The following is a 144,179-nucleotide window of genomic DNA, read 5'->3' on the forward strand; positions in this document are numbered from 1 at the left end:
ATGAAGATTGTGGGGAGGTGGGGAATTAAGCATGAGGAGAAGCAAGATCATGTAGTAGAGAATCTATGTTAGAAAACGTAGGTGGGGCCAGGAAACAGCATCACAGGGCAGAGGATGGACTAAAAATACAGGGAGGGAAATGCTTCAGCAGTGGATCCATTTTCTGGCATTGACTTTCATTTTTACCCCCTGTTTCTCCTCCCAGGAGAATGGTTAGTACACAGTGTAGCCTGTGTGGTTGTACAAAATGCAGACTGTACGCAGGCAGCCTCAGTTCATGTTCAGGCTCCAACTGCATAACTTTGAGCAAGTTCCTTCACTTCTCTGAGCCTCATTTTCTCCCTGGGGCAAAATAGGGCTAATCACCTACCTCATGGGATTGATACCAAGATTAAATAAGGTAATATGTATAAAGTTCTTTCTCAGAACAGTGCCCAGTGCTAACTTTTGTCTTATTTCAGGACTATGGTCATAACGATAGTCAATTTAAGATTCATCCTGATTCTACTTTAGATCAAATTCATTGATCTATCTTCTACAGCAATAGTATTGTTATTACTATCATTCTCTTCAGATTCATTCTACTGAATCTTTTTTTTTAATGTTAATGTGTTTATGTTAATATGAATTTTCATCTTTCAGTGTTTACTTTCAAACATGTGATTAACAATAGCTCAAAAAGAAAAACTATATGCCCAAGAAAAGTAAAAGATGAGCCCTGGATTTAGCAGCCAATGGTAATAAAAACTCTTTAATGGATTCTGTTGTTTAAAGGGAGAGGTATTTTGATCTCTACTATAGGAAGACATTCAATTACTATCATAGACTATTTTAGATTGATATGTTATATGCACATTTTGGTGGGCAGAAAAAGAAATGAGATAGACTATTTAAAAGAAATGAGATGATTTATATAAAAACAAACAACCAAATAAAAAAGTGGGGAAAAGACCTACACAGACATTTCTCCAAAGAAGATACACAGAAGGCTAAAAAACACATGAAAAGATGCTCAACATCACGCATTATTAGAGAAATGCAAATCAAAACCACAATGAGATATCACCTCACACTGGTCAGAATGACCCTCATCAAAAAGTCTACAAACAATAAATGCTGGAAAGGGTGTGGAGAAAAGGGAATGTTCTTGCACTGTTGATGGGAATGTAAATTGATACAGCCACTATGGGAGATGGTATGGAGATTCCTTAAAAAACTAAGAACAAAAGCACCATTTGACCCAGCAATTTCACTCCTAGGCATATATCCTGAGGAAACCAAAATTGAAAGAGACACATGTATCCCATTGTTCATTGCAGCACTATTTACAATAACTAGAACATAGAAGCAACCTAGATGTCCATCGACAGATGAATGGATAAAGAAGTTGTGGTATGTGTACACAATGGAATAGCCATAACAAGGAACATATTTGGGTCAGTTCTAATGAGGTGGATGAACCTAGAACCTATTATACAGAGTGAAGTGAGTCAGAAAGAGAAAGATAAATACCATATTCTAGATAGCATATTGAAAAGCAGACACATTACTTTGCCAACAAAGGTCCGTCTAGTCAAGGCTATAGTTTTTCCTGTGGTCATATATGGATGTGAGAGTTGGACTGTGAAGAAAGTTGAGCACTGAAGAATTGATGCTTTGGAACTGTGGTGTTGGAGAAGACTCTTGAGAGTCCCTTGGACTGCAAGGAGATCCAACCAGTCCATTCTGAAGGAGATCAGTCCTGGGTGTTCTTTGGAAGGAATGATGCTAAAGCTGAAACTCCAGTACTTTGGCCACCTCATGTGAAGAGCTGACTCATTGGAAAAGACTCTGATGCTGGGAGGGATTGGGGGCAGGAGGAGAAGGGGACGACAGAGGATGAGATGGCTGGATGGCATCACTGACTCGATGGATGTGAGTCTGAGTGAACTCCGGGAGTTGGTGATGGACAGGGAGGCCTGGCGTGCTGCGATTCATGGGGTCACAGAGAGTCGGACACGACTGAGCGACTGAACTGAACTGAACTGAACTGAGTGCATATATATGGAATCTAGACAAGTAGTACTGAAGAATTTACTTACAGGGCAACAAAGGAGAAACAGACACAGAGAATAGAGTTATGAACATGGGGAGAGGGGAGGAGAGGGTGAGATGCATGGAAAGAGTAACATGGAAACTTACATTACCATATGTAAAATAGATAGCCAATGGGAATTTGCTGTATGGCTCAGGAAACTCAAACAGGGGCTCTGTATCAACCTAGAGGGGTGAGATGGGGAGGGAGATGGGAGGGAGGTTCAAAAGGGAGGGGATACATGTATACCTGTGGCTGATTCGTGTTAAGGTTTGATAGAAAACAGAAAAATTCTGTAAAACAATTATCCTTCAATAATAAATAAATAAATTTTAAAAAATAAAAGAAATGAGTTGGTTTAGAAATAACCCCATGTCATGGATAGAATAATGTCCTCTTTTCCCAAGGAGAACAGTATGAGGAAATAATTATTTTAAAATGTAAGATCCAAACAAGACATCTGATTTAAATTGTGCAAAGCACCATTAGCACCACCAACATAAATTAGAGGTAAAAGATTTGCTGGGTCAGGCATGTGTCCTTTTAACCAGGTACCATGGAGACAGGTACCATAGAAACAGGTAAATCTTATGTTTTCCTTTTTTTTTTAAGCTCTTGAACTTATGATGCAGTTGCTTTAGCTTTGTTTGTATATATAGATCTATAGGGAGACTATGAGACAATCTTCTAGATAATTTAAAAATTTTAAGGCACACTTCTTTTTCTCTTTAGAGAGAATATGGATTTTAACTCTGTTTAATGGCAATTGTCTCAGTTACTCAAATAAACTGGAAAAAAGATGCTGGCAGATGTTAAAATCAGGTCATTTCTGTTGATTAATCTTTAGGGACTCTTATGATGGAGGATATTCAAAATGAATAAACTACAGTAGTTAATATGCCCATTCCCTCTTTAAGGCCTTATCTAATGTAGAAAGTGACTCTAAAACATTAAAAAAAGCCCCCTTTTCTCCTGTAGAAATATAAGATGGCAGTTACTGAATACAGAAAGAAAATACAAGATTAAAAGTGCCTCCTAAATAATCAAAAAGGATGAAAGAAAATTTAATGTTTCCATAATGTTAAGTACTGAGTTCAGTTTCTTGAAGAGTGGCAGTCCACAGACCATGCTTGTCTAACCACCCGGGAGTTTAGTTGGCTAATATATCTGATTCCCAAAGTGTTTGTCACAAAGAAGAGTTGTTTTGTATTTCCTCAGGTTTTCCATTTGGCTAGCTTTTTTATCTTACTCTGGACTACAATCATATCAAAGCAGTTCTGAGATTCCTTCTGATTCTACTTTTTGGTCAAATTAATCAGTGGATTCATCTACACTCTAAACAATGTGTGCCTGGTCCTCCTGGGCCTCTCCTGACTGTGCTATCAGGGAGTGGTTGAGTCTGAAGAGTCTGAAGGTTAGCACCCAAAGAATTCCTAGAATCCTTTCTGGCCACAGCTGCTGCCTCCATCCCAAGGATGGGTTCTATGTACAATTAGTTTTAGTTCTTCCTGGCAGAGGTCTGTTGAGAAGTAGCAGAGACCAATTTACTTTAAGGGCTATGACCTTGGCTTTGCTAACCTATGTACTCTGCACATATACATAACCTGAATACCCCTTAGTCTTACAAACATGAGAGTTCTTATGAAGGTATAGTAACATCAACAGAGTTAATGTAGTTAACAATATAGTCCAAATTATGATGGGTTCTATCCCCCATTCCCGACACTTAATTTTCCCAGCTGTTGTATCTCAGAGTCCTCTCAATGTGTTTCTTTATAAGAAGATATCGGGAAATACTTCTTTACACAAGGCTTTAGTCGTGTAGTGATTTATCCTTATTACAGAAAAGCAGTGCACCGAGACAGTAGCCATTGCTCTGAAGCAAGTTGGCCGAGGGTCACTGCATCCTTCCCTTTAAAATACCTGCTTTGTTTGCACTGAAGGAAAAAAAAAAATAACTCTGCTTGGACTTCCTTTGTTCGAAAGCCTGCTTGCTTGATATATGTCCTCTAATCTATTTAGGGAGGGACTTGTTCTTTGTTTAAGATCTAATGGGATTTCCCCTGGGTGAAGTTTAATGGGATTAGGCAACAGAAGGTTGTGAGAAGATTTCATCAATGTCTTTCAATTTCTGCCCCAGAAAAGGTTCTAAAAAGGATAAAGATGTATCCTCCTTTTCCTATAAACACTCAATTGAGTGTCCCTACAGATGACCAGCTACAGGTTATGGATCAAATACATCTTTGTCCCCTCCCATTATCAAACAAGCTATTCCAGGTCAGAGTGACAGGCCCACTTGAACCAAGAATACTACTTTCTTGGAAAAAACAAAACCAAGCAAAACAAAAAACCTTGAAAGAAAGCAGTGTAAGGAATATTTTCAGAGTGTTGACTCTGATAGGAAAACAAAGCACATAAAATCGTTTAATCCACTTCTCTCTCTTCTTATTGCAGTGAAATATTTGTCTCTATGAAATTTAAGTAAGAGAAATGATCAATCCTTGATGAATGAATCTTTCCTAATTTTCCAAGAAAAAGTTGTCTATTTGTGTTCTTCTTGCTGGTGAATAACTAAAGTTACCTTTTATTGCCTTTTCCAGTTATTTATCTCTAGGAAAACCTCTACCTCAGTGATCTCTAGTTTGTCAGAGAAAAGAATGAAATTGGTTTTTGTCACTACTGCCTCTGAAACTCAACAAAATGAACAAAGAGGGCAAAAAATAGAGAATAAAAGAAAGAGACTCTGTCTTCAATAAAGGTGGGAAATGCCTACAACCACGTACGTACAATTACAAGGCTAGCTGACAGATTCAACAGGAGAATCCTGAGGGCAGACTCATACCCTGGAGACTTGCGACAATGTCTCAGCTCTGGCAGACAGTAGGTTGTCCACTTGACGGGCATTCCTTATACACACTACCTCCCTCTTCATGCCTCTGATCCTGGCTTTATTCTTTGTCGGTAGATCCTGGATTTGTGTGTGTATGGGGTCATCATGAATTTCAGATGTTAATTATGATTAGTCTTGGGCCATCGACATAATCCGTCTTTGTCACTGAGTTGAGATTGAGAAGTGACACAGGTCTAGAAAATGGGTGTGACAGGGTTCTCCTGGAAGACTTTTGTTCACCTTAAAAAGGAATACAGATAGGTGAATCCCTTTACTGCTTCTGAATACTACTATCTGCGTGTGATTCCTGGAAATATAGCAACAGTCTGAAGACCTTGAAAGGAGTCAGCCTGAAGGGAAAGTGAACAAGTCAAATTTGGCAGTAGGAAAAGATGCAGTGGATCTGAGCCCACTGAGAACCACTCTGCAAATGTCCACCTGTTGATTCTTCATTACATATACAATATATGTCATGGTCATTTAATCTCTCTTATCTGCAGCTAACATCATTCTGAGGTACGTAATAATTCAAGAGGCATTTATTCTGTAAATAAAAAAAATACCTCTGATGGACCCATTGTTCCTTTATTATAATGACAGAGTGACAAGGGGGCTGAGGCCAGTCTAGGAAAGCATCCCTCAGCTCTGGTCCATCAGAGGGGGATGTGGGAAAAGGCTGAGCAGAGCATACATAATCTTTTCAGATCCATCATTAACAATAGGCAAATGTAGAGACTTAGTTTTAGATCAGAATTTAAATGTTTAAAGCTTTGAAAATGTAGAAATAATAATATATCTCAATGTGGACCATTTTTAGAGTTTACTGAATTATTTTATATTTTGGCTTTTTGGCCGCAAGACAAGTGGAATCTTAGCTCCCCGACCCTCGAACCCAAACCCCCTGCATTGGAAGGCAATGTCTTAACCACTGGACCACCAGGGAAATCCATGTTAACTAACTCTTGAAGGTGGAGAATGGTGGAAAAAATGTAATTGGACTAAATTTCCAGCCTTACATATTAGAGAGTTGATTAATATAGCTTAAAGCAGACAAATCAAGAAATAGATTTTGGAATTTCCCTGGTGGTCCAGTGGTTGAGACTTCACCTTTCAATGCAGGGAGTGTGGGTTCAATCCCTGGTCAGGGAGCTAAGATCTCCCATGCCATGCAGACAAACAAAGAAACAAAATAAAACAGAAGCAGTGTTGTAACAAATTCAATGAAGATTAAAAAAAAAAAAAGAAGTAGAAATAGATCTTTAAATACATTATTTCAAGATATAAGGAGATCCATAAGGAAAATTTAAATTAAGAACAGAATAACTAAAATAAAGAAACAGAATGGAGGAGGAAAGAGGAAGAAAATATGAGTGTTTCAGTTTACTCAAGGAGAAAGTCATTATGGACTCTCTAAAACTGAAAGAGACAGAAACAGAGAGAGAAATTAAGATTATTGTTAAAATGTATAAACATCGTCTTCAATATCTAAAAGTGGAGTACATACCTTCCAAGCCATTGGTGGGAAACATATCCAAAGCAAAACATTTATGGGTGATAAACTTTTAAAAATAGATAATTTAGAAAACAATGACAACAAATCACATATAAACTAAGAACAAATATATCTATCATGCCAGTAAATGCAAATAAGATGAACTGAACCATTCAAAGAACAAGACTCCCAGATTGGAGAGAAACCTTAAGACCTCAGGGCGCTAGTGAAGTGCTGTCCAGGTATAAGTGGGGAAGATAGCCTTTCCATTCCCAGTTTTAAGCTGCACTTTTTCATTTATTCTCCAAAGTTCCGCTGCTTTCGCTTAGGAAGTTTTTGCTCACAGAGTCTTTCATGAAAACATTTTCTTCAGCTTAAGGCTCTACCCTTTCTGTTGAGAATCAAGAATATTTCAAGCTGGTTTAGAGAGATGCCATGTCATCTTTTTCAATTGCTTTGAGTTTCCTAATTTTTTTTCTGACACCAGTTCAAAAATTTCTTTCCTTTTTTTCACACCCTCAAAGAAAAGCCCAGGCACACATCAAACTGTAAGCTATCAACTGCCCATCTTATTCAAGAACATAAAGACTTTGTTTTTGAAATGGAGCAGTTGGGATACTCTGTCACACTAGTATCATAACTCATTTGAGTTAATTTATCACCAGTGTGGTAGGCAATGAACTAGTAAGTCATGAAGATGCTGCAGGCTGCATGTTGTAGGCTATGAGATTTACAGTTAGGTTAAAAAATAACAAATATATTCCATTAGTATAGAAATGAATGTCACTGCATTCATATGGACACATCAGCTTCAGTGTTTCAACAGAATGAGTGGATAAAATTCATTAAAGTAACACAAGAGCAAAGCAGTTTGAATGGTTATGAGAAATATTTATTAATAAAGGCTTATGCATGCAAAGTCACTTCAGTTGTGTCTGACTCTTTGTGGCCCTTATGTACCATAGTCTGCCAGGCTCTTCTGTCCATGGGATTCTTCTCCAGGCAAGAGTGCTGGAGTGGGTTGCCATGCAGTCCTCCAGAGGATCAACCCAGGGTTGAACCTGTGTCTCTTATGTCTCCTACACTGGCAGGCAGGTTCTTTACCACTAGCGCCACCTAGGAAGCCTACATAAAAGTTTGGTGTGTATATTTTTTCAAATTGGAAAACCACAGATGGGTAGGTCAAATTCCATTCCAGCTTTGAAAGAGTGGTTCTCCACCTCAGTGAGGACATCTGGATGAGGCAATCAGATGCCGGATATGTTGCAATTCCTTAGCAATAAGAGTTAAAGTGTAGACATTTGAGAATGATTTACTGAACAAAAACCAGAACAGGTTCAAGGTTATCTATATAACATCACTCTTCTTACATTTTGATACGCCTTATTGAGCTTAAATAAAAGGGATTTATGTCTAGCTACTCCTTAGAGAATCCCAAATAAATCTGTATGTGCCTATGGGCATGTGTATAAACCATTGGTTTAAATACTGATGCTCGGAAAACAACCTAAAAGAACAATTTGAAAGGCACTGACAGCAAGTGAGAGGAGTATCAGAGGGATCAACTAAGACGCTGCCCCAGGAATGCTTGGATTTCCCTAGAAAACCTAAAGTAGCTATGAATATTTTTTAAAGAAAATAAACACCTGGGAAAATTACTGGGAACAACTTGTAAATCCTCTTCCTTCGTTTGTCCAAGTAACTGAGCTGGCCCACCCCAAGAGGCATAAAATCTGTGGAATTTGCCTTCCCTAGGAGGTGGAATATAAACCCTGAGTAAGCTAGGACTGCAGTCTTTTGTAACCAACTATAATTTTATTGATTTTCATCTGTTACCCAAGTCTTGTTAAGAGAAATGAGAGGTCTGCCAAAGCAAATAGAAAGACGCGTAGACTGCCATCTGAGTTTTATGTTATGTAGGTTACGCCTGTTGATGGAATTTGAAATTGGAGGTTGCCAGGAAGCCAGAAGGAAAGTTCAGAATGATATATGCTCTCAGAGAACAAACAGTATTCCTTTTTCTAATTTCAACTTTTTTGTCCCATGGAACTTTATCCATCTTTTGGTAATAAAAGACAACACATGATTCATTTATCAATGCAAATAATTTTAGTATTGTGGGTAATGGCTAAATATGATTAGTCTTTGACATAAGCTTTTTCCCCCTATGAACTCCAGTGAAATAGTTGAGGTTTTATTATACTAAAGTTTTCCTTAGTGAAATAGTTGAGGTTTTATTATACTAAAGTTTTCCTTTTAAGATATATAGAAAACAGTCAAGACTTTTAGAAGTTAAAATCATTTAGCATTTCATTGAAAAAAGCTAAATTTCTATGGAGGATGAAAACTGAATCATTTTCTTTTTATTAATTTTTAGTATTTCATAGAAGATTAGAGTTCACAGTATAGGAAGTCTCTATAAACCAATCTTAACCAGCTTCTCTATCTCCCTCTACTCCTTTTATTCATGCATTTACAATTCAATATAAATCATATTTTTTCATAAAATGTTTCAGGTATTTTAAAACATTGATTCCCTTGACGTTTTCCTCCCTAGTCTAAATCTCTAGAGCACCTAAACTCTCCTCTATTTTTACAAATCTGGACATTGCTTTACAGAGAAATAATTTGCCTTAACAAATGTCTACTTGAAACAATGTACATGAAAATGCTGTAAGAAATTGTTTCTATATAAATGGTATATATTTATTGACTTTCACTCTCTAATAGACCCATGCTTACCATATAGATGATAATAGAGAAGATAAAGTTATTTTAGCAATAAAAATAGAAGCTCCATAAGTTTGTTGAGAAAGTATTTTGTTCCTGACGCTTGCTGGGAATGTAAAGATGAAAAGGCACAATCTCTGTCATCAAAGTGCTTAGAGATAAATGTGAGAGGGCCCCATCAACAGACAATTGCAATGGCCTAAATCCGTGTCAAGGTCTTCAGTCCTACAAGGTCACAGAGAGGCCCCACACCAAACAAGGAATCAGAAGTGCAGTTCTGAAGGCACGATGCCTTATTCCGAGTTGTGAATGCTGGTTCTAAAGCATCAGACAGAAGAGCTGGGATGGACAGGGTGCTCCGGGAAAAGACGGAGAACTATGAGCAAGGCCTCCAGGCCAGAACCAGTGTGTCTTGTGGGGAACCCTCAGCAGTTCTGGGTTGCTGAACAGAATCATGGAAGGGATTGGGATGGGAGATAACACTGAAAATAAAGGAAGAGCTTAAAGAGTGGCAAAGAGCTTACACTTTATTTTGTAGAGGAGAATGAGCTATGAAAGAGTTTAATCCTGAAAGGGTCACCATTAATTAGGTTTGTATTCTCCAGTTTATTAGACAAGTCCCTTAACTATCTGGAGTTTTGATTTTCTTATCTTTAAAGTTTGTCAGGAGAAAGGTGGAGTAGATAATTTCTAAGAGCTTTATGGTTTGAAGATTTGGAAAATGAATTCAAACAAGAAAAAACTTACATTTTTATAGTTGGCCATAAAAGTTAAAACCAGAGAGAGCTTTATGTTGTTACATTCTTATATAGGATCATGATTCCATTGGCCCGCCATCTCCTCAATAGGAAACTCTGTTTAAATCAAGTGGGTGTCCAGGGCTCTATGTATGTGTGTGTGTGTTGGAGAGGGGAATTGGCGGGGGAGATAAGGGGAGGGGTGAGAGTGAAGCCTGTTTACTGTTGAGAGTGAAGTCATATAAATTAGGAATGCTAAAGGAAAATTACTTCTAATGGTAAAAGATTTGATAATCCGTGAATACTGCTATCATCACTGGCATAGGAAAAAATGGCTAGAGATGTTCTTAAATGCATTTTTTATGTACTGTCTTTGCTTCCAGAATACTTTTCCTGTTTGAATGGTCAGAAAATAATCACCTCTCTCTGTTGAATTTATGTGCAGATCAACGCTCTTGGATTGTTTCTCCTTTCTTCTGCTGCTGCTTGACAAGGTGAAGAACTGTCATAAGTATTCATCTTCAAATATACCTTTGTCCTTCAGGGCAAGTTTTCAACGAAATCTTGAAAGTCATGCTTCAACCAAGCCTCCTATACCTTAACAAATGTATGTTCAAAAACACTAAAGAAGGGGCTTCCCTGGTGGCTCAGTGGTAAAGAATCCATCTGCCAATCCAGGAGACATGAGTCTGACCCCTGATCCGGGAAGATCCCACATGCTGCGGAGCAACTAAGCCCATGCACCACAAGTACTGAGCCTGCTTTCTGCAACTACTGAAGCCCACGCGTTCTAGGGCCCTCATACCACAACTAGAGAGCAGCCCTGCTTGCTGCGACTAGAGGAAAGCCTGTGCAGCAATAAGACCCAGCACAGCCAAAAATAAGTAAATAAATGAAAAATTATTTAAAAACACACACACACCAAAGAATCACTCTCTCTCTCTCTTTCTCTCTCTCTCTCTCTCTCTCACACACACACACACACACACACACACTTACTTCCCCAAGCACACTGTGGACTTGCCCTCCCCACTTACAGCATCTGACCTTGTTTTAAAGTATAATGTAGTGGTTTACAATGTTGATAATGAATGCCTCGAGATATGAATTCGTGTTCTTTATAAACAAATCAAAGTGATTTAAAATCAGGTGCCTCAAACTGGCTCATTTTGTCCCTTTGTTTAGTATCTATTTTTGTGAGAATTTTTGGTGAGTTTACTGGAAATTAGTTGAAATTGTCTACTCTTATCCTATGTTGACCTATGTAATGCTAGTTGAAACGGCTTATGTATATACTTTGAAGGAAAATGCCACTTTTGCTGAAATTGGCAATAAAAATACTCATTCTCTATTTTCTCCCTATCTATTTGAACATATTCCTGTGCATAAATATCTATGATGGATTTAATAGAAACATAAGCCATATATGTGCCCATATCATTGAAACATTATGTATCTGCCTATTACCTATGGCTCATAATTTTATCTATAGAACCAGACCTGAAAGCCAGAGTGCCCAAGATTGAAGAATCTGTTTAGATGTACTTTTGTGATGAAGGCACTCTGATGTCCAGAAATCATAATGGAAGAAAGAATATGACATTGTTTAATCTTTGCCCAGATTGTGTTCTCCAGTATTTCAGTTTCAGTACACACATAGACTATCTGTTTGCATCAGAACAATGGCTGTCTGGTTATGAACTCAGTATACAAATTGTCAGTTATCCTGGGTCTGCCTTTGATCCATAGCCTTCCACTTCAGACATTCAGCACAGTACTTGCCAAGTAATATCAATCATTCTATTTTTGCTGTGTCCCTGGTAAGAGATGGCATTTGTTTTCCTGATTCAGAAGATAAGTCAGACATGACTGGGGGAAAGAAAAGTGAAAAAAATTAAGCCTTGTTGAAAATTTTTTGAACTGAAAATGTAACATGTTGAACATCTTTTATTAAGTGGAATTATAGAAAAATTTTAGTTATTTGAAATGAAAGGGCATGACCAAAAATAATAGAGAATCAAAAAGAAATGTGGATTTTACTCTAAAGCCACGTGTGTCATTTTGCATACGTAACTGAGTTAATTGCCAGAGTGTTTCCTCAGGTAGGCAGACTCCACTGCTCTTGCTCTCATGAAGACTGCCTTTGTTCCAGCAGTACCAGGTTTTTTCCACAGATCTTTTCAGGCGGGAAACAGGTTTCCATTAAGAAATTAAATACCGCTTTTCCCATTTTCATACAGAAATTGAAATCTGCAAATAGCTTCAATGGTTTATTCTTTTTCTTTCCCAGAAACCAATTTTTTTTTTTTTTTTTCCAATAGATACTGAGCCCAACAACTGCTCCCATAGCCTGTTCTAATCTGGAAATTATTCATAAGCAATCTGGGTTAAAGCAAATCATTTCCCCAAACTAAAAGCTCAAACAGTATGCATGTGTATGTATGTGATGATAGCTTTTGAACTTGTGACACTAGAATTCAACTTCTGACATGCAGAAACAGTATGTGAAAACATCATTTAAATGTCTCTAAGGCTTGTATGGCTTTTGACTGGTCCCTGAACACAAGCCAACAGCCCTTCCCAAGCAGAGTGCACCGGAAACAACCTACCTACAAAGAAGAAACATGAGGTAGGGCCATACGAGAGCTATAAAATATATGTCCCCAATCCCAACAAAATCACAAATTTAAAGGAGCTAAAATTCCCAACTGAATGAAATGTGAATAAAAAGCTGCTTTTTCGAAACTGGACCAAAACTGGACAGGAATGGAGACAGAATTCCTGGCAAAGCTAGCTAAAACACTAGCCAAACTGCAAAGCAAGGAGAAGTAGATGTCATCTCTTAATGGGTGGTGTGGAGTGCTTCTCCTGGAGAGGACATGATGGAGGCCATCTTTGGAGACTGTCTACCACCAGGGGCACACAAAGCACCCAGTTCTATTTACCAAAACTTGAGTAATCACTTCTTATATACTGGGGTTCCACATTGTGGCTTTCGCCCTCTTCTCACTTTCTCCAGTGAACTGAGCTATTACTAAATATCATTAAATGTCTGCTAGACACATTCACCAGGAGAAACCCATGGCATGCACCCAAAATATATGCAGTCTTCCTCCTCCTCCATTAGCTCTCCATCTTATTTAATAGCACTGCTTTCTACCAGATCACTAAAGCCAATATCTTGAATTTATCCCTCTTTCCTTCAAACCTCCTTTTAAGTCTAAGTGCTATGAACTCTAACTTTTCATAGTCAAAACTATGGTTTTTCCAGTCCTCATGTATAGATGTGAGAGTTGGATTATAAAGAAGGATGAGTGCCAAAGAATTGATTCCTTTGCATTGTGGTGCTGGATAATTGAGAATCCCCTGAACTACATGGAGAGCAAACCAGTCAATTCTAAAGGAAATCAACCCGGAATATTCACTGGAAGGACTGATGCTGAAGCTGAAACTCCAATACTTTGGCCACCTAATGCAAAGAACCGACTCACTGGAAAAGACCCTGATCTGGGAAAGATTGAAGGCAAAAGGAGAAGAGGGTGGCAGAGGATGAGATAGTTAGATAGCATCACCACCTCAACGGACATGAATCTGAGCAAACTCCAGGAGATAGTGAAGGACAGGGGAGCCTGGCATGTTGCAGTCCACAGGGTGGCAAAGAGTCAGACACGACTTAACAATTGAACAACAGCATCATCTCATCTGAACTAGAGAAGGAGCTACTGATTGTCTTACAATTATAAATGCAACTCCAATCACAGTATTGCCCTCTTTAAACATTTCAAGCAGTTTTCCCTTGCCAAACTCTCAAAAACCCCATGACTTTCTATGGCCAATGAGCTTGCCCGTGACTTTCTTTGGCCAATGAGCTTGCCCATGACTTTCTGGACAAGCCAGTCTTGACAAGACTTAACAGCTTGTCTCTACTAAAGTCATTCTTTCCTCACTTATGACCTACATTTAAGTCGCACAAAATGACTTATTGGCTAAACCTCCTTGTAGTGTGGTCCTTTCACCCTCCATTGGTGCGTTGGTTCCTATTGGTTCCTGGGTTCCAGATCTCAGTTCAAACGTCACATGGGCACCTGGATTTCAGTCCTAGCTTACTACATACAACTGGGTACTCTTGAAGGAGATATTTAGCTTTTCATATTCTTATAATCAGTTCAGTTCAATTTAGTCACTCAGTCATGTCCGACTCTGTGACCCCATGGACTGCAGCATGCCAAGCCTCCCTGTCTATCACCAGCTCCCGGCGCTTGCTCAAACTCATGTCCATCAAGTTGGTGATGCCATCCAACCATCTCATCTTCTGTCATCCCCTTCTCCTCCTGCCGTCAATCTTTCCCAGCATCAGGGTCTTTTCCAAGGAGTCAGTTCTGGCAAAAATATTAGAGTTTCAGTTTCAGCATTAGTCCTTCCTGAATGAAGATTCAGGACTCATTTCCTTTAGGATGGACTGGTTGAATCTCCTTGATGTCCAAGGGACTCTCAAGAGTCTTCTCCAATACCACAGTTCAAAAGCATCAATTCTTTGGCGCTCAGCTTTCTTTATAGTCCAACTCTCACAATCCATACATGACTACTGGAAAAACCATAGATTTGGCTAGACGGACCTTTGTTGGCAAAGTAATGTCTCTGCTTTTTAATATGCTGTCTAGACTGGTCATAGCTTTTCTTCCAAGGAGCAAGCATCTTTTAATTTCATGGCTGCATTCACCATCTGCAGTGATTTTGGAGCCCCCCAAAATAAAGTCTGTCATTGTTTCCATTGCTTCCCCATCTATTTGCCATGAAGTGATGGAACCGGATGCCATGATCTTAGTTTTCTGAATGTTGACCTTTAAGCCAGCTTCTTCACTCTCCTCTTTCACTTTCATCAAGAGGCTCTTTAGTTCTTCTTCACTTTCTTCCATAAGGGTGGTGTCATCTGCTATCTGAAGTTATTGATATTTCTCCCAGCAATCTTGATTCCAGTTTGTGCTTCATCCAGCCCAGCATTTCTCATGATGTACTCTGCATATAAGTTAAATAAACAGGGTGACAATATACAGCCTTGACATACTCCTTTTCCTATTTGGAACCAGTCTGTTGTTCCATGTCCAGTTCTAATTGTTGCTTCTTGATTTGCATACATATTTCTCAGGAGGTAGGTTAAGTGGTCTGGTATTCCCATCTTTTTGAAGAATTTTCAACAGTTTGTTGTGATCTACACAGTCAAAGATTTTGTTGTAATCAATAAAGCAGAAGTAAATGTTTTTCTGGAACTCTGTGGCTTTTTTGATGATCCAGCAGATGTTGGCAATTTGATCTCTGGTTCCTCTGCCTTTTCTAAAACCAGCTTGAACATCTGGAAGTTCTCAGTTCATTTACTGTTGAAGTCTGGCTTGGAGAATTTTGAGCATTACTTTACTAGCGTGTGAAATGAGTGCAGTTGTGTGGTAGTTTGAGCATTCTTTGGCATTGCCTTTCTTTGGGATTGGAATGAAAGCTGACCTTTTCCAGTCCTGTGGCCACTGCTGAGTTTTCCAAATTTGCTGGCATATTGAGTGCAGCACTTTCACAGCATCATCTTTTAGGATTTGAAACAGCTCAGCTGAAATTCCATCACCTCCACTAGCTTTGTTTGTAGTGATGCTTCCTAAGCCCACTTGACAATCCTCACTCGTAAAACAGTCATAACATAAAACCTACTTTGAAAATTGTTGTGAACATTAAATGAGGTGATAGTTCTAAAATGGGTTTACAATGACTGATGGTAATATGCACTAATAAATATAATATTATTATAATAGTATGTAGAAACATATGCAAAGGGATTTTATTCAACTACCAATAGAAGAAAATGTTCTGGTGGGAATCACATGTATGAGGTTGAAAGCCAAGTTGGATGGATGTGAGGCACTTGTTTATGTCATGGGGCAGTGAGAGGAAACAGCTCATAAGTTATCCTTCTGAGCTATAGAGAAATCAGACTGATGCCTATGGCTCTTTGGAGCTCATTCATTATTCTCTCTAGTGGATGAAATGGAGCATGATAGTAGCTTTAGGGGCCAAAGAGCGCAGCCAAGTATGTATTTTCCACTTGGACACTGAAATCAATCAGAAAAACTAGAAGACTGACTTCAGGCATTACAGAAATTCCAGGGTGGGGAGTAGTATTCAGTATGCTATTTAAGACAGGCTCACTGTCTTATAGAAAAATGATATATTTTTCTCCAAGTTTTCTTCTCTTACTCCCAACTCATGTCTAGCATTTCTGACCAAAATGTAACAGCTGCCCTAGTTCGTACCCATTTATTTACTGCTGAAACTGATACTGGTGCTTACCATGGGTGGTATGTGCCATTAAAATCAGTTTGTTCCAGATGCATTTTATTGTTTTTGGTGTGTTTATTGGCCAATTGCTTTATGACCATTTTTTTTTTTTAGTATTCTTTATGACAACCATCTGTAGCTAAAATGAATTTGAAGTTTTCCAATCCAAATATACCCATGTGACTATCAAGTAAGGAACACAGGATTTTATTCTATGCTGACTATTCAGGCAGTCATACCTAAAGTAAAACTCTAAAGTTTACAACTTTAATATTTAAATAAAAACATCCTATTAATCTAATTTTTTTCTTACATAAACATGTTGGCAGTATTCAAAGCTTTCCAGAAAATTACTTCCAGTTCCTGGCTTTATCTTTACACGATATTTTTATATAGCTTAACGGTTCAAAATGTATACATGCAATAGATAAGGTGTTTAAAAAATTGATACCTATGCTAAGTTTATAGAAACTTGGATATTACCAAGGCATACGGCATTCTAGACAATATTTATTTTCAAAACAGAAGAGTATTAAGAAAAGAGTAAGATAAACAGTATTATGTGAATTCGTGTTTAGAGAATTTGAAATCTTGAGAATTTAAGATCACAGTGGCAAAGTAAAATTGGATAGTTGAATAGTTGCAAATATGCTATTATAGAGCTGTAAAATATTGGCATGTGTGATCGGACTATTTCAAGCTGAGGTTATGCTATCTTCTCCATCTTTGCCTTTACCTTAATGAAACAAATCTCTTTTCAGAATTATCCAAAGCACAAATGCAGAAAAATCAGAAAATATTGTGAGGTCATTCTTGACCAATAGACTCAAAGGCATTGTTAAACTCATAATCAAAAATGATTTGTAGTTTCAAATAGTGAATCATTGTGTAGGATTTCTAATAAGACAGCCTAGGTTTTAACTCACTTGCCATTCATTCAGTAAGAAGCATTGGACATATTACTTACATTTTAAGTCACAATTTTCTCATTTCTAAAGTGAAGGATAATAAGTGCTTCGCAGTACACTGGGATGATGTAAAATGTGTATGTATTTGGTTGGCCCAAAAGTTCATCTGGAAAGATCTTACAGAAAAGCCAAAATGAACTTTTGGGCCAACTCAATATATGGCACAGAATAAGTGCCTACAGAAGTTGATGATAAATTTTATTAATAGTTTGAACTTTAATATTTTAATATATATAATACTGTTTCCAAATTTTATATGATTAAGCTTTAAATATTTAAAGACATACATTTATGTCTTTATATTTAAAATGAGCTTTTTATTCAATCTGACAATCTTTATGTTTAAATTGGTATATTTAGACCATTCACAGTTAAGGTGACTATCAATACTGCATTAAAATCTAACCTCTTGCTAGCTATTTTTCTTTGTTCCATTTGTACTGTTCTTCATTTCTTTTTTTTTTTTCTTTCTTTCTAGGGATAGGTATTTTTATGATGATATTTCATCTCTTGACTTACTAGTTATACCTCTGTTTAAAATTTTTTAGCAATTACCCTGGGATTTACAACATACATTTCAGATTAATCTGAGTCTACCTTCAAACAATGTTGTACTACTTTATAAGTAATGTCAGGCCTTTACAACAGTGTATGAATTCTTCCCACCTATTCCTTGTGCTATGATTTTTCACATGCTTTACTTTTATATGTGCCATGTATGTTATCAGCCAGTTATCTTTCAGCACATTTACAAATAAGAAATAACTTTTATCTCGTTTTCATTCATTCCAGTTCCCTTTCTCCTCATTTTTTTGGGTGTAGATCCAAGTTTCCAACTGACCTCATATTTCCCCTGCCTTTAGTATTTCTTCTTTCCTTTAGTATTTTCTTATAAAGTATGTCAGGCAATGAATTCTCTCAATTGTTTTAGAATGTCTGTTTTTTTTTTCTCTCTCTTCTCTTTTACTAGATGTGTAATAAAATTCTGGGTTGACATTTCTCCCTAATACTTTAAATATGTTACTACATTTACTTTCTGCTTAAATAGTTTCTGATGAGAAGTCGGTTTTAATTATTATGCTTGTTCCTCTGTAGAGAAGTTTTCCTTTTCTGGCTAACTTCAATATTTTCTCTCTCATTTTCATAAATTTGAGTACTGTATGCCTGTGTGTGTGTATCTGTGTGTTTGATGTTTATCCTGCTTGGTGTTCTGTGAGCTTCTTGGATCTGTGATTTCACGTCTGTTACTAATTTTACTAATGGTAAAATTCTGTGCCATTATTTTAAAAAATATGTCTTCTGCTCTATTTTTGCCCTCTTTTTGATTAGTGTATGTTACACTGCTTGAAATTGTCCCACTCTATTTATTGGGTGCTTTATTCTTTTTTATTCATTGTTTGTTTTCTCCGTTTTTCAGTTTGGTTAATTTTCACTCACCTATCATCAAATTCACAAATTCTTTCCTTGGCTGTGTTGAGTCTACTGAGCCTGTTGGAGGTCTTTAAAGCTGTTTGTTACTGATTATTTTACTTTCAGTATTTTTATTTGATTCTTCCTTAGAGTTTCCATCTCTCTGCTTAATTATTTCATATTTCATGTTATCCTCTTTGTTCTATTAGAGTCAGTAACATATTGATCAAAATTAGTTACACTTCTGTAGTTCCAACATCTGTGTCATAGCCAGTCTGATCCTGATGCTTCAACTAGTCTGTGAGTGTGTGTGTATGTGTGTGTTTGTCTTTTCACCTACCTTAGAACTTTTGTTGTTGTTGAAAGTCAGACAACTCGTGTAGGGCTAAAGATCCTGGGGTGAATATTTTTTATAGTTGGAGATGAGCACCCATTTTCTTGAGCTAGACCTTAAGTATGGGGTTTGTGTTAACCTGTGCAGAGTTTGGAGTTTGTCATTCTTCTGGTTACTGTAAGCGTACTCCAGGCTTAAAACTCCTCTGGTGACCTGTGTTTACAGTGTAGGCGGATCTGCTAGAGGTTCTTTTAGTGTCTGTTCCCTCCTTGGATTTTCATCTTCCTTTTGCACCGTTGCCTATGAGGATCCCTCTCCTGCGGGTCTCCCAGGGTATTCCACTGCTATTTCACTCTAAGATTGCTAGCCTGGTTGTGGAGGGATGCAAGGGAGTGAAGAGAGCATGCCCTGGTGTTATGATTCAGTCTTAGTCTCAGGCAGGACTCCGTCCCTGGTCTGGGAGACGGCCTTCACAAACATTCTGCCCACCCAGCTACAGAGCAGGACCTTGCAGGTATTTCTCCCCATATGCTGTGCTGTGTGCTCAGTCATGTCTGGCTCTTTGTGACCCCATGGAGTGCAGCATGCCAGGCTCCTCTGTCCACGGGATTCCCCGGGCAAGAATACTGGAGTGGGTTACCATTCCCTCCTCCAGGGATCTTCCCCACCCAGGGACTGAACCCATCTCTTGCATCTCCTGCATTGGCAGGCAGTTTCTTTATCGCCAGCACCACCTGGGAAGCCTTTCTCCCCATAGGGAAAATATAAATACTCATATTGTATGGCTCCCAGAGGAAGCATGTTTCTTCTTTTCTGCGCCCTTCCCCCAATGCAGTGGATTTCCATCAGTACCCTGAGCTGTTTCCCCTGCAAATAAGCCTTTCATCCTACAACAGAGATAGAGGAGACGGGTTTGAGCAGTGGCTGCTGTTCCCTTTCTCTGTCTGCACCATGAAAAAAGCTTTCTCAGGATTCTTCCAAGTCTTTCCTATGAGTACAGCTGCAAGAATGTGCAAACACCTCTATATATGCCACACCCAGGGGCTTTACACTCTCATACTAGCCTACTCAGCCTCCAGCAGTTTCTGAAAACATTTTAGCTGTGTCTTCTTGCAGTCTTATGTGGAATCTGGCAGAATCTGCCACAGGTAAGTAATGTTCAAGTGTTATTTATCGCTAAAGGCATCTGTCTCTCTCGATATTTGAGTTTACTTGTTTGCCCAGAAACCTCAATTCTATGACGGGTCCAGCTTTTTTCTTGTTGTAAGGGTGGGAATAATATTTCTTACAGCTTTCTATATCTCCAAGCTAAAACCAGAAGTCTTTTAATCATTAATTTAATAACAACATTAAGGCAAATATGTGAAACTTTATTCTATAAAGTAGGCATTATTATAATATCTTAATTGAAAGCAGAGTAACTTGAATATAATAAAGAAGTCAGTTATTATAGGAACAATGAAGATATATCAAGACATTTGGGAATTTTTTTCAGTTGCATCAGAAAAAAGTAAATTTGGCTTTTGAATATCTCTAAAACTATACTGGAATTTGTTGCCTTTGGGAATTTTGTATATGATTGTTAAAAATTAAGATAAAGATGAGCCTTCTATTGTGACCATTCCAACTATCAAAAAAGTACAATGTGATTTAATGTATTCTTACTTGAATCAAGGAGGGTCTTGTTTCTGTCTCATATTGGACAGAATAATTTGGACTGCAGGTATCAGAGAATTCCAACTTGAATCATAGGAAATGGAATGTCTGGAGATAGTGATTCTAAGGTTGGTGAATTCAGAGTCTCCATCAAGACATCTCTGGCCTGGCAACTACTATACAAAATCATTGCCAATGACTCAGGACAGCCAAGCAAGAACAGAAAAGCAAGAACAGACAGGAAGGCCAGGCACTGAAATATGCATCACTCAGCAACATCAGCCCAGGAAGGCACATGTTCCCACTACAGAAACACTGAAGATGGTCATTTCCAGTCTTAACACACATCATTCAGATTGAGTGTGGCTGTTTGGCAACTCCCCTTCTGCATCAATTCTGATGATAACACTGGCTTATTATGAGCCAGTGTTATTCTAAGTACTTTATAAGCAATAGTTCGGGTAATCTGCACAATAATCCTACGAAGCAAGTACTATTATTATAGAGATTTTTTTTTCTTTTGTTCACACCACAGAGCATGAAGGATCTTAGGTCCCCTACCAAGGATCTAACCCATTCCCCCTGCAGTGGAAGTGCAGAGTTTTAAGCACTGGACCTCCAGGAAGTCCTAAGGCAGGTGTTATTATTCTCCCTATCTTCAATGGGGAAAGTAAAGTTCAGTGATGCTGAGTTACTTGCTTATGGTCACAAAACCAGAAAGAGATGAATGTGGGATTTAAATATGACTCCGTAATCCATACCCTTATGTAATGTGTCATCCTGCCTTGAACATTTTCTCTCCTTGATATCTCTGATTATTTCTTTGATCTTTCTCTGTTTAGTTCACTGGTTCTTTTTTTTTTTTTCCTTGCTCGGAAAAGAAGAACTCCTCCCAAGATGTTCTTTTTTTTCTTCCCTTGTGGACGCTTCTGCTCCCAAGGCTTAATTAAAGTACCACAGCACCACCATGGTGATTGGTGATGAAGTGGTATGCTGTCCAATCCTTCCACAGCAGTTTCACACCTTCTTTTCTATCCACAATCCTCCAGCACACCCCCTTCCATCTTCCATTCTGCTGATGCTCTGCTTCTTATCCCATCATCCTCCAAAAAGAAAAACTCCACAAGGGATTTTCCACATGCTCCCATCACCAGTCCACCACCCTTTTTTCCTGTTTCACTGGTTGCTTTTTCTCAATGTCTTTTGTCAGTTTCTCCATTCTTTACATTTCTAAATATCAGCTTCTTGTGCTCAGACCTGGACTCTCCCTCTATTTCTTGATGATGTTTACATCAATTTTTCATTGCAGACTTTCCCTCGAAACTCTTGTATATTACCCATCTCCCTGGTGTATCCATAAGAGGCACCTCAAATCACACGCCCCCAGATGAATCCTGGTTTAGCCCACAGAAACTGCTGTCTTTTCCAGCTCTATAAAAGGCAAATATGTCATTTCAGCACTCAGATTCTGAAACCATGGTGTTGACCTTGATTCTTCTACATTGAATGTAGATTCAATCACTTGACAGATTTGAGGCCTGGCATGCTGCAATTCATGGCGTTGCAGAGTCGGACATGACTGAGTGACTGAACTGAACTAAACTGAACTGAACCTTCAAAATACATCCAGCATCCAAGCCACTAACACTTCTTATCTTGAATTTTGTAACAACCTTTTTATGGCAAAGAAGATCCTTCTTTACTATTAATAGAACCTACCTTTTAGCTAGCATATACCCACTCCAGTATTCTTGGGCTTCCCTCGTGGCTCAGCTGGTAAAGAATCTGCCTGCAATGTGGGAGACCTGGGTTCAATCCCTGGGTTGGGAAGATCCCCTGGCATCTTCTATCTGGAGTGGGAAAAGGCTACCCACTCCAGTATTTTGGCCTGGAAAATTCCATGGACTGTATAGACGATGGGGTCACAAAGAGTCAGACACAACTGAGTGACTTTCACTTTCACTTTTTCACTTGGCTGCCATGAATAACAACTGCACTAGCCAGACTTCCTTGCATCTAAGCAAAGCCCCAAAACTGAGCTCTGACCAGTGGAATGTACGCATAAGAATTATTGGAACTTTGAAGAAATGTACCTAAAAGGAGAAGTCATGGCTTGGTTCTGCTCTTTCCCCTAGAGTTCTGCCTTTGCTATCTGAATGTGGATGAAATAAAACAATCTCTAGCGCCAGTCTTGGAAGATTGGAATTTTATTAAGGGAGCTTAAAGGTTTCCTTACCAAAAAGTTTTGCTGTTGTTTTTTTCATTCCATCCACTTGTGAGGAAGGTATATAAGATCCTCAAAACATATTTCTGTGATTTTCATTATTAAGATTTATTTTATTCACTCCATTTTGCCTATATTAGATATCACAATTAAAATTGATTTAAGATCACATTTGAGCATGAAAAAAGGTGAATATCTCTTAATCTATGAAGAAGGGAGAAAGGAAAAGGAGAAAGGGCATTTATTAAATACCAGGAAATGAGCTATGTTCTTTTTTCCCCCATGTTATCAAGCTTAATCTTGATAACAACAACCTTGGTTGGCAGAATTATTATCTGCCTTTTATGAAGAGCTATTCAAGGCTCGGAGAAGTCTCTTCAATATGGTACTGAAGTGGCAGGGCTAGGTTTGACCTTAGTGCTTGAGTGTGTATTTGTTAATTTAAGTAATAGATTACTAGAACATAGATTATGTTGGATTAGCTCTAATGCCACATGTGGCCTTGTCCAGTAAAAACAGAAGAAGCACTCCTTCCCAATTAATGTGCCATGACTTTTCAGTGATGAAATCATGGCATGCAGAGAGCTAAGGGCAAGGCCTAGAACATAGAGGATGCTCAAGAAACACTCATTCCCTGCTCAACTCCCTCCTTTCCCCTTTAAAGAAGATTCTGTAAGAAGGAATTTGGGAATATTTGATTATAAATATCTGAATACTTGAAATATTTAAGTGTTTGAAATATTTGAAATAAGTAATTATATATAGGGCAAGCCTTAGAAATGATTCCTTCAGGAGTTGTGTTTATGATTAGTGTTTGATCTGAGTGTGTTTTTGTTTACTGGTTTGTGCTGCAAGCTTGAGGGACAAATTATCAAGGGCTTAGATGGCTGGGGCTCCTGTCTGGAGAGATGCTCTGAGGAGAGGGAGGCACTAGAAGGGTGCCTTGAAGCTGGCTGACGTCAGCATCCACAGCAGAGGGATGAGTCCCTGCCACCAGTTCCCAGAGCCCCCCAAGACTGTGGGGGGGCTGGTAACAGGAAGGAGCCTCCCCATCTCTTTTCAGGAAAGGAGTTTACTTAAGGACATTTTAAACAAAGCTTTTTGTGCTCCAAACACTTCTTTTCATCAGAGCAGGAGAATATGTTGCAGTGATTTATATTCGCATGGGGCCAACATGGATGTGAAAGAGGTTTCAACTTAGGCACGAGGTTAGTTTCAAAGACTAGTTAATCTGTTTTTCTTTCTTTCTTTTTTGCACAGAAGCTGGTAAGATAGGACCTACGTGTGAATAACTTCATAGATGAATTTTTTTGTATTTGGTTTACTTGGGTTGGTATGATACATTATGTTTAAGTTCCTCAAACACTGTGGATCCCCCTAATGTGTATGAATGACTGAGGCTTTGTAAATTCAGGGATATTTCCCTGGTGACTCAGATGGTAAAGAATCCTTCTGCCATGCAAGAGATCTGGGTTTCATCCCTGCGTCAGGAAGATCCCAGGGATCATCCCCTGGGGAAGGTAATGGCTACCTGTTCCAGTATTCTTGCCTGGAGAATTCCATGGGCAGAGGAGCCTGGTGGGTACAGTCCATGGTGTCACAAAGACCTGGACACAACTAAGTGACTAACACTTTCACTTTATGTGAATAAAGTTATTCGATGGAGTCAAAGGAAACAAAAAGGGAGTCCCAGTTTTCAGATAAAAATGCTTAATATGGCTCATCTACTGGTGGAAAACCCAGAGTGGTACCATTGTACATTTCTGTGTGGAGCGCAAACCTCCAAGAAAGCCCACATCTTTTGTCTGCCTTGTTGTTGAGTCATTAATTTGTGTCCAACTCTTTGGTGACCCCACCAAGTTGCAGCCCCCCAAGTTCCTCTTGCCAGGATTCTCCAGGCAAGAATACTGGAGCGCGTTGTCATTTCCTTCTCCAGGGGCCTTAGCCTCAAACTATCAGCCCAGATAGCATACAGTGTACACCGAAGGGCTGTCTATTTGTAGGCAGTTGCGGTGGGGCAGGAGTTATCTCTTGTCTATGGCTTTAATGTGTGCACTGCTATGTGTGACCTTCCATGTTCCAAGGTGTGAGCTCAACTAGTATTTCATTCATAATAAAACTCACTTTCAATTCAAATTTCATCAACCTGCCCAGACTTGTAAAGAAAAGCAACAAAATCAAATTTCTATTTCTCATTTCAACTATCTATGTGGAATTTGTATAAAAGAACTCTAACTTTTAATGATGAACAGGACAATTCCATTTAGCAGCACTTAGAAGATACAGGGGCCATACTTGGAAAATATTCATTAACATTCAGCAGTTTGAGAATCCTTAGTGCCTAATTATCAAAGTGAGTTTAATTACCACAGACACCATTCATCCAACTGGCTGGAACACAAGAAGAAATTAAATGATGCCAATGCCTGTTTGTCCCCAAAGTCTTCCTTCCATATTTGTTTATCACATTTATAAGGTAGGAGTTCATGGTGATTGCCAAAAACAAGCCCACAAAACTGCAATAGTGGCTCAGCATTCTCTGTTCCATTGGGAGCCCAATTAAAATGAAAGGGGCTTGGCATCTTCATATATCACATACTATAAGCTGTAAATACTCTCCTGCCATTTGAGGACAGCAGGATAACTGGTTTCATAACCAACCCACCATCAATCTAATGGGTATTTACCACAGGAAAAAGTGACAGGCAGTGGGGAACACACTGAGAATCAATGAGTCTCTGCAGTGTTATTATCATTCACTCTGCCTAGAAACACTGCTGCGTCATTGCTCTGCTCCTTCCCCAGATCAGGGAGTTGTCTGAGCCTCAGTTGTCACTGATGCTGATTTCACTGGCTGGAGACGAAGACTACTTTGGCCCTTCTCCTTGGGAGGTCAGCCAGGAGTCACAAGGAGAAGCGTATCCTGCTTACCCAGAGAGGACCTCTCCTTCTGCCCCTCGGCATGATCACTGTCATCGTTACCTACTTGGAGAGACCTGTGTCCCACTGGTAGGGAGGATTCTGGTCAGTTTCATCACCTTCTTGTATTTTCAGCTCTCAGAGCATCCATAAGATCTGCCTTTCAGCAACTCTGGTTGCTGAGTGAAGAATGGGGATAGCATCTTAGAAACTGTGATAAAAATGATCTTCAGATCTAAAAGAATCCTGACAAGCCTTGTTGACAAGGTTGGCAACAAAGGTTAGCAATGTGAGGTAGCCACAGTGGACGCTGGGGTGCAAGCAACAGCTTCTTTCTTACTACTACCCTTTTTTCTTTCAAAATCTACTTTTTTTTTCCTTTTTATATTTTCATGTAAGTTGGTCTTCTTTTTGTACTTCTGATTTATAGTTTAGATTTTTATATTTCATACTTGGGTAAATCTGTTCCCCAATTTTCTTAATGTCTATCACAGCTCCTGGTAGATGTTCAAGGAACATCAATTGGTTATGATTTACTGCCTAGGGAGCCGATGAATGAAACATGGATTTTTTTTGGTTAAAACAAAATGCTTTTCTGAGCTTTAACCAAAGCCACAGGTTGTTGAAAAGGTATCAGGCACTTGACTCAATAGAAGATCTGAGGCTGATCTCCTTCCTGCTGTTTAATATAAGAATAGTCTCACAATTTCAATGTCTGAGACTCGACATTTACCAGAGCGATTGCCAGCATCGCTGTGGACTCGCCTTCATTCTGTCTTCTAGCTGGCAAGCCTTTTGATTTATACAGCACTGAAAAGTCAGTGGTGAGGCTTACATTCTTCCTATCCCACTTTCAAACTCTTGGCAGATCTTATTGTCAAAGTGGTCTGATGGAATGAGGACAGGGCTGCTGAAACTGCCTGATTTCCCAGCATGAGTCGTGTTTAAATCTTAACCACATATTAGTTAACATGCCATATGTTGCCAAAGGATGCCGCCAAACTTTTCTCAGTGTTGCTCAGGAAAGTAAGGTACTTAACACAATGCCATCCTTAGTCAGCTCTGTCTTTAAAAGGTGGTCCCACTACAGTAATTTATATTGGGTTACAGATCCCATGAGTTTACACATATATCTAATTTTGATGTGAGAACAACTTGGACTACTGTTTTAGCAGAATTGTTTTTAAAAACACTAAAGATTTATGTAACAATCTTAGATGAAGTGTCATGTAATTTAGAGCAAAACCGCTTGAACAATACATACAAAAAAGAAAAGACTGATCAAGAAAACCATTGGCAAATTGGACCCACTAAGGCTGGAGAAGACTCTTGAGAGTCCCTTGGACAGCAAGATCAAATCAGTCAATCATAAAGGAAATCAACCCTGAATATTCATTGGAAGGACTGCTGCTGAAGCTTCAATCCTTTGGCTACCTGATGTGAAGAGCCGACTCGTTGGAATAAGACCCTGATGCTGGGAAAGATTGAGGGCAAGAGGCAAAGGAGATGACAAAGGATGAGATGGTTGGATGGCATCATGACTCAATGGACATGAGTTTGAGCAAACTCTGGGAGATAGTGAAGGACAGGGGAGCCTGGAGTGCTGCAGTTCATGGAGTCACAAAGAGTCAGACATGACTTAGCAACTGAACAAAAGGCTATAACTGAAAGGGTTTATTTGTGTAATAGAGCTTATTTCTGTCCTAATGCAAGCCTGCTACATCCATACATCAAATTTATTCTTATTGATCTTCATCTTCAATTTTAAAAGCATCTCTTAAAAAACTGCTTACAAAGCCAAGAAAATAACATCTAAAAAAGTACCTTTGAACATTAGCATTGGGCCAGGTTGACTGATGTCTCTATGTCATCACCTTACTTTAAGTACCGTATGCAACTATATTTTCTGGAATCCAAAGTAGCAGAATAAGCAGGTATATTGTGAACAGAGATAGAGGTAGATGGAGACAGTGAGAAAGAGAGTGAGACTGAAAATGAAAGAACAATGACCCAAAGGGCTATGTGTCTCTAGCGAGGTAGAACATTAAGCAAATTCATTAATTACGCCTTCCTACTTCAAATGAGCAAGCTAATTATTTGTTTACTTGAATCAATATTGCCCCCAGCTATAGACAATAATAGGAGAAGGCAATGGCACCCCACTCCAGTACTCTTGCCTGGAAAATCTCATGGACAGAGGAGCCTGGTAGGCTGCAGTCCATGGGGTCACTAAGAGTCGGACACAACTGAGCGACTTCACTTTGACTTTTCACTTTCATGCACTGGAGAAGGAAATGGCAACCCACTCCAGTGTTCTTGCCTAGAGAATCCCAGGGATGGGATGGTGGGCTGCCATCTATGGGATGGCACAGGGTCAGACAGGACTGAAGCGACTTAGCGGCAGCAGCAGCATAGACAATAATAAACACCAACAAAGACAATTGTGTTTGCCAGGACATGAATATATTTAAATTTCAAAGTTTATATTTATCCCACCACAGAGAAAAGTTCAGACGATATATTTATGCAAAACATCAGTACATAAAGCACAGTAACTGAAATATAACTTTATAAATGAAGTAAATACTTCAAAAATTTTTTTTTGTTCTTCCCACCTATCAATCAGTTCAGTGAAATGTATGCATCTGTTTCAGGTTATAAGACTAAGGAGATCCAACCAGTCCATTCTGAAGGTGATCAGCCCTGGGATTTCTTTGGAAGGAATGATGCTAAAGCTGAAACTCCAGTACTTTGGCCACCTCATGCGAAGAGTTGACTCATTGGAAAAGACTCTGATGCTGGGAGGGATTGGGGGCAGGAGGAAAAGCGGATGACAGAGGATGAGATGGCTGGATGGCATCACTGACTCGATGGACGTGAGTCTCAGTGAACTCCAGGAGTTGGTGATGGACAGGGAGGCCTGGCATGCTGTGATTCATGGGGTCACAGAGAATCGGACACGACTGAGCAACTGAACTGAACTGAACTGAACAAGACGTAATGTTATATATATCAACACACACACACACACACACATACACACATATGTATATAAAATGTCCTATTTATAGTAAATTATACATGTATGTATATATAATATCAATAGTGAATATTTATTGAACATTTACTAGATGCCCAGCACTTGTAACTGGTATATTATGTATGAATATCATGGAATAATCAAAAGACTTATTTTGTTTTATTCTTTCTGGTGTCTCACTATCCTTTTTAAACTTTGATGAAATTAACATTTAAATCAGCACACTTCGTGTAAAGGAGATAATCCTCTGTGATGTGAATGGGCCTCAACCAATCAGTTGAAGGTCTTAAAAAAAAGACTGACCTCCTTTGAGTGAGAAGGAATTCTGCTTGCAGACTGACTCTAGACTCTTCCAACTGCAACTCCTTCCTGGAGGTCTGGCTTGCCAACCAAATCTGCCTGCAGATTTTAGACTTGCCAGGCCCCACAACTGTGTAAGCCAATTCCTTAAAATAAGTATCTTGATAGATGGATATCTTAATCCTATCTCTATTGTCTCTCACCACACGCACATACATCCTATTGGTTCTGTTTCTCTGAAGAACATGCAACCAGCTGGTGCCTTGCTAGCCAGTTCCTGACCATTTGAGGCCAGAGATATAGTAAAGGGAGTGGTGAGAGATGGCAAGGAAGTGTCTTCCTTGAACAGATCTCTGTACTACCTGACAAATACTAAAAAAAAAGCTGGCATTTCTTTCTATAACACTTTCTTGACTCTTCCCAAATCTCACTGAAGAAGCTTGGCTGGATCCACCCTCTTGCAATAAACATGAACCAACTTATGCCTCTTTATATTAGGTGGTCACGTGTGGTTCTTTGCACAGCCTCTAACACACAGGCATTCCTTTCCAGCTCTAGATCCTGGGGCGCTCCACCCCTCTCAGGCAACTGTCTGAATGACTAGCACTAGGCAACTGTCTCTCTTCTGGGTGGTCTCCATCTGGTCAGTGGAGAATGCTGCTGCATCCTTTGCCCTTACAAATAATGGCTCTGCAGCTGCCCTAACCCTGCAGCTCGGTCCTTTCTCTGCTGCCCAGGCACTTAGCTGATCTCTGTCTCCGCCCTCAGAATGAATGGAGCAGGAGTCAAGCCTGCTTTCACAACGTTAGCTGGCCCCAGACAAGGTACATCAAGGTCTCAAAGTGGTCCTATTGAAGCCCTTTCTCACTTCAAAGTTAAAAAACTGTGGGCTAAAGGATAATAAGCCACATACCTGAACCTCCAACCCCAAAAGGAATCATAGGGGCTCACAACAGCTCTGGCTGTCTCCAAAGAAATCCCTTCATAAATGGTTACTCCTTTACTCCTCTCTTTACTTTTGATAGTTTCAAAGAGGCTGGGAGTTTAAGAGTTGTGTAGCCAATTCATTGCACTTCTCTTTGTAATTTCTGAATTCAGTCTCAGAGTCACCTTGACATCAATACCCATCACCCAGATGCCTCAGTGAAAGCAGATGTGAGGAGGCGCATTTGAATTTCTTGTTATATTCTTTTCTAAAAAATATATTCTGTTTTGAGCACTAAAATGGAATTGCTTCACTTCATTATGCACCAAACCATGGGAGAGGTACTTTATTATTCCCATTTCACATATGATGAAAGTAAGCCGGACATATTAAGTAACCTGCCCTGGGTCACCTGGTTAGTGTCAGAGCTGAGTTGCCAGACCTGGCGGATCTAATTTTGATTCAAAATCCTAACCACTGCAACATAATGCCAGTCACCGAATATTTACTTGGCACTATTCCAAAGTACAAGTCTACATCCTGATTGGTGAGTTTTCCATTTGATTAACTTCCTTTCAGGAGAAGAAAAATGCCTATTTCTGACTTTTGGAAATAGATCAATGCTCCATAAGATCTGGGCATAGGATTTCTTATGTAAGAATCTATTTAGCATCAACTAGGAACTCAGGGCTGAGCTGTGATAGATTTGGAGGACAATGAAAGAAGCCTAAATGAGATAGTAAACCAGTAGCCTGGATTGGAGAAGGGAAACGTGATTTTACTTGGAGTTCATCCATTTTAATTTCTCTATTAAGTAAGCTGGTCTATGAAACGAATGGGAAGATGACATAGGAAGTCATGGTATACTGCGTGATTCCCAAGGGCTGGGAGGCTCTCTTCCCCCAAAGATATATTCTCCACTGGCTTCTGGGTGATTAATACCCCCCAGCCAGAGAGACTCTTGCTTGAAGCTATCTTGGCTTAAGACTATGTTGTGCATTAAAATGTAATGCCTCTGGGAGAATGAACACTTCACTAACTTTCTTTTCACCCCTTTATCTGTAGGTATTCTTTAGCTTCATTATAGAAAGCAAGTGGGGCTTCCCAGGTAGAGCTAGTGATAAAGAATCTGCCTGCTAATGCAGAGACACAAGAGACACAGGTTTGATCCCTGGGTCGGGAAGATCCCCTGGAGGAGGGCACGACAACCCACTCCAGTATTCTTGCCTGGAGAATACCATGGACAGAGAAGCCTGGCAGACTAGAGTCCATAGGGTTGCAAAGAATTGGACATGACTGAAGCAACTTAGCTCACACACAGAAAGCAACCAAAAAGAAGGAAAAGGAGGAAAACTCAAGATAAAGTGAAGAGAAAAGAAAACTGCCTCAAAGGCCACATCTGCCCATGAAATAGTTTGAGGAATGTATAGATCACCTATTTCCAGGCTGGAGGGGCTTTGGACCACTGACTGGGCCACAGTGCAGGGGATTTGACTTAAAGGGGTGCACCAAGCACCACTGCAGCCAAATCAGTGACCCTCACCCTATCTGTGGTAGGGAGGAAAAGCTGGAATGGTACAAGCTGACTGACGTTCAGGTGGATTGTTTTGGGAAAGCCAAAAGAAATTGTTTTGGGAAAGCCAAAAGGCTCACTGAGGCTTTTTAAGTTAACCATAGTGTCCAGGAGAGTAATAGAGAAAGCATGAAAATTTCTCTGTGTAATAAAATAACAAGAGATTTTCATTTTATCCTGATGTCAAAGACAGGGCAGGTGGGAATCTGCTTTGGTGGGGGAACCTGAGGTGGAAAAGGAGGAAGACTGTTGAAGGAGAAGTGTCAGACATGGGAGAAATTCTTGGTTAGAAGAGAGCAGATCCCAGCAAAATGGAGTCAGGCTAGATCCTGAGAAGAGACAGAGAGAGGGAGGAGAAAGAGGATTTGGTAAGGAAGGCTGGACAGATGACAGAACAGAGATACGTGCTATTCAATTTTCAACTGCCTTCTTAGCTGTGTTGTGACTGCACCCTTCTGCTAGTCCCAAATCTTGAATGAATGTTGTTTGTACAACAGTAGTGTCCTAGGAATATTTAGCAAAGGAAGAAGAATGTATGTCCATGAGGTGATGGATTCAGACAGAAGGACCACAGCTATGAAGGCAAGGTGGGAAGTAGGATGAGAAGAACGAGTTAGAAGGAAAAGCATTCTTCCCAGGAACATAGTGTGAGGGGCTGGACATACTGCAGATATCAAAGATTGAGGACCTGGGAATTTTTCTGGGCTATCAAAGGAAGGGATACCATGGACTGAAAAGCATGGAGTTATTCAGGTGACCTGATGAATCATATTTTTCAAATGTATGCAAGTGCAATTGCACTTAATTACATAAATATGCACACACGTATAAACATGTAAAGCAGTATAAATATATAAATGTAAACACATATGTGTAACATGATAACACAGACACACACACATACACACACACACACACACACATAATTACTTAATTCATAGAAATTTTGATGACTGAGGCTTCCCAGATGGCACTAGTGATAAAGAACCCATCTGCCAAAGCAGGAGACACAAGAGACCCGGTTTTCATCCCTGCGTTGGGAAGATTCCCTGGAGAAGGGCATGGCAACTCACTGCAGTATTCTTGCCTGGAGAATCCCATGGACAGAGGAGCTTGGCGGCATACATTCCATAGGGTGGTAAAAAGTCAGTCATGACTGAATCTACTTAGCACAAAGAGCACATAAAACATTACTGAATTCATAGGAGTTTTGATGATTACACATTTTTATGAATCATGGGTGCTACAATCATGTAAGTGATAGCAACAATGATTAATATTTAAAAGGAATACACTTGAAAAGGATGGAAGGGAAAGATTGTAAAATCTCCTTCAAAGTTTTCAATACACCTCCAAGAAGTCTACCCAAATGAAGCAGATTTAAAACCTGTAGGAAGGTATGTTTTTGCCATGAACGGGATGGCTTCTCCCACACTGACTTGCTATGACCGTGTTTCTTTCCAGCACTTGTGTTTCGAGAACCATTGCATTTCACTCCCTCACCCCCATGGTGCTTCCAAGCTTGACATTATGAAAGAATTAAACCTGAGACAAGAAAAATGTCTCAGGTTTAAAAAATCAATCCACTCCTCTTGTATTTGTTCTGCTTTTAGTTTTAATACATGCATTTTCTTACATAAATAGGGTATTTGACTATGATTGTCATTTATTAACTTTTCCCCCCAATTACAACTATCCCCTCAAGGTCAGGGTCCCTGAGGAAGCAGCTGGGGGAACATACATGGTGCACATGTGCTGAATTGTTCTGCAGGCTGGGAAATTAACTAAAAACGAGTAATATGCTCTCAATTTAAACCTGGCAGGGGGGATTGTACTTTCATCCCCAGATTGGAATCAGATTGCCTCTGTTGGGGCTGCTCCAGCTTTTGGCATAGCCTATTAACAAGGCCAACTTGGCTCCTCACGGTACAATAACAGCGCAGGGGTTGTGTGAGAGCTCTGTGCAGCTGAGCTGGGAAGGCAGAAATGAAATTCAGCTAATGGGAGAGCATGGGATTGCGATTTTATCACCAAACAAATGAGCATCAACAACCTTAACTAAAGCCAGCACTATCAGTTCTCAATGCCCAGTTTTCACAATGACCACACTCCCCAAGCATCTGTGATAATTCCTGGACACTTAGTGGGTACATTTTGTTTCTTTAAAAAAAAAAAATTCCTTTTCCACACAATTAAAGGAATCTGTAACAGCATATTATTAAGTGGCCTGTGATGTTTCTACTTTTTATTTCAAGGTGTGATTTCTCTATTTCTCTGGTCTTCTATTACTAGAGAGTAAGAGATGAGAGATAGAAAGATAAAAAGGATATGGGATGTATCAGAGATTGCGTCATTTAACACCTTTTTAAAGAATGTCAATGAATTTTAAAAGTATATTTTCCTAAGTAGAATCTGAAGCTCCTTGAGGGGAAGTTTAAACGTGGCTTGTCTGTTTTATATTCATGGATCACAGTAATTCTCAGCTATGTCCCAGTAATTCTCTGTCTTGCTACAGACATGAAACATGTGGAGCACCTTTAATCAGCAGTGTTCGGGCCCCGCTGCAGACCAATTAAGTAAGCCTTTCTCAGGGGTGCGGCACAGACACGAATCATTTCTGAAAGCCCTAGGTGATTCCGGTGGGCAGGCAGCAACCGCTAGCTTATTGCCTTACCTAGAATAGGTGTCACTTGCTATTTTAAGGAACTACTGAATAGTTTTAATCACCACATAATTCCCATGAAAACAACAGAACTGCACAAATATAACACAACTTTTCTATAATAAATTATCGTTAACCTATTCCATAGAAAATTGGATAAGGCTTTTGTTAAAAACAAGGGAAAAGCCACTAAATTCTTTGTACCTATATTTCATCCCCTCAGGTTCCTGAGATAACAATGAATTAAAATCCCATGAGATGCCTTTAGATAAATAACATATTCCTGCACTTCTACCATATATATATATATATATATGAGGTATATATATATATGTATATACACCTATATAAGGTATATATATAAAAGAAAGAGGCACAAAAAGAAAATTAAAGAGCTCTCTGTGAATAGGGCACTTTTTGGACAGAGCGGTCAGAATATGATTCAAAGAACACTTTGTCATGATCAAAATTATAAAAATATAGTTCAAAGGGATATTAGTTTAAACTAGTTTAAACCAATGTTTTCCTGTGTGTATGATGCTGTCGTTGGCATGAAGTGTAAGGCAACATTGCTGCTTTTTATTTGTTTATGAACTTCTAGAGTGACTGCCTTTGTTGTCCTCTGAAATGTGGAAATACAGAAACTCAAGCTGACTGTGAGCAGCAAATAACATAATGGAGGAAAATCTGATTTGTAGGTTGAACACAAACTTCCAGTCTGTAGTAGTTTTCCTATTACTTACTCTGAGAGCCTGAAATTTCATATACAAATAAATATTTCTGGGAAACAATGTACCAAAATTGTTCATTGTAATTTCATTAAGCAATTACTAAGTATTTGACTTCTTGTTAAGTTCTTTATATGAGCTCATTAAACCAGTGCTGCCACCCAGTGAATAAGGTACAACTATCCCCAACTTCGGAGAAGGCAATGGCACCCCACTCCAGTACTCTTGCCTGGAAAATCCCATGGATGGAGGAGCCTGGAAGGCTGCAGTCCATGGGGTTGCTGAGGGTCGGACACGACTGAGCGACTTCACTTTCACTTTTCACTCTCATGCATTGGAGAAGGAAATGGCACCCCACTCCAGTGTTCTTGCCTGGAGAATCCCAGGGATGGGGGAGCCTGGTGGGCTGCCGTCTATGGGGTTGCAGAGTCATACATGACTGAAGCGACTTAGCAGCAGCAGCAACACCCCCAACTTACAGATTTGAGAACTGAGGTTTATCAGTTCTGAGTAGTCCAGCAATTCCAAGTGAAGATATCCTTCAAATCTGAAAATACTTAAAATTCTTTCTGCAGACTTTGGTCTAAGAATCCATATTGATTTGCTTCTCCTTACTTCCTTGGATATTTTCATATCAGATGCAACTTCATTTGCCTACAGATGTGCAATCAGAACACTGAGAAAGGAATGTGAATGTTTCTTGGACTATTCAGATCAGATCAGATCAGATCAGTCGCTCAGTGATGTCCGACTCTTTGCAACCCCATGAATCACAGCACGCCAGGCCTCCCTGTCCATCACCAACTCCCGGAGTTCACTGAGACTCATGTCCATTGAGTCGGTAATGCCATCTAGCCATCTCATCCTCTGTCGTCCCCTTCTCCTCTTGCCCCCAACCCCTCCCAGCATCAGAGTCTTTTCCAATGAGTCAACTCTTTGCATGAGGTGGCCAAAGTACTGGAGTTTCAGCTTTAGCATCATTCCTTCCAAAGAAATCCCAGGGCTGATCTCCTTCAGAATGGACTGGTTGGATCTCCTTGCAGTCCAAGGGACTCTCAAGAGTCTTCTCCAACACCACAGTTCAAAAGCATCAATTCTTCGGCCCTCAGCCTTCTTCACAGTCCAACTCTCACATCCATACATGACCACAGGAAAAACCATAGCCTTGACTAGATGGACCTTTGTTGGCAATGTCTCTGCTTTTGAATATGCTATTGGTCATAACTTTCCTTCCAAGGAGTAAGCGTCTTTTAATTTCATGGCTGCAGTCACCATCTGCAGTGATTTTGGAGCCCCAAAAAATAAAGTCTGACACTGTTTCCACTGTTTCCCCATCTATTTCCCATGAAGTGGTGGGACCGGATGCCATGATCTTCGTTTTCTGAATGTTGAGCTTTAAGCCAACTTTTCACTCTCCACTTTCACTTTCATCAAGAGGCTTTTGAGTTCCTCTTCACTTTGTGCCATAAGGGTGGTGTCATCTGCATATCTGAGGTTATTGATATTTCTCCCGGCAATCTTGATTCCAGCTTGTGTTTCTTCCAGTCCGGCATTTCTCTTGGACTATTAGTGTCATCCATTTCAGGCATGCTGGATTCTAATTCAAGATGACAGTCATTCTCTCCATGGCCTTTCCTTAAACTCCACCAGATTCTTAAAAATGAACTCATAGCTTCGCTTTTATATATTGATTATATGATACATGTGCTGTTCCAATTTAAAAGATAAACTCTAAATGTAGGATTTCCTAATTTTTCAAAAGGTTTGTACTGAGATTCTAACTCATTCTCTTCTTGTATTTCATTTTAGATGCAAGTATGGCAATGACGGAAAGATTATGTTACATGATGAGGGTGTGTGCAATTGTCCTATGGAGGTAACTCTCAGGAGGCCTGGAGAGAGAAGGAGATGATCTGAAGGCTGTTTTGACAGACATATCCATCAAGCAGCCAGACCCATGTTAGAGTACTACCAAAATTGCCTAGACAGAGCATCATATGTAGTTCAGTAGATAATAAGCAAACACTTTTTCACTGTGTGTACTTTTCTTTACATTGCCATCTTTGCCTTGTCTCTGTCCCCCAGATTCTAATGATCTTCACAAAGCTTTATCATTCTACAAAACTGATAACTCAGATAAGCCTGTGTCTTAGAGTGTAAGAAAGAACCAACTGTGGAAAGTAAGAGAAATACATCCAAATTGATGCTGACTGGGACCTTAGTTTGGGCTTCATTTAAGCTTCTGTTTTATTTCTATTGCTTTATCAAAACATTTAAGAGATGCAATGTTTGCTATCCAACTCCCAGACTGAAGTATCAGTACCAGGAATGGTTTCAGTAGATTTCAGACATCCTCTGTGTGGAAGACACCATGAAAAAGAGCTTGTGTAAGTTTGCAAAGGCTTTGAGGACAGGAATGAGGATAAAATGCTGATATTTGTTCAGTCTTTTCATATATCCTCACAAGGGCCTGGGGGATTTCTTGGCAGAAGCAGTATTGTAAATGGTTGATTTACTGGCATCAAAGGTAGCAGTATGAAAAAAGTGGGGTCTCCGCAATATGAAATAGCCAGGGTCTCTGCACACTCCCTCCAGCATGAAGTCCAAACAGAGATGTGATTATATCTGTTTATCTGAAATGTTTTAACAAGTAATTCACTGCTTTGAGTGTGTAAAGAACTGGGGTTTGGCTAAGAGAGCGTAAGTATTTGGGTAGGGGGATGAAATATCAACCATAAGGAAGATAAACAGAGGACTTTGCTAAGAGCACAAACCACCACAAGAAATATCAATTTTGTGTTTTGATTGTGCCATGAGTAAAAGCGTTACAAAGGACAAAATCCTCAGAGGTACTGTGATTAGTTTAAATGTTTTCTGTATTCTGCATAGCCAAGTGTCTCTCAGCACACGTCTCCATAGCCAGAGGCTGAGATGTTTGCACAAATGAGTTTAGTACCACCAAGTCTCCTGTTACAGGTATGCTGATATTGGTAAGTTTGCTGCCAAACTCCATTAAAAGTCACTGCATTACACGCTATATTTAAAACAGAAAATCAACGAGGACCTACTGTAGAGCACAGGGAACTCTGCTCAATACTCTGTAATAACCTCAATGGGAAAAGAATTTGAAAAATAATAGCTACATGTGTATGGACTGGAACATTTTAGCTTTTGAAGCACCAAGGGAGATTCTTTTATACTTCCCTGGTGGCTCAGCAAGTAAAGAATCTGCCTACAATACAGGAGATCAGGTTAGATCCCTGAGTCAGGAAGATCCCCTGGAGAAGGAAATGGCAACCCACTCCAGTATTCTTGCCTGAAGAATTCCTTGGATCAAGGAGCTACAGTCCATGGTATTGCAAAGAGTTGGATATGACTGAGCAACTAACACACAGAGTCTTCTCTTTTGTATCCTTTACCCTTCTCCAAAAAATTCATTTTTAAAAATATTTAAAATATTTTATATATAAGAGAATATAGTGAATAAGGATATGGCAACACACTCCAGTACTCTTGCCTGGAAAATCCCATGGATGTAGGAGCCTGGTAGGCTATAGTCCGTGGGGTCAAAAAGAGTTGGACATGACTGAGCGACTTTACTTTCACTTTCATAGTGAATAAAGTTACAGAAAATAAAACAAAGGTATAGAAAATAAAAATATAAATATCCATGAAATCACCATACAGCTTAATGAAAAGAAATGTCACCAATGCATTATAGCTCCCCCACGATCTCCAGTATATCACTTTGCTATACACCTAAAAATAATGCAACACTGTTAATCAACTAAACTTTAATATATTGATAAAATAAAATTTTTTAGAAAGTCACTGCATTTGGATGGAGAAAACCCAGTTTCCAATTCCGCCCCTGTCATTTACCAAAGTTGAGACTTTGGACTAGTCTTTTAACTTCTTTGCAGCTTAAAAATCCCATAAGTAAAACAGAAGAAGTAAGATCTTCTTACAGGTGAGGCTCCAAGGAGACTGCACGGAAAGCCCTTCGAAATGGCGAAGTGCAGCACATCAGCTGGCCTCCCTCATACACACAAACCTGTCTGCATCTCCACCCAGCCTCCGCCACCACTCAGCAGCCTCCAGGGAGCTCCTCTATGGCAGTGCTAAATACCGCATTCCCACACAGCCTGACCTCGAGGCAACAATTAAGATCTGTTGAGCTTTTTCATCAAATTCCCTTTCTTTTTCAGAATCTTAGGTTTTAGTAGGAAATGCCTCGACTAAGACTTTAGCTGACAGACTAGAAATTAGAGCAGGAAAAAGAATGTGAAAGAACCATACGAAAACATACAAATTTATTCAAGGGGAACTGGAACATTTTATGCTCTTAAAGCATCTATAGATTCCTTTCTTTTTATTCTTTACTCTTTTCCAAAAAACTAATTTTGAAAAATATTTAAACTATTTTACATGTAAGAGAGTAAGAAGGACAGGGGAGCCTGGCGTGCTGCAGTCCATGCAGTCCAAAGAGGTGGACATGACTGAGCAACGGAACAACAAATAATAAATAAAGGTACAGAAAATAAAAATATAAACATTTGTGAAACAACCACATAACTAAATAAAAAGAAATGTCACCGAAGTGTTTATAGCTCCCCTCATCATAGCCACTTGCTTTGCCTATTAGAGTTAACTTCTATCCTAAATTTCATAGTAATCACTTTCTTGCTCTGCCTTATAGCTTTATTACCTAAAGATGCATCTTCAAATAATAGAATTTCATTTTGAGGACTATTTTCAGGATTTTCTATAGATGGACTCATACTAAGTGTATATTTTTGTCTTTTCTTTTTGGTTCAACATTACATTTGAAAAATTCATTCAGTTTGTTGCATGTAGCTATAGTTCATGAATATTCACTGTAGGATAACATACTGTTTATACGTATGCAGGGCATTTCATTTGTTGTCATCCTGTTGATGGGCATTTGGATTTTCTTTTCCAGTTTGTGGCTATTAGGAACAATAATGTTTTTTAAAAGTTCCTGCATTTGTCCTCATGTGCAACAGTTTCTCTCCATTGTAGAGGTTATGCTCAAAGGCTGTGCACATCGTCAACTGTACAAGGTAACAGCAGATTCCAAAAGAGCAGGGATATATGTAGACATGTAGCTGATTCACTTTGCTATACAGTAAAACTAACATAACATTCTAAAGCAATTATACTCCAATAAAAATTTTTAAAAGGATTATACCAAATTATTTTCCAAAAGAGTGATAGCCATTGGTAATCTTACCAGCCTTTTTATTTTCTCTGCATGATATTGCTTAGACTTTTGCTTTTACCTTCCAATGGACTTATGAAAAACTCTTGACTCTAATTTCATAGTCAAGTTTTTCATAGCTCATAGCTTTGGAGCATGGTTTATCTAAAGTACTGTTGGCAATTTTGATGGAGTTACGGGATTGGCCCATGTATTACTTTCCTGGGGCTGCATAACAAATTAGCACAGACTTGGTAGATCCAACCAGTCAATCCTAAAGGAAATCAGTCCTGAATATTCATTGGAAGGACTGATGCTGAAGCTAAAACTCCAATACTTTGGCCACATGATGGGAAGAACTGACTCATTGGAAAAGACCCTGATGCTGGGAAAGATTGAAGGCTGGAGGAGAAGGGAACAACAGAGGATGAAATGGTTGGATGGTATCACCAACTCGATGGACATGAGTTTGAGTAAGCTCCGGGAGTTGGTGATGGACAGGGAAGCCTGGCGTGCTGCAGTCCATGGGGCTGCAAAGAGTCGGACACGACTGAGCGACTGAACAGAACTGAACTGGTGGCTGAAAACAACAGCAATCTATTGTTTCACAGTTCTGGTGGCCAGAAGGCCAAACCAGAGCAATGTTCCCTCTGAAGACACTTGAGGAAAATCTTTCTTCGTTTCTTCCTAGCTGCTGCTGTCTCCCAGAAATCTTTGACCTTCCTTGACTTGTAGCTGGAAGTCACTCCAGTCTCTGCCTTTGTCTTTGCAAGGCTCTTTTTCTGTGTTTACTCTTATAAAGATACCAATTATTCAATTTAGGACTGTAAATCCAGGATGACTTCATCTTGAGATCCTTAACTAATTACATCTGCAAAGATGCTCTTTGCAAATAAAATCACATTCCCAGATATTGGTGGTAAGGACTTTGACATATCTTTTTGTAGGACACAACTCAGACCACTATGGACTGCAATAAGGAAAGGAAACAGGAGAGGAGAAGGAAAATTATTAGTCTGTGAAATGATTACTATACATGCCATATAATTTTTGATTGCTTCAGATGTTAACATTTCCCACAAGAGAGTGGTTTAAGAGCCGCCCACTCAAAATAACACACCTGCTTTTACACACCTGCTTTATATATATATGTATACATATATATATCCTCTGATCCTATTGGGTTCCTTTCACAGAGTGGTGAGCAGTTGAAAGAACTAGGTCAGGGTTCTGGAGAGGTCAAATAGAGTATGTGTACCCCATCTTTGCACCTGAGTCCTCTACTGGACCACATGATCCAGATAACAGAGGGAGAGCTCTAAAGCTGTCCAAAAAAGAACCATTTTTCCAAGACTCCGATTTTGTGTGAGTTGGACTTCTAGTTTTGGTGCCATAGCAAATTTGTAAAGGTGAAAACTCATCTTGTCTATACAAGATTTTCCTTCCATTAAAAACCCTGGTCTGCATTCTTTTATGACTTGGCAGGGCCGAGCTTAGTGTTAGAGGGAAGAGCATCTCATAGTTACAGGAGCTGAACCTAAAGTTCCACTGGCCAGCTCAACTCTGCCCTTCCCCAGCCACCATGCCTGCATCCCACCTTCAGAGAGAGTGGGCACTGTGGGTTCTACTACTGAGTATAGGAATGCCCTATTGAAATTCAAATGTTTCAAATGGTGTGGGGGTGGAAATGGATGAAGCCATTAAACAATTTTCAGACATCACTATCTGAGACATTGCTGCTGCTGCTAAGTCACTTCAGTCATGTCCAACTCTGTGTGACCCCATAGACGGCAGCGCACCAGGCTCCTCCGCCCATGGGATTTTCCAGGCAAGAGTACTGGAGTGGGTCGCCATTGCCTTCTCCATCTGAGACATTAGGTTAACATAAAACAATTTACCTGGCACAATTTTAAGCTGTTAAGCTCAGTACCCATCGCTTTACTGAAGATAGAGAGCATAGGGAGGCGGTAAGGAAGGCTTGAATCAGAGTCTGCAACTTGATCAGATAACATCTTCTATCAGGAAGATGAACCTTTGAACAGGAAGATGAACACTAGAACCTTTGAAGATGGCAGAGTCTGAGCTCTTAAGTTGCCCGACTCTTATAATTAGGACCCAGCATATCTTCCCTTGAGTGTCTTTCTTCCTAATATGTATCAGCTAGCTCTAAAGCTTGGCTTTTATCCTTTACTCCAACTCTAGTGTATTTTTCTTTAAATTCTTGGTGTCCTCTCCAAAACAACAGGTATGTGACCCTTGAAAATAATTTTGTTGCAGTATAATTTATGTACAATGAAGTGCATACATATAATAAATACAATTGTTTGAGCTTTGATATGTCAATACACCCAAGCAACATCACTACAATTAAGATACAGAATATTTTTATCACCCCTCTCTGCCAAAATATCCTCTCACCCCTTTAAAAAGCCGTTTTACCCCCTGCCTTTGTCACCAGGCAGCAAACCAAAAAAAATCTATTTTTTTCTCATAATTAGTTTGCATTTTCTAAGTTTTATACCAGTGGAAAAATAAAGAATGTATTCTTATTTCTTCCATTCAACACATTATTTTGAGATTCCTCTATTTTGTTGTATAAATCAGTTGCTTAATCTTTGTTATTGGTGCATAGTATTTCATTGTATGGGCATATCCTAGTTTTTCTGTTCTTCTGCTTGATAGATGTCTGGGGAGTCCCTCCCTGGTATTTTTGCATCGTGAAAAATATTGCTATGAACGTGTGTATAGAAGTTACTGTGTGGCTATATTTTCTTTTATTTCTCTTGGGCAATTACTTAGGAGTAGCTGTATGTCTAACTTTATAGGAAGCTCCTAAATATTTTTTCAATTTGATATTATCATTTTATATTTCCAACAAAACAGTATGAAAATTCCAATTGCTTCATAATCTCAGTGACATTTGACTTTTTCAGTCCTATTAATTCCAGCTATTTCAGCGAATATGTAATAGAATCTCATTATGATTTTAGTTTTTGTGTGCTTCATGACAGCATGTTGAACACATTTTCACACGATTCTCTGGTGGCTCATACGGTAAAGCCTCTATGTGCAATGCGGAAGACCCATGTTCAATCCCTGGGGAAGGAAATGGCAACCCACTCCAGTACTCTTGCCTAGAAAATCCCATGGATGGAAGAACCTGGTGGGCTACAGTCCATGGGGTCATAAAGAGTCGGACATGACTGAGCGACTTCACTTTCTCATTGGCTGTCATGTTCTTTTCTAGCCTGTATTTTCAAATCTTTTGCTCAATTATTAACTACGTTGTTTGTCTTACTATTGAGTTGTGATATGTCTTGATGTATTCTGAATAAAGTCCTATGTCAGAGCTACATATTAGAAATATTTTCTTCCATTTTGTGGTTTGCCTTTTATTTTCATAGTGAAAGAAAGTGAAGGTATTCAGTTGTGTCTGACTCTTTGCAACCCCATGGACTGTAGCCCACCAGGTTCCTCCATCCATGGAATTTTCTAGGCAAGAGTACTGGAGTGGGTTGCCATTTCCTTCTCCAGGGGATCTTCATGACCCAGGGATGGAACGCAGGTCTCCTGCATTGCACGTAGAGGCTTTACCGTCTGAGCCACCAGGGAATCAATATTCATAGTAATGTCTTTCAAAAGAGAAAATGTTTTTCAGTTCAGTTCAGTTCAGTTCAGCCACTCAGTCATGTCTGACTCTTTTCGACCCCATGAATCACAGCACGCCAGGCCTCCCTGTCCATCACCAGGTCCCGGAGTTCACTCAGACTCATGTCCATCGAGTCAGTGATACCATCCAGCCATCTCATCCTCTGTCGTCCCCTTCTCCTCCTGCCCCCAATCCCTCCCAGCATCAGAGTCTTTTCCAATGAGTCAACTCTTTGCATGAGGTGGCCAAAGTACTGGAGTTTCAGCTTTAGCATCATTCCTTCCAAAGAAATCCCAGGGCCGATCTCCTTCAGAATGGACTGGTTGGATGTCCTTGCAGTCCAAGGGACTCTCAAGAGTCTTCTCCAACACCACAGTACAAAAACATCAATTCTTCGGCGCTCAGCTAAAATTTATGAATTTTTTAAACTTACGGTTTGAACCTTCTGGCTTTCTGTGTTCTGTCTAAAAATCTTTGCCTATCCCAGGGGTACAAAGATTTTTATTCTTATGTGTTTTTTAAAGCAATTTTATAGTTAAGTTTTACCTTTAGTTCTGTGATCTAAGTTAACTTTTTTCTGTGCTATGATGTAAGAGATCTTTTTTTTTCATATAGATATCTGGATTTCTTCACTACCACAATACATTATTTGTAACTATTTCCGTGTGTAATTACGTGTGTCTATATTAAGCTAAGCAGGAGTTCATACTAATGTCTCCAACTCTAATCCATTTCCATATGGATTATTAGCCTAGGTATTGTCTGTTTTGGATTTTAGCACTTGTAGTGTATGTATCGGAGAAGGCAATGGCACCCCCCTCCAGTACTCTTGCCTGGAAAATCCCATGGATGGAGGAGCCTGGAAGGCTGCAGTCCATGGGGTTGCTGAGGGTCGGACACGACTGAGCAACTTCACTTTCACTTTTCACTCTCATGCATTGGAGAAGGAAATGGCACCCCACTCCAGTGTTCTTGCCTGGAGAATCCCAGGGATGGGGGAGCCTGGTGGGCTGCCGTCTATGGGGTCACACAGAGTCGGACACGACTGAAGCGACTTAGCAGCAGCAGCAGCAGCAGCAGTGTATGTATTGTGGTTGTTGGCAGGCTTTAACTAGCAATCCAATTTGTTTAATAGCTATAAAGCTATTCAGAATTTCTTTTTATTTTTTTGTACTATTTTGGAAATTGTTTTTAAAGTGATGCTACCTTGGGGGAAAAACCTTCATCTGTCTGGAAATGTGCCCTGACTTTATTCTGATGGTAAATGCTCTTTATAACTGTCACAACTATTGTAACAGCTAAATATTAATATCTAATTATGTATTTTCTAGTATAATTCAAATTTATTTGCATAAAATAGAATACTTAGTGAACATGGCCACCAGATTTCTTTTATGTACTTTGGTGTACTCTTATACACACACACACACACACACACACACACACACACATATATATATACTTTACTTTTTTAAAGTGTCTAACTAAAGACATGTGAATCACCCCCAGATGGGCACTGATATAAGCAGAAGAATCACATGAAAAGGATGACTAGAAAATCCATTGCTATTTTACAATAGTGGTATTTATTGAGATGCACATCAGTGGTCTAATCTTTACATATTTCTCTTAAAAATGTTTCTTTTAATTTCTCTTTGAATTTGGCAGGATTTGTTTATATAACTGGTAGAGGAATTCAGTTCTGATTCTCAACATACAAGAAAACAAGTGACGAAGATATGCATATTTTAATGAAATAGTTAATAGCGTTTTTTTTTTTTAATGCAAAGAAGTACAAAGAAGAAAACAAGATTTGGACTACAATTTCCTTGCTTAGATAACCTTGTGAGAATTTTTATCAGATGAAATTAATAATGTATTTTATTAGAAAATCTAAAAAAATATAATATGAAAAATATTTTTTTTTCTGTTGCCCCAAATCTCAGTTCTCAAGATGCCTCCAAAATGTAACTAGTTTATGGTTTTTTATATATCTTAGAGTGAGGAGGGCATTACATATAATTGCATCTCTCTCTCCTCTTATATCTTTTTTTCTTACTTTATAGCAAAAGGATCATACTAGATGTACTATGCCATCCTTCACTTTTTTCACTTACATTATGAGATATTTCCATTTAATTTCATATAAGTCTAACTCCATCTTTTCAATGACTTTACATTGTTTTATTAGGTCATCTTCCTATAATTGCCTAACCCCCACTGATCAACTCTAACTGTATCCAGTTTTAGTCTTTTATAAACAATGCTCCAATGAAACCCATATGAGTGAAGATATGGTCACCCTACACCCTCACATACATATTTACACATACACACATTAATATATACTTTTTAAAGTATATCCAGGGAAAGTCTTATTTATTTATTTATAGCCATGCCCTGCAGCTTGCAAGATTTTAGTTCCCCAACTGTGGACTGAAGCCCAGGCCACAGCAGTGAAAGCACTGAATACTAACTACTAGACCACCAGGGAACTCTCCAGGGAAATTCTTAGCTGTAGAATTTCTACAGCTGAGTAGAAATTATCTGGGTATGTGTATATGCAGTAGAATTGTTGACTTTAAAAGCACATGTGTCATACGTTGATGCTATGCTATGCTAAGTCACTTGGGTCGTGTCCGACTCTATGAGACCCCATAGACGGCAGCCCACCAGGCTCCCCCGTCCCTGGGATTCTCCAGGCAAGAACGCTGGAGTGGGTTACCATTTCCTTCTCCAATGCATGAAAGTGAAAAGTGAAAGTGAAGTCGCTCAGTCGTGTCTGACCCTCAGCGACCCCATGGACTGCAGCCTTCCAGGTTCCTCCATCCATGGGATTTTCCAGGCAAGAGTACTGGAGTGGGGTGCCATTGCCTTCTCCGTCATACGTTGATAGGTATTGGCAAATTTTCCTGTAGTAAAATTATACGCTACTATTATCTCATCTGCAATTTATAGAAGCCCGTATTTCTCAGATCTTTGACAGCACAAGGTAATAGCAAGTGTTTAATTTTTGCTTTTCTGAGAAAATGAAACATGAAATCTCATTAATGTTTAAATTACATTTTCACTAAGGAATGAGACAAACATCTTTTTCATGCTAACTAGTTTTTTGTATTGTAATTGCTTGTTCATACCCTTTCTCAACTTTTTCTACTGGGTTTTAAGTCATGTTTCTATTGGTTGACTTGAATGTTATTTATAAATAGGGAAATATATCCTTTAATTGCTCATAGATGTGGCAAATATATTTGCCCTTGCTCTCTTGAGGCTGTGGTTTTTGTACAGAGGTTTTAATTTTTCTGTATATAACACCTCGGCAGGGGGAGATAAAAAAAAAAAAAAACAAAAAACTACCTATTTGTATAACCATATACCTTCCAAAGAGTATTTTCATTTATTTTCTTTAAAGTTACATCGCGTTATGCAGGTAAAGATTCTGCTTCCATTCAAAGATGGCTGAGTATTCTTTTATCAGACGAAGAGGGAAGAAGAGAAACCTCCTTCTCCTGCCCAGGTACAGAATGCCCAGTAGAAAGCTGAGCCCAGAGGGTTTGGTTCCCTCCCCATGGTCAGATGAAGCGCTGTTTATTTCCCTGCTTTTCAATTAATGTGGGGCAAAAGAAGCCTGAAATAAAAAGAAAGAGCATTTTTGTTTTGGCTTCAAATATTAAGCTTACTCCTAATATGACATAAAATATACTTTAAGATTCTCAATTTTAAACTCAACACTTTTTATCTTGGGTACATGTGTTCTAAGCACAGGTCACTCTGTGATTTTTCTCCATTTAAATGAGCTTTAGTTTGGGGAATTTTTATTTAAATGACACATTTACCACTGCCATTTGACAAAATCTGAACAAATCATAGAGAGCAAGTTTGTCTTATGAACTCTTTGGTGAAGAAATAACAGGCATGTCTGTTAAGATTCCCAAATTTTATTTGCTTCCTCTTATTCATAGCACAGAGTCAGACACGACTAAAGCGACTTAGCAGCAGCAGCAGCAGCAGCAGCCATAGTTGTGATGAAACACTGCCAGAAATCTTTGAGATTTTAATAGAAATTCAGAAGATAATGAAGTTAAGATTTTGAATTAACATGATTGTAGGAAGGGAAAATCATCGTTTCTCACAAGACAGCGGAGAGACCCGCTAAGTACAGAGATGTCTGCCGAGCTAACCACCTCTTGGCCGTGCACTTCCATTGCAGGTTTGTTGCAAAGTCCTTAGTGCCCTGGCAGAACTTCCAGTCTTTTCCTTATTAGCCGCCTTGCTGGCTTGGGCTTCTGTGTCATGAAGCGCCAACAATTGTTTGGCCAGGCTCTCTCCCCAGCTTGGAGCCTAGGGAAGGGCTCTCTACAAGCCTCCTGTTTAGCTAGAGGAGTCCATCTGCACTTACGACTTCCTAGTGCTCAGCAAAATCTGCAGCTTACCTCAGGTGAGCAGTCCATTGAATCGTCTCAGGTAGCTTCATAGCTTCATTCTTCCTCTTACAAATCCTCAGAACTCAGTGGAACAGAAATTGCAGGCAGGTTTTTTTTTTTTTTCATTTATTTACTCATCTGTTTATTTTTTTTTGTTTTATAATTAAATTTATTAATTTTTAATTGAAGGATAATTGCTTTACAATATTGTGTTGGTTTCTGCCAAACATCAATATGAATCAGCCATAGGTATACATATATCCCCTGCTTCATGAACCTCCCTCCCCATCTCACCCTCTCTAGGTTGTTACAGAGTCCCGGTTTGAGTTCCCTGAGTCATACAGCAAATTCCCTTGGCTATCTATTTTACACATGGTAATGTATATATTTCCATGCTACTTTCTCCGTACATGTCACCCTCTCCCTCCTCCCCCCAACCCCCCACCCCCGCCATTCTATAAGACTGCTTTCGATGTCTGTGTCTCCATTGTTCCCCTGCAAATAGGTTCATCTGGAGTCTACAAAGATGGTACTGATGATCCTTTTTCCAGGCAGTTTTTCATATGAACCAGCTCTTCTGTATGAGCTTTGTGTGACTCGGAAATGGTGGTGATTTTTGTAGCCCTTAGTGTCTCCATCTGGGCTGATTCTGAGACCCCGGAATAATTTCCAAGAAAAATATTCCTTTGGACTCCTTCCCATATCCTCATCTAACTTAGTCCCTGAGGCTTCCAGTGACCCCAGGCTTGCCTGGACTAAGTCCCTGCCCCAGTATGCTGCTTCCCAAGCCATGTCCAGAGTTTCCTGTGTCCATCACAGCCTCCCTCCTTCTTTCCGTCATAAATGATTACCAAAGCTCCTTTTTCTTTTTTTAAAAAAATTGAGTTGGTATTGATTTGAGAGGTTAGGAAAGAGTAGAGAATGTGCTTGTGACCCTGAACACACCCATAACGCGCTCCTTTTCAGTGCCTGATGACTCAGCAGAACCAGAGGGAGCACTGTGGAAGGCACAGTGGATCCCCTGCCGTCATCCTGTGAAACTAGAAGAGACAGGGCCTAGAACCCTGGATGGTCAGCTCCACCTGGGCAGGGTTTACCCACTCTGTTCCCTGCTCTATCCGCAGCTCCTGGAACAAGGTGGACCAGTGAGAGGGCTCAGGGAGTACTAGCTGAATGCATGAAGGAAGGAGAATTTGTTTTTTTCTTCCTTGCCTACCAAATAGCCAGGCCTCCCTATACCCCAGCTTCACTCATGCCTGGGGCCTATTTTTCTAATCGCAGAGCATGAAGGGCTGCTGATTTCCTGGGCGTTCTGTAAATTCTCATGGTAGTATATCCTAGTAGTTAATTGTGCACATCTTGCAGGTTTATTTCAAAGATGCATGTGTTGGTACATATTAAGTGCTTAGAACAACGCCTGGTACATACTACGTTCTCAGTAAATGTTAACTTTTTGTGTGTATGTCCTGGGTCTTCATTGCTACACAGGCTTTTCTCTAGTTGCGGCGAGTGGGGGCTACTCTCTAGTTCCCCAGTAGTACTCTCTACTCTCCATTGCTTCTTATTGCAATGGCTTCTCTTGTTGCTGAGTATGGGGTCTGGGGTGCTTGGGCTTAAGTAGTTGCAGATCGAGGGCTCTAGAGCACAGGTTCAGTAGTTGTGTGTGTAGATTTTGGCTTAGTTGCTCTGCAGCATGTGGGATCTTCCGGAACCGGGGATCAAACCCGTGTCCCCTGCTTTGGCAGGCAGATTCTTTACCACTGAGCCACCAGGGAAGCCCAAATGTTAATTTTTAAAACTGTTATAATTAATTCAGTGTTTATGTGTTTTTTATTAAGACAATGTTTTTAGAAAAGTTTGAGGTTCAGAGTGAAATTGGGGAAAAGATACAGAGATTTCCCATATACCTCTGCCTAATCTCCCCCATGATCAACACCCTCCCATCTGAGTGGGATGTTTGTCATGACTGATGAACCTACATTGATACATCATAACCACCCAAAGTTCATACTTTACATTACGGTTTACTCTCAGTTTTGTTAACTACTGTTTTTAACGAGCCAATTAATAATAAAAATTCCATTTGAATTTATTGCATGAGTATTTGTAATTCCAAAATTGGAAAAGGGTATTTTTGAACTGATTGGTCTCCAAATCAGGGAAAAGGATAAATGAGTATGCTTTAGTTACCTATTTACATCATCACACATCTCTCCAAAATGTAATGACTTAAAATAACAATAATCATATATTATCTCTGGCAGTTTCTGTGGGTTAGGGGGTGATGTGTTGATTGGTTGTGGCTCAGGGTCTCACAGAGGTTGCAGTAAGGTACTGGCTCATGTTGGGGCTGTTGCCAAGAGTATACATTCACTGTGGCCTTTCCATGCAACCTGGGCTTCCTGATAACATGGTGACTGAGTACCAAAGGCAGCAGAGAGAGAAGGAGGGAAGGAGAGAGAGAGAGAGGGAAAAAGAGAGGCAAAGTATGTGTTGCCTTTTTACAACTGAACCCCAGAAGTCAAGCAGCACCTTTTCTACTACATTTTATCAAAGAATTTACAAAGATCCTTTCAAGTTCAAAAAGAGAAAACAAAAAGTCCATATCCTGCTGGAGGTATGCTAACAGCTCATCATAAGAAAAACATGTGGAACAAGATGTAAATATATATTGATGCCACAACTTACAGATAATACAATCTGCCAGAAGATGTGACTCCAGTTGTAGTGTGCAGGCACACACACACGAACACACACAAATGGACCCACATGCCCGACTATAAAAGCCTGGGCCTAACTGGGGCTCATCAACTTAGATTTTAATTGGCAATGGATTCTGGGGATCTTTCTGAAATGTTTGCCTATGGGGACGAGAACTGCTCTGTGCAATGCTTACAAAGCATTCATTGAATTGCCGTCTGACACCCACTTGAAGGGTGTTTAAAGAAAAAAGAAGTCTAGGAGTCAAAATTGAAAGTGCAAATTGCAAATGCTTCCCTTCTAGAGTGATAGGCCTATAAATACCAAGGCTGTTTCTGTTAAACAACAAATGGAAATGCTCCCGAATCAATGAGAGGTGTTAGCGCCAGGGAAAAACAGCCTCTTAAATCCTTACGCTAACAATTAAATCAGACATTTTTGACACTTTATCCGAGACACTCCTGGCAGTACTTTATTCTTCATGGCATGATTCGAAAACTCACAGTAGGTGACAAGCAGATTTTGGAGGATCATCAGTTCGGCTTTTTTACCACTCTACCCAAACATAACTCAATACATTTTGTTCAAGCCAGTTTCATGTATTTTGAGCAAAGGCAACCAGTAAAAATGAATGGGTTTCCAGAAATGTATGCCATGACCTCACGGAGCTGAAGAATCGACCTGCTCAATAACAGCTGAATATTAACACAATCAGAAAAGAAGTGATTTATCTGTAAGGCCCCAAGGACATTCAGTTACAGTCCTGTGGATCATGAGAAAACTCTGTCCGGAAGAATACACAGTCCTAGAGATTACTCACCTCACCGTATGTTGTGCTTATTCAATTAGAGGAAAAAGTTTTTGTATTATTTTTTGTAATTATTGTAACTGGGCTGTTTTTTATAAGATATCCAAAATGGAAACAATATAACTTCAGAATTTTAAGAATACCATTTCTCTAAAGTGTTGGAAATATTTTAGCTTTAGCCTGCTGTATTAAAAAGTCCTAACTTGAAACTCAGAGTGTTGCTAAGTATTGCTATGCTATAACTGGACAGATGTGGGTTACTGGAGATATTGACACCAGGAGCAGCCACCATTCACACTTCCAAGACGCACTGCTGCTGGTTCCTAAGCAAGGCAACTGACAGTGGGGGAAGCTGGTGGGGCAGAGGCTGTGTGTCGTAGCAGCTGTGTGTCGTAGCACTAGAGTGCAGGCTGGAGCATCCAGACTTTCTCACCAATTAGCTGTGCAATTGTGGTAGATTCCTAGACCCTTCCAAGTCTCCAATTGTAACATCAATAAAGTGGGGATGACCTATCACAGGGTGAGAACCTGGCCGTATCAGGTCACAGACGGTGAGTGGCAGCAATGAGTGTTTCTGGTGGTCTCTGGTCCTAGCACCCCATCTGTAGTTACCCCAAGAGACTCCACAGAGTTACGGTGAGGGCTTGAGCCAATTACAGAAGTCCTGCAAGGTAACCTTGCCAGGAATCTGAGAGTGTGGCCTGGGGAAACATAGACCATGGTATAAATCCTGCCAGGCGTATAAATAAACTTAGCCTCCAGAGTACCCTCCAGGTGACTATGAAAGACACATGCAAGTTCATCTTTGGGATCTTAAGGGGACAAGAGCAGATCGTGGTGCAGGACTGTGCTTATTGCGCTCACTGTCAGGGTCAAGCATGTGCTCTGGTGACTTTCATGGTACATGTATCAGAAAGTGTCATTCACTCTTGTGGGGTCCTAAGAGCGGATAAGAAGGGGGCTGATCTTGGTGGCTTCTTATACCATCTAGATGAGATGAAGGGAAGAGCAAGCCCCAGATCCATATCCACTGTTCTCCACACTCTCCTCTTTGCCATCTCACTGTAGCTATGACTTGTTTGGGGAAAGGAGCAGTAAGAGAAGTATGTCAGAACCTTTCTGTGTCCACAGCAATAGACTGGGAGGCAGGAGGAACATTCTCAGCCCTAAGTCTTATCTCTAGATTCTTTTTCTCCATGCAGCCATCAGAACGGAAGCTCCAAATCTTCCAGTTTCAGCCCTAATGTAAAAGCCAACTTTGGTGCTTGCTGAACTCCCAGGATTCCTGGTTTTCTCTTTGCTTTGGATGCTTTTTTCCTTTTGTGATGGCTTAGAAGATCTTTTGATTTCAAATTATCCAGAATTTTAGTTGACTTCATCAGGAAGCTTATTAAAGACAGACAAAAGAGAAATCCCCTGTATTTACAGTCTGTCCGGACGTGAGCATTCACACACCTTGGAGAACGCAGTCCTTGAGGTGGAACATAACCATCACTGACTCATGAAGCACCTGCTGTCACGGTTGTCCATGCCATTTGGGTTAGTAACCTCCTTGTTTGGCATTCTTCTCCAAGACTTGGAAAGAGGCTGCTATTTTCATACTTTCCTTAAACAGGGAACAAGGGGTCAGATACAAGTACACGATGGGAGGTGCCTGGAAAAAGACTGAGAAAACAACTCCCTAATCAGATGATCTTTGAATGACTCAAAACAGGCCATGAACTAATGCAATGGAATGGTGCAAACCAAGGTGAAACAGAGCTTGGGAATGCTGCATCCTCCTCTTGTCCTCTTGAACAATGCATTCACTTTGGGCCACCCAACTTTTCCATGTGTTAAGCATTACCGTCACATGTATTTATCAGATTGCATCGCACCACCCTTAGCTCCTTGCGCAAATGCTAATTCCATAGCCTTACAGCTAGACTTTCTAATAAAGAACTTCTGAACAGTTACTGTTTTTTCAATCTCTAAATGGTTTCCTTTATTTCCCAGCAATTTATGGTGCTGCAACAATCTCTAGTATCAGCCAAAAAAAAACAAACAGCACTCAGTTTTCCCTGTGGGAGTGGGCTTAGTCACCCCTCGGCAGGTGGGATCTAAGTTCTCCAACCAGGAATGGGACACACGTTCTCTGCACTGGAGGCAGATTCTTAACTATTGGACTGCCAAGGAAGTCCCATAGTCAGAATTTATTGAGCATAGTGTTTAAGAACATAGATTGGGCCTCAGATCTGTGTCATTTAAGAGCTGTGTGGCTTTAGCTGAAAAGCAAAGCATACTTTGATTATGCATTGCATGCTAAGTTACTTCAGTAGTGTCCGACTCTTTGCGACCCTATGGACCATAGCTCGCCAGGCCCATCTGTCCATGGGGTTCTCCAGGCAAAAATATTGAATGGGAATAATTATGGTGTAATAGTAGATTTTCAGGATGATGTATATAAAATGTTTAGCACATAATACATAACAGGTCTTTGGTAAATGAAGAATTTCTATTATACATCACTTTTCTTTTTAATTATATTGCTATAACAGTCTATAAAATGCTGATGTTTTTACCTTGACTATTCTTTACCAGCCATGAGTGCAAAGTGATCTCTCTTTTTCCCCATGGAGTTTAGGACAGCACTTTTTTTAGGATAGGTATTAGGAACTAGGTGATACCACTTCAGAGGGACAAAGATTTCATCTGTCTCATTCTCTTCTGCAACTCTGATCCCACCTCAGTGTTCAAGGTAGTCACTCAATAAATACACCTGTTGAATGAATGAATGAATTATAGAGGGTCAAAAAATATGAATGGACTATGACATTAGACATAAGAAAACAGAAAATCTAGGATGATGGTTTTACTATGGGTGACTAAACTCCATTCCAAAAATAAATTCACGTTTCTTTTGAGGATTTTTCACAATAATATTAATTTGGCATAACAATTACCATTTTTTATAATTTAAAATACTAAATACATACTACTTAGAATAGAGAAAATACTTCCTTCTAGTAATCAATATTCACTCACTTCTCATTTGAATTATTCTTTGCCGTGTTCTTTGTTGACAAAATTCTAAGTGTCCAGTTTTCAACTTTAATCTATATAATAGTAAACATTCATGATACCCTGAAATGGACAAATGAATGTAATAGAAGTCTTTTTTTACTATTCTAATAATATGAAATATTAGTTCCAGATTGAGACAGCAAAGATACTTTACAATATTTCTATTGTGATTTCTATTTACATTTCTAAATTTTTTTTTTCTGCCTGTAGGAGTCAGATTTCCAGGACTATAAATTATTATTTTCTATCATGAACTAGATTCATTATCCATATCAGCAAAATTCTATCATCACAAAATCTATCTAACATTGTTTAAATGTTAAAAGCTAGTAGAGGAAATATCAAGACATGAGTCAGTTGTAGTGAGTCAATTGTTCAATGGGGAACAATCTTAAATAAGCAAAAAATAGCCATGAAATGACAGAATAGGTTTTAGATGCATCTCATTTCCTCTCTGTGTGGGGAACCACCAAAGGAAGTCTTTAATACAATGGAAAATAACATTTTTTTTTTCAATTCATGAAAACAGTAAGCAATGGGGCTTGAAAATGAAAATGAATACTGGAAAATCCTGGTTTGCTTTTTCTGTGTTCCAACTGTGAAGTGCTAGAGAATTTAAGGTGTGTCCAAGAAAGCTTTAACATGTGGGATGAGACTGCAAAGTGGTCTTGTTTATTGAGCATGAACTATGTGTCAGATAGCCTACATTTCACAAGGTGATTGCACAATTTACTTTAAGAGCCGAGGTCAGTTTTATTACACTTTGTATCCCTATACGTAGCCTAGCACATGACTTATAAAAATACTTGTGTACTAAATATTTGTGTATCTCCAGTATCTTAGTTCCAACTGGGACAGTGAAGACATGGCCACAGATTTACAGCAAGTTCAATTAACAGAGAGAAGGACCAAGGTTCTCTCAGGTGATCCACTCTCCCTTGCTTTTCAGTAGAGATTAAACTAAGTGATGACACAGACAAACTTGTAAGTTTCTTCTCTTGTCTTCTTGCAAAATATGAATTATGCCCCCAAGATTAATGTCTAGAGGAAAACTTGCTATTGAGCTAATTGTTTTCATTGGCACCAAGTAACAATACCAACATTTATGTATTAAGTGCCTACTTATTTAACGTTGTTTTAAGTATTTTACAAGATTTAACTCATTTAATCTGAAGAGAAATTAAATAATTTAAAAATAATAACATCATTATTAGAAAGATCTCATTATTGTTCTTATTTTATAGATCAGAAAACCAAGGCCCAGAGAAGCACCTGAGTTTGCCGACCACTATACAGTTAGGAGGGGTTTTCCAGGTGGTGTTGGTAAAGAACCTGCCTGCCAAAGCAGGAGATGTAGAAGACCTGGGTTCAATCCCTGGGTCAGGAAGATTCCCCTGCAGGAGGGCATGGCAACCTACCCCAGTATTCTTGCCTGAAGAATCCCATGGACAGAGGAGCCAGCAGGCTACAGTCTGTAGGGTCACAAAGAGCTGGACACAATCAAAGGGACTTAGTACAGTACACTGTTAGGAAGGGGCTGAGTCTGGATTCAAGCTCCAGGAGCCTGATTTCCAGCTCTCTGCTCAGCCTTCTTCCACAGCACTGATTTCTGTGCAGCTGCTAAACGTCAGTACGTTCATCTTTCTCCTACCAATAAGCCGAACCTGGATCCTTTGGCTGCTTTTAGTTTCATGCTCTCCTGGACCTCCAATAGCTATTTAGAATACACATGCTGATTATTTCCTTATTGGCACTTAACATTGCAATCCCTCATTCATGCTACGCATTGAGTATCCACATTGCTGTGCCCTTGTTCTCTATAGAGTCTGGACTGGCTCTTCAAAACTGTGCACACGATGCGGCTCTGCATGTGAAATGGCAGCCATGTATGCGCTGTAGGTCCATATGGCCCTTGCGTCTTTTCTTGTTGCATTTCTGCCCTCCAGTCTTTCTGTATTTTCTATCAGTAGCTCTTGGATGGCTCCCCTGGGTGTCTTGGCCAGCCTTGGTGCCTAATAAATTAAACTTGATTTTGACAGATTGTTTGTATAATTTATTGGGATATAGGAGTTTTAAAAATGCTTTGGTATCTCCAGTGACTCGGTATAAACTGGATGGTGATGATCCAGAAAATGACTCTCCCAGTCCCACAGAAATCACTAGGAGGCTCACACCATAATTAAGGTGGAGGCAGCTTATATGTTTTGTTTGACTGTTACTCAGTTTGCCATTCTGAAATAGTTGTAATAAGCTCCAGATCTGAAGTGTGCTCTATTCAGTGGCTGGCAGATCTGTTTCTAAACAGATTTCTTCATGGAGCAAATTCCTAGCGGGGCTTATATTTCTTAACTACTCTATAGTAAACATTATCCCATAATGGTTGCATTTGCATGTCAGCAGTAAAAGTTGTGTGTGTACGTATAAACACAAAAGTACGTATTTACTTTTATATTTGTTTTCATTGTATCATCTAAGATCCACTCATCTTGAAAGGATCACTGATACAGAGAAATATATAATCAGAACATTAAATAATAATTTTAATTTCAGAGGAAATGCCTGATTATTTGATTAATTCATATGGTCATTTAAAAAAAATTTAATTATCTGGATAATTTCAATTCCCCATGTTACAACTCCAAGCTTAGAAAAAGAAGGTGTGAATTTGGGAGATATGACCAATGATTGATAACTAGCAGATAGTTCAACTAACAAAGTAGCCGTGGTGACTTACCATTTCCTTTAGGTCTTTATTTTTTTTAATTTTATTTTATTTTTAAACTTTACAAATTGTATTAGTTTTGCACCTTTAGGTCTTTAACATTTTTATGCTTAATTTGAATGTTTCTTTCTGATTTTTTTTTTTCCCCAAAATTTTGGAAAACACGGGTGTCATGATGTTTGGTCTATATGTTATGAACCACTTCAAAATTATACAAACAGCTGCGCTGTGGTTTTGTGAAAGGTTTTGAAGAATAATAAAATCTAGGCCAATCATAATTTTAAAAAATGGTCCTTATGTGTATTTTCTCTGCTGCCAGAATTTCAGCAACGCTACATACAGTGAAGGCCCTGTAGGGCTTCTGGTTCCCATCAGACCTTTGGAATTTCAATAGAAACCAGAAACAGTCTGTGTAGAAAACTTCTTAATATTTTATGAATATTGTTTAAGTTTCTACAATTTTTTTCAGAAGGTGTGGTTTATTATTTCCTATCTGACTGTCCTTAGAATGCAGCAGTACAATTCTAAAAATGAGAAGAGTCCATAATGTTTCTCCCAGGTCTCCCCTCCAAGTTCTAGATGTACAAATATAGCTGTTCATGTGCCACGTCCACATGGGTGCCTCACAGGGGTCTCAGCACCCTTGATTCTTCCCCCAAATCCCACTGAAACCTGTCCTATCTGGGCCTCCACAGCTAAGAAAAGGACACTGCTATCCCCAAGGCTCCCCAGCCAGAAACCTTATGTAAATATATGTATTTAAGTGTAGTCTCCAGAGTGTAAAGAGCATAAAATGTATGTATGTGTTTGAAGCATGCAGTTCAAGAAATCTCTACTTATGAATACAGTGAATTTGCAAGATACCAGAAGGCTCCTTTGTGAGCCTCTGGGAGTCATTGATTCTTCCTGCTCTATATCTAAACCTTCATCATATACTGTAGCCAACCAGACTCTTCTGTCCATTTTATTCTCCAGGCAAGGGTACTGAAGTTGGTAGCCATTCCCTTCTTATTCTCCAAGCAAGAATACTGGAGTGTGGTGCTATTTCCTCCTCCAGGGAATCTTCCCAACCCAGGGATTGAACCTGGGTCTCCTGCATCCCAGGTGAATTCTTTACTGTCTGAGCCACCAGGGAAACCCTAAACCTTAAACAAGTCCTGGGTATTCTTCTTCCATAATTTTTCGAGTCATTTCCTTTTTATCCATCTCCACTGTTCTCACCACGATCACCAATCACCTCTGTCTCTCTCTTTAGTCGCTAAGTTGTGTCTGGCTCTTGCAACTCCATGGACTGTAACTTGCCAGGCTCCACTGTCCCTGGGATTCTCCAAGCAAGAATACTGGAGTGTGGTGCTATTTCCTTCTCCAGGGGATCTTCTCAACCCAGCAATCGAACCCGCGTCTCCTGCATTGCAGGCAGATACTTTACCTACTAAACTATGAGGGAAGCCCCCACCCATCACCTGGACGACTCCAATAACTCATCTCCCTACTTCCATTTTTGCCAGTTCCTCATCTCTTCAGAGTGGTCTTTAAGAAACCATAATACTGATCACTACAGTCCATTTCTTCATGACCTTTCCTTTATATTTAGAATAAAACAGAAACTCATTGTTGAGGCTTACAGTGAATGCCCTTAAAAAGTGGTCCTTTGTAACTCTTCCCATCTCTGCTTCACTATAAACCAGGTATCCTAGCTTCCCCTCCCTCTCCCCTGGCCAGCTTACATCCCTATCCTTCATACCCCACCCCACCATTTCTTTAAAAGACCTTAAGGCCTTTTGCACAGACTGCTCATTTGGGGGTAAATGCTTTTCCTCTTCTTCCCTCCTCCCTCCCGCCCCACACTCACTCACTTCCATGCCTGTACAGTTCTCTTTATTTATCTAGTTCTTTCCATTCCTTCATTCTGAGATTAAATACCTCCTGGTAGTAAGGTTTTTTCCTGTACCCAATCTCAAAGGCAGCTCCGTAGTTACTCTCAGAGAACCATGTCCTTCTCCTCTACAGCAGTTTGCAATTTATATATGTAAAAGTTGCTTCTAGATGTTTATTGCCTAACTCCTCTGCTAACTGAGGCTCCATTAGGGAAGGCCCAAGGATGTTATTTCATTCCTTCCTACCTGACAGCTACCAATGCACCTGGCATGCAGTAAGTACTTGGTACACAATTGCTGAATGAGTAAGTAAATCAGCAAATGTGTACTCATCTCTGAGAATCATGCAAAACCTGAGAGGAAACAGAGGCTAGGTGGGCAGCCCCTCTGAGGAGAAGCTAAACCTGAGAAAGAGGGTTTTTTTCCCCCGCTCTCAATTGAATGCATTTCAGAAACAGATCCTGGGAGATCCCCTGTTTTCCTGAGCCAAGTATCATTCTAAGAAATGTCTTCCTAGGACATCTCTGGAGAAGGATTCAGCTAGAAAAAGTTAGTTTCTCTCCTGGTTGACTCATGTCCTTTGACCCCTTAACCCATCTTGTTCCATAGAATCTGGGACCAACTGAAGAAAGGTTTTTGCAGACATCTCACTAGTTCATTTCTATAATTCCTATAGTATCAGTAGATGATCCAAAGCCTGGAACACAAGACAAGCTCAGCACAAGGGATAGGATGGGGTGGGGAGGCTTAAAGGAGAGGTGGTAGGAAATATTTTTGGAAGGAGTATGATGTTGGGTTCTATAAGCACTGATTTTTTATTTTGAATTTTATTTTCTTTTGCATTCCAATTCACACGGGGTAGTCTCAAGCTAGTAAAATTTTGTAAACACCTAACCTGGTGTTTATTGTGCTTTGGAAAACTCAGGGCAGATGTTGAGTCAATATTTAGTGCCTTGCCATATAAGGGAGAAGGCAATGGCAATCCACTCCAGTACTCTTGCCTGGAAAATCCCATGGATGGAGGAGCCTGGTAGGCTGCAGTCCATAGGGTCGCTAAGAGTCGGATACGATTGAGTAACTTCACTTTCACTTTCCACTTTCGTGCATTGGAGAAGGAAATGGCAACCCACTCCAGTGTTCTTGCCTGGAGAATCCCAGGGATGGGGGAACCTGCTGGGCTGCCGTCTATGGGGTCACAAAAAGTTGGACATGACTGAAGCGACTTAGCAGCAGCCATATAAGGCAGACTGGCAGCCTGGAACAGGGTTGTGATGTGGAAAGAGAAATCCAGCAAAGATGTTCAGAGCGGCAGATCAGAGGAAGAACTGACAAATCACTACCTGATGGATTTGTTTAACATGTCACTACTCCTTAGGAACTGGAAAAATGCAAAGCAAAGAAAGCTGACATCCCAGGGCTGTAGAGAATGGGGCACATTCCATGTCAGTTGATATTAAAGAGATGAGTGATCCCTGAAGCCTGCAGAACATTGGGACATTTGGGTGACTCTCTTTGGGTCACAAGACTTAAATTCTCTCACTCAGACATTCCTACTGAAGAGTAGATCTCAACTTAGAAAAATCCACTGCGTTTTGGGCTGAAAGTTTCTTCTTTGAAAGAGTGAAAAATATGGCTGAATTAGCTGGACCACCAGTCGAGTACACTTTGAAGACTGAACTAGCTCAATTTTCTTTCCTCAAAATGCTGAACGTGACTTGTCAACTTTGTCATTGTTGTTCAGTCACTAAGTTTTGTCTGACTCTTTGTGACCGCATGGACTGCAGCACACCAGGCCTCCCTGTCCTACATCATCTCCCGGAGTTTGCCTAAACTCATGTTCATTGAGTCAGCGATGCCATCCAACCTTTGTCATCCCCTTCCCCTGCCTTCCATCTTTCCCAGCATCAGGATCTTTTCCAATGAGTCAGCTCTTTGCATCAGGTGGCCAAAGTATTGGAGCTTCAGCTTCAGCATCAGTCCTTCCAATGAATATTCAGGGTTGATTTCCTTTAGGATTGACTGGTTTTGTCTCCTTGTTGTCCAAGGGACTCTCAGGTCTTCTCCAGCACCACAGTTAGAAAGCAACAGTTCTTTGGTGCTCAACCTTCTTTTCGGTCCAACTCTCACATCTGTATCTGTCAACTTAAGAAGAGGGAAATGTATAAAATAAAATTAAAAAAAAAAAAAAAAGAAGAGGGAAATGTAAAGGGTGTGCAGGGGGACAGTGTAGGGAAAGGTCAGTTTGGCCCTGGTGCTCTGTCAGAGTGTACGAGAGTGACAGGGTTGGGACTTTCAGGAATCAGAGTTACAAAAAGGGACTGGATGTTTAGGGTGTGAAGTAGGGAAAGATGACCAGAGAATGAGAGGTGAAGTACTGCCAAAAAAAATTCTGCTGACTTTGTAATTTTGCTTTTCCTATATTCAATCATTTTTAAAATAAGCCAGTGATGTAATTGGATGCAGTTGTTAAAACAGCCCAAATAAAGTCAGCCCCACCACATGTGAATGTTTCAGAAGAGTGAGAGAGAAAGAGAAGATGAGAAATATGTGACAGGACTCTCCATACCATGGGTAGAGCCTGCTGCTGCAGGTCTGAATTGAATTCTGAAGAATAAGGATGGGGCTGTTTCCCTGGCTCTGTTAGATAATTAACCCAAATCATCTGTTTATTTCATGAAATATTATGCCTTTATCTAAGAGGAAATACTTTAAACATTCCTTTCCAAGTAGAGATGCCTATATGTTAGTTTTGGTTGCAATATGAACTTGGTGAAGACAGAACCTACCTCTATATTCATGAGTTGGAACAGCGGGCAATGTTCTTCAGGGATCAGGGCCTCACTATGTGCCAGGCCCCATGCTAAGAACTCTTCCTGCATATGTCATGTCATCCTCACTACAGTCCTTTGAAGTGGGTACCAAAGAAGAAGAAAGAGATGCTCTGAGAGGCTGGGACTTTGCCAAACCTATCAGAGTCCTCACTCCTAGTAAGGGGTCAGTGAGAAGTTGATAGGTCTGTAGCCCAGGCACTACCTACTAGGCATTACTTCATCAGCAATAGCAGCTATCACTATTATCATGTACCATGGGTAGACAATAAAATGATCAAGAGAACAAGAGTGCCTTTAGTGTTGGAAATACTAATCAAGAGGATTGTCGTTCACTCACAGTGAAATATGGTCAATTCCAATTACAATATCTGACTGTGGTGTGATGGGAAAGTGACCTAAGCCTGAAGTCATCACTTAGGGTACCAGCCCTGGCTCCTGCGGTGCGTCCTCAGACAAGTGATTCAGGCTCCCTAGGTCCAAGTTTCTACCTCATCTGTGATATAAAGGAATTAGATGATTTTATAAATAATAGCTTTTTCAGCTCTAACATTCCAAGAGTCTACAAGTCTTATGAGAATATGAGCCCCTCCCTTCTGTAGCACATGGAATTAATTTGCAATATGTACTGTGACAAAGTCCAATGGAGCTTGCCTGATGATGTAGCCCAGTGTAGGTCTTGTAAATGGACTTGGGCCAAAGAAAAAGAAAAATGTACCAGCTGGCCACTTGGCAGCAATGAAGAACTTGCAAAAAAAAGGTGGACAAGAAAACATTTTTCTACTGTTGCTCTAACACATTTCCCTTTGATGTCTTTTCTCTCACAGATTGTCTCAAGGTGCAAGCCTCCAGGATTTCTAGATGGAATGTGCATCCTGGGTAGTTGTGGTTCTCCCAGTGACCAGTCCTCCATTAGCAAGTCCCACAGCTGGGAACATTCACCAACAAGTGTGAAGTGCAATTTGTATGTGTGTGTGTTTATTTTTTACAAATATCTTTATACATTTTGAGCTAGGAAGCCTGATTCTCTCATGGATAGGGTTGCTGGGTAAAATACAGAATGTCAAGTTGAATTTGAATTTCCAATAAAGTAAGAATAATGTTAATGTCCCCCAAATTACAGGAAACATACTAAAAGAGGATTCTTTGTCTAAAATTTGAATTTAACAGGGTAACCCATGTTTTTGTTTTCTTAATATGACAACCCCACTCTAAGAAGGAAAGATATTTTATTTAGCTTTTTGGGTGGGATTTAGCTCAGAGGTATTATAGACTAGAACACCAACAGTTTGGACTTGGATTTATTATTTTGCCCATTTTAAGACACTGGTATGAAATATCTGCTATGCTATCAATGCATTTTCAGTAGATGTAATTGTGTTTAAATTTTTTCAAGGTTATAAGTCTCTCCTTTTTAAAGGAAAAACATCCCCCAACACAATGTGAAACTCATTCATAAAATCAAAGAGATCCTAACCATTGATATGAGAACTTCTGAAGGAGGGAGCATATTTTGGCCCACATCTGTGGCTGTGTTCTTTGAACTAATTGGGAAGTATTTTATGCTGGCAGGCTTTAATGGAGAAATATGTTTCCCCTTTAGGATGATTTGTTTAATTGGCTGTAGAAGTGCTTTTTCTCTGCTTCAGGAAGCTTTTTCCATTTGCTAACGGTACAGTTTCTCCACCTTCCCCAAACCCCGAAAGCCAAAGCTACCCTGAGCTTACTGAACTCTGCTCAGAATCTTGTGATAAAGCCAGACAATGTCTCAGATCTGAATTCAACTTTAAATGACACATTTTGCTTTTCTTGGCTGCAGTGACCTTCTCTAGATAATGTGTTAGAAGAGATCATCTCTGTTCTACTGTTTACAAGTCCAAAGCAGAGATGAATCTGAGAAGCAGGAAGAAGGTAAACTAAGAAAGCAAAAAATACGGTTTCATTTTGAAGCCCACCTTCTTCAGACTCTTTGGCTATGATGAGGCAAAGAATTTTTATGTATGTTTACCTCATTCAATGATAAACAGCTTCTGGATTCCAAAAGATTTAACACTTTGTAATGAAAACATAAAATCCAGCTATAACATTAGAGAATCCAAAGAGAATTTTCATCTACATTGCCCTAAATATCTAGGGGTTTGAATGCATCTGAATGTTTCAGTAAAGTGCTCAGGTTGATGCTTGGCAAAAAAAAAGGTGAAATCCATGATGTCACACAGATGAACAGAGAATCGAGTTCAGGTAAGTCTATTAAATATGGAGAAGAAGACAATAGGTTAGGTCAGAAAGTAAATGAGTCATCATGACTCGTCTTTTCACATCATTACAGAGACAATGCATATGGAAGGGCTGTGTATGATATGTTCTCAGATCAGATTCATTTCTAGTCTATGACCTTCTTTACTCTTTACACCACAGATAGGTGGTGTAAAGAGTAAAGAAATGATGTCATAACAGGATGCTGTAGAAAAACAGGTGAAAATAAACACTGGCATCCTTCCTTTGCTTAACGTCAAACCTCAAAGCAAAGAGAAGATGTGAGTCTCATTACTTCCTTTCAGAGGGTGAAATCAAGGTTATTTCATTGTATTTTCTATACATCTATGTTGGTGAGAGAAGTGTTTTAGTTTCAAACCCAAAGGCAGATGGTTAATGTCATTGCAGAATAATTAAAAGCATATAATACTTCCTAGAAATAAAGATTCTATATTGCTACATTTATAGCAATGATTTGTAGCTCGTTTCATCTAAAAAAGAAAATTTATTTTTTTGCTTAAAAGTATCACTGTTTTGCAGAAATTTGATGATATTTAAAATGTGACCTGTTTTGGAAATTAATCCTTTGTCAATAGCATTATTTATAAATATTTTCTCCCTGTCCATAGGTTGCCTTTTCATTGTTTATTGTTTCTTTTGCTGTGCAAAACTTTACAGTTTAATTAGGTCCCATTTGTTTATTTTTGTTTTTATTTCCATTACTCTAGGAGATGAATCAAAAAAAATCTTGCTGTGATTTATATCAAAGAATATTCTGCCTATGTTTTCCTTTGGGAGTTTTATATAGTATCCAGTCTTACATTTAGATCTTTAATTAATTTTTTTTATTTTCACATATAGTATTAGAGAATGTTCTAATTTCATTCTTTCACAAGCAGTTTTCCCAGCACCACTTATTGAACAGAACAGACTGACTTTTCTTCTTTGTATATTTTTGCCTCCTTAAAATATACAAATATCTCTATCAAAAAACAAACAAAAAAAAACAACTCAATCAAAAAATGGGTGGAAGATCTAAATGGACATTTCATCAAAGAAGACATATAGATGGCCAACAGGCACAGGAAAAGATGCTCATCATTACCATTAGAGAAATGTAAATCGAAACTACAATGAGGTATCACCTCACACCGGTCCGAATGGCTAAAAAGTCTACAAACAATAAATGCTGGAGAGGAAACAGAGAAAAAGGAACTCTCCTACATTGTTTGTGGGAATGTAAGTTGGTGCAGCTACTGTGGAGAACAATATGGAGGTCTTTAAGAAACTAAGAATAGACTTACCGTATGATCTAGCAATCCCATTCCTGGGCATATATCTGGAGAAAACTAATTCTATAAAGTGCATAGACCCTGATGTTCACCACAGCATTATTTGCAATAGCAAAGACATAGAAGCAACCTAAATGTCCATCAACAAATAAATGGATAAAGAAGATGTGGTGTGTGTGTGTGTATATATATATATATATATATATATATATATATATATGTATAGCGGAATATTACTCAGCCATAAAAAGAACAAAATAATACCATTTGCAGCAACATGGATGGACCTAGAGCTTATCATATTAAGTAAAGTAAGTCAGACAGAGAAAGATAAATATCATATGATATCACTTATATGTGGAATCTGAGAAAAAATGATACAAAAGAAACTTACTTACAAAACAGAAATCAACTCACAAACAAAGAAAACAAACTTATGTTTACCAAAAGGGATAAATGGAGTCAGGGGAAGAGAGAAACTAGGAGTTTGGGATGAATATATACACACTACTACAAACAAAACAAATAAACAAGGACCTACTATAATAGTGCAGAGAACTATATTCAATATCTTATAATAACCTATAATGGAAAAGAATCTGAATCACTTTGCTGTATACTTCAAATTAACACAGTATTGAAAATAAACTATACTTCAATTAAAAATGGTTAAAAAGACTGAACACAGATTACCATAAAATGCAACAATATTGAGAAGTTTGAAATATTTTGAGAATTACCAGAATGTGGCACAAAGACACAAAGTGAGCAAATGCTGTTGAAAGATGGCACCCATTGACTTGCTCAATGCAGGGTTACCACCAACCTTCCATTTATACAAAAACTGCAGTATCCATAAAGCGCAATAAAGAGAGGTGCAATAAAATGATAAAGCAAATAAAATAAAACATGAACTGCTAGTGCAATAACACAAAATAGGAACAGAGTTCTAAAGGGGACAGTTTTCATAATTCTTATAGAATCAATGACAATTTCAAAAGATTTTTTATTTAATGTTTACATTACAATAAAGATGAAGTTGAATGCCATGTGTTTTTCTTATATTAGGTTCATTTTGAACGTCTTTGGGTTTTACGAGTATATATGCATGGCTGGCATAGCTAATAAAATATAACTGCTTTGATAAATAAAAGATTGTTGAAAATTAAATAAGTAGAAACTAAATATTTGTTAATGTTAGTATTAATATTTCAAACAAAAAAGATAGCCCAAACCAGCAAGAAACCATAAGGATAGATTTATTTCTGTCCTATTTTGTGTTAGTTACTCCCATGGCTGACTCTGAGACTTCATGGACTGTAGCTCCCCAGGCTCCTCTGTTGATGGAATTCTCCAGGCAAGAATACTGGAGTGGGTAGACATTCCCTTCTCCAGGGGATCCTCCCAATGCAGGATTGAACCTGGGTCTCCTGCACTGCAGGCAGATTCTTTACCACTGAGCCACCTGGGAAGCCCACATAGGCATATTCTTCTGATAGATAGGAATAATCACTAAAAAACCTTCTAGGGAAGTAATTATATTAGTCTGATGCCAGTAAAATGAAGTAGAAAGCTAAAATGTGTATCAATTTGAGTCAACCCACCCTATATTCCACCTTCAAAAATAAAAGCAAAACAGGCATAAAAACCCCAAATTAAGACCTCAAACATTCCAGATGACAGATATTTAGAGTGCTTAGTTTTTGTTTTTGCTTTAATAGGAAAATAAATGGCTTTTGAAATAAAATTAGATGCTTTATCTCCTGTAAAAAGCATTCTTGTGAGAACCAGAAAAAAGCTTGTGGCTAAATTCAATGAACATTCAAATGTCTCATGTTGCTTCTAGATCATAATCATACATATTTTCATTTGCTTTCCTGCAATAAAGTCAGGTGAAAACATGTGAAGTTGGCATGAAAGCACGATGGGACACTTTTATACACTTTTTGCCCCTTGGTAATTGTCTGAAAATTCATTTCTGCAATTTAGGTTGAAAACCTACTAATACAATATGGATGGATAATGCCCTTCTGTATTGATACATTTTTCTCTTTGATAGCCAACCCCAATTCTCCAAATATCTCACATTCTTCTGAACAAAATGAAGTAGGACTAAACATGAAAGAATCATTTGTCTTTGTAACACTGACCTGAATGAATATTCCGGATAAACAATCAGTAAATTAAAAATCCAGTTGGGATGACCATGATTCCCATCTTAGTGACATCTTCTGAAACACAAATCACCTATACTTTATGGCCCAGGTGGTCTCTGTCCTTCATTCCAATAATTTCAGTTACTCACATAATGAAGATAAAGACCTCTCTCTTCTCATCTTGCTAATCCCCAGGCTTAGAAGTCTGCCATACTGACATTCATAAGTCCTAGCTTTGTATGCAGTTTGATCTTGTTCTGGCTTCAAGCTGTGAGGAGCATGTTAAATATCCTGGAGGCACCAGCTCTTGTTTCTCTGGAAGCCCAGGGCAGAACTCAAGGCAAGTCTCTTGTATTGCATCATGCTTTTTCACTCTTCCTGTCCCCCATAAAAAATCAGAAATTTGTAACAAGATGATACCATCTAGGGGAACAGCATTGGCCCCTTCCAACAAATTCCCTTCCTCTTTGTCCAGACACTGGCATTCTCTGTGTTTACTAGGTTCCAGTGGTAGGTCCCTTCCAATTTATTTACAATCCATTAAGAAGGCAAACATTTGGAAGCAAATCCATTGGAAATATTGGAAGGATTCATGGTTTTAATTGAGACATATTGATTTAGTCTTTGCAAACTCAAAGCATGCCTTTTGGGACTTTTTCCCTTTTTCCTGAGGACTCTATCTAAACTACATACACACAGTCAATAAACAAAATGGGAACTTATGTACAACCTCACCACTAGAGAAAACAACTATTGAAGATGCAGAGAAAGCCTTTGACAAAATTCAACATACATTTATGATAAAAACTCTCCAGAAAGCAGGAATAGAAGGAACATACCTCAACATAATAAAAGCTATATATGACAAACCCACAGCAAACATTATCCTCAATGGTGAAAAATTGAAAGCATTTCCTCTAAAGTCAGGAACAAGACAAGGGTGTCCACTTTCACCATTACTATTCAACATAGTTTTGGAAGTTTTGGCCACAGCAATTAGAGCAGAAAAAGAAATAAAAGGAATCCAAGTTGGAAAAGAAGAAGTAAAACTCTCACTGTTTGCAGATGACATGATCCTCTACATAGAAAACCCTAAAGACTCCACCAGAAAATTACTAGAACTAATCAATGATTATAGTAAAGTTGCAGGATATAAAATCAACACACAGAAATCCCTTGCATTCCTATACACTAATAATGAGAAAACAGAAAGAGAAATTAAGGAAACAATTCCATTCACCATTGCAAGGGAAAGAATAAAATACTTAGGAATATATCTACCTAAAGAAACTAAAGACCTATATGTAGAAAACTATAAAACACTGGTGAAAGAAATCAAAGAGGACACGAATAGATGGAGAAATATACCATGTTCATGGATTGGAAGAATCAATATAGTGAAAATGAGTATACTACCCAAAGCAATTTATAGATTCAATGCAATCCCTATCAAGCTACCAACGGTATTCGTCACAGAGCTAGAACAAATAATTTCACAATTTGTATGGAAATACAAAAAACCTCGAATAGCCAAAGCTATCTTGAGAAAGAAGAATGGAACTGGAGGAATCAACCTACCTGACTTCAGGCTCTATTACAAAGCCACAGTTATCAAGACAGTATGGTACTGGCACAAAGACAGAAATATTGATCAATGGAACAAAATAGAAAGCCCAGAGATAAATCCATGCACATATGGACACCTTATCTTTGACAAAGGAGGCAAGAATATACAATAGATTAAAAACAATCTCTTTAACAAGTTGTGCTGGGAAAACTGGTCAACCACTTGTAAAAGAATGAAACTAGAACACTTTCTAACACCATACACAAAAATAAACTCAAAATGGATTAAAGATCTAAATGTAAGATCAGAAACTATAAAACTCCTAGAGGAGAACATAGGCAAAACACTCTCCAACATACATCACAGCAGGATCCTCTATGACCCACCTCCCAGAATATTGGAAATAAAAGCAAAAATAAACAAATGGGACCTAATTAAACTTAAAAGCTTCTGCACAACAAAGGAAACTATAAGCAAGGTGAAAAGACAGCCTTCAGAATGGGAGAAAATAATAGCAAATGAAGCAACTGACAACTAATCTCAAAAATATACAAGCAACTCCTACAGCTCAATTCCAGAAAAATAAATGACCCAATCAAAAAATGGGCCAAAGAACTAAGTAGACATTTCTCCAAAGAAGACATACAGATGGCTAACAAACACATGAAAAGATGCTCAACATCACTCATTATCAGAGAAATGCAAATCAAGACCACTATGAGGTACCATTTCACGCCAGTCAGAATGGCTGCGATCCAAAAGTCTACAAGCAATAAATGCTGGAGAGGGTGTGGAGAAAAGGGAACTCTCTTACACTGTTGGTGGGAATGCAAACTAGTACAGCCACTATGGAGAACAGTGTGGAGATTCCTTAAAAAACTGGAAATAGAACTGCCTTATGATCCAGCAATCCCACTGCTGGGCATACACACTGAGGAAACCAGAAGGGAAAGAGACACGTGTACCCCAATGTTCATCGCAGCACTGTTTATAATAGCCAGGACATGGAAGCAACCTAGATGTCCATCAGCAGATGAATGGATAAGAAAGCTGTGGTACATATACACAGTGGAGTATTACTCAGCCATTAAAAAGAAAACATTTGAACCAGTACTAATGAGGTGGATGAAACTGGAGCCTATTATACAGAGTGAAGTAAGCCAGAAAGAAAAACACCAATACAGTATACTAACACATATATATGGAATTCAGAAAGATGGTAACAATAACCCTGTATATGAGACAGCAAAAGACACACTGATGTATAGAACAGTCTTTTGGACTCTATGGGAGAGGGAGAGGATGGGATGATATGGGAGAATGGCATTGAAATACATATAATATCATATATGAAACGAGTCGCCAGTCCAGGTTCGATGCACGATACTGGATGCTTGGGGCTGGTGCACTGGGACGACCCAGAGGGATGGTACGGGGAGGGAGGAGGGAGGAGGGTTCAGGATGGGGAACACATGTATACCTGTGGCAGATTCATTTCGATATTTGGCAAAACCAATACAATATTGTAAAGTTTAAAAATAAAATTAAATTAAAAAAAAAAACCTATATGGGAGACTAAAAAATAAAATAAAATAAAAAATAAAAATACAGCTATTAGTGGCTGCAAAGCATTCCATAATACCAGTACGAAAGCTTATTAAATAAAGTATTATGCTGTTAAAAAAAAAACAAACAACTATTGAAATACAGCTAGATTTCTCACATATAATACAGTAATTTTAAAATATAGTCTCTCTATAGATTCAATTTTGTATCCAGTTTGCTTTCTTCTTAGCATTTTATAATGAACATTTCTACTGCATACTCTGCAAACGCAGGTAAGCCATGGCATAGGTGTACTAGCATAAAGTTAGTTATGTTAGAACTTTAAAACATTGGTTTTTCTCCCTAGGAAGACGATTTCTTGTATATGAGCAGTCCTCTAAAGGACTTTCAGATGTGTTACCCAATTTAGGTGCTCAGCAGATCAGGAAACATACTTTATTGTCATCTACATCTCACAGATGAGGAATTGACTCCTAGAAGATCTGTGTGACCAGTGTAAGACTAAAGGGATCCAAACTAGAGCCCAAGAGTAAACACTCCTCCACTGTAAGTGGTGCTAGAGCCGATCAAACGAAGTGTAAGCTAAGCACACCTAAAGGCACAAAATGAACCAAGGACCATTTCCCAATCTCATGCTTCATGTTTCTGTTAATGGCGCCTCCTAGGATCCAAACCTGGGTGTCATCTTTAAGGCATCCTTTGCCCTTATCCCCAAAATTAATATTAAGCTGTCAGTAAAAATAGCTCTTTGCTGGCCACAGAAAAAACTATAAATTCCATGGCCTGAAGCCAAGGCTATTTGAAACCTGGACACTACCTGTATCCCCAAATTTACCCAATAAACACACAGTGCAAGGCTTTCTCAGAGTAGGGATGGTGATCTCTTTACAAAAATTCATTTGTAATGATGATTAAAAGACAGGTTTCTGGAGGTACAGCCTAGAATCTTCAGCTTTAAATAGTTGAGGATTCATGAGTATGAGAACCTCAGCTATACTCCAGGCAAACTGAACTGTTCTCTTTCTGAGTATATCGCCTACATTCCCCACTTCTGAGCATTTCTCAGATTGTTTCTTCAATACAGAAAACTCCTCCCTTCACTCTGTACATGCTTAGACCCTGCTCACCCTTCAAGGCCCTGCTGAAATGTCAGCTCGATGAACTGTACTTTCTCGTGGTCTCTCTCATCTCTAGGCATCGCACTTAGTCCTTATTAAAGGAACCAACCTTGTTCTCTTACTGTACTTCAAAAACGGCACTTGTCAGAATAACTCTGTCACATATTCTTTATATTAGTTATGAAACTTTTCTATCTAGGGGAATTATACAGACTCTATTTATGCTCAAGACTCTTTGTTTGTTCACAGTTGATCACTGTCTTTGAGTACAAAGACATTCTTTTGAAGTTCGCCAAATTTACTGGCTACCTGAGGGTAGATTTTTCATGAGGAAGTAATGGCTTGTACACGTCTCAGAAAGTTCCCATGGATAATTTAAGAAAGAGATACAGAAATTATCAAGGTAATCCCAAGATTGTGTCCCTTCTGGCAGACCTACTGGGAGGTGTTTTGTGGAGCAGCTGCACCAAGGCTGTACTAACATTTTCATGTCAGCTTTTGTGGGCAGCAGGGGAAGTGGTAAATGGTATATAAGGGAGATGGTGTGGCTTAGAGCAGGCAGTACATTTCAGATTCCTATAGAAGTCAGACAGATAACACAAGTGAAGGAAGATGGTCAGGTTAAGGCGCTACATTGCTTTAATCATCTGGCCTTAGCATCACACTCAGACTGGCACAGAGCAGAGAGGTGGTAAAGGGAGAATGCACGCCCCATGCAAAGACTCAGAGCAATTCCAGCTTACTGGCACCACGTGGAAAGGCAGGCTCAGTGCTGCCAAATAGTTAAAGTTTTCAAGAGAAACCATACATAGATTTTTATGGGTCATCCTCTCATTTTATTTTTTAAACATGGATAACAAATTCACATTTAAAATACTGGGTAAGCCTCTAGACCAAATATATCTAGAAGCAATTTATCTCCTACAGTACAAGTTTAATTGAGACATAAACCAGGATTCCACTATTTTCTCTTCCTCTGAATCCTAAATCCATGTGTGAGAGTCAGCACCCTCTTATAGAAGGTCCGAGTGGAAGGTACTAATGATTTCAATAGAGTTCTCGTTCCAGTCTGAAAAGAGAAAGACAGCTCTGGAAGGCCCCAGAGTTGACTATTCTAGACAGTTTGAATTGGACATGCTGTCAATGGCCTCTGACTCCTGGCTCAGAGTCCCTGAGAGGGAGACACAGGGTGTGGCAGGGTCAGGTTGGTTGGTCTCTCAATAGACCAGGGTGGGGACACTGCTTTGGCAGAGTGCACCCCGCAGTGGGTGTGAGTAATTAAGGAACTGAGTGCAGCTTCCACATCCAGAAGTACAAGTTCAGGAAACTAGCTCACACCAGGCCAGGGGTGGCCTTCAGAGGCGGCCTGGACACCCTCTAGCTTCAAGCTGCGACCTTGGGACCGTGACTGTATTCTGTAGCTTTGATGATAAAATGACAGTTAACAGCTGGAGCATTGTTCATATTTCATTTTATAATTTGATGGACACACTTATAAACATTGCTTATCACTGTTTGTGATGTGCAGACTAGTAAATTGGACACATTTTTGGAAGGAAGTGCTCTGTGGGCCTTTTTAAGTCCTGGGAATCCCAATAAATGAGGAAGAAGGAATTGGTTTCAGCTTGTTTGATGTCTGTAGTTAGGGTCATTGTAGGAGGTCCAGTTCTCCGAAGGGTTATCACCTCCATGCTCCTGTGGCCACAGGTGGATACAGCTATAATTTGCCTGAGGTCAGTCAAATCTGAGTCTTCAGTGACAGTGGTAATAAACAATGAGTACATTGAATGCAGCTTCCCTGGTGGCTCATATGGGAAAGAATCCACCTGCAATGCAGGAGACCCAGCTTCGATCCATGGGTCAGGAAGATCCCCTGGAGAAGGGAATGGCAATCCACCTCAGTATTCTTGCTGGGAAAACTCCATGGACAGAGGAGCCTGGAGGGCTACAGTCCATGGGGTCACAAACAGTCAGACACGATTGAGCGACTGAGCACGCAAGCACAGTGAGTGCAGTTTAATTTGTGTGTGGTTGTCCTTTCCTAAGGGTGACCCTTCATCTACAACACCTGGCTCCTCAAGACACAGGTCACTGAAGTTCAAGGGTCCCTTGAATGGCAATTTTTTGAAGGTTCACGTATATTTTAACAGCACTTTTTGTTGTTTAGACATATGCAAATTGTTTGAACATCATTATTTATCAGTAACATGAATTCTAAGCAACTGTGCAGTTAGTTTCTTTTATACTTGAGCAAATCAATAAATCAAAACGCAACTGTCACTGTCAAATCTTATTCTTCAGAGAAAAACACCTCTGTGAGGTTGGCCTGAAGATGCTCAGATTCTGCCAATCACTGAGGCATTCCATATTTGAATATGGAATCACTGAAGCATGTTGTAATTAAATAGTATGGGCCATGCAGTTACTTTCATGGTTTTTTCTGAAGTCATTTTAAGGATCTTTTGGGTAAGGTTTCTCTCCAACTTGGCAGTAGATGAACACACATCCTTTCCTAAAGCAGTTGGGGTCACCAGCTTTTTCCTGTGGCATGGGCTAAGTCAGGAGAACGTGATCTTGACAACGTGCTGTTCCATAGCCCAGCTCACCTCGTGGAAGCAGGACACACTCACCTCCTGTCTTTCAGATCAGGAGTCCAGGGCAGGGCAGGGCTCTCCTGGCAGCCTGGCGGGCATTATAAGAGCCAAGCAAGCCTGGGCTTCCTCATTCCATTTCTGAACTGGGTGTGCCCAATACCCAGTGCAGGAAACAAAAGCATTTAGCTAATTGAGCTGAGCAGCCAGCCGAATCCCTACTCCTTCCTAGAATGTAGAAAGAGGTCCATTCTTGCCTCACTTCATAAACTGGAGCCAAGAAACAGGGAGAGGAGAGATAGGACAATGCCTGGTAGTTGCCGTGACCTGACTTGCATTTTAAGCACTTGAATCATCCCCATATTAGCCCAACAACTAAGTATCTACTTTCTTCACTGCTAACTAAAGATCTTGTTTTTAATAAAATAAAAACTTTAATAAAAATCTTAGATAAAATTTTTAATTTTTTATAAAAGAAGAAAAAATTTGTTTAACAAAATTTATTTGAAGTTTTATTTGTAATCTCGTCAGGACATTTTAAGAGCCAGTATCACATTTTTTGGGTTCTGTTCTCTGCAGAGCATCCAACGACACGGCAGCATGGACTGGCTGAGCAGAGATCATACGCAGGACTTGGAATGTCAACATAGCCGAAACAACCACAGTTTGCTCCTCTCACCTTTGGGATGAGAGCCACGGTGTTTGCTTTGCAGCATTTAAGGCCTTGGCAGCAAGTTGGCCAAATTTGTTTGTGTTCTCTGTCCCATCAGTGGCCTTGCCGTGTTCTTCACAGAGAGCAGAAAAGAGAAAGCTCCTATTCCTCTGGGCACTTCAGAGTGCAGGGCTCAGAACCTACCTTTCACTGTGGGTGTGAGGCAGGCTTCAAAGACTCCTCATCGTTAAGAAATGTCCTCCTCCTGGGAGGGAGACTGTGAAACTATGAGGATGTGTGAACACTAGCTCTTTGCTGACCTGGGGACTCAGGCATGGGCACCCAGCAAAACAGGCACCGCAAGAGTTTCAATGCCAAGCTTGCTGTTCCCAGATATTGCCCAATGCCCGGCTGCTGAGGTGAACAGTAGCCAAATAGATTCCAGAAACCTCAAGGGAACAGCATCTGTTGCTGCTGCTTATCTGTGGCTCATTCAAAGCCCTGATACATAAAACGGATATAAAAAGACAACCTTGAACCACCAGAGTGAGGTGTTTGTCTTGGGCCTGAGATAACCATTCAGGCCACATACGTTTTTGTTTTGTTTTCCCTCTTGTATCTGTGTGGAAAACACTCAGCTCTTACACAGCATTCTCTCCCTCCTTCATCAAATATTCTTCAACACCTCATGTCCCAGGAATGCTGGCATGTGGCCGGATGAGCCTGGGGCTATTTCAGTGGCCACTGCTTGTTACTAACTGCTTAGACCGTGGACCGTCGAACAATCCATTCTGACCACAGCCCTAGACTGCTCAGAGCAACCAAGGTAAACACAACAGACTGGAGATTAAGCCTGGGCTAGTGATTTTCCACAAAACTCCACAGAAGAATGACAGGGACCTCCATGGGGGACTAGGCAGGGAGACAGAATTCTGGAACCCCCTGTGACTGCAGCTGCTGTTTGGTCATTAAGTCATGGCCATCTCTTTGTGACCCCATGGACTGTAGCCCGCCAGGCTCCTCTGTCCATAGAGTTCTCTGGGCAAGAATACTGGAGTGGGTTGCCATTTCCTATCCAGGGGATCTTCCCAACCCAGGGATCAAACCCAGGCCTCCTGCTTGGCAGGCGGATTCTTTACTACTGAGCTACCAGAGAAGCCCTCTGGAACCCCCCCACATCCACGCTAATTATGATCACTTAAGATACTTGGTTTTCTTCCATTCTGTGAGTCACTTCTCTCCAGCTGACTTCAACCCTTTGCCCTGATTTGATATTTTACCCACTTATGCCAGGATTATAACAACTCTCTGTAAATCAGTGCAGGGAACTGTGGAATGGATAGTGCCATTCACATGTAGGAGTCTTAGGGGCATGTGCAACCCTCTTACAAGAGAGACATCCATCAACCCTGAGTCAGAGGAAAGGAACAGAGGGCCCTTGGCTGAGGTGAGGAGAATGAAGATCCTTTATATGTGAGGCCAGGAGACCCCACCTCACCCCTGCTCCACAATGCTAACTGTGCCAAGGGCCAAGGAGAAACTCGATGACAATCTGGTGTTTCAGCAGTGTCCCTGGTTGGAAGCCGTCCGGAGAGACAACTGTTCTGACACTTTGGGATTATCCCTATCTAGTGCAACACTTCAAAGTTCTGCTCCAGCTACATTTCCTTGGTGAAATCAACCCCTCTAATGTGACCATTTGCTGACTTGCCCCACACCAGATCTGCGTTGCCAAATACCCACCAGTTCACACTGCTTCAGCTGTTCCTTTACTCAGCGTTTTTATTATCAGGGTTCGATATAGACTTCTCACAAACTGCTATATTGTTTCTCACAGATACCAGACAATGAACAGAGGTTCTCTCACTTTCTTTTGTTCCTCCTTCTACAAAGAATATATAGTGGATATCCAAGAAGCATGAGTTGTTAGATTAATTCATGTTCAACCCATTAATTTAGGGGAAATGATATAGAGAGAATCTGGTTCTTGCCACTTATTGACTAAATTCATGTACCTATTCGAAAATACTGGAAAGCTTTTCTGTAAGTGAGGATATAGTCATCAGAGCAAGTATTTACTTAAAAGATTCTTTGTGATTGTGCTTTGTTGATTGTAGCTTGCTTAGACATATTTACTAATCTTCAGTGGTATGCATGTGTGTGTGTGCGTGTATGTGTGTGTGTTTGCTTCTTACACTACTACTCTCTAAGAGTTTCTTATCAGTGTAAAGTCAGAATTGTTTATATTCTTTTTGAGGGTTAGACCAATACATCCTTTTATTTCATTTATGTTTAAATCTTATTTGCAGCAAACTGAATATAAATATGTTGTCATTTTTGAAATAACAGAAATAGTTTTTCATGGCTTTGACTTTCTTCCATAGGATGGCTAGGACACCCAACAGAGGAACACTGTCATGACCTTTAATGTTTCTCTTTAACAGGGTGGGAGGAATTTCAAAGAATGATATGCCAAGTAATTTCCCCTGAGAACTCTGAACTCATGAGTTTTGCAGTCTTTCAAGTTAGGTGACCCTATTTTGTTGAACAAAAAATAATCTTACACTTATTTATAGCAAAAAAAAAAATCCTATGTAAGAAATGTGACTGGGGACTTAATCTGCAGTCTATAACTGAGAGAAGCAAACTTTAATGTGGGTTTCGCGGTTCAATTGTCTCCTCCACTACTTCAAAATGTTTGCAGTCATATAGGGTTAAGATAATGGCCATCAGACCATTCCATTCTTCACAATTCTGGTCAAAGATAAATAAGAATATGCTTCCCTGCTGTGCAAACATCCTTTTTATTAATACTGGGTGAACAAGAATGTGAGCACATTTGGCTGCAGAGAAAACTAACAGAATTGAAAATGTAGAATATTAACGCTCAGAGTCTAAGATAGGGCTTTCAAAGGACAAGTGAATAAAAAGAAAAAAATCTGCAGAAGCAGCATCAGAGCTGAAATGAAAATGGATCAGCATATTAAAACTGAAGTGTGACACCAAAGTGTTCCACTGGCATGCCGGAGTGGCCAGGGCACGGTTTGCCCACATAGGAACAGTTACATTGCCTCAGAAGTGAGGACAGTTCTCATTGTCTCCAAGGTACAGCATTTAATTTGACTCATGCTCTTCATCTGAATTTACAACATTCTTTGTTTATGCAAACAATTTGGCAAAAAACCCCTACATTGTCTAGTTACACATATCATATTCTTGTATATTGTTACTTACTTCTTAGATTGTTTTGTTTCATATGTACATATGGCATGTCTTCCTGTTTAGAGCCTAAATGATCTGAGGTCAAGGACTGAGCATATTCATTCCCAAAGGACCCATCCCAATTGCTTTCACATAGTGGGTACCAAGGGATTTCCCTGGTGGTCCTGCAGTTAAGATTTCGTGCTTCCACTGTAGGGGGCATGAGTTCCACTCCTGGTTGGGGAACTAAGATCCCGCATGCCACACGGTGAGGCCAGAAACAAACATAAATGAGCACCAGTACCACCACACTGCAAACTCCAAGGGCATTGTTCACATTATGCTGGTGATGCTCCCTGGTGGTGTGTGATCCACGGTAAGCACACAGGGGATATTTGTTGACTTGAGGCAACTATGGAAGTCTGGTGCAATGAAAAAAAAAATTCTTTTGTTTTGTTTCTGTGATCTAGGGTAAAGGAAAGTACCTGAACCTTAGTTAAACTCAGTGCTGCTGCTTTGAATATGTGCTCTTTGAATTCTAAAATATAGAGCAAAATCATACTAGATTCTATTTCTGAGTGCAAAGTAATCTCCATATTTGCATTCTAGTACTAACTGAAGACCTGAATGAGGAACTCTGCCAACCACTCAGACAAAGAAACAGAAACCTTAAGAAGGTTGCTCAAAGTTAGAAAAGTCTTTTTCATGGAGCAAAGTTTATGTGGCCAGCTTCAACATTACTGAGTTGGTCTCCCTGCCCTAATGATCAGCTTGGGTCTAGTGAGAATTAGATTTAATACAGATTCAACTGGGCTTCCTGGGTAGCTCAGCTGGTAAAGAATCTGCTTGCAATGCAGGAGACCGTGGTTAGATTCCTGGGTTGTGAAGTTCCCCTGGGGAAGGGATAGGCTGCCCACTCCAATATTCTTGGGCTTCCCTGGTGGCTCAGAGAGTAAAGAATCTGCCTGCAATGCAGGAGGCCTGGGTTTAATCCCTGGGTTGGGAAGATCTCCTGGGTTGGGAAGATCCTGGAGGAGGGCATAGCAACCCACTCCAGTATTCTTGCCTGGAGAATCCCCATGGACTGCAGCCTGCAAGGCTCCTCTGTCCATGGGGATTCAAAGAGTCACACTTGACGGAGCAACTACGCACAGCACAGCACAGACTCAATGGAATAAATACTGCATCTGGGCAGAGAAGAAAATGCAGAGGTTTCTGAATAGGGGGATTCGTCCATTTTTTCTTCCAGCTGTTTTTTGGAGCTTTAGAAGTTTATTTCTTTGGTAGGAAATGAGATGCTTTCCTCTATGGATCCCCAAAATGTAAAGTGCCTATTAAATAATACTACAGATATTCTCTGAACAGATAGCACATGTTAAAACTGCAAATGGCCACCTGTAACCATGGATTTCTGTGATCAAATCATTAGTGACCAATGGCTTTCTAGGAAAAAAGCGGTATGTTCAAAGTTGACTTTATAATTCAGGGAAGGTACTATAATCCAGAAAGGTAAGAGGGAAAAGGGACCATTTGGTGGAGAAAGGCCCTGTTTCTTGATTTTGCAGAGTGCTAATAATGTTGGCTCAGTTTGACTGCACAAGGTTGGACAGAGACAATACTGTAGCACTGCTGATTGGCTTTGAGGAGAAGTTTCTGAAAAGAAATGAATATGTAGAAGTAAATGGAAACCTCGACAAAACTTGATTATAATAAATCAGCTGTCTGGACTTGAAAACAAAATTCCACCTGATCATTCTCTTTTTCCTTTGTCCTTCCCCCCTTTCTGCTTTCTCTCTCATCTCTTTTTCCCCTTTATGTAATATGCTTCTGTGAGAATAATATTTTCATCTTCAAATACAGCATTTTCAAGAAAATGTGGAATTTTTAAAATACAATAAGCTGATTTGCAATCGGTGAATGCACACCAGTATGGAAGGAATGGCTTTGAATGGTGCTGACATTCCACTGATGTGAACGGACGCATGCAGGAGCCGGGGTCTTTGTAGACTCTGGCAGGACAAGGATAAGTAACAAAATAAAGAAAGACTCTCCATGAACAGTGTGATCTGCGAAGATGAGACAGAGATCCTGGGATGTGAGTGGCTGTGAAATATCCCTAATGAACTCTCTCACTTCGTCTCCTCTGAGCTCCCTTCCAGAGCACAGAGGACTACAAAGCAAGCCATCACGCTTGAAAGTGCGGCTACTAGGAAGAAGAAAGACAAAAGTCTGAAGTTGAAGAGAGGTTCTGAATTAGTGATAAGCCGCTGCATCCCACATGCAGCGGCTTCCTTCCGTTCCTGGGGAAAGTGTTTTATTAAACACACCGTACTCCTTTGCAGTGTCCTTCATTAACTTTCTTTTGCATTAATATGGTTACTGGAAACAAGCAGATGAGTTTTCTGTTTATCCACATACTATGTAAACAGCTTCTACAGGCAGGTGAGACAAACAGCAGGGTCCTATCTGAAGAGTTTTGTTACATTTATATTGAATCCAACAAAAAAACACTGGCTACATTCAGGGCTGCGGAAGCTATTTACTAAAGATGTGAGCTGGAGGGAGCTTGGTGCCAGAATATACTAGGTGTGAATATGGTTTTACCTGTTTATCCTTCCATTACTCACCCTTCCACCTCTCTCTTCCAAATTTATTTGGTTTCTTCTCTAGAGGTTCTTACACAAAGATAACATAATTAATTAATTGGATCAGTTTAAGGTGGAAATGCTTAAACAGATAATTTAGATTCATGTAACTAAAAACTGAAAATAGAAATAAACTGCCGCCACCACCACCACCACAACAGTCAAACTAGGAACTTCACTGGTTTTACCATCTTTTGATAGTTGTGTCCAAGGTACTTGGGGAGAGGGTTTTTCAAATGTAAATTTTAAGCGTGAAGAATGATTGATTTGGATCAGCTTTCATGGAGCAGCACATGCATTGAGCCAGGCACTCCCACACAAAGAGCCGCTCTCTGGGCAGAGAACAGCCCCAGAACCAGGAGCAGGGGTGAATTACTCATTCCAGAGAACACACAGTTGCCAGTGTTCCTGCCTTTTAGAAATCAAGTGTCTGATGGTGGAAAACTAACAAAACTCACAGGCACAATGCACTTTATTTTTACAGCACACACGTGCACAAGCGCACATACCATAATTTAGAAAATGAATTGTTCTTGATAAATGAATACCTTACAAACTTTTGCCAATTCTCAATGAATTAAACACTGTAGAGCCTCAACATTGAATTCTATAAAATTACTGAAAATAATTTTGTCTCTCTCTTTGATGATGCTAAGTCCTGTGAAAGCTTTGTAGCATTTATTAGCTGTGGGAGCTAGGATGCTTTCTCATCTGTGAAATGGGAATAATCGTAGTTTTTGCTGCATCTCTACACTGTAAGCATTAAGCAGGATTACTGACTTAGCACCATGCCTGACACAACATAAGCAGTCAAAACATGCTGCTGCTAAGTCGCTTCAGTCGTGTCCAACTCTGTGCGACCCCATAGACGGCAGCCCACCAGGCTCCGCCGTCCCTGAGATTCTCCAGGCAAGAACACTGGAGTGGGGTGCCATTGTCTTCTCCACCAAAACGTGCTAGTTCTTGTTAATGGAATCTTATCATCTCTTTCACGAATACTCTAATGGTCAGAAGTAAAACAACATTAACTTTTTTGTTTGCTTTTAAAAACCTTTGATCTTGGAATAATTTAAGACTTACCAAGAATTTGCCAAGATATTATCGTGTCTCCGGACATACTTTGTCCTATGTTAACTCTTTCATAATTGTGGGGCATTTGTCAAAACTAAGAAGTCAACACTGATACATTACTACTAAATAAACTCCAGCCTTTACTTAGATTATGCCAGTTTTACCGCAAATGCCCCCTTTCCTGTTCCAAGATCGCGCCCCCACCGACAGACACCCACTCACAGTTCATTGTCATGTCGCCCTGTTCTCTTCTTGCCTGTGAGTTTCTCAGTCCTTCCTTATTTTTCATGACTTTGACAGTTTGGATAATACTGGTCTTCTGAAGACCATTCATCTTGTACAAAGCCCCTTAATTTGACTTTTTCTTGTAGTCTTTCTTGTAGTCTTTTTCCCATGATCAGACCAGGGTCATGGATTTGGGGAAGAATTCCACAGCAGAGAAGTACCCTTCTCATCAGGTCCTATCAGAAGGTCCATGATAGTTCAACTAGGAGGGGGATGTATACCTATGGTTGATTCATGTTGCGATTTAACAGAAAACAACAAAGTTCTGTAGAGGAATTATCCTTAAAATATATATATATAAATACATTTTTTAAAAAAGGAAGGTCCATGCTATGTAGTGGATGTATATGATGTGTAGTATGCTGTGATGTGTAGCTGGTGTCATTAACATTGACCTCTTTATTAAGGTAGTGCCTTTTGGTTTCTCCACAGCAAAGTTCCTACTGTGTCCTTTTCATTATTGTCTTCTTAGGAAGGAGGTAAGTCCAGCCCAAATTTAAGGGGAGGAAAGTTAAGCTCCACCCTCCTGGAGCTTTTGTTTCATTTTGTTTTGGAGCAATAATCTTTAAGATTCTCTTCTAACAAAGATCTGTCCCATTTTAGCCATTTATGTATTTATTTGATAATTTATATCAGTATATGAATATTTTTATATATACATATAAATATATATATACATTATATTTTATACATGCATTTTATACTTTGGATTATAACACAATACTACATTATTCTGTTACTCAAATTGCTCCAATTTGGAAAAGAATGTTAATGCATGCAACAATTGCAGCAAGCTCTAAGGATAGCATTTGTGGCATGATTTCAATAATTGTAATAATTGAAGCTGACTGGAAAGAAATATTGAGCAAAATTTCATGAAAGAAACTTCTTATAAGTATGCATCCAAAAAGCTGCACAAATAGGAACAGATGGGTGGTGGAGGAGTATTTCATGGAGATGGTTAGATACATTAATGAAGGTAATAAAAAGTATGACACTATGCATGGGAGTGCTGATTCTGCTTGGCTGCATCTAACCACCTCAGAAAAAGACTTTGTGTCAACTGATTACAAGCTTGTGTTTTAGTCTACTGCTCTGGAGGTGACATCTGTCTAAGTGGATCAGAAATAATTCTGAAACACAAACAGCACCTGAAGTAAATTTTGATTTTACTATCATTCATTGTAACATAGTGATATTCAATAATGCTTTATTCATTGGGGGCAATGAAGACACTAGACTAGAGCTTACAGTCCAACGTGTGAATCATTAAGCATAGTGAGCTAATCATGTGTGGAAAATAGGTCTTGTAAACAATATTGATGCTTTGTTTTTTATGAGAGAGAAAAAGAAATACAGACAGCTGGATGTTTATTGGCAGTAAAAATTACATTAAATGTTACAAGAGGGGGGCAAAAGTTCTAAAATAGGCTTAATTTCCAAGCAAACTATAATGTAACATTAAGTTTCATATGTACTGTATATACAAAATTTTTGAACTATTCCATATAGAGAGCTCACCACCCTTCTCTTTTATTTCACATGTCCCTTGCTATTTTTTTTTTTCTTTTGGCCACACCACATGGCATATGCCATCTTAATTCCCCAACCAGGGATTGAAACTGTGCCCCCTGCATTGGAAGCATGGAGTCTTAATCAGCACAGGCTCCTCTGTCCATGGGATTTGCCAGGCAAGAGTACTGGAGAGGGGTGCCATTGCCTTCTCCTATAAAAAGTGTCTAACAAACATCAAAATATATTAAGTCTCAGAAAAAATGACTCAACAAAAGAGACATTTAAGAACAATGTGTGTACCAACACCCCCCCCCCCACCAAAACAAACACAGAACAAAACCTCCAAACCAACGTATGCATTATTTCTGCATTATTTCAGTGTACCAAGTTCTTGCCTTAAAGGTGTTTACATACTATGCCTCTATCAGGAAAGTGCTCCCTCTCTTCCTCTCTTTCTCCCTCTCTCACTCTCAACCTCTCTCTCTCACATTGCCTGGCCCCTAATCATCATTTAGGATTCACCTCTCTCTTTCTCATGTTTCCTAGGCTCACTCTCGGAGAAGGCAATGGCACCCCACTCCAGTACTCTTGCCTGGAATATCCCATGGACGGAGGAGCCTGGTAGGCGGCAGTCCATGGGGTCGCTAAGGGTCGGACACGACTGAGCGACTTCACTTTCACTTTTTCACTTTCATGCATTGGAGAAGGAAATGGCAACCCACTCCCATGTTCTTGCCGGGAGAATCCCAGGGACGGGGGAGCCTGGTGGGTTGCCGTCTAACGGGTCGCACAGAGTCGGACATGACTGAAGCAACTTAGCAGGCTCACTCTTGTATAGTTCACTCCTCTTACCCTCTATTAAAACACTCTGTTCTTGATCTTGGTGGCATTTCCCACACTTTTACAAACTTGTGTAATACTAGCCTCCCTCTAATAGACCTTAATCTCTTTGGGGCAAGGGTCTCATTTAATGTTCACCACTACACACAAAACACTGTTGGCAAAGAAAGAGATTTTCCTTTACCCTTCTAGGTAAACCCTTCTAGGTTCTCCTGGCTGGCCTAATAGTGAAACAGACATGAGAAATATTAATTGGATGAAAAAAAAAAATAAACCCCACCAAATTTAATTATATACATATGGGGAACCTGGACCAACATGGGAGGTTCCAAAGAGAGTCAGGCCAAGTGAGGTATACATGTCAATCTGGGCTAAGGAAAAGGGGGCATTGGTCTGAGACTTCAAAGGGAAGGAAGGTAGGTCATAGGAAGATGAAAAAAAAAGCAAATGTTGGGTAAATAAATGTTTGCTGGGCATGTAGAAACAGGGGGACCCAGGAATTTTAACAGATTTAACTAGGTTCCTCCCCATCTACCACTCTGAGTCCATATTACACTCTAAATATTTCTGCTCATTGTTCTCTTACCTGGAATAGCTGCCTATCTAAATTATTTTAGGCAGTTAAGAGAGAGGTGAAAAGAAAAACTTCCTGAGTCTTTCATTTCATCCTCACATGCCAGACAATCAAATTTTTAAATTAGCAAATTTTTCTTCTCTACAACACGGAACCTATATAAGGCCTGGCCTTGTATCTTTATTGATAAATACATGTGTTAATGAGATAACACTAAGCAAAGTATGCTTTTTGGTGCTTAAAATAAATAATCTTGTCCTTGAGATTTTAGAACAGAACTGAAATGCTTTGTTGGAGCAAACACTGAAAACTTCAAGTTGTTTATTTTAGTAGAAATACTTATAACGTGTGACTTTTACAAGGTGTTTTATAGTTTTCAAGTAATCTTCTATGGGCAAATTCAACATGCTCCAAGTTTCTCTAAAAAGTTTCGCAGGAAACTGAATGAGATTTCAAGAGGTTAAACGAACTAGCTGAACACCTAAGTCCTTGGGAAACAGTGAAGAACTCAGCCCTGCCTTCAGCACCTGGCTGATTGACTGGATGGGATGAGGCATCACGCTGTCACCCCAGAGCACACAGGCTGGGAGTTCATTTTCTCTCTAGCCTGTGGTTTTAGTTTTATCCCTCAAGACAGGGACACACTCTCTAAGTTCATGCTGATAGTCACTTGAAGCAATAATTTTCCTAAGTTCGATATGATCACACCTCCGTCTATGGTCTCAGAGTATGGCCTAATTGTTGCAGTTAGAAACCAGTTTGCTCGATCATAGCCATATGTGTGCATATATAATGGGTTTCACAAACTTATCCTTTTAAGAAATAGCATTTTCCCCCCTTTGCTTTAAATTTACCAGAGCCCCTTCTCACGCAACCCATGTAAAGTCCTATTTCATCCCTCCGTGGAAAATGCCCCTTGCCCCATTACTGTTTGGAGCTTCAAGTATCTGGCACCCTCAGATGTCAAACAGGTTCTCTGAACACGGATTACTCCCGCCTGGCCCCGCCGCACATAAGGCTCGAGTCCAAATGACACTGGCAGGTAGAACTCTGTTATTCCCATGCTGTGGAGAAGCTGGGAGCCTCACGTGCGTGCAGCACTGAACTCTCTGCTGAGATCCTTCATCTCCCTGGCGCGCTGTCAACAAGGGGGCAAGATCACCACTTCCCCTCGCAGCATCCGCCCGCTGCTCACTTCTTCCCAGCTGTAGGAGACCTTCTTCTTTTCTAGTATTTTCTCAGGGGAACACCCTCTCCAAATCTCCCCCCGGGACACGCAGAACATCCCTTTCAGGGGTTTAGGCAATTAGAAATGGCAAGAAGAAATACATCTACTTCTTCTGCGTCCTGCCCTAGAAAAATCCCCAAAGCAATGAAGTAACAGGGATTTAGTGGGCTCTGTGAGGTAGTAGTGGAAGAAGAAAATATCAGGAGTATGTATTTTTAATGTAACAGTCTACTACGGATTTAGTTGCCCAGTGACAGTGTAGGCATCTTGACAGTAGTGAAGAATGCCTTTTGAGTTTTGATATTACGATGCATAGTCTCTGACGTAAAGGTTCTTACAAGGAGTGGAAGGAAAAATTGAAGGAACAGAGGGAGGGAAGGATGAGGACAGGAAAGAAGGGAAAGAAAGAGGCAGGGAGAAAAAGAAAAAAGGCCTGAAAGAAAGGGAGAGGAATATAAATATTGAATCAATCCAACAAGAGTGCACTGGACAAAGTAAGTATTCCAAGTATGTTGCTAAGTACTGTTGGTCATACAGAAGTGCATTAGCATGCTGAAAATGAGAAGACAAGATAAATACATAAATATATATGTGTGTGTCCTCAGTCAGTCATGTCCACTCTCTGCGATCCCATGGACTGCAGCCCACTGGGTTCCTCTGTCCATGGGATTTTCCAGGCAAGAATACTGGAGTCGGTTGCCATTTCTGCCTGTAGGGGATCTTCCCAACCCAGTGATTGAACCCCCATCTCCTGTGTCTCCTACGCTGGCAGGCAGACTCTACCACTGAGCCACCTGAGAATCCCATATATATATATATATATATATATATATATATATATATATAAGTAACTCTAAAACAGAGTATGAAGACTTGTTCTACAAGGTCCCAGGAATCTGCCACATGTACAGCCTGGCAAAAAAAAGACCATTCCAAGGCACATATACTTTGGTCAACATGACTACCAACTTCTAGTCCCAGACTGTTCTGGAGGGTACACCTGACCTGAGGCATTTAGCCAGCAAACTGAGATGTGGCCTTTTGTGGAAAGATGAGCTGAGCTAATGTTATGTATTGACTGGATATGATTGCAACTCCACTTACTTATGACAAGGACAAAAAAAAATTGTCTTTAGAAATAAAGCTGTGTTGATATAAGAATGGAGTTGTGTCTGACATCTCTCATCTGCTGTCCTTGATGAGCACTTAGCAACTCAGCCACTGGGGCCATTCTGGGGGCTCGTGGATAAGAACATTTGGAGAAGCAACTCTGGCAAGGGGAGGTTTGGACTTAAATGCTGTGAGTTTGCCAGGAATATCCCCGAGTCTCAGTAAGGATAAAGCTATCTTCTGCTGGTTTAGTTCTCCAACGATCTTGAAACACTTGCTTCTGCCATGGCTAAGGTGACTGGTGGGCAATGGTGTTAAATTGTGCAGTGGTCTCAGAAAGAGAAGGGACATTTGCTTCTCATAGGCAGTGTCATAACCCATGCAATGGTCCCCTGTAATTACAGCCCTTGGAGCTGTCTAGCCTGTCCACTGTCCCCTCAGCAATATGCTCTGGCAGCTTTTGGTTGGCAAAGCCATCTATTTCAAGAAACCAAAAATCATAGAAAAGCTACACCTCAACTGGATTTGAACTTTATTTCTGTCATCATCCCTTGCCTAGAACAGTAGGATAATTACTCTATTATGGGTTTGAAAAATGTTATTTATTTCTTGGCTTATTAAGAATCATTATCCTGTTTGCTATTAGCTTGTGAAATCATTTCAATGAATTTGTGTTAAATAAACTATTGGCAAAGAAAATATCAGTCTCTGAATGTAATGTGCTACCCATCGAAACAAAACATCCAATCAGAGTCTGTCTCAGAAGGGAAGCAGCTATCAAAGGGAGGTGAGGATGAGAGACCGTTGTAACAACTGTCTAGACAGTTCTTAGGGATCAGGTAGAAATTGAAGTCATGTTGAGTAGAAACTAAGAGGAACCAGAGGCTCTGATATAGACCAAAAATTGACTCCATGAAGGATGAGGAAGTATTTCGATAGAGAATAGAGAAAAAAGCTGACAAACCACTAGATATAGGGATTTTTTTGAGAGTGATCTGGTGAATGAGAGAGAGACAGAGAAATACTGTGATGCCGGACAATGCAGGAACTGGCAGGGCTGTCTCACTTGACCCTTCTCCCGTCCTATGTAGGTCCTTACTATCCACTCTCTTACTAACGTGTGTGGGGTTTTTATTCCTTTAGCAGAATATCCTGACCAAACAAGAGCAATAAAGAGCAAAAGGAGTCAAGTTAAGAAGTTTCCTGCTCCTTCTCAGACAGGGGTGGCACAATCCTTAGCCAAGGGTCCTCAGTGCTGGCTGACCCTCAAGGTTACTCGTGCAATTTTAAAACACACTTTAAAATGCACTGAGGTTGGGCAGTTCTGGTGAGTTTAAAACCAGCAGCTCCAAAGTGAAGGAAGTCCAGACAGCCACATTTTTTACAGTGTTGAGGTGATTCTCAGGCATAGCCAGAGGGGAGAAGACTACAGTCATTACATCTTTGTGTATGAAGGCAGTCCTGAGCATCATTAGCCTTTACAAAAGGCTCCACTTTTCCCTTTATTTTGTGTGCTTGGAAAACTCACAGTCCCTGACTCTTTAAAAGATGTATCGTGGTGTGAATTTTTTTGGTGTTAATCATGTGATTAGTTATCTATACTACCCAACCTTCATGCTCAGACACTCAGTCGTGTTCCTGTTTGACTCTTTGCAAGCCTTTGGACTGTAGCCTGACAGGCTCCTCTGTCCATGAGATTTTTCAGGCAAGAATACTGGAGACGGTTACCATTTTCTTCTCCAGGGAATCTTCCTGACCTAGGGATTGAACTCGTGTCTCCTGTGTTTCGGAGAAGGCAATGGCACCCCACTCCAATACTCTTGCCTGGAAAATCCCATGGACAGAGGAGTCTGGCAGGCTGCAGTCCATGGGGTCACAAAGAGTCGGGCAGGACTGAGCGACTTCATTTTCACTTTTCGCTTTCATGCATTGGAGAAGGAAATGGCAACCCACTCCAGTGTTCTTGCCTGGAGAATCCCAGGGATAGGGGAGTCTAGTGGGCTTCCATCTATGGGGTCGCACAGAGTTGGGCACGACTGAAGCGACTTAGCAGCAGCAGCAGCAGCTCCTGTGTTTCCTGCACTGTAGGCAGATTCTTTACCAATGTGATTAGTTATCTATACAACCAATCTTATGAGCCTTATTTCTCATCATCTGCTTTATTCAGTATCCCCTTCTACTTCATCATTTATTTTTAAATTTACTGAATATCTGCTATAGTTCAGAAATGGAGTTTTCAGCCTGGCTTGGGAGAGGACGACCATATACATAGGTAATTATAAGTCAAAGAAGTAAGTGGTGTACATCAGAAGAATAATGACATAAAGTTAATTGTACTCGTTGCAAAGTAATGTCTAGTGAAATAGCTGATTTCAAGATTTCTTGATTTATTCAGAAGGTTCTCAATTTCTAATTCTCTTTCTAAATTCTCTGCTCTTCTCTGAGCTTCTGCTTTCTGATTTCAACACTGGTGGGGTGATTGTATATGAAATATTTCCCACTCAAATACTTTCCAAATGTTTCTCTGATCAAAATATTTACCCATAATCACTGTAATTAAATAACAAAGTAAAAGTACATGCATTTCATTTGTACCTAGTTCAAAAGGGGAGCATAGGTAAAAATATCATATTTAAGTGATATGATGTCCCTGAAAACAAGTAATTGTCATATCTAATCGTGATTCAATTTGGTAAATATTATCTGACTGCTGGGAAATCAGGAGACATATTGTAGCAACAGAGCAGCATGTCGCCTACAATAACCTTTTTATTTATTTAATCCAGCTCATTAATAAAGATCTTCTTTTCGTTTTCCTGATGTACGACTACTCCAAAACCACAAGCTCACATTTTGACAGCTAATTTTGCAGGATATAATTTTCCTGCTTAACCCAAGAAGAAAAAGAGACGGATGATTGAGATTAATCATTTGTAAAATTATAATTCTGTCACAGATAATAATTTGCAAGATCTTTTCCTTTTCTGAAGTCCCCAGAATGCACCATAAATTGTCACACTTTGTAACCGAACGTGTAACACATTAGGGGAGTCCTAATAAAGCCAGTCTGCTAGAAAAACAAACCAATTGCCTTATAATTGGCATGTTCCCCACGTGACTATTCTCCTGTGAAGGAATACTGTGCCTTGGGTGAAGAAGGGTTTAAAAATGATTATTCAAGAGGTGGTTATCACCATCTCTTATTACCATTTGAGCTGTAATAAATGGTATTTTCTTTACTTCAAGTAAGCCTGTTAGAAGATACCATTATGTACCCAGAAGGTGAATCGGTCCCTTGTGGAAAAGTGAGCAAATTCAGAAATTTTTAATTATTTTCAATTAAAAAAGATATCAGCATAGCCATATAAAAATACTGAGTTTTTCAGATTGGCTATGTTAGTCCAGGGTCTACAGGGCTTACCCTTTTACTGGCAAATCTCTCTGTAAACTTTGCTTTATTTACTAAATCCACTTGATAGGCATTTAATACTGTTCCAACAACAAAGGCAAAGGAACTTCAAGGATTTTATATGAGGCTGGCAGACAGTACATTGACTGTATGAGACTCTATGGGTGGGATGGGGGATGGTGCAGGGCTCTCTGCAGTTTCATGACCCACATTTGGCTAAATTGATTAGGGCTGAAGTTAAGGAGATTAGGGTCATGGGTTTAATGCCTGGGTGGGCCAGCAGGCTTTGCTCAGTTCACATTTTCAGACTATACTAAAATCCTACCAGTCACAGGAATACATGCTGAAGGGGTGCAGGGTGGAGAGGGTTTGAATGCAACGGAACACTCCCATCACTAATTCTTCTTTTGAAAACAGCACCCAAAGACCTGTTCTGCCACGAGTTGACCACTTTTCACCAACCCCACAGCTTCCATTTGGGTTTGACCCACCACTATCTTTGCCAAGATTATTGATGTAGCTTCCAACTCCTCTCCCTACTACAAGCCCTGCCTCCTTTAGATTATTCTCAACAAAGATGCAGCGCAATCCCATTATAATGAAAGTCGCAATGCATCACTCTTATGCTCAAAACCCTCTGATATTTTCCTGTCTAACCCCAAGTAGGAGCTGAAGCCCTTGCAATGCCAATGAGACCCTAAATAATTTGCCACCTCCTCCCCTCAGTCTTTCTTCAACCCAATGGAAAGCCTCTCCTCCCAAGCCCTCTGCAATGTCTGGCGTATGCTCTGCAATAAACTTGGGCTTCCCTGGTGGCTCAGATGGTAAAGAATCTGCCTGCAACACAGGAGATGCAGATTCAATCCCTGAGTTAGGAAGATCCCCTAGAGAAGAGAATGGCTATCCAGTCCACAATAAACAATTTGTGTGCGGAAAACTGTTTACCAGAAGATACTGGTTTTTGATTCTGCAACCTGAAGAAATGTGAGACAAAAGCCTGGCTTCCTTCTTAAAAACTGGAAAAAAGAGAAACAAACCCTAAATTGATCCCTTATTTATTTCTTTGACAGCAATAATAGCAAAAGACAAATTATTATCTCAAATATCTCAGTAAGTAAAATTATCCCACTACATGTTAAAAACTAATCTCCTGATTGCCTCAAAGAAAGAAATATTTTCTTAAATTTTCAGTAAGTGCCTAGTCCCAGCAGACACCAGCGTATAGTGTAATGCAATTTAAAACAGGAGATCTGCTTTGATCCTCGATACTCAGTGTCAGTTCAGCGAAGACAGAAATATATAGGACCAGAACTAGGATCCCTATAGTTTGTAGAAAAGAATTATACAAATCTTTCCTGAGTACGTTCTGGCAAACTTAATGAAGGAAGTCACAATACAGAACTAGTTTTAGTAATTACCCGTCTAATAAAAAATAATGATTTACATTTACAGACTCATACAAGACCTCATTTGAGTATGTGGTACACATAAGGCATTCATTCATGCATTTAAAAAACATTTAATGAGCACTTACTATTAATATAAAGGAGGCACTATTCTAGACGATGATGGTAGATCAATGGGCAAAGTTGGGAAAAGCATTGTCTTCATGGGGTTTATATTCTGGCAGGAGGAATCTATAAAAAACATAACAGATACTTTATAGACTATATTACAGGCTGGAAAGTGCTACGGATTAAGGGAAAAATGGACTTGAACAAGGGAAATCAGGAATGCTGTGGGTATCAATGGCATGGGGGGCAGGGTATGTAGCTGTGTGTTACATATGTTATAGGACAGCAAGAACATCACTGTCTCCACTTAAAACATCTTGGAGGTAAGTGACTTCCCCAGGGATAGTTGACGATTACCTAGCAGATACAGTTCTGAAGTCCAGCTTAAAAAAAATCCTTTAACTTTTTTTTTTTGTCTACACCTTGCTGTCTTTTTACATAATGGAATAGGATTGTTTTGATCATAATGTCCCTTAAATCATATTTAATGCCTTGCTTTAAAGGCATGGTTTCATCCCAAGCACCCAGGGCCAGACCTGCATCCATATGCTAAGGTTTTATCTCTGTCCATCCATGATTTTCCTACATGCCTCTGCCCCATTGTGCCTACAAGAGAAGCAGATATTAGTGGAGAGGCAAGTCACCATGTTCTATTGAGACCTGGAGATTATCAGCTCAGTTTCTCTGGCCATATAGCTTACATACGCTTTTTAGACAACAAAATGACAAGTAATATGATGAACAACCCTATAGCAATATTTTATTAAGGTGTCATATTTCAAAAGGGGTCTCCAGAATTTCTCATTTACTCTGAATGTCTACATTTCTTGTAGAAAAGGTTGTGACTGCCCTTAGAAAATGTGTATTCAAAGGTTCTTTCAAATTAAAATGAGGCAGTGAAATGAAAAAAAAAATCAGACAATGAGAAAGAAAGAGGGATCAGCAGCTACTAGGATATCTATGTTGGCTGACTTTCTCAAAAGGAAATACAGTACAGAAACAATCCACTCAAGATGAGGAAATTAAACACGACTTAGTGATGGTAACTGAATCTGTGGCAAAAGCCCAAGTACCATTTATTTTCTAATTTAGGCTAATGTCTCAGAAAACTTTAATTTTTACTTGGATATAAATAAGAGGAAGTTGAAAAACTGCCTGGTGTATGGTTCAGTCTTGATCGTCTATGATATGCAAAAATGATTTGACCTTACCCTTTGGAGGACTATTTTCCTGTAACCCTTTACTTTTTCCTGTTGCTTTGATGTGTCTCTTCTGTCGTAAGGATTCCCTTGTATCTTTACAATTGGTGATTGTCCTTAACATCTGGATTGCCTGGACATCTGCCTGAGACCATGCACCACTCACAAGGCCACTGGTCCACTTCCATCACAAACCCTCCTGTGGCCCTGCTCAGCAGAAACTGAGGCACAGAACTAGACGCTCAACCTGGGTTGGAGAGTCATGAGACAAGGGAATCCGATGTTGGTTCTAATGAAACAAAGAACAACCTCTGCTTCTGCTGTGTACATCTTCTTCGTCTGGACTTTCTGGAAGTCTGTGCTTCTAAACTGACAAATGAAGCTAAGATCACATAACCAAAACAACTGGGGGGAAATGGAAACCTCAATCAGCCAGGTGTTTTGCCTACACAGTCTCTAAAGGCCAGTCTGATTAGTTGTTTTTATTATATTATTTTGTTTTAGAATAATTGTTTTTTCCTATTATGTAATGTATATTCATTGTAGGAAATATACACACTACATGAAAGTATAGCTGTGGACTTTTTTCTAAAATTCCGACTATACTATTAATATTTTTATGTATCTCTTACAAGTCTTTAAGAAAACTTACATATCTGTAATTTTATGTGTGTAATTTTATGCATTTATGCTCTACCTAGTATTATGCATCAATTTCTCTTACCTAAAAATAAATCGTGATTATTTTCCTAGATTATTGAATAGTACCTTCCAGTATGGTTTAATTATTGAATAGCACTATAATTTTCTTTAACCAGTCCCCTTTTGTTGGGCAATTAAATTACTTCTAGTTTTCAAAGCTATGAAAACATAACATACTAATAAACAATTCTGAACAAACTTTTTGTACAGATATTAGATTATTAGTAATGATTATAATATGAATGCTTTTTGCTGAATAATATTGGTGCATTGACAACTAATTGAATGAAAGGGTCCAAGCAAATCTGCTAAATGATTACTTGTATATTTTTAGTTCAGTAGGACAAAAACCCAAAAGAATAATACTATCTTAAAATTCTATACTGACATATTCAATGGCATGCTTTTACAAACTTAACTCATTTTTATAGCAATACTCATATCATCCTTCTGAGTTTATTAGGAGCAAAGGAAGAGGACCAACACCACTTGGTTCTGTGCTAGTCTTTGCATATGTTATCTTATTATGGTGTGGTTTAAATAAGTATCTTAGACTTGATTGGAGAAGGCAATGGCACCCCACTCTAGTTCTCTTGCCTGGAAAATCCCATGGACGGAGGAGCCTGGTGGGCTGCAGTCCATGGGGTCGCTAGGAGTCAGACATGACAGCAACTTCACTTTGACTTTTCACTTTCATGCATTGGAGGAGGAAATGGCAACCCACTCCAGTGTTCTTGCCTGGAGAATCCCATGGACAGAGGAGCCTGGTGGGCTGCTGTCTATGGGGTTGCACAGAGTCGGACACGACTGAAGCAACTTAGCAGCAGCAGCAGCAGCAGACTTGATTAATATATTAATATTATTTAAGCTGTCAAATGTACACTGATTAGAGGAATTTTTGGAGGCAAGAGTGTTTGAAACTCTGTCTTCTACTGAATTTAAGTCTGAAAGGAGATGTGTCATTAATTCAGGAATTCAGGGAATCTCCCTGAGAGTTCTTGTTTTAGAAGTTAACTACTTCAAAAGAAGCATAGATATTTATTAGCTGCATGGACCTTTCTTCGGTTTTCTACAAAGAAATCAGAGTTTGTGTTTGGCCCAATCAACTAAATACCTTTGGATTCTATACAAGTCACTGTTTATGCCAATGCTCTCTTGGCTCTATCACCCAAATCAAGAGTAACTTCTCCAGGTCACTGCCTTTAAAAAGCTGTGGTGCCATGGGACTACTGAAAGGTCTCTAGAGGTCCAGTGAAATTCGGTTTCTAGAATAGCATCTAGAATATCATAACCACCAGAAGTTTCTTGAGTCCTAGTTGAACTATCACTCAGAGGGGATACCAAATCACAAGGCTTTCATCTTTTCCTAATTTGCTTCCCATAACCCCATTGTTTCTGATAAAAGCTATTACCTCCCAAGGCTGAAGTTAAAACATCACTTTCCTAGAATCACCCTGGGCTTCTGCTATTCTGCACTGCTTAGGACCTGGAATGCAAGACATTTCTCTTTGGCAGAAATAAGTTAGTTTGTATCATATCTGAACCCCTTCTGCAGAAATCTGGAGGAAATTGAATCTGTTTTGCAATTGTTAGTGGAGAGGCTTGCACATGGAAACCAATCCCAGACATCTGATACTTGTTTCCATAGAATAAGTCATATGCTTGAACATTATATGTTAGTAGAGACTAGATTGTACAGGTCTACAGTTCATTTTGGAAGAGATAGACTGCTTCACTGATTACAGAAGGTAATCATTGGATTGGAACAAATGCTGAATCTAATTTGTCTATGTATATCTTAAACCAGCACAAGAAGAGTAGTGCAAAAGCAGGGTAAAAGTGTATGTTCATCAATACCTAATTTTACACCAAGCATTTGTATTAACACAGCAGAATATTCTGTATCATTCACTGGTATTTTGAGTGGTGAAGCCCTCAAAGTAACTGCTTTTTTTGTACTTCAAATTTAGGTCATTTTATTGCATAGAGAAATAAAAAATATTTTGAACCCCCCTGGGGTTGAGAAATACAAAGCATGTGAAGTAGAAAGATACTTTAGGTTTCTTTTAAAGTTTCTGCATAAATCTAAACTGCTCTTCAGTAATTAAAGTATACCCTAATTGCTTGAGGCCATCCAACCTGAATAAACATTAGAAACCTTGACGATTTCCCATGGAAAGAATCATCTTCACCCTAGTTTGGGAGAATTGAGGGAACCGTACCACAATGCACTCACGCTTTGACGTCTACTGACGCTGGGCACCGGCCATCCCACAGGCCCCCCTTGCTCAGAGAAGTAGAGATAAGAACTGGGCACCATAACTGCAGACATGATGACTCTTACAGTAAGTCAGCAGCAGTATTCTTCAACCTGAGTCATGGTTTTCAATGTGCAGGTTCATGCAGGAGGAAACAGAGTAATGGTTAGAGAATGAGCATACAAGAGCAAAACTGTGCTTTCAGATCATAGGATAATATTATGCGCAACATCCCCATCTCCAACAAGGAGTGAGTTCTGCTAAAAACTCACATTGCCCAGTTGCTACCTTTAGAAGTTACCAGTTCACTTGCTTTTTTTTTTTTTCAGCAGTTATGCTCCATTTTTACCTCTTAGCTTGTCAGCACATTTCTGTGTGAACCAATGGTTCCAATTGGTCTGTTATACTCATTTAACCTGGGAGTCCTAAAATTCTATTGTTTGTATTTGTTGTTAAAACCAAAACCCCAAATCAAACAAACTAAAAACTGGCATTGCTTTAAGGGAAACTTGCTGTCGTATCAGACCACTGATATGAACACAATACAAGACTACACAGTTTCAGCATTAGGCTTAGTGATTACATGTGTGCATTTTAATTAAACCAACTGGTGTTCTCTCAGGGCCTAGAAGAGCCTATAAAGCTAGGAAGGCCACATTTATTACATTCTCATAGGAAAGGACAATAGCATACCTCTGAAGTGTGTATTGTATTTTGGTTTGATGTTATTACTGCCAGGATTTGTCACCATTGGTTCTGAAAACTGAGGTGAACTGGTACACGTTTTAATTCATGGATAGTTTTAACTTGAAACAAGTAAACAATCTGATCTGATACCGTTTAAGGAACTAATGGAAGAAGGAAAGATCATAGATCTTGAAATTAATTAAACTCAATAACAATGCAGGGACTTCCTTGGTGGATCAGTGGTAAAGAATCTGCCTGACTAAGCAGGAGACATGGGTTACACCCTTGATCTAGGAAGATCCCACGAACCATGGAGCAACCAAGTCCACGTGCCACAGCTATTGAGCCTGTGCTCTAGAGGCCGGGAGCCACAGCTACCAAGTCCATGTGCTGCAACTACTGAAACCCGCATGCCCTAGAGCCTGTGCCCCACAAGAGAAGCCACCACAGTGAGACGGCCACGCACTGCAATGGAGAGTAGCCCCTGCTCACTGCAACTAGAGAAAGCCTGCACACAGGCACCAAGACCCAGAGCAGCCAATAAATAAATTAATTAAATCTTTTTAAAAAAATAACAAAGCAATATCTGTTAGTAACTGGAATAATCCTCCTACATGGTGGTTTCTGAGTTGACCTAAGTAAATTTATGCCTAGGAAATTAAAGCTTTGTTATGATGTAGATGAACCAGCCTAAAATCAAAGTGTATTTAAACCTTAAAAGCACCGCATCCATCTATTCTCCATCAATAGAAGTGTTTTAAATAGGTTACATAAAGGAGAGAGAATGAAAGAATGAGATATTCATCAAAATATTTACATCTTGCTCTGTCATGAAGACTGTTACGCACTGATATTTTGTCATACTTCTGATGGAAAAGACAGGAAGTCTCCATCGCAGGGCCCCATATAAGAAATGAGATGGGATTGGATGTCATCACTATCAATCACTCAGGTATAAGAGAGGGAGGTGGATCATCTAGACCCCAGTGAAATGAAACCAGAAGGTACCTGTGTCATCTTTGTCAGCCCCTTTACTGATTTAACTTTTGGATATAATTAAAAAAAAGAAACTTCCCAACAGAGGAATGGCTGCAAATCCAAAGTGAGAAATATGTGAATAATAATATCCAATATTATCAAGAACAGAAACTGAATGAACTTGTAGAAAATCCTTTTTGTTACATCTTGGATGTTTAAAGTTTTCTCTCAAGTCTTATAAAATCAGCAAATTAATTAAGAGAGGACCTAGAAAAGAGAAGGGACTCTCCCCTAATCTTTAGCCAAGAATGCTCCATAAACACTCCCCAGCAGTCTGACAAGGTAGAATTATAGCATCATCATTTCACAAATAAGAAAACTGAGACCAAGAAAGATCAGACATCTCTTTCAATATCACCATACAGGAGAGTAGTAAAATGGGCAACCTTATCTGCTGGGTCTGTCAATGCTTTTTCAAATAGCAGAGTGAGAATGATGAGATAATCATGGAAGATGTGAAAGTAAGGAATGTATGTTGAGTTGGTTAAAAAAAAAATCGATGATTTGAAAACCATAGAATGACTTAAATGTCATTGCTCTAAACCCCAACCCTTCTGAAGGCATTTGTCTCTTCAAAACAGAAGTGAGATGTATTTAGACCAGAGAGAAAGCTCCTAGGGTTATTTTCCTACCCTACAGTAAACTAGGGTGGTGACACCTCCTGAGAATAAGGGTACACAATAGTAAATTCCTTTTGGAATTGCTGAAATAAATATGGAGTTACTCAGTTTTCTGGATTTGGACTTGTCTGGGTTCCAAGAGCCAAGTTCTTTCTGACTGTGCAAACATGTGAGACTTCGGTAAGCCATGAAACTTTTAACACCGATGTTCACAAAAGTCTGCACATATTTGGAATCTTTTTGGAGTCAACCTTAGGAATATTTTTGAAGCCAGATGACATAATTACCCTCACTTTTTAGTCAACCACACCCGATTATTGAACAACAAAAATGTTATTAGTCATACTGCAAATCCTCTGTATAGCCCAAAGTGGTTTCGATTTATACATAGCAAAAACTTGGGATACTTTCAAAGGACAAATATCTGACCCCTTATGCATATTAAAAATAATATCCCAAAGTCTAGGAAGACAGTTTCTAGAAAAGCACTCCAACAATTAGAGAGCAATGTCAGTGTCATTTTAATAGTGGCCTCCAAGGTGGCCGCTTTAAATGACTTCACTCATTTGGATGTTTGGCTCCAGAAATGTTTATATAATCAATTTAAGAATCCATCTTATAATGAAGATAATGACAATGTGTCATTAATTTCAATAGTAATGTTACATTTTGTTTATATGTTATTGACTTCTATGATTTTTCTTTCTAATTGAAATATACCTTGTGGTAAAGGACCCAGATCTCATGTGCGAAGCCTGAAGAATTTTAGCACATGTATTAATATGTTCTTTGTAATGAGCATCAAGGTCAAGACATAGAGCATTTCAAGCCCCTGACAAAGCTCCCTAGGTTCCCCACTCCAGGCTGACTGACCTGACCTCCAATCGCAATAGATAAATTTAGTTTACTTTTGAACTTCATATAAATAGAATTACAGAACTGTACTCTTTTGTATTGGATTTCTTTCATTTAATTTCATATCCAGAGATGTACCCATGGTCTTGTGTGTAACACTATTTAGTTCTTTTTCTTGCTTTGAATATTACATTCTATGGTTAGACCACAATGCACTGGCCCATTCCACTGTTGGTAGAAGTTTGGATTATTTATGTTGGGGTTGTTATGGATAAAGCTGGAATGAGCACACTGATATGTGCCTCTGGGTGGAGTTAAGTCCTCATTTCCATTTGGTATGTTTCCAGGAGACAAATTGCTGTGTCATACCTATTTTAACTTTCATAGGCACTGCCAGAAATATTTTCAAAGTGTTTATACTAATTTACACCCTGGTGTTTGTTAAATGACATAAAAGGAAAAACCGTTTAAGCAGTTGACCTTCCTGGATTCATCAGTGTTTCTTTACATGAGCTGTTCTTTTTTTGAAGGAAAGCTTAGAGATATTAAAACAAAATCTCTGCCATATTATTTTCCTCTTTGCTTTCCTGGACTATTTCTAACCCATTAAATTTGTAAAGTCTCTGTCTTCTTTCTTGCTATGTTCTCCAGAGACACAAGGTGATTCCTTGATAGCGCTTTACTGTTGATTTGTGTGTCTTGTATTTGCACTTGGGGTGAACTGCTGGCAAGAGAGTGGGCCATGCTCTCTTCTCTCACCTACTGCCTGTGTGGATAAGACTCTGATCAGCCTCAGAGGTAGAAGGCCATGACTTGCTCTGTCATGACATGAGACCCAGGAGGTTTGACAAAGATGGTGTGATGTCTTCAACAGCATCTCCTAAAACTCAGAGAAGTACAGTGACAAATTCAATTCCAAATTCCATGCTCACCACTGCCTGAACCTCCATATTGTCATCATTCAAGATTTCATCATTAACTTGCCCAGATAATTATCTTTTAGTAAGGCCAACGTTCTAATTCTAGTCAAGAAAACAAAATATTACTGGCAGCTCTTCCCAGCTATATGCTTTAGTGATTCCAGATGTGCATATCAAAGAAATGTTGGCAACAGAGCACTGTCTAAAAAAAAGAAAAAGAAATGAAATGTGCAGACTATTTGCTAAACATTTCAAAGACCCTAGAAATCCAGCTGACACCAAAATCAATATTTGCATTTTAATCTAAATCAATATTTTCATTTTAATCTTTGCTTAATTGGACCTAATAGAGCCTGTACCAAAGATAAAAGCCATTTGAAGTTGAACTTATTTTCCCCCCATTATTACTTTTGTCCCTACTACTGTTTTGTAAAACATTTTGGAGGAAGCAGATATTTGATTTAAATTGTTCATTTTCAAAATAAATATCTTTCTTTTCTGGGAACACAGATCAGGAATCCTGTATTGGGAGTTTTGTTTATATTATCTTATTATGTATGGCTTAACAGATCTTTATTTTTCTTGTAACTTAATGAAACTGAAGTAAAACAATTGGTACTAATTTGTACTAATTTCACATGTGTGTACTAGATATAACTCTTGAATAACAATATAAAGCTATAATAATCAATATGACATATTAATATACTATTAATATGACAGTCTTAAATTTTAATGTTTAATTTAATATTATATTAATTATGATATTAATATGGCATAGTTTTAAATTTTTTATCTCATTATAAAATTATAAAAACAATAGTAATAAAATAACAGCTCATGTTAAATCAAAACAATAGTCCATGTTAGTTTATACTTTGGCTCTCTGACCATTTCACCCAACTAAAACATGAGAATAGGAAATTTAAGAGGAAATACAGAGTCACTGTGCAGGCTAAATGGACATATCAACAGTCATAACATCCTGTGCTTCTTTAAATGTCTTAGTTTTTTCCCTTAGTTTTACTGAGATATAACTGATATAGCTCACTGTATAAATTTAAGATGTACAGCATAATGTTTTGACTTACATACCTAGTGAAATAATTACCATGATAATTTTAGTTTAGCATCCTCCTGTGTTTCTTAAAAGTTACTTCAAGCTTCCACTCAGGGTCTATTTCCTTTTAATTTACGTATAATACTAACCAACTATGCAGAGCAATCAACTTTCAAACTCATGGTAGAAGTGAAACAGTTTGGTGCCACAAAAAAGCATATGGCAATAAGAAATGATAGCTAATAGCAAAAAAATAATAGTTACACAAAATAAAAAAGCAGTAGCAATTATTATTAGTCCTGAAGAAGCATGGCTGCTACGGTCATTTTGTTCAGGGAAAACAGCTCACCTGCCTCAGGTACATCTTTTTGTCTTTTACTCCAGTTAGTGCTGCAGTGCTGGCTGCAGGTGAGGGTAACCTGAAAGCCCCTGCTCAGGGAGCATCCCAAGGATCCCCTTCTGTCCTCAGGCTTCTCTGGTGTTGCAACCTGACATCAAAAGGAGCTCATCTGTCATTATTGTGCAAGCAAGTGTGGATTTATCACTTCTGGAGACCCGATGGACTGTAACCACTGAGACTGCACACCACAACTACTGAAGCCCACGCCTCAGAGCTTGTGTTCCGCAGCAAGAGAAGCCACTGCAATGAAAAGCCTGCATAAGGCAACTAGAGTAGCCCCCTCACACTGCACCTGGAGAAAAGCCCATGCAGCAACAAAGACCGAGCACAGCTAAAAATAAATAAATAATGTTTTTTTTAATTGAAAAAAAGAAAAGAAGATATGGATCTATCAGGAGAACTTAAGAAAACAGGGAAACTGAGAACACTAAATTAAAATTGGTTTTCATCTAGACCAGTATTTTGCAGATTATATTCCAGGGAGCCCGGAAATCATATAATTGTCCTTCAGAGTACATCATGGGGTTAGAGGCAGTTGATACAGACAGGTAGCAGTTTGGGCCCACTTTTCTGCCTTAATATCATGTTTACTTTCTATTCTAAATGTAGAAGTTCTACCTAAAATTACATTTGAAAAAAGAATTTACTACTATAAAAATAAAATTTGTGAACCATAATGAGAAATCTTTACATATACCATAGGGATATATCAAAATACTGGGATTCTCCATGCTTTGGAGGTAATTCATGAATTATTTCTTTGAAGTACCAACAATTTCTAGTCCAACAATAAGCTATTATTCTGTACCTGGCTAACAGGATCTCTGCCATTACATGATAACATCAGAGTCAGATGGGCTATAATATTATAATAAAGTTCTTAAATATTAATAAATGCACATTTCTTTGGAGTAATGCTATGCCCAGGTTCAGGCTTGAGCCTGGTTTTTTATGACTGTGGGAGTGAAAAGGTTCAGACAAATAATATTTAAAATTAGCATAACATTCCCACCTGCCCTTTGCTGCCTGCAGTAAGAAGTGTCTTGCAGAGTTATGTCTGTGTCACTGAACTATGCTATACAGATGGGGTATGATTGGCCTGTAGGCTTAAAGTGCTCAGAAAACACTTCAACAAGTGGAGACAGGAAGGTCTTTGACGTTGAGGGTGGTTATTTGAGGGCAATGCACTGCAGAACGTGTTTGAACGTCAAGGTTAGAGCTTAGTAATAGGGAAGACTGTCTACAAAATGGAAACTCATTTCTCTAAGCCACAGAGCAGCCTAACAAATCTGTTTGGAGGCCGAGTTCTTTGAATGGCCTTAGAGCTGTTAGAAGACAGACTCTAATGTCATATTGAGTTGTATCAGACTTCAGGCTCATTTATTCTTTGGAAATATTACAAGAGTCATAGCTCAAGAATAGGAACAAGCAAAGTTTTCAGATTTTATTCATGCTGGATTTTTTTCCCCAAGGTCATCTTTCTTACATTTCTTTCCTTTCTTCTTTAACTTACAGCTTTTCTCTAAAGCAGGTGAGCCCCTGTTGGATAATTTGTCCTCTAATAAGATCAATTCATCTTCCACTGACCTCTGCAGTCAATTATGCCACTTTTAAAAGATCCCCAAGTTAAAAATTTTCAATATCTGCTGATATGTCATGTTATTAAATGAAACCTTCAGATATTTAAAATTTTTCTTCTGCTTAAAACAGGAGCATAAACAGCAACAACAGAAATCCCATCCCTCCTGTTTGACAGTGCAGCATCCGCCTCTCAGTTGCTGAGGGAAATACAGCAAAGCCAAGCACAGAGTATCTGTTCTCCGTATCTTGTCCCTGCCTCCACACTCCAGGGTGTCATGTCGATTGGAGTCATCAAGGACTAGGGGTAGGAAATCCTAACAAGTGAGGAGAAATTAATTTGGACTACTAAAATTTACTCCCCAAAATGAAAAAAAAAATAGCTGAAAGAGAAAAGGCTATATCAATAAGAAGCATGTCATAAGTAGTGTAAATAAGGAGAGGCAGGAAGTAGTTGTCACCTTCGATGAGTGAGTTAGGGAGGCAGAGGATGGAGGAGTAAGAAAAGAGGAAAATTCCACCAGTGCACGGGAGTCCAGGCTGAAGAAGTGGTGCCATTTCTCTGCATTCATGTTCCCTAATCCCCTTGCCCGTGCTCAAATTCTGCATTTTGTTAAAATGCAGATCTGATTCCATGGGCTTTAAATGGGGCCTGCAATTCTGCATTTCTAACTCATTCCCAACTTGATGCCGCAAAGCTAGGGACCAAATGTGGAGTTACAAGTTTAAACAACCAGTGTTCCTCAGAGAGAGTCTGGAAATAAACACACACACACCTACACTAAATTAACCTTCAACAAAGGAGGCAAGAATACACAATGGGAAAAACACCATCTCTTCAGCAAGTAGTGATGGGAACATTGGACACCACATGTAAACCAACAGAAGTTAGGACACACCCTTACACCATACACAATACACACCATACACAAAAATAAACTCAAAATGTCTTAAACACTTAAATATAAGGCACAATACCGTAAAACTCCTAGAAGAGAATATAGGCAAAACATTCTCTGACATAAATCATACCACTGTTTTCTTAGGTCAGTCTCCTGAGGCAGTAAACAAAAGCACAAGTAAACAAATGGGACTTAATCAAACTTACAAGCTTTTGTACTGCAAAGGACACCATAAACAAAACGAAAAGACAGCCTACAGACTGGGAGGAAATATTTGCAAATGATGCCACTGACAAGGGCTTAATTCCCAAAATGTACAAACAGCTCATGCTACTCAACAACAAAAAAACAAATAGCCCAATCAAAGAATGGGCAGACCTCAACAAACATTTCTTCAAAGAAGAGACACAGATGACCAACAGGCACATGAAAAGATGTTCAACATCACCAATTATTAGAGAAATGCAAATCGTAACTACAGCAAGATGCCATCTCATACTGGTCAGAATGACCATCATTTAAAAACCAGCAAATAACAAATGCTGGAGAGCATGTAGAGAAAAGGGAAGCTCCTACTATGTTGGTAGGAATGGAAATTGGTGCAGCCACTATGGAAAACAGTATGGAGATTCCTCAAGGGATGACCTGGAGGGACGGTACGGGGAGGGAGGTGGGAGGGGGTTCAGGATGGGGAACACAGGTACGCCCGTGGCGGATTCATATTGATGTGTGGCAGAACCAATACAATATTGTAAAGTAATTAGCCTCCAATTAAAATAAATAAATTTAAAAAATAAATAAAATTATAATTGCCATATGATCCAGGAGTTCTACTTCTGGAAATATATCTGGATAAAACTATAATTCAAAAAGATACATGCATCCCTATGTTCATAGCAGCACTATTCACAATAGCCAAGACATGGAAGCAACTTAAATGTTGTTTCAATTCATCCATTGAGAGATGAATGAATAAAGAAAATATGATACATATATACAATGGAATAACACTCAGCCATAAAAAGAATTAAATAATGCCATTTGCAACAACATGGATGTAACTAGAGATTATTATACTAAGTGAAGTAAATCAGAAAGATAAAAACAAATACCATACGACATCACTTATACATGGAATCTAAAATATGATACAAATGAACCTATCAGGTGGCGCTAGTGATAAAGAACCAGTCTACCAATGCAGGAGACACAAGAGACGTGGGTTTTATCCCTGGGTCAGGAAGATCCCCTGGAGAAGAAAATGGCAACCCACTCCAGCACTCTTGCTTGGGAGACCCCATGGACAGAGGAGCCTGGCAGGCTACAGTCCATGGGGTTCGCAAAGAGTCAGACATGACTGAAGTGACTTCAGTTCAGTTCCATTCAGTCACTCATGTCCAACTCTTTGAAGACCCCATGGACCCTGCAGTACGCCAGGCTTCCCTGTCCATCACAAGCTTCTGGAGCTTGCTCAAACTCATGTCCATCGAGTCAGTGATGCCATCCAACCATCTCATCCTCTGTCGTCCCCTTCTCCTCCTGCCCCCAATCCCTCCCAGCATCAGGATCTTTTCAAATGAGTCATTTCTTCACATCAGGTGGCCAGAGTATCATAGCTTCAGCTTCAGCCTCAGTCCTTCCAATGAATATTCAGGACTGATTTCCTTTAGGATGGACTGGTTGGAGCTCCTTGCGGTTCAAGGGACTCTCAAGAGTCCTCTCCAACCCACAATTGAAAAGCATTAATTCTTTGGTGCTCAGCTTTCTTTATAGTCCAACTCTCACATCCATACATGACTACTAGAAAAACCATAGCTTTGACTAGAGGGAACTTTGTGGGCAAAGTAATGTCTCTGCTTTTTAATATGCCATCTAGGTTGGTTATAGCTTTTCTTCAAGGAGCAAGCATCTTTTAATTTCATGGCTGCAGTCACCATCTGCAGTGATTTTGGAGTCCCCAAAAATAAAGTCTGCCACTGTTTCCACTGTTTTTCCATCTACTTGCCATGAAGTGATGGGACTGGATGCCATGATCCTAGTTTTTTGAATGTTGAGTTTTAAGCCAGATTTTTCACTTTCCTCTTTCACTTTCATCAAGAGGCTCTTCAGTTCCTCTTCACTTTCTGCCATAAGGATGGCGTCATCTGCATATCTGAGGCTATTGATATTTCTCCCAGCAGTCTTACCATGAAGCAGAAGCAGACTCACAGATAGAGTACACACTTGTGGTTGCCAATGGGGAGGGGGAGTGGGCAAGAATGGATTGGGAGTCTGGAATTTGTAAAAGCAAACTATTACATATAGAATGGATAAATAACAAGATCTTATTGTATAGTACAGGGGATTATATTCAATATCTTGTGATTTACCATAATGGAAAAGAGTATGAAACAGAATATACATATGTGTGTACATTCTTTTTCAATGTGTATATCTGTATAACTGAATCACTTTGTTGTACAGCAGAAATTAACACATAGTAAATCAATTATACTTTAGAAAAATAAATTAAAAACAAATATACCACCCCCATCCCCACCCCCCAAAAAACAACCATTGTTCCTAATCTCTTGAATGTCTCTCACTGAACATACAATCATAACATACATAAGTTTATTATTTTTTTTTGTACACAAGTTTTTAAGAAGACATAATACTTTACTGTGTCAGCCAGCATTCACCAGAGAAACAGAACCCACAGAACAAGTCACTTTATATCTAGGGATGTGGGGGAGGGTGAGATTTTTAAGAAATTGGTTCACCCAGTTGTGGGAATTGGCAAATATGAAATTTATAGAGCAGGCTGGAAATTATATTACTGTTTTAAAGAAGAGTTTCTTCTATAGGAAAGCACCGTTTTACTCTTAAAGCCTTTGACTGATTAGATAAGACCCACCTACATTATCAAGGGTGATGTATTTTACTTAAACTTAACTAATTATAATTATTAATTCTATCTACAAATATCTTCAGAGCAATAACTAGGTTAGTGTTTGAACAAACAACTTGCAGGCCATGATCTGGCCAGGTTGACATATAACATTAGCTTTCACACATACTATGTAATTTTCAGCAGATTTGTTTTTCCCTCCCTTAAAATGTCTTGGAAATCATTCTTCATTAATAGCAACATTGTTTCTATTATATGAATGTAATATAATCATACAAGTAGTCTTTTATTTTTGAAATTTTACTCTTTGCTATTACAAAAATGCTGCTGTGAACATTTTAGAAAAAAATGTCTTTACAAATATGAATATATCTGCAATATAAATACTTAGGTCTAAAAATACTAGTCAACGAGTGTGTAAAGTTTTAATTTTCATAGAAATTAACCAACTATTTTTGAAAAATAGACTTTGCTGATTAATACCTTTAATAAAAATGGGTAAGAATTTGTTTTCATACATTCTCAATGACATTATACTACAAAATATTTTCAGCTTTACCATTCAGGTACATGAAAATGTTCCTTCAAATTTTATTTTGTGGATGATCATTATTTTTATGTTTTGAAGTTATTTGTATTTTTTTTTTAAACTGTGATGAAGGTATTTATGCTCTTATTACATTTATTTTTATTTATTTTATTTTATTTTATTTTCAAACTTTACAATATTGTATTGGTTATGCCATATATCGAAATGAATCCGCCACGGGCATACATGTGTTCCCCATCCTGAACCCTCCTCCCTCCTCCCTCCCCATACCATCCCTCTGGGTCGTCCCAGTGCACCAGCCCCAAGCATCCAGTATCGTGCATCAAACCTGGACTGGCGACTCGTTGTGAAGTTATTTGTAATTTCATTTCTTCTGTTTCTCCTGCCCATATTTCTGGGGTCATTAGTATTTTTTATTATTGATTTATTAGAATTCAATATATCTTATGACTATTAGCCATTTTGTATATATATATACTATATATATTATATATATATATATACATATTATATATGTATTATATATTGTATATACATCTATATATACATATATATACGTATATATACATTTTGTGTGTGTATATATATGTATATATATATACACACACACAATGCAAATTTTTTTTTCCTGGTGTGTTGTCTGTCTTTTAACTTCATTTGTGTTATTTTTAGCTATGCAAATATTTTCATTTCAATGCACAGCTATTTGTCTTTAATTTTATGGCTTCTGGATTTTGTGTCCAAACTTTCTCTACAAGAAAATACAAAATTTTTTTCCTATATTTTCTTCTATACTTGTATGGTATTTCATTTTGTCTTAAAATCTTTGACGATTTTATTTATTCTGGTGTAAAGAGTGTAATAGAGATAAACTCCTCACTCTCATTCTTCTGGCTAGTCAGTTGTCCAAAACCCATTTGTTTGATAATCTACTTTTTATCACATATTAAATTCCACTATGTATTGACTCTATTTATAAAATATCTATCCTTAAAAATCTATTACATAAATATCTATGACTTTTTCTATAATATGTCTAATATTCCTAATAGAGCTAGTGCCCCTCAGAATTCTTATACTTTGAAACTTTTCTACCTAGTCTTATAATTTAAATCAGTGTATCCATCATCAAAAATTATTGTTGGGACTTAGAGAATGAAATTATGGTTGCCAGGGAGAAGGATGGGAAGGAAAAATAGTTAGGGAGTTTGGGATGGACATGTAGACACTGCTGTATTTTAAACAGATAACAAACAAGGACCTAATGAATAGCACAGGGAACTCTGCTCAATGCTATGTGACAGCCTGGACGGGAGGCGAGTTTGGGGGAGGATGGATGCAGGTGTACGTATGGCTGAGTCCCTTAGCTGCTCACCTGAAACCACTGCAACATTGTTAATCACGTTGCTAATCGGCTTTACCCCAATACAGAATAAACAGTTAAAAACTTATTGTGCATATTTTGATTGACACTGAATTAAAGTTATGAAAATTCATCACTCCCTTAAAATTAAGGGAGAATGTGTATTTCATGCTTTCTCAACAGGGTAATTACAACTTAAAGGAACAAAATCTAGTTTTTGGAAGTCAAAAAATTTAACTTTTTTTAAAAAACTTACTCTTTTTCTGTATAAAACACAGAAAAATATAAGGTTTATAAACAGATATTTAGTGTATCTGTGATATTAAAATTTAATCGGAGAGGGAGATTAAGAAAAAAATACATCCGAAAAAGTTCCTTTGGAGGCAATATTGTAAATACAGTTGAGAAACACTGTTCTAGCTATACAAAGCTGAGTCTTCTTAGCTAAGAACAGGTTGGTTCTTAATACATACTTAAGCCTGTTAGGTTCAATGGGGAATTTAAACATTTTCTTCAAATATATCTGGGAATTTATTTCCAGGTGGTTTATCTTGACTTAAAATTTAATTTGAGGATGATCTTGTCAGAATTTCTAATTGCAATGGTGTTACGATTATTTTTATCTCATTCTCTAGCATTAATATAATCAGGAAATAATGAAAATTTAGCATCATTTTCTAATCTTTATACTTCTTATTATTCTATTTGCTTTAATATGTTCATTCTGTATGTGCTTCACTGATGCAGAAAACCATCTCAGGAACAATAAAGAAATGTATAAAATACTTTAAAAATAATATACATTATATATTATATGTATTATATATATTTAGTAACTGTACGTATAAACATTCATTGAATATTAATATATGCCACAGGCACCCTGAAGTGTTTTTGCTTTACTTTATTTGAAGCATTGAACTCTGAGTTCAGAGGCCATTCTCCTTTTCAGAGAGAAAGATAGACTCCCGGCATTCACAAGGGTTATATCCTAAGATACCGGCAAATTTCCAAATCTGCAAACAATTCTATTATTTTCCTTAAGAAAAGCACATGCAACAACAATGAGACATCAAAACTGTAGTACCAAGATGGGGACACAGGGCATTCAACTATGTATTTCAACAAAAATGACAAATGATTGTGTTCCATGACGCAAATCAGCAAACAGTAGGAACAGTGGTTGTCAGATCCAAGGATTTCCTCCATATTAGAATCTTCTTGCAATGTGACAGAACAAGGCATGAGGTTATTTCTAAAGTAGGTCCACTGGTTTAGGCTTAAGAGGGAATTTATTCTTGTGAATGAGCATCCCAAGTAACTAATCACATCCACATTCCCCAGTAACATTGTTCCCAGCAAGCAGCCTGGGGGCGGCATTTAATTGATACTCTAGTGTATTGGGTTTTCCAGGTGGCTCAGATGGTAAAGAATCTGCCTGCAATACAGGAGACCTGGGTTCAATCCCTGATTTGGGAAGATCCCTGAAGAAGAGCATGGCAACCCACTCCAGTATTCTCGCCTGGAGAATTCCATAGACAGAGGAGCCTGGTGGGCTGCAGTCCATGAGTTCGCAGAGAGTCAAACACAACTGACCAACTAACACTAGTGTATTATTATAAAGTGGAAAAGAAGCAAAACACTAAATAGACTCACTTTGTAAAACTTCTCAGAGTAAAATTTTTGACTCGATGCCAAACATCCAGATGAAAACTGACGAAAAACAAAGACAACTCTCCATATGTCTTCCTTTAGTAAATATATAGGGATCATTCTTCTTATTCTTTCTTTTTAGGGTAATAACTCAAGCAGCATAAGAAAACAAGGACCAGAGGACATATTAGGGTCACTAAAGGGCATGCTAACCTCATACAGGAAAACAGAACACATTACAGTGAATGACCAGGACAGCATGAGGTGATCACCAAACCCCCAAATTACTCACCTGTCTCTGCATCTGTGATTCCAGCCATTTAACTCGTTAAACCTGTATTTCCTCCTCCTGCAAACAGATTGGACTTTCCAGCCTCTTGAATTTGAGCCAGTGGGACATGAGCAGACACCATTCATGCAGAAGTTTGGAATGGCTTGTGTATTTAGTTAGAAGACTTACCCATTGCAGTCATGCTGCACCATGAGAGAAGCCACCTGGGTAGCCCACTGATCCAGGGAAGATGAGAACCTTGTGGAGTAAATCCAGCCCCAACTTAAAGCCACCCAGCCTCAATCAGCCTCAATACGCCAGCAAATTTGGAAAACTCAGCAGTGGCCACAGGACTGGAAAAGGTCAGTTTTCATTCCAATCCCAAAGAAAGGCAATGCCAAAGAATGCTCAAACTACTGCAGAATTGCACTCATCTCACACATTAGTAAAGTAATGCTCAAAATTCTCCAAGCCAGGCTTCAACAATGCGTGAACTGTGAACTTCCAGATGCTCAAACTGATTTTAGAAAAGACACAGGAACCAGAGATCAAATTGCTAACATCCACTGGATCATCAAAAAAGCAAGAGAGTTCCAGAAAAACATCTATTTCTGTTTTATTGACTATGCCAAAGCCTTTGACTGTGTGGATCACCACAAACTGTGGATAATTCTTCAAGAGATGGGAATACCAGACCACCTGACCTGCCTCTTGAGAAACCTGTATGCAGGTCAGGAAGCAACTGACCAGGTTAGAACTGGACATGGAACAACAGACTGGTTCCAAATAGGAAAAGGAGTACATCAAGGCTGTATACTGTCACCCTGCTTATTTAACTTATATACAGAGTACATCATGAGAAACTCTGGGCTGGAAGAAGCACAAGCTGGAATCAAGATTGCTGGGAGAAATATCAATAACCTCAGATGTGCAGAAGACACCACCCTTATGGCAGAAAGTGAAGAGGAACTAAAAAGCCTCTTGATGAAAGTGAAAGAGGAGAGTGAAAAAGTTGGCTTAAAGCTCAACATTCAGAAAACTAAGATCATGGCATCCGGTCCCGTCACTTCATGGCAAATAGATGGAGAAACAGTGGAAACAGTGTCAGACTTTATTTTTTGTGGCTCCAAAATCACTGCAGATGGTGATTGCAGCCATGAAATTAAAAGACACTTACTTCTTGGAAGAAAAGTTATGACCAACCTAGACAGCATATTAAAAAGCAGAGACATTACTTTGCCAACAAAGGTCCATCTAGTCAAGGCTATGGTTTTTCTAGTAGTCATGTATGGATGTGAGAGTTGGACTATAAAGAAAGCTGAGGGCCAAAGAATTGGTTCTTTTGAACTGTGGTATTGGAGAAGACTGTTGAGAGCCCTTGGACTGCAGGGAGATCCAACCAGTTCATCCTAAAGTAAATCAGTCCTGAATATTCATTGGAAGGATTCATGTTGAAGCTGAAACTTCAATACTTTGGCCACCTGATGAGAAGAGCTGACTCCTTTGGAAAAACCCTGATGCTGGGAGGGATTGGGGGCAAGAGGAGAAGGGAACGACAGAGGATGAGATGGTTGGATGGCATCACCGACTCAATGGACATGAATTTGAGTAAACTCTGGGAGTTGGTGATGGACAGGGAGGCCTAGCATGCTGCAGTCCATGGGTCGCAAAGAGTCAGACATGACTGACCGACTGAACTGAAAGCCTCAATCAACCAGTTTTCAGCCAACTCAAAGAAGTGTGAGAGAGAGTAACTGTGTCTTAAGCCACTAAGTTCATTACACAGAATTATTGGGTGGAAAGAGCTGATCCTTACCATGAACCCAAAATAGACTGAGCATGAGTAGATGTCTATAACACAATGTTTCATGTAGACCTCATTATGTTCATAGTGATGTTATTGGCTAGGAATACCTGATGCACACAGCTAGGGACCCCAGAGGTCTTTATCCAACAAGAGCCAGTGCTTTAACTGGACTGACCCCTGTGGTTCTTATTACAACTGCAAGATGCACCTCAGCAACAACCATAAAGGAACTTGGAGAAACAAGGTTTATAACTCACTGAGGATACATGGCGAGGTCTTGGGGAAAGAGAGAAGGAGGATCTTGGACTCTGCCTTTATTGGGCTGAGAGTGGCATGCCTAGGGTGTTGTGGGTTTACTCTTTATTGAAGAATTTAAAACAGAAGAGCAGAAATTAAGGTGCAGGAAGGGAAAATGCAGTCACTCAAGCAATCAATTATATAGGATATGTAAAAGGGAAACCTCATGGGTGGAGCAGCCTAGTTCCTTGTCTAGTTGTTTACGTAGGAGCTATGTCATACAGCTGGCAATATGTTTATTTGACATGCATGTCTTTGAAATGGATGCCTTGGTAATCAAAGGCTCAAGTTATGTCTGACTCTTTGCAACCCCACAGATTATAACCTGCCAGTATCCTCTGTCCATGGGCTTTTCGGGGCAAGAATAGTAGAGTGGGTTTCCATTTCCTTCTCCAGGGGATCTTCCCGACACAGGGATCAAACCTGCATCTCCTGCATTTCAGGAGTATTCTTTACCGCTGTGCCACCTGGGAAGCCTAATAGGTGTAGTAAAAATGCTAAATTTGGGCCTGAGCCATTTTTAAAGACTCTCTAGGGCAGTGAGTCTCCATCATGGCTACACATCAGAATCACCTGGGAGCTTTCAAAATTCCTCATATCCAGGTCACATCCCAGGAATGTGTAAGTGGAGATGCAGGCGTCAGTATTTTTCAACCCCCCAGGTGACTGCAATAGACAGCTAAGTAAGTTTGTCAATCACTGGCTTTATAAGCTCAATGATGAGTTAATTTTATTTATTTATTTTTTTGGCCACACCATGTGACATGCAGGATCTTAGTTCCCTGACCAGGGATTGAACCCGTGCCCCTTTCAGGAGAAGTGAGGAGTCTTAACTACTAGACCGCAAGGTAAGTACCCTCAATGATGAGTTAAGAGCCTGGACACTCTGTGATACACATTCGGTCTTAAACACGACTGCACTTTTGCTGTTGTGAAAAAGCCCTTAGCAACACAGCAGCCCTCAGCACCCCTGTCATGGTGCAAGGGGCATCAGCTGTGCCTCTTTAAGTAATTCAGACTCAAATTCAGACCATTTCCCTCAGGAGATTACTTGGATAAAGATGCTTGAACACATGTTTCCATTATCACCTAAGAGCCAGACTAATTCTGTACCACTTCAAATTCTTTTCCTGGTTAGCATTCATCCTAGCCAAGCAGAAGTAGTGGTCTGCATTTCATATGAAGTATGTCAGACAAGGTCACAATGTCAAAGCCAGATTAAAAACGAGATGCAGGTTCGGAGTCAGAGCATGTGCACTTAAACATATGGCCTCTCCTGTTAGGGTGCTTCCATCTGCTGAGTCATCTAAAGCCACCTCTTCTTTGACCATTTTGGGTATCCAATCTTTCTGCAAACAATTCTGGCTTCTGTGCTGCCCCCAGAAGCTTGGCATCACAGGCAGGAGTGGATTCTGCAGGGCCCCTGAACTTCCTTCTGCTTATGCCAGTCACTAGTGGAGGAAAGAAAAGGGAAACCAATGAACTCAGTTCTTTAGCATTCTCAGTATCACCACCAATCAAATATATATATTTGTGAAGGACTACAGAGACAAGAGGACCTGAAAGCTGGATTGGGAGGTGACTGCTTTCTAAATCCTCTTGATTTTATGGCAGTAGAAAATTGTTATCTGGTCAAGGGCTAGATGCCCGATGCACAGAGAAGCCAATACTACAGCATTGGCTTTTAAGGAAAGAGAAAGCTTTATCGCAAGGTCAGACAGCAAGGACACAGGAAGTCCAGCTCAGATCTGTCTCCCAGATCTGGGATTTAGTCAAATGTTTCTGAGTTAGGGGAGGGGGGCTGGTATGTGGAAGCCCTGGCAAGCAGGCTGCCATTGGAGGGCTTTAGAACTTGGGGCTTTAGGGAATGGTATGGTAAAGGAGCGTCAGCACTGGATCTTCCTGGACAGCGGACCCTTTGCTTCTGAGAGGGTTCCACTTTTCTGGATCTAGTCATGTCCTAGCCCTTTGGCTCTGTTTGGGGTGAAACAATGGTTCTGGGTGTTGTTTGAGGTCAAGATTTTCTTCTCTGCACTGCTGTATGACATGCAGTTTTGATCTATTATCTCTGGAAAACAATTCAGTGTCTTACAATAGGGCCAGCGTGGGGCTGGTTCCATGGTTACATAAATAAGCTTCTGGATCATTTTTGGGGAGAGGCTGTTTAGTGCAATGCTTAAAAGCATGGACTGCAGATCCAGGCCTTTGAATCCATTTCCTCATCTGTCCAATGAAGGTACTTAATTATATTTAATTTTTGATGTAGGTTTACATGAGTAATAGATGAAAAGTATTTAGAACACTGTCTGCACATAGTAAGTTATAGAACTGTGCTCTTTTATTCATGCAATCATTTATTAATTTTTTTTTTTTTTTGGCTAGAGGGTTCAGAAAGCCCTACTATGTGTCAGACACTATGTTGGGTTCTGGTATTGCAATGGGAATAAGATAATATGATCCCTATAAATTTCAGGGAAAAAGAGAAAGACAGTCATGTAAAAGTTATAATCACTCTAATTATATCCCTTGGGGGCCAGAGAAGGAGCACCTGGGCAGTATTAAACCTCGGGTTATCAATGAGAACAAATTTCTCCTTGTCTTAGCATTTGCTTACACATCTGATAATGTACAATAGTTTACTCTCCAAAATGACTGTCCTCCTAAATCCTGGTCTAGGACAATGAAACAAAATAGATTTGTTCTCTTTAAATAGTATATGTGTCCAGCCATACCCTTTATCTGTTGGGCCTTGGGCAAATCACTAGCTTCTTTGTCTATATTTTCCACTCGAAGAAGGAAATAATACCACCTACTTTGCAAAGTTGTTGCAGGCTGATAAACATATGTAGAACACCTAGAGCTCCTTTTATATTTGCAGCTTCCATGAATCTGAAGTAACCATCCTGAGTCATTCCAAATGAAGCCCTAAGAAGTGTCCCTCCCCAGGCAGATGCAGAGAAAATGTTCTCTCCTGAGAAGTTCTCAGATCCAGTCCTGTATTTTGGAGGGATCTCTTTTCCTCCTCTATTCTTCTTGTGCTGTCTCTGATATTTTCTCACCTTATTCATACAGGGATCTCTAGATTAAGAAAGGCACAGTTTTATCTGTGCATAGCATGGAGCTTGATTCAACTCCCTATCTCCTAGGGTTTACAGGATGACTACAGCAATCTATTCTCCCCTCATTTACATCAATTCATTGTCATAGACTAATAAAAATTAAACTTTTTAAAGATAGTCAGGAATTGTTTCTTAAAGTGGACTTATATACAGATCATCATGACTGTTGGGATCTTTTACCCATACAGAAACATGAACATTTCTATCGTTCTTCCTATTTCTAAAGCTTGTTTTCCTTTGCCAGGCTCTTATCTAACCTATAATCCAAGGAAAAAGGAAGCTTGAGAGCAGCCAAGCTGAGCATCTATCATGGGGTTCCCATTGGTGTCAAACAGATTTGGAAAATTTAGGATCAAATACAAATGAACACTTTTTCAAAATCACTGTAGCACATTATCAAGTGAAAGGACAATCCATGGAAAGAGAAAGTATCTGCAAGTCGTATATCTGATAAGAGTCTAGGAGCTATAAAACAAACTTTTACAACCCAGAAATAAAAAGACAAATAACCCAATTTAAAAATGAGGAAAGAATTTGAATAAGCACTTCTCAGAAGAAGATATATAAATAGCCAATAAGCACATGAAAGAATGTTCAACATCATTAGCCTTCAGATCAGATCAGAGCAGTCACTCAGTCGTGTCCGACTCTTTGCAACCCCGTGAATCACAGCACTCCAGGCCTCCCTGTCCATCACCAACTCCCGGAGTTCACTCAGACTCACATCCATTGAGTCCGTGATGCCATCCAGCCATCTCATCCTCTGTCTTCCCCTTCTCCTCCTGCCCCCAATCCCTCCCAGCATCACAGTCTTTTCCAATGAGTCAACTCTTTTCATGAGGTGGCCAAAGTACTGGAGTTTCAGCTTTAGCATCTTCGTTCCAAAGAAATCCCAGGGCTGATCTCCTTCAGAATGGACTGGTTGGATCTCCTTGCAGTCCAAGGGACTCTCAAGAGTCTTCTCCAACACCACAGTTCAAAAGCATCAATTCTTCAGCGCTCAGCCTTCTTCACAGTCCAACTCTCACATCCGTACATGACCACAGGAAAAACCATAGCCTTGACTAGACGAACCTTTGTTGGCAAAGTAATGTCTCTGCTTTTGAATATGCTATCTAGGTTGGTCATAACTTTCCTTCCAAGGAGTAAGCGTCTTTTAGTTTCATGGCTGCAGTCACCATCTGTAGTGATTTTGGAGCCCAGAAAAATAAAGTCTGACACATTAGCCTTCAGGGAAATGCAAATCAAAGCCACACTGAGATTCAACTTTACAGCTATCAGGATGAATTGAAGAAAACAAGTGTTGTTGAGAATGTTGAGAAATTGGAACCCTCAAACACTGTTGGTGGGACCAAAAAGTGGTACAGCTGCTATGGAGAACAGTTTGACAGTTCCTCAGAAAGATAAGCATAATTACTATATCACCCCAAAATTCCACTCTTACACATACACCCAACAGAATTAGAATGTATATTTACACACAAAAATGTACACAAACATACATATCAATATTATTCATAATAGACAAAAATGGAAGCAACTGAAATTATGAATGGGTAAATAGAATGTGATATATCCATAAGTAAAATACTACTCACCCATTAAGAAGGAATGTACCAATGTATGTACCGATACATACCACAAAATAGGTAAATTTTGAAAACATAATGCTAAGTGAAAAAAGTCACCCATACAAAAATCACATATGATTCTTTTACATGAAATTTCCAGAATAGACATATCTGTGGAAATGGAAAGCGGATTAGTAGTTGCCAGAAACTAGGAGGAAAGGGTGAATTGGAAGGAAGTGATAAAGCATACAGTTTCTTTTTGGGATGATGAAAATATTCTGGAATTAGATAGTGGTGATGATTCCCATCACTTCAAGGGATATAAATGGGGAAACAGTGTCAGACTTTATTTTTTGGGGCTCCAAAATCACTGCAGATGGTGATGACAGTCATGAAATTAAAAGACACTTACTCCTTGGAAGGAAAGTTATGACCAACCTAGATAGCATATTCAAAAGTAGAGACATTACTTTGCCCACAAAGGTCCGTCTAGTCAAGGCTATGGTTTTTCCAGTGGTCATGTATGGATGCGCGAGTTGGACTGCGAAGAAAGCTGAGGGCTGAAGAATTGATGCTTTTGAACTGTGGTGTTGGAGAAGACTCTTGAGAGTCCCTTGGACTGCAAGGAGATCCAAGCAGTCCATTCTAAAGGAGATCAGTCCTGGGTGTTCTGATGCATCATTCTGGAAGGAATGATGCTAAAGCTGAAACTCCAATACTTTGGCCACCTCATGCGAAGAGTTGACTCATTGGAAAAAACTGTGATGCTGGGAGGGATTGGGGGCAGGAGGAGAAGGGGACGGCAGAGGATGAGATGGCTAGATGGCATCACCGACTCGATGGACATGAGTTTGAGTGAACTCTGGGAGTTGGTGATGGACAGGGAGGCCTGGCATGCTGTGATTCATGGGGTCACAAAGAGTCAGACACGACTGAGCGACTGAACTGAACTGAAGATTATACAACATAGTGAATATTTTAAAAACCACTGAATTGTATACTTTAAGGTAGTCATTTTATGGTATGTGAATTATATCTCAATTTTTTAAAAACTATAGGACTTTTCTAAGGGTTTCTTTGGCTAATTTTAATTCTAAAATTTGTATATAACTGCAAAGTTGTATACAATAACTAATAATAATTAAAGTGATTTTGAAAAATAGACAGGGGCTTCCCTGGTGGCTCAGATGGTAAAAAGAATTTGCCTGCAATGTAGGAGACCCAGATTCGATCCCTGGGTTGGGAAGATCCCCTGGAGAAGGAAATGGCAACCCACTCCAGTATTCTTGCCTGGAGAATTCCATGGACAGAGGAGCCTGGTGGGCTACAGTTCATAGGGTCACAAATTGTTGGACACGACTGAGTGACTAATACTTTCACTTGAAAAAGAAGCTGGAGGCATCACATTCCTTGATTTAAAGCTATACTGAGAAACTATAGTAATCAAAACAGTAGGATAGTGGCATAAGAAACAGATGCACAAACTAAAGGAAATAGAACAGACAGTCCAGGAATGAACCCAGGCACATATGGCCAATGAATTTTTGACAAAGGAGTCAAGAATATACACATGGAAAGGGCAGTCTCTTCAATAAATGGTGTTGGAAAACTGAACAGCCACAAATAAAAGAATAAAACTGGATCACTATCTTGCATCATACACAAAAATTAACTCAAAATGATTAAAGATTTGAATGTAAGACCTAAAACCACAAAACTCCTAGAAGAAAACATTAAGAATAAGATCCTTGACATTGGTCTTGGCTATGATGTTTTGGATTTGATACCGAAAGCAAAGGTGTCAAAAGCAAAAGTATACAAGTGGGGCTACAGCAAATTAAAAAGCTTTTGCACAACAAAGGAAACCGTCAACAAAATGAAAAGGTAACCTATGAATGGGAGAAAGTATTTGTTAACCATATACCCCATAAGGGGTTAATATCCAAAATACACAAGGAATTTGTACAACTCAATAGCAAAGCAAACAAATTAAAAAAAAAAAACACCCAATTTTAAAATGGATAAAGGACCTAAATAGATATTTTTCCAAAGAAGACATTCAAATAGCCAACAGGTACATGAAAAGGTGCCCAACATCATTTACAATGCAAATTGTAAAAAATGTAAATTAAAATGACAAGGAGATATTATCTCAAATGATATCAAAAAGATAAAAGATAACAAGTGTTGGCAAGGATGTGGAGAAAAAAGAACAACTTTGCACTGTTTGTGGGAGTGCAAATTGGAAAAGCCAATATGGAAAACAGTGTGGAGAAAACAGAACTACCATAGGACCTAACAAGCCCCACTTCTGGGTATATATTCAAAGAAAATGAAAATGGGATATTGAAGAGATATCTGTACCCTTTTGTTTATTGCAGAATTAATCACAATAGTCAAGGCATAGTGTCCATCAATAGGAGTAAGTGTAAGTGTAATGTAAGTGTCCATCAACAGAAGAATGGATAAAGAAGACGTGGCATAGCTATCCAACAGAATATCCTTCAACAATGAGAAAAGACATCATGCCATTTGAGAGAACATGGATGGACCTTAGGGACAGTATGCTGACCGAAATTTCATATACAGAAAGACGAGTGTGAATAATCTCACTTTTGTGTGGAATCTAAAATAGTCAAAAATAGAAACGGAGACCAGAATGGTGTGACCAAGTGTTGGTGGTGGGAGGAAAGGGGAAATGTTGGTTGATGAGTACAAACTTCCAGCAATAAGATGAATAATTTCTGGAAGTCTAATGTACAGCATAGTGACTATAGTTAATACCACTGCACTGTATACTTGAAAGTTGTAAGGCAGTAAATCTTAAATGCTTATTATGTGATATGATATGCAAACGTTAACTATGATGGTAATCATTTTGCAATATATAAGTGCATCAAATCAACACATTGTACACCTTAAACTTACACAATGTTGTATGTTAATTATATCTCAATAGAGCTGGAGGGGACAAAGGAAAATAACAAGTGTTGGTGAGAAATTGAAACCCTCATACATTGCTATTGGGAATGCTAACTGTTCAGCTGATGTGGAAGTTGAGCAGTTCCTCAGAAGGTTAAACACAGAACTATCATATGACCCAGCAATTCCACTCCTAGGTATATTCCTGAAAGAAGTGAAAGCATGTTCATATAAAAACTTGTGCATAAATGTTCACAGCAGCATTATTCATAATAGCCCCAAAGTAGAAACAGTTAAATGCCCATGAAGTGATAATAGATAAACAAAATGTGGTAAGTCCATACAATGAAATGTTATTCAGCCATTAAGAGGAATGCAGTACTGTTAGATACTACAACATGGGTTAACCTGAAAAATAGGCTCAGTCAAGGATTATGATACCATTTATATAAAATGTCCAGAACAGGTAAATCTAAAGAGATAGAAAGTAGGTAACAGTTGCTGGGGATGGAGGGAAGGAGGGAATCTGGACTAACTGATAGGAGTTATGGGATTTCTTTTAGGGGGGATGACTGAAATCTTCTGAAATTAGATAGTAGTGATGGTTACACAGAGTTTCCCAGGTGGCTCAGTGGGTAAAGAATCCACCTGCAATGCAGGAGCCACAGGAGACACGAGTTCGATCCCTGGGTGGGGAAGATCCCCTGGAGAAGGAAATGGCAACCCAACCAAATATTCTCGCCTGGGAAATCCCATGGACAGAGGATCCTGGAGGGCTATAGTCCATGAGGTTGCAAAGAATTGGACACGACTGAGCACAACACTTGTGTGTAGTCTTCTTAAACTCACTGTTTATTTTTTCCTCTAAAATAGCTGAATACTCATCTCTATATTATAAACTTGAAATTTTTAATGTGTATGAGTATGTGGGTTTGAGAATGTGTGTTCCGGGAGATAAGAGAAAGTTCAAAAGAAAGAAAAAGCATATTGTTAAGAATATTTGCCCTAAATTTCAGTTGGTAGAATTATTGTTCCTTTGAGCCCCAGAATATGTTTATAAAAATTAAATTAAATTAAACAATAAAATGGTGACTTTATAGTATGTGAATTCTATCTCATTTTTTAAAAAACTGTAAGATCTCTCTCAGGTTTTCTTTTTGGCTAATATGCAGTATTAATTTCCAAGACACAAATACAGAATTTCCATCTTATTTAACAGTGGAAACTGTTTTTCACAGAGTTACTCTATGTGAAATATTGCTCTAATGAATTGACTTGAAGTAAATATGAACGTAAGAGTATCCAGCACTCTGAGTGCGTGGTTGGCTTAACTATTTCACCATGGTTGGTTCTAGGTCGTTACCATGTCCCCAGCTCACTTTGGCTCCACTGACAGAATCATGTCTCAGTATATGTTAAGCTTTTATTGCCCTGCATCTAATTGCTCCTAGTGTGAGGAATGGGACTTCAAAAAACTCTCTTAAAAATGAGATAATATTCTGGAAAGTGAGCACAAGGTAACCAAGATGACTGATTTAATGACAGGTGAAGCTTAAAATACGTACAAGGTTCATAATACAGCAAAGGCTCTAACGCACAAAGCATGACATTTTCAGTCTATTAAGTCATTCCAGCAAGATTAGTCTTTGGGTTAGGTGTATTACTCTGGAGACTATTTTCACAATGTCATGGGGACACTTATGCCAAAATATTTTCTCGGAAATGATACACAGGGGTGCCTATACCACAGTAGCCAAAATGGCCCTAAGAAAAACCTGATGTGTTTTAAATCATACATATAAAAAAAGTAATCTGACTCATGCTTCCTTTTTGTCTAAATGATAAAATAAATAAATCTGCTGAGATTAAGGAAACAGCCTGAAACCAACAGACTTTCTTGCATTTTCAATATCTATGATAACTTTGCACAATACACCATAAAACATTGAATGACAGAATGAACAAAGAGTTGAAGGGGAAGAAAAGGAGAAGGAGGAGGGTGATGAAGGGAGGGAAGGGAGAGGGGAAGAGGAAGCAGCAGCAGCAACAGAATCAATGAAGTATTTTCTTCAGGGACTCTATTGGGAGCAAAGGTATATGAAAAACACAGATATTTATGGACAAATGTCACTTCTAATTGTGCATGACTAATTAGTTTTCTACTTGCAAATAGCTATACTGATTTTCTTTTTTTGCATGTTTAGATGCTAAACATATTTTATACCAGAAAAAAAGATTTTATTTTTTTCGTGGTATGGAAAGCAAAGCCAGATATCATGTGAACCAGATGTATTCTTTTGGATGGAGTACAAGAAAACCTGTGAAGATTAACAGTAAATCTTTTTCTGTGCTCATAAACTGCTGAAAAAAATTGGCATAAAATGTGTTGCTGCTAAATAAGTTATGTATGCATATCTTACTGGCTACAAATGAGTGAATGACCAAGGTAGTGTTTGCTCTTTAGAAGGAGAGGCTTAAGCAGAGCCAAGGGTGCGTTTCACATCCCACAGCATGCCTTCCATCTCCCTTATTATGCAAATTACTCCCTGATAGAAACCTAGCTGCTTCAGGTGGAACTTTCACCCTTACAGGACATTCTCTGGTCAAGCCTTACATGACCTCTGTCACAATGACTCTCTAAGTGCACATTCAGAAAATAATCTTATATAGTAAGCACATGTTTAAATGTTTTGAACTATGTTATCTTTGTTATTAATGGTCAACCTTTTACATCTCTATTTCCTGCTTCTGCAACTAGACTGTAATTTCCCTGAGATCAGCGTTTGTATTTTATGTGCCTCTCTACAGGTGCACAGATTCAAGGAATATGTGTTCACTAGACAATGGCACCCCACTCCAGTACTCTTGCCTGGAAAATCCCATGGACAGAGGAGCCTGGTAGGCTATAGTCCATGGGGTTGCTAAGAGTCGGACACGACTGAGCGACTTCACTTTGACTTTTCACTTTCACGCACTGGAGAAGGAAATGGCAACCCACTCCAGTGTTCTTGCCTGGAGAATCCAGGGGACGGGGGAGCCTGGTGGGCTGCCGTCTATGGGGTTGCACAGAGTAGGACACAATTGAAGCGACTTAGCAGCAGCAGCAGCAAACTAAAAAATATCCTTCAATTTAGGAGAATTTTTCTCCCAGAAAAAATTACTGTGAAAGTGTTGGATGACTTCTTTACTTATTTATCAATTATTCATATAATGGCACCTATATAACAGGTGCCAGCCACTAGTGTGTGGAATACTGATAGAATCTTTGTAGCAACGTAATTCCAATAAATTCTATTACTGTCTTTTCCATTTTAGGGAGGAGGAAACTGAGGCACACAGAACATTACTGCTGACAGGTAACAAATAGCAGATGCAGAAACCAGACCCAGGCAGTCTGGCTCTAGAATCTGTGCTCATTTCGGCCACTATATTCTGCTGCCTTGAATGGTCGTTCTCTGTTGACTGTTTTCTTTCCACTTCATGGCAGTTTTGGTTACTGTGAGTAACATATCATGCATATTCTTTTCTAGAATATTGATTGTGAGGTGTCTTAGACTAGGTAGCTTCTTTCACATTCAGTATGGAATGCATTTGCAAAAGCATTCCAAATACTATCTTGCCACCTCTCTTATCAACTTCTTGCTAATAATTGCCACTGTGTCTTTGATGTGCCCCACTATTACAGTATAACTTAAAACAGTGTCATCCTGTTCTTTTTTAAAATTATTGTTTAGCCATTGAGAATCAACATTTCTATTCTGGTTTCTTCTCTTCTAATCTATTCTGGCTATGTGTACAGTGTTGGTACCTTTTAATGAAAAATAGAATACCAAGAACTTCTATCTTGGCATCACTTTCAGGCCCCATAAAAACAGATCTGCCAAAGACTCTTCTGGTGCTTCCTTATAGCTGAGACGGGAAGTCATCATAGTATCCTCAATCTGCTCCCAGAAACTACTCAGCAGATCCAGCCAAGCTGTCCTGAAAGAGGAGTTCACCCTGAGAACCTGCATCTGTTAAAAGCAGTCTTTTAAAGTCTCCTTTATGCTAATAAAGAAAGGTCTATTGTAAAGACATCTGCGCTTGAAGCAAAGCGACGGTATTCTATGTGAATATTGCCATCCCATTCTCCTCGCCGTCCACCAGCTACAGGATGCCTTTCTCTAAGTGCCAGAGCATCCGTATTAATATAATGCGAGTAGATCTGATGTGAGCCAGGGAAGAAAGGGGCCAGGGGATGAGAGAGCTTTTGTGGAGGAAACCTTTTAGTGTGTGCCCCCTGTGGAGGGTGGAAGAGAGAAATGATCAAAGGGCTCACAAGAGGCCAAGTCTCCCCTAAGAGGACAGATAAAGGACAAAGGTTGTTATATTAAAATATCTAAGGAACTCTCGAAGCAGTGTGGAGAAACAGGACACTAGCACAATGCTTCATTTATGCCAGCCAGCCTACTTTGTTCAGCAGTGTTACATATGCATTTAGAGCCAAGCAGTCATTCAGGCCATCATCCCGTAAGTCTATGTGGAAGAATCTCAGAATGCCTGTGACCCTCTAGGCCATGCAAGCCCTGTGTTGGGTGGCAGTTTAACCAGACTTATCTTAAATAAAGGCTGGTGTAACACTATTCAGAAAGCTCATGTTGCTTAAAATTGCTAACAGCAATTTATCTCCTTAACTTCAAACCTCTGTCCTCTACGTTGCAAGCCCATGGCATAAAGTTGAGAAGAGACATGTTAATGTTAGGGGAAGCACACTGATTGAAACCGCCCACCCTGGCCAGGCACCACAGTAACCATTTGCATGAGTTGTTTTATGACAGGAGATCCTGATAAGGAATATGGAACTAAGCCACCACCAACCGGAAGAGTTTGGGAAAGGTCGAAAGAAGACACCGCGTGCCCGTCCACTTCCCAGAATCCCTCTCACTAGCATCCATCTTGGCTGAGCCATGCATGCGCCACCAGGAAAGAATGAATTATTGGTCAAAGACCACCCGGACACTAATCCCATCACCATAAAACCCGAGACTGCGAGCCACGCAGCAGAGCAGTTTTCCTGGGTTCCCTTACCCTACTGCTCTCCATCTGGGTGCCCTTTCCCAATAAAATCTCTTGCTTTGTCAGCACATGTGTCTCCTCAGACAATTCATTTCCAAGTGTTAGACAAGAGCCCAGTTTCGGGCCCTGGAAGGGGCCCCCCCTTCCTGCAACATTAACACATACAATTCACTCTACAAAGACTGAGCAAAAACTGTGGCTGGTAAAGGGATACCTCAGACTATGCTCTAAGGAAGTTTCTCTCACCATCTAGCAAAGATAAGAAGTATAACCAGGTAACCCTAATATAATGTCAAAAACTATGTGTTATAGAAAGATCTGCTCCCAGGGTATTATGGACAGAGAAGGATCCTGCAGCTTAATCAGGTTGGGCTTCCTGGAGGAGCCAAAGTCTATGAATTTATGGTTAGTGGGTATGTTCTTATCCTAGATTCCCTGCCTGGAAAATTACGTTATGAATAAATTTGACATAATATCTAGCCCTTAATATCTCACCTGCTTTTCTGTTCCTGCCATCAGCAAATCTCCCCTTTCACCAAACCTGGTTGCAACAATCCATCAAAACCTCAGTGACAAAAGAGTACAATTCAATCCCAATGGATACCAATTTTCCAATTAAGAATACTCCAGCCAGCTGTAGCTCTGTTCATCCCATACTCAGTTTTTTCTCTGTCTAGTTATCCTGCTGCACTTTTGTCTTTATATTTATATCTCTTTGTAAGAACTTTTCTTCCTCCTATCTCACCTTCTCCTCCACCCCATTCAACTCCACCACAGACACACCACACACTCACATCACACCTGAGTGACTATACCTAGAACAAGTTCTACTCATAAACGATTTTAAAAACAAAGAGGTAACCTAGTTAAAGGGGAGAATCAATAATGCTCTTTTAGTTTCTGGGAAAATCAGTTCTGGACACAAAATTATAGCCACATTTAATTTCAATTTCCAAATATATTTGGCTATCACGTATTTATTAAAACCCCCAAATTACAGTCTCCACTGTTGTTCCTGGTGAAATGAAGAGGCTGAACCAAGACAGAAGCCAGAGAAAAACTGTGTCAGTACAGGAAATAAATAACAGGTGTAGTTCATGATTCCCAAAATCAATGTCCAGGCACTGTTCTAAGTCTCTTATGTATATTAAGATATTTAATCCTCACAATTGCCTGATGAGAGAAGTACTATAATTATCACCCTCATTTTACAGATGATAAAATGGAGGCATGGAAAGTCAAGAAAATTTGCTTGAGGTTATAAAGGTAAGGAATTGGCAGAAGGAGGCCTTGAAGTCAGGGGCCTGACTCTGGAATCTGAGCACAGGAGAGCCCACCACGCACTCGGCACAGCAAGCTGTCTGGGGTCATTAACAGAGCTTCACACACAGCTTGTCCTAAGGGGAGGGGAGCCCTGGCTCAGGGAGGAAACCTGGATCAACAGGCAGAGCAAGGGCTTGAGCTCCATTTTCAAGCATCTCCGAGACTCTTACCAAAGTCTTTCTCTTTGTCTGCAGCTGCCTTGTTACTATAATTTACTTTATTTTGCTTATACTATTTAAAAGGTAACTGTTGAGCTTTGATACACACAGCACTGTAAAATCAACTGTATAGTCAGGAAAAAAGAAAGGACACACGTTGAGAAACACTGAAGCTCGAAAGGGGAAAGGATTTGCTATGATTGAGGACTTAACACTAGCAGCCTTGAATCACCTACATTTTTACTTAAACATCCTGACCTGCTTTCCTAAAAATCTGCTTTGAAACTCAGAAAGCCAAAATAAAACTTACGTATATCACCCTACCTTATAGTTTTCATAAAATTTAAGGAGATTTTTGTTACCGTCTTCCTCAAAGTTAGATGTACTTTTTTCTCAAGAGAATGTATTCTATTTTTGGACATCTCAAATAATTAAAAACTTTATCTCAATACTGAATAAACTCTAATGTAGCATGCAGAGCAGCAACTGGCTCACTCTAAAAGCTTAATGGATGTTAGTTTTATTATTATTATTAATTATAGGCAGTTTTGATTCAGTGCATCATATAACTACAACTCTATATGTATTTAGAAAAGTTTTTTAAAAGAGTGTAATTCCTAATGTCTTGATTGTTGACACATCCTTATACTAGGAAGCTTTTGTAGCAGAAGGAAAATCATCTGAACAACACATAGAAGAAATTAATTAATTGCTGCTGGTTGGCAGATGTTGCAATAAAGCACTTTCTAATTAATTTGATATTAAATTAATATCAAAATCTAGTCACTTATAAACTGTGCATCTGGACAAATATGTTTCTCGAGTATAATGTTGCTGATATGCCAGTGACAGTCACATAACATGGCCTTAGCTAGACCAAAGCACCTCCTCCTCAATTCAGAGGGGACAGAGTAGGAATCACATCCATTGTAGCCACTGGAATCCTGAATCAGGAATCAGAGCCACAGAGAGCATAAGATCTCCTGGGTCTGCTGAGAAGAAAAGAGGAGATTTTTTGCAAAGGAATTTCGCATCCTTCACAAAGAGAAGCTACATGAAGACAGAGAAGAACGCTTGCTGACTGAAGTACAAACGTGGTGCCGTTGTTTGATGATCCAACAGAAATAACCCAGGAGGCTGAATTATTTATCACCAGCCCCTTTCTGTCCCTTGATGCAGTGATAGTTATTGTTAGATTGGTTGCTAGAGAATCAGGCAAACAAGCAGATATTCTCAAAACTAGTTTGGAAAATACTAATTTCAGTTTGGGGAAAGACTTTTTAAATGGCTGTCAAGAACGTGTTTGAAGTGGAATGAAACGATGAATTGAATAGAGCTTCAATTTTCACAGTTTGCTATCAGGATAAGGAAAACAAAAGAAAACATTGTTTTCTAGAAAGCATTATTTCATTGTGATTATAATGAGTGATTCTGGCCATTTATATTTTCCTGCCTGGGGCCACCTTTTGTCACAGAATTTTTGCATATTAAGCAGGGGGGAAAGCTAATCTAAAATTAATAACTGCACAAAAGCATACATTTTTGATAGGATAGAGGCATTCACATTTAGAGTTTACCATTATTAAAAACATATTTAACCTTTACATCTAGTCCTTTTTTCCTCATGGAAAATGACCTAGTGCCTTATATTTCCCCTTACTTTCTAAATCTAACTGCAAAGTTGTCTATGTGATATAGACACAAAGAAGCATAGATGGCCACTAAAAGCAGTGGCTTTCAAGAAGGCCTGCACATCTATAATAAAACTGAAATGTTGCTGAACCAGAAATGCCACAATTCAGTTTTCACCATTTGGAGTCTTTCATTGATTTCTTTTACCATTTGCTGTTATTGATAATAGTAACAAATACCACTTATCGGGCACTTACTCTGGGTCAGACACAAAGCTCAAATCTTGTCATTTCTTTTATATTTATGATAGTCTGTCTGCAAGATGGCCATTATTCAGCTCTACTTAAGAGTTGAGGAAAATAAAGCTCAGAGAGGTTAAGGAATCATCAAAAAACATACAACATATGAACACTGAGGCTGGGATCCCCATGCCCACTGTAGTGCTTCCACATCCTGCCCCCACTGTGCTCCAACCCACTGCCTCTTCTGTTCTCCACCTGCCTGTCTTGTCTGTGATGTTCCGTCTGTGATGATGGGAACGTTCTAAACCTGCATCTTCCAATGCATTAGCTGAATGTGGCTACTGGGCACTTGAAATGTGGATACAGTGTGACTGAGGAAATCAAGTTTTATTTTTATTTAATTTAAAAAGCCACATATGGCTGCTGCTGCTGCTACTGCCAAGTCACTTCAGTCATGTCCGGCTCTGTGCATATGGCTAGTTGCTACTGTATTAGGCAGTGTAACTCTGAAATAAACAAGGCAGAACTGTGATACCTACTCTAGTGTACTTAACATAGATGACACTTGGACTGAACAATTTTTGATGGGCATCTTCCTACTTTCATTCCGTAAGGAAGTGATATTGCATAAAACTGCCCCCCTCAACCCCCACTCCCCTACTGCAGCCCCAAGTCTGCAAGTAGATCCAGTCTCCCTCCATTAGTATTAGGCCTCCAAAGTATGTGGGCCCACTGCCCACATCTGCTTCCCATTCTTTTCTCTTATCCATTAACGTACCATGAACCCATAAAATTAAATATCCTGCTCACTCACACCATTAGTCTTCCAAATGGTAAGGGCAAGACACTTAAGAACTTCCTCTCAAAAAAATTACGCTTTTCCTCTTTAAAACATTGTTAATTTTTGTCTGCTATAAATGGCAACCCACTCCAGTATTTTTGCCTAGAGAATCCTGTGGACAGAGGAGCCTGGAGGGCTGCTGTCCATAGGGTTGCATAGAGTCGGACATGACTGAAACGACTTAGCACGTGTGCATGCATGCATAACCAGCTTAACACCCTTAGAGTTTCATAATGAGAACGATAATTATTTTTCAATGCTGACTCTGAGTCTAGCATCCATCTCATTTAATCATCACCAGGGCCCCATGAGGCCCCGTTTTACAAATGAAGAGCTTGTCTGGCTCACCTCAAACTTCGTAACTCTTTCCACTGCTCTACCCTGTCATTAGCTTTCAAACTTGTCATTGCCTGCTACCTCTGCTACATATTCATCTTGGTTTTGGGACAAATTCATCTCACATAAAAAGAAGCAATTAGACAAATATTGATACAATAAAGCCTTGGAAAAGGCCTTTGTAGAATCCTAATCTTCTCCAGATCAATGTTGGCTGAACAAGAAAATATGTAGAAGTTAAAACCCAACAGAACTTACTTGACTTAAAAGTGAAATCGGATTACAGCTAAAGATAAACTGCTGAGAACACATCTATGACAATAAAATTAGATTAATGGAAAGATGAGATTTGATTAACTACTTAGGATCATCCATCAAGATTTCAGTGTGTTAAATTCAATTCTATTAGGTGAGGAAAAAAATACCAGCTGGTGTAAAGTTATGCTTTTAATATGTATCCCTATAGTACACTATTTGGTGAGTAATCTAGGCTGAACCTAAAGGTCAAGAAAAATGCCCTCTCAAAAGACCTGAAACAGCAATGAAGAAAACAGACACAACATTTCACCACCCCACCGCACAGTTCTTAGACTTACCTATCTGAAGCTGTTAAAGAAAGAGCATAACTTAAGTTTGAATAGGCTTCTAGGATTTCCAAGCTCTTTTACATGTTATCAAGAAAAAGTACCTCAGTCTTCTATTTCTTCTACTTCTTCTATTCTTCTATTTCTTCATGAAAAATCAAAGGATGAAAGCAATTAGTCTCAGGATTTTGTTAAGTACTAATAGATCTAAGGATGCTTTTCTTCATCTAATGGTTTATCTATAGAATGTTATTTAATGTGAAGTGTGTGTGTGTGTAATATAGAGTTTTTATTCTGACTTGGTCTAATTCTCACCATCATGCCCCCTAAAACTGGACATATTTGTTGTCACAGACCAGATCTACATTTTTAAAATTTAAAAGCAGATAATAGATATTCTATTTGATTATATTCACTTCATTTTTCCAAACAGCATTCTTAGCATGGGTTTGAAATTATATTAACTGTTTCTAAATCCCTTATATTACAGATCCAAGGTATAGATCTATTTCCTTGACCCTGATTTCCTGAACAGGGCAAGAAGGGTCTTTCTAAGCATCACTGCCATATTTTATTCTTGGCACCTATGACTTTGTACCAACTAATCATATTTTTCCCATGAACCTGTATTAAAATACAAGGCTGCAGCTAGTCATTGCTCTGTACTGTTCTTCAAATGTAAAAGCTCCATCTCTGGGAGCACTCAGAATCTGTCCAGGGACCCATTGCAAATAAAGATAAATTGACACCATGCCTGGGGAGCTCTGGTCAGAAATGCAATTTTCAGGAAGATGGTGACTAGTCTCCAAAAGTATTCACGTCAATGAAACATGACAGGTGTCACCAGGAACAGAGATCCCAGGAAAAGGGAAATTAGAGCCTCTCATGTCCCTACTCATCTGTGGTTTCCTAATTGCAGTTGTTGGCATTAATTGATGCTGGTGTCATTTTTGATCATGTGAGGCTGTCTTGAGTGCCTTGCATTTACAAAGGGCTTGACATCCTGAGAGCCACAGCATGTTTGGATCAAATCCGCTTTCAACATGCCATGTTCAAGAATCTTCTTCCGGAAGGCCATTAGTGAAAATGACCTGGCAAAATCATTGCCCCCTGAAATTGCACTTGCTGCTGAGGAAGCCATTCATGGTTTATCTTTCCTACAGCTGTAAGAGTTGCAGGGAGTGTTAATAGTTCATCAGTGTGGCTGTGCAGTTGGATAATGAGACATGTATTTCAGATAATTGTCTTCTCTCCCAAATGGTGCTGTGTGTTCTCCTTAGGTGTGCTCCAGAGGGCAGTTGCATTTAAAAAACATTTATTTTACATTGATTTGAATAAGATAAAAGTAATTCTGAGTCGCAAACAAAATTTCTTCTTTAAGGGCAGAGCAACTTTCTGGTTTTAGGTCCAGCATAAAAGTTTGTCACAAAGGAAAGAAAGGAAGCCCATGTAGCTTTTCCTATTGACCTTAGATGGGGCCGAGCAAGGGAACTGAATCCTCAAGTGCCATTTTGTTTTTCAGAAAACACGTAAATGCAAATCTGATGAAGCTCGCTGCTCCATTAGCCATGGGTGACTTCCTGTTGGATCTATTGAAGACTTAAGTTCACAGGACTGGAGGCAGTAAATTGCTTCCTTTGTGCCAAGAGCTGGAGGATTAACATTGTTTCAGCATTGAAAGCTCCATGATATAAATAAAAAACTGGGTCCAGCCTTATAATGATATGCTCACTGGCTCAGCATTTCCAATCTGTTGTTTTCCATATAAGATAATAAATAACAATAGATACATCCATCATCAACAATGAAATCAATACCAATGTCTTTTTATCATCATCATCACTATTATATTATCAGCATCATTATATAAAATATTACATATCCTTTATATATTTCATTTAGCCTAATAAGAAATATATATTTGCTTTTGTGATACACTGAATACAAATACAACATATGTCTGTCACTTTAATTCAAACTAATTGAGATCTAATTGTGTAAAGAGCCATGTTAAGGCAACAATTTTAAAATACTTCATGTTAGAATGATTATCTTAACAAATCTGCTCTTTGGGGACAAAGTTTATTTCATCAATCTCTCTTATATATAAAGTCTCTCAATGTCTTTTGAATACCTATGAGGTGATTTAAGGAAAATGGTCCCATCTTTGGCTACCTAGATGCATTTGCGTTTAGGGCCTTGAGTGTTTCTGCAAGCTTTCAGGTTATTTTTCTGATCTCTCCTTCTCCCCACAGTTGGTTATCTTTGTGGCTTGCCTCTACCTCCCCTTCTGGAAACTGAACTAGAACTCACAAACTCCCTCCACTAGGAGGTTTCCAGAAGACAAGGGAAGAGCTGGATGGCACATGTGAAACAAATTGTTACACGGAATTTTATAGTTACTTTTGCTTGTGGAAAATAAGGCCTCCATAGACTTCTTAAAGCTTAATACAGAGGTGATGAAAAAACTTAGGATTTTATATCTACAAATAGTTTCCTTGTCCTCTCTGCCTTTCCCTAAGTGCTATTGCTACCAGGCAAAAATGCAGAATAACAAAGTATTTAAGGAATACAATTGCTTCACAATGGAACAGGAAGAGAAAAATCCTTTAGGGAGCAAATAGCATCCCAGAAACAACCTCAATACTCAACCCTGTGGAGACAAATGAGCTTTCTGATAAGGCAGCAATTGCACACCTGGATCCACCAGCTGGATACTCCAAACTCTTTGAATAAAGGGGGTCCACACTCCCCACTATCCTTAGGTATTGCTTATCTTATTTATACAACATGTACCTCTGTGGCATTTGACATTTGAAAACACACATATGTAAAAATGAATTATAAAATGGTGAGGTAAAATATATATAGAAACCCTAGTATTTTACTCAACTAAATCCATCACCTTGTGCATACTTTGGGCTATCTGTACCCTATATATTTTGGAACATTGATTCCTAAATCTTTTCATGCATGGAGCCAACTTTAACCTTGAATATTTCATCTTGTGGTTTTGCCTTTTTAGTCTCCAGGCAATGCTTGAAGTACAATGATTGCTGGCAATGGAGATAATGATTTTTTTATTTCTTCCAGTGGTTTGGTAGCACAAGCCTAGTCACAAATCTTTCTCTCTCTCCTTGTGATATTAAGGCTGTACACTGTAACTTAAGAAACACTTCATTTTCTCTCTTGTAAAGATAAATAAAAACAAATTTGTCTGGAAAGAATGCAAGGACTCTGCCTCTTGCAGTCTGGAAGAAACTCTAGGTGAAATATCACAATGGATCTCAGAGACTGTTTCATTTTCCACCCCATTACAGGGCAGAAACCCTGTCATGAGGTTTCCATAACAGCCTACAGTGTAACAGCCCCAAGCAGCCAGTGTAATGTATGAGGGAGTTTGGAGAAATAAATGTGTTAGGTACGTAGAATAGGGAAAAGGAGTCCAAAATGGCGATGGCTAAAAGACAAAGAAGGGAAGAGCCCGCGAAAATAGAACAAAAGCAGTTCCGAGGACCAGAGTGAGGACCTCAGGTAAAACAAACAACACTCCTGGCTGGCCCAATTTACATAGGACAGCCCAGGGAGAGATAAACATATAAAAAGAGGAGCCAAAGCTAGCTCTCTCTCTCTCCTGCACGCTGGGGCGCTCTTCTCCTCATGTCTGGATCAATGTGCCCTCACGCCTCGAAGATGGATTTTCCTGCTATCTTCTAAATAAAACAGAGCTGTAACACTGAGCTACAACACTTATTTGTCTAAGAGCTATAACATGGTCCTTTCAAGACCTGAGGGCTATAACACAGTCTGTCCAAGACCTGAGAGCTGTGACACGCCACGGGGGCTTTAATGTCCATCACTCCAAATTTTTGTTGTGATGAGACAAAGAACCGAGGAACACACACTCACGTGACAAATGGAACCCTCAGCTGACTTTACCAAGCGCAGGTAAAGATGAGCACAATAACAGAGGATGGGATATACTTAATATTGTGGCTGGCCAAGTTCTAGAACAGCAAAAACTAAAATTTGTCATGATAGGAATCAGAATAGTGACTGTTGATAGGAGTGCTGGCTTGGAAGAGGTCCTGAGGAACTTTCTTGGGTGACAGACACGTTTTACTTCTTGGTGGCACTTCAGCTCAGAGCGTGAGGGACTGAAACATACAGGACCAGAGCCAAAGGGCAGATTCTGAAGATTCGTTAGGCAAAGAGAAAACACTGTCCTTTAAGGTAAAAGAGATCAGAGAGACAAAACTTTGTGCCTAGGATTAGTTTGACACAAAAACAATCTTCCAAAGGCAGGATCAAGATGGTAGATTGTAAGATCCTGAGCTCACCTTCTCAGACAAACATTCCAAAAGTGCAACTACAGATGGAGCAACTACCTCTGAAAACTACCTGAGGATGAGCAGAACAGACTTCCTTCAGCTAAAGATATAAGAAAAGGCCACATTGAGATGAGAAAAGAGGCAGAGGCACAGTGTAGTCAGAACCCCCTTCACCACAGCAGGAGGGCTATCATAACCACAGAGGTCCCCCCCCCAGAGGAGAAAGGGGTCTGCATCCCATATCAGGCACCCACCCCAGGGGACCTGTTCCAGGATGAGTCCCCATAATATCAGGCTTTGAAAACAAGAAAGACTTACATCTGAAAGAGCCTGAGGGATGTGGGAAACTGAGATTGCACTCTTGAAGGGCTCATGCACAACCTTACTTTCCCTAAGTCTCAGTGAAGACACAGCAGTTTGAAAAGTGCGTGGATCAGGTGTGTGTCAGAGACCAGGTGGGCCTTTCTTCAGGTACATGAGCACTGGTGGGCACCATTCTTTTATAACTCTCCTTGCACCTAGTTATCCTGGTGCCAGCAGTGCCATTCGGTCACTCTCCATCATCCTAGCTAACAGCATGCATTCTGCCTCTGCACTTCCCTGAGGACCAGGCCAGCCCAACACATCAGCCCTGACCAGCCCCTCCAAAGGGACCCTACCCTACCTCATCTGGCAGGCTACCTTGGCCAGCAGGCATGCCCCCTCAAAGCAGCTCTTCTTCTGGAATCCAGCCCTGCAGTAGCTGTGGTTGGACCTCTCTGTCAGCCTTGACAAGACCAACCCCACACACAAGTACCTGCATAGCACTCACAGCCCAAACACAACAGCAGGGTGTGTGCAGCTCACACAAAAGATACACTGGGACACCTAGCTCTGGTGAGCCAGAGGACCATGCCACTGAGCCCCACAGGATGCCGTCTACATAAGTCCATTCCTTCAAAACTGGGAGACATATCTGACTTACCTAATGAATAGACACAAACACAGAAATATTAACATCACACTCCTGGCTTCAGACTGTACTACAAAGCTACAGTAACCAAGACAGTATGGTCTTGGTATAAAAACAGACATATAAATCAATGAAACAGTATAGAAAGTCCAGAAATAAACCCCCCACACATATGCTTAATTATTCTACAACAAAGGAGGCAAGAATACACAATGGGGAAAATGCAACCTCTTCGATAAGTGATGTTGGGAAAGCTGGAGAGTTACATCACTAATGATCAGGGAAATGCAAATCAAAGCTATAGTGAGATAAAACATTAAACTGATTACAATGGCTATTATCAGAAAGATAAGAAATAACAAGTGTTGAGACTGTAGAGAAAAAGGAGCCCATTTGCACTCCTAGTAGAAATGTAAATTGATGCAGTCACTACAGAAGACAGTATGGAGGTTCCTCAAAAATTAAAAATAGAACTATCAAATGATCCAGTGAGACCACTTCTGGGTATTTATCCAAAGAAAACAAAAACACTAATTTGAAAAGATAAGGCTGCAAGTGCACATGTCAGCCTACTTCTTACACATGCACTCACCTTCTGTTCAGAAACCATCTACGTGCCTAAACCATTTTGTTCCTAAGAGATGAATTGAATATTTATCCACAGTCCTTCAGGTTTCTTGGAGTTGTTCTTGTTATTATAATCATGAAAGTTATTAAATATGAAGAAAATTTATAAAACATGAGTGTGAAAACACAGTTTTGGTTCTCTTGAAAACCATATCAACTACAATCAATCCAGGTAAACAACTTCTATATTGTGGAGCATTTCATGCAAAGATAGGTACACTAAAGGACAGAAATGGTATGGACCTAACAGAATCAGAAGATATTCAGAAGAGGTGGCAAGAAAACATACAAGAACTATCCATATAAGATCTTAATGACCCAGATAATCATGATAACCCAGATAACCATAATCACTCACCTAAAGCCAGACATCCTGGAGTACAAAGTCAACTGGGCCTTAGCATCACTATGAACAAACTTAGTGGAGGTGATGGAATTCCAGTTGAGCTATTTCAAATTCTAAAAGATGATGCTGTGAAAGTGCTGCACTCAATATGCCAGCAAATTTGGAAAACTCAGCAGTGGCCACAGGACTGGAAAAGGTCAGTTTTCATGCCAATCCCAAAGAAAGGCAATGTCAAAAAATGTTCCAACTACCGCACAATTGCGCTTATCTCACACACTAGCAAAGTAATGCTCAAAATTCTCCAAGCCAGACCTCAATAGTATGTGAACCAAGAACTTCCAGAGATTCAAGCTGGATTTAGAAAAGGCAGAGGAACCAGACATCAAATTGACAATATCCATTGGATCATAGAAAAAACAAGAGTTTCAGAAAAACATCTACTTCTGCTTCATTAACTAGGCTAAATCCTTTGACTGCGTGGATCACAACAAACTGTGGAAAATTCTTAAAGAGACGGAAATATTAGAGATCACCTTACTGGCCCCTTAAGAAGTCTGTATGCAAGGCAAGAAGCAATATCTAGAACCAGACATGGAATAACAGACTGGTTCCAAATTGGGAAAGGAATACGTTAAGGCTGTATATTGTCACCCTGCTTAACTTATATGCAGAGTAAATCATGTGAAATTCTGGACTGGATGAAGCACAAGCTGGAATCAACGTTGCTGGGAGAAATATCAGTAACCTCAGATATGCAGATGACACCACTGTAATGGCAAAAAGCAAAAAGGAACTAAAGAGCCTCTTGATGAAAGTGAAAGAGGAGAGTGAAAAAGCTGGCTTAAAACTCAACATTCAAAAAACGAAGATCATGGCATCCTGTCCCATCAATTCATGTCAAATAGATGGGAAAACAATGGAAACAGTGACAGACTTTATTTTCTTGAACTAAAATCACTGCAGATGGTGACTGTAGCCATGAAATTAAAAGACGCTTGCTCCTTGGAAGAAAAGCTATGACCAACCTAGACAGCATATTATAAAGCAGAGACATTACTTTACTGACAAAGTTCCATCTAGCCAAAGTTATCGTTTTTCCAGTAGTCATGTATGGATGTGAGAGTTGGATCATACAGAAAGCTGAGTGCCAAAGAACTGATGCTTTTGTTTTTTGTTTTTTTTTGTTTTTTTTTTTAGAACTGATGCTTTTGAACTGTGGTATTGGAGAAGACTCTTGACAGTCCCTTGGACATCAAGGAGATCAAACTAGTCAATCCTATAGGAAATCAGTCCTGAATATTCATTAGAAGGACTGATGCTGAAGCTGAAACTCTAATACTTTGGTCATCTGATGCAAATAACTGAGTCACTGGAAAAGACCCTGATTCTGGGAAAGATTGAAGGCAGAAGGAGAAGGGGACAACATAGGATGAGGTGGTTGGACGGCATCACTGACTCGATGGACATGAATTCAAGCAACCTCTGGGAGTTGGTGATGGACAGAGAAGCCTGGTGTGCTGTAGTCCATGATGTCACAAAAAGTCAGACACTACTGAGTCGGACTGAACTGACTGACTGATGACTCAGTAAGAAAACTAATAAAAATTGGTGAGTTAATTAGTCATTTTACACATCAGGATACTGATGAAATATGAAAAGGTACTCAACCTCATTAATTATCATGGAAATATGAATTCAAACCACAACTTCATGCCACTGCATGTATACCCGAATGGCTAAAATAAAAATGACTGACAGGGCCTTGTGCTACTAACAGTGGATAGAGTAGTTATAACCCTTATATACCATAGGAATATGAAGGAACACAAGCACTTTGGGAAAGTTTCAGCCTTACAAATGATGAAAATTGTATCCACCGTGATCCAGCAATTTGACTTCTAAGTATCTACTCATGACAAAGGGACAAAGGCAGTTTCCCCAAAAGGCATGTACTGAAATGCACATAGCAGCACTACAATAACAGCAAAAAACAAGAAGTGATCCAAATATCTATTATTAGTAGAATGGAACTGTGGTTTGGCTCTAAAATGGAATGCTTCAGACAAATAGAAAACAGAAAACTACATTTATATCTAAAACCTAGATGAGTCTCACAAATACAAATTTAAGGGAAAGAGGTGAAACACAAAAGAATATGTTCTACATGATTCCGTTTAAAGAAAAGCCAAAAACATAACAACGACCTATGGTGATCAAAATCAGAATAATTATTATTTGGGGAGGATGGTGGGTAAGTGGAGGGTAGAAGGGGGGTTTTGGTGATATTAGTAATGTTCTACTTCTAATCTAGGCAGCAGTTACAAAGGTTTGTTCACTTCAGGAAAATGTATCAAAAATTTATACTTATATTTATGTTGAACTTATTTTCTCCAACTACTCAATTTTTAGAACTTAGTCAAAAAGAATTATTTTCAAATAAGGAAAATGAAAAATCAGCCAGTAAAAGACTGGGCAGAAAATATAACCTAGAGTTGGCTGTAATACTCAGATTATGGAGCAAGTGTCCTTATTTTCTTACTCCACTTTAAAGTCGATGTAACTGAAAAGATCAGATTATGAGTAAGTATTGTGTTAAAAAAAGGAATACATGAAACCAATCCAAACACAAAGAAAAGACTATGGCCCTACCTCAGAAGATTTTCAAATGCATAAGGACATATAAAATTTACATTAATATAAAATAATTAAATAGTTCAAAGTAGATACGCTTGCGCCTATTTATGTCTCTCTCTCTCTCACACACACATACACACACACAACTAACTACCACATTCAAATGCAGAGCATAAAAGCTTTTCCTGTATTGACAATCAGAAATCTAAGCTTTCAGAAATTCTGACTCTGTGGGTCCCTCTCCAGCTGGACACTAAACACCTGCCTCGATTCGACTGTTCTAACAAAATGGAAGTAGGTCTTTACCTTTGACCTGGAAGATTATTAGGTATCCTGGGCAGCTCAGTGCCTTGGTACCTTCCTTTCCTTCCACTGACATCTGACAGCTTTCTTAAGATGATAATCTGTCCCTTGGAAATACATCCAGCAAAAAGTTCATAATGATCTAAGACTTCATTGATAAGCATGAGCCACAATGAAATTCCCAACAACATACTTTGCAGTGAAAAGTGCCAAATTACCAAAATACAAAGATAAAGTTTAATTTTGTGCAAATATATACTTCGTCTCCAAGGCTATATGTTTGATCAGCAATATACTTGGGTTACTGTGTTTTTTTAAGTTGAAAAAAATCCATAAAGAAATTGGTTTTCTTCCCCATCAACCCTACCTATAGACAGTCCTATGTCTCATGGAAAGCTTTCTTGGAAGTTCTATGAATGTTTTCTATTGCTTGCTCTCTCATTCTCTCTATTGCTCTTAATTCTGCCTCCCCCACACTTGTAATCTCTTCTTCTACAGCTGTTCTCTCCTGTGCAATACAAACATGTGGCAGAGAACCTTGTCTTCATTTCCCCCAAGATACCTTTTATTTTATTTTTGTTTTAATTGTTTGGCCATGCTGTGTGGCATGCAAGATCCTAGTTCCCCCACCAGGGATTGAATCTGTGCCCCCGGCATAGAAAGTGGAGTCTTAGCCATTGGATCACCAGGGAAATCCTCCCCAAATACTTTTTAAAACCTGTTGTTTATAATAAATACTCAGCTCCTGGTCTTAAGGCATTCCTAACTCAGAATATTTCTCACTGGCCAGGTTTTTCCTCCTAAGTCTTTGATTCTCCAGCCATGAGATTCCTCCTCCGTGTCCCCAAAATGACCTCAAAGTGTTGACCGTAAATCGAGCAGCTCAAAAGTGTTCATTTCCCTAATAGAGAAGTGTCACTTTCTCTTTCTTCACCTCTCTTCCCCAACTCACCCCAGCTCAACCCAGAGAGCCTTCTTTAAGTAAATGAATTCATTATTAATGTCTTCTTAAGCTGATCATTTATTTCCTGGAGGGAAATTCTGTGAACAGCTCTTAATGTTATACTTTTAACCAAATGAAAAATACAAGATCACCATTATTCCTGTCATTGCTCGACAGGCTGGCTTTAGCGCGTGTCCTTTGGCGCATCCACCCCAGCTCCCAGGCTTCTCAGGACTCCTTCTTTTCCTTCTTCTCTTCCAGCATAGTCTGCTCTCTCAGCTGACCTCCTCCTCCCCCTCCTCCTCCTTCCCTTTCCCTTTCTCCACCCTCTCCCTGTCAAGGGAAGGCCTGACATTTTGTTCATTAGCCTAGCTGTTTAGTCACAGGATGAGAAACTGGCCCTGAAAATAGGATTTGCATATCTCCCAGACAAAGGTTAAAAGTGCTCTCCTACCTGGAGGTCTCTGTCTGTCTCCAAGCTTTACCATGACTGCTAGTGCCTGTGTGGGGAAAACAGGAGAGAGAAATGTATCCTTTTCAATTCCAAACTCTGATAGTACTGCTGTTTAATGGCAGCAATGCATCAAAATAATGAATAATCTAAATCCTAGAAACCTAGATATGAAAATAGACTTTGCCAAATAGGAAACCATATTTAACTCCAGCTTTCAGATTCAGATTATTCAAAAGAGCATATCAGTTAATAATAGTCTTGAGCATCATCAGTTCATCTGGAGACAGTGTGGTTTTGGGAAAGCACATTAACGGAATGTCTATGGAAATCCTGTAGGGCCAGCTGGTCCCAGGAGACTTCCAAGCCTTTCAATTATTTCCTCTGGGGTTAAGGCTATATCACCACCATGAATTCGCGTCTGAGCAGTGAGTCTTTGTATCACACTGGTAACTCATTGCCTTTTTGGTTCTTATTGGGGATTCAGATACTGTCTTCCATCAGCCTTTTCATCAGTCTCAGTTACAGTTTTGCTGTTTTGCAATTATATGCTATTATCTGTACATCATCTCGTCCCATCTTCTGAACTGACTTCCAAGCACCATACTGAAAGGCATGTGCTATTTTCTGTGCTATTGAAATGCCTGGTTTACGCCCTCCCAGGTCCTTTAAAATCAAGGTCTAAAGCAGGGAGGGATGGCATCCATTGCTCAGAAAACCACCAACTACGTTCACTGATAACCAATTACAGTGTTAAAAGCTAAATCTTGTAAGCTTCCCCTCCTGCCCCACAGGGATAAAGAAAGAGTCTGGTGTGTGGAAACAAAGCAATCACTTAAAATGTAACAAGGCACATTCTCGAACTAATACCATGACTCACTCTACACATGCAGTATTGATATTTCAGATTATATTTAATTGAACTGAGGTTGCAGTTTATTTTCCAAATGCAAACATGTGTTTAATTAGAGCAAAATGTGCATCTCTATAACACTGAATTTTAAATACCAGGTTCTAAAGTTTATTGATTGATGATTATTGTGGGGAAACATGAGCTCTTATGCATAAATCTTTTGACAGGAGCTGTCTGTCAAAAATAATGATCCTTTTAAAACTCATGAATAAATAATGATGCAGGTCCACTTTACATAAAAATACATACTCATTTACACTCTGTCCACTGAAATGAAATATGGTTATTTAAAATAATGACTCTGTGATGGGTGAGTAATGAAACATTATTAATTTAATACACATGGTATTTTATACTCACTTTCAAATTACATGCATCTATTTTCAATATTAACACATTAGGCTATTTCTTTTTTTAAAGACCTCTAACAAAACGTCTGGTACTGAAAATCCTTTCACAGATGAGATTGTGAATTTTAATTCTGCCGTGCTGGGGTCTCATTTTGGTCACAAGCCGGAAAGTAATAACTGGGCTGTCACTGTGGTGAAGTTTTATTGTCTGCCCTGACTTGGAACATCCAGAAGGAACCACCTCCTTTTCCTCCCAAAGGAAAAAGCGTGACGAGTTGAGAAGGAGAGCCAGAACACCATTTGCTTTTCTTCATCCTTTCCCATCTGGAATTCAATTCTGTGAATATGTTTTTCTCTGGTCTTTTCTTCCTTTATCCCACTCTGATTTTCTGTTTGCTGAGAAAGAGTTGGGGGATGATCCTGAAATTGGGTGCTTCTTTGAGCACTTTTATAGGAATTCAGGGACAGAGGTAGGAAATTAGAGAAAATTATTTTCCACTTTTCCTTTTGGATATGTAGAGTCACTCTTCTGCTTCACCCTCAGATGTTTCCATTTCTTACTCCTGCCACTTCCTTTTTTCTCTAGTAATGACCCAACATCAGAAATGGTAGTATTGGAAAAGAGGGTCTGGTT

The sequence above is a fragment of the Bos indicus x Bos taurus genome, chromosome 2, assembly GCF_003369695.1.
Source record: "Bos indicus x Bos taurus breed Angus x Brahman F1 hybrid chromosome 2, Bos_hybrid_MaternalHap_v2.0, whole genome shotgun sequence".
Taxonomy (NCBI): domain Eukaryota; kingdom Metazoa; phylum Chordata; class Mammalia; order Artiodactyla; family Bovidae; genus Bos; species Bos indicus x Bos taurus.